Source organism: Oryctolagus cuniculus, chromosome 2 (genome assembly GCF_051225735.1).
Source record: "Oryctolagus cuniculus isolate XC-2025 breed Fujian yellow rabbit chromosome 2, ASM5122573v1, whole genome shotgun sequence".
In the NCBI taxonomy this organism is placed as follows: Eukaryota; Metazoa; Chordata; class Mammalia; order Lagomorpha; family Leporidae; genus Oryctolagus; species Oryctolagus cuniculus.
Window position 1 is genome coordinate 106,961,473 of NC_142868.1, and position 144,179 is coordinate 107,105,651.

General features: G+C 45.7%; 1 protein-coding gene across 9 annotated transcripts; it reads left to right on the plus strand.

Annotated features, from left to right (window-relative positions):
* Positions 1 to 31,631: 31,631 nt before the first annotated feature.
* On the plus strand, positions 31,632 to 107,687 carry ST6GAL2 (ST6 beta-galactoside alpha-2,6-sialyltransferase 2). 9 transcript variants are annotated; one of them, XM_089327427.1, is made up of 7 exons: positions 32,293 to 32,801; positions 36,383 to 36,452; positions 73,854 to 74,832; positions 83,613 to 83,710; positions 85,161 to 85,262; positions 86,972 to 87,146; positions 103,242 to 107,687. In XM_089327427.1, exons 3-7 carry the CDS (start codon positions 73,914 to 73,916, stop codon positions 103,511 to 103,513), a joined length of 1,566 nt encoding a protein of 521 aa, XP_089183553.1. In that variant the 5' UTR covers positions 32,293 to 32,801; positions 36,383 to 36,452; positions 73,854 to 73,913; the 3' UTR covers positions 103,514 to 107,687. The 9 variants fall into 9 exon arrangements, with proteins under 9 accessions (XP_017194774.3, XP_051690775.3, XP_008251242.3 ...); XM_089327428.1 differs by lacking the exon at positions 36,383 to 36,452 and having other exon boundaries at positions 103,242 to 103,546; positions 104,529 to 107,687; XM_017339285.4 differs by lacking the exons at positions 32,293 to 32,801; positions 36,383 to 36,452 and adding an exon at positions 31,632 to 31,769.
* The last annotated feature ends 36,492 nt before the right edge of the window (positions 107,688 to 144,179 follow it).

The following is a 144,179-nucleotide window of genomic DNA, read 5'->3' on the forward strand; positions in this document are numbered from 1 at the left end:
CTTGCTTTTGACTATATTTCTTTTTTCTTTTTTCTTTTTTTTAATTTTTTGACAGGCAGAGTGGACAGTGAGAGAGAGAGACAGAGAGAAAGGTATTCCTTTGCCTTTGGTTCACCCTCCAATGGCCGCTGCGGCCGGCACACCGCGCTGATCCGATGGCAGGAGCCAGGTGCTTTTCCTGGTCTCCCATGGGGTGCAGGGCCCAAGCACCTGGGCCATCCTCCACTGCCCTCCCGGGCCACAGCAGAGAGCTGGCCTGGAAGAGGGGCAACCGGGACAGAATCCGGCGCCCCGACCGGGACTAGAACCCGGTGTGCCGGCGCCGCAAGGTAGAGGATTAACTTAGTGAGCCGCAGCGCCGGCTTTGGACTCTATTTCTTAAAAGAACTGAAGGAGTGTTGAAGAGATTTGCAAATCCGTGTTAATAGAAGCATTATTCACAACAGCGAAGAGAAGACGTGTCCATTGTTGAGTTTTTTAAATGTGGTACATACACAGGAAAGAATATTATCTAGTCTTAAAAAGGAAAAATGACCTGTCACATACCACGACATGGGTGAAACTTTCCGATAAAAGAGTTAAAAACATGCCATCCTGGAACAAAAGGCACTTTAAAAGCCAGATACAAACGGATTACTCTCATCTTTCTGCTGTTTCTTAAAAGCAGAAGACGGAATTTCTTTGTGAAAGACATGCTCCTTAAACTGGAGAAAAAGCAACATTTTTATCATCAAGGACAAGAAAACGTAGCCCAAAATAATTTTGTATGAAGGAATCTTGTTAAGATAACCCATACCTGCCTAGCTTCTTCCCCACACAATTAACTGCCCTAGCTCAACCCTCTCTGCTGAATCACAGCTTCACAACTAACTGTTCTTTGTCCTGTTCAATATGTAAGCAAGGGACACTGCATTATTTGTGTCTTCATTTCCTAATGTGGGTTCCTGTGCCATGTAAGATCTGTAATCTGCTTATGTCCATTTAATTCTCAGATCCAACTGGGACACTAAAAAAATAGAGGTGGAGTTTTGTTTTTTTTTTATTATTATTATTTAGCATTCCTTCAGGGACATTATGCCAAGTGAAAAAGCCAGTTACAAAAAAACTAGATACTATATGAATACATTTCTGAGGTAGCTAAAGCACTCAATTTTATGGAGACCGAAAATAGACTGGTGGCTTCTAGGAGCTGGGAGAGAGGAGAATGGATTGTTTAACGGACATAGCACATCCAAAGTTCTGGAGAACTGTTTCTCAGAAATGTGAATATACACCACCACAGGGCTGCATACGTCACGAACAGTTAAAATGGCAAATTTTATGCTTCAATCAATGATTGCTTAACTAGTGATCTCTAGGGGTTGAGGGGTGGGGAGGGATAAGTATTTGGAGCACAGAGGATATTTAGGACAGTGAAACTATTCTGTGTTATATTATAATGGTGGATCCATTACATTATGCATTTGTCAAAACCTGTAGGGCAGCCACCAAGAGTGAATCGCAATGTTAGCTCTAGATTTTGGTTAACAATAGTGTATCCATATTTGTTCATTAATGGTAAGAACGTCAAAGAAACCTATTAGAAGATAGATAGGTTGAGGGACAGGCATTTGATGCAATGATTAATACACCACTTGGGATGCCTGCATGCCATGTTGGAGTGCCTGGTTTGAGTCCTACCTCTTCCAATTTTAAACAAGTTTCCTGTTAATGCAACATTCTGAGAGGCAACAGGTGATGGCACAAGTACTGGGGTTCTTGCCACTCGCTTGGGAGATCTGTAATGAAGTCCAAGCTCCTGGCTTAAGCCTTACCTAGCCCTAGCTGCTGTAGGCATTTGCTGAGTGAATTAACAAATAGAAGATCGATCTCTCTCTCTCTCTTTCTTTCTCTCTCTCCCTCTCTTTTGCTGCCTTTCATATAAAATAAAAATACGGTTTTCAAAAGCTGAGTTTATTTTGGTGCAAGATATTAAAATTAATGCATAACATTTTCACAATACACATTTTCCAGGAAGTGTTTGAAGGCCCCCCCCCCATATACTACACCACCACAACATGTTAACAGCGGAATCTGGGGCAGCCAGGAGGTGTATGGAAACTCTGTTCCTCCCGCTCAACATTTTTGTACATCTCAAAACTACTCGAAGAATGAAGCCTACTGATTAAAATGAATCAGTTAATTAGAATATAAAGACAAAGCAAATATCTTTCAGTTCCATGTCTCTGTGTGACCTTATCCCAATGGAGACTCCTATTGTTTAAAGTTCCATTGGATTTATACCTTCTTGCACATGTTTATATGTGCTATTATCTGTATCTTAATTTCAGCATTGCACAATGTTAAAAATCACTTCACATTAAAAACTGCTATAGTGTCCACAAGCTTTTACTTATTTCTGTCCATATGCAAAATTTTTCCACTCTTCTACTCCTAGCTGTCCACATCTTTTTTTTTTTTTTTTTTTTTTTTTTGACAGGCAGAGTGGACAGTGAGAGAGAGACAAAGAGAAAGGTCTTCCTTTGCCGTTGGTTCACCCTCCAATGGCCTCCGCGGCCGGCGCACCGCGCTGATCCGATGGCAGGAGCCAGGTACTTCTCCTGGTCTCCCATGGGGTGCAGGGCCCAAGGACTTGGGCCATCCTCCACTGCACTCCCTGGCCACAGCAGAGAGCTGGCCTGGAAAAGGAGCAACCAGGACAGAATCCGGCGCCCCGACCGAGACTAGAACCCGGTGTGCCGGCGCCGCAAGGCGGAGCATTAGCCTACTGAGCCGCGGTGCCAGCCACTGTCCACATCTTTACTGTTTAGTTTATCCAGGTGCAAAAATGAGGATCAATTTCTTCTTCCAATAACAGAATTAGATAGTCCTGCTACACATGTCCCCAGGAGGATGCAAAATTAAGTTGTATCAAGTTTGAAGTAGGATCTCCCAACGGTATCTCGGCCTGAGGCTCATCACAGAGACTGTGCTTTTTTGGTTCCTGGACATTGGTATTGGATTCTGTCCATAGCTCCTGTAATGTCAATGCACCTACAAACAATCTCATGAGCACGCGTATTTCCTTCTGCTCTGTCCCTCTGTTCCCTGTGCACACAGGGAATGCGGCCATCACAGTCCTATTGCTCCCTTATTAGCAGTACTGAATAAACTGGAAAGGACACAGAAAAATCAGCAGCAGAGTGCTTCTGAAAGAGTGTCACCTTACCCACCATGGTGCAGGCAGCTCATGAATTTTTAACTGTCATCAAGTAGTGCTCCAATATTTACAATGTATATGTTTATCCTATAATACACAATACAAGTTGTTTCATTCTAACTAGGAGATCTACTGATGGGACCATTCCTGCATTTCATTATAGCATCCTAAGTGTCCTTCTTTTCAGATTTACCCAAAGTCAGAACAACTTCTAGTATTTATACATCCTCAGGTCTTCTCAATTCACAGAAAGCTGAGAAGAGGCAGGCCTGTAGCATCACTGATCTGGAGGAGGCAGAATAGTCTAGCTTACTTAAAACGACTGGGCTGTGGAGCCCAGGCAAAGCAAAGACCTGTAGTTAGAATCACCAGACACCAAGATCATCATTCTGTGTTTCCATTGGTAAATAAGGCACGAGGAGGATTAGAGAGGAGGGATTTTAACTCAGCCCAAGCCTGTAGCTATTCTCACACCAATTTTGAAATACGTTCAAATCTTTGGCCCATTTTTATTTATTTGCTTAAGATTTATTTATTACTTAACCTGCTGCACTGCAATGCTGGCCTAATTTTATTTCTTTTTATTAAGATCATTTTTCAAGTTGAGTTAGTAATAGAATCACACAGAGCTACCATCGTATATATGTGATCCATCACTGATAGAATGACTGTAACTCTAGTGGACCAGAAAAGCACAAAATCACGAGGACAGGAAGCAAAAATTTTGCTAGTGTGTCACCAAGAATAATGATGAATGCAGTCACTCCCATTTTGACCCCTTTATTCCCAGATCTGTGAATTCTGGCTGTGGGAGAGACAATACCAGGTACTGTAGGTGGGTTCAGAGCATATACAGCCTCTTGGAAAAGATTGCCCCAGCCCTACAAGATAATGTCATGTATCTAGTATCGGAACAGAGTCTACAAAAGGTCTTTAGGCCATTCTATCAAATCAGCTGTTTCAGGATGGTGGAGAGCATATAGTAAGACAAGTGAATTCTATGAGCGCAGGCTCAGTGCCACACTTCTGCTGTGAAGACACTGACGAGGAACAATGCTATGTGAAATACCATAACAGTGAAGGAAGCATTCTCAAAGTCCACGGATAATAGTGCAGATAAAGCAAATCAGAATCTACAGTGAAAGGACCAAATGCTGCCCCTTTCACAATGGAAATCACCCATTGTAATCAATTTGCCACCAGGCAGCTCATCAGCATGGGAAACAGCACCATATTGGGCATGGCCAGTTCAGCCCTCGGGAGTAGAAGTCTGAGTGATTGAGACATGCATAACCTCCACCCCAACACCATAGCCACCTTGTTCAGTCCATTAGCCAATGACAGCAGTGGCTGGAGAAAGAGGTCGACTGGTATCCATAGAACAGGTCATTCTTTCTGGTCAATTATTAAAACCTTTCTATACTGAGTTCACATTTTGGTGAACATTTACATGGAGCAGAAATATAGTCATATTTTTGCCCTTTCAGAGTGGTCTATTGATATACTTCTTCCCCTCATTCCCTTGCTACCGATTTTCTGATAATATTCCAAGTCCCTGATGATCCCACCAAATCTTTGACCACAGTCTATGAATGATGGCATCTTCCTTCAACTGGCCAGTTCTCTTTTCAAGCAAAGTGAGCAACCAGGTATGCCCACTTGGAGGATTACCCCTCATCATTGTTCAGGAATGTCCCAATAAGGGGCTCCAGGGCTACAGATGTCTGTTTCCAGGTTGCATGTAGAGCCATCTGTCAGTTAGGCCCATGTCTTGTCTTCCTCTGTCAGCAGATCTAAGGGAATTCTCCATGAGGTCATAGGTACAGATAAGGAGATGGAGGGCAGTACAGCCAGAGGGGAACCACAGGCACTTGGATCACCTCTCCATGTGATTTTCTTGCATCTTCAGGGGCTACTCAACCTAAATCTCATTTGCACTACTTTCATTTGAGTGTCATTGTGCACCCAAAACTTCCTGGCTTAATGGATCAGAAAACACCAGTTCATGACAGGCATCTCAGATCCCTTGGAAAGTTGGTGGCCCATGGGTAAGTATTCAGTCTCTACCAACGCTCAGTAGCTGGCGAGGAGCTATTTCTCAAAATGAGAGTGGTTATCTGCAGAGGGTGGCAGAGTTTTTTCCCCAAAAAATCCTAAGGACCTCCACTGCTATTCACTTTCAGGGTTTGTGAAGGGCTCCAAAAAGCAAACAAATTTGAAAGTATCCCTGCAACAGCTGTATCTATAAAGGTTGACCCAAAACTCCTGGCCATGTTTGAAAGCATCAAGGCAGACTCTATTAAATTAATTCTCCAGAACCCCAGTGAAGCCAGACTCCTGACTTGGCCAGAACTGAGGTTATTGGTCTTCACTCAGAAAGCTCACAAGACACAGAGTGTGCAACCAAATGCCAACTTTTACACTGATAGTGAAACAGACCCAAAGGCGATGTCAGCCCCCAGTATCATCAAGCTATCTGGGCAGCAGATGAGACCTGCAGGGAAGCCACGTGGGAGGCCCCATCATCAAAGGTTGTTTGGTGCTCATGGCACCAGTTATTCCATCCGAACAGAGCAGCCTACAGTGGCCTCGCATGTCTGTGGTCACTAAAAGGAATTCTTTGTCAGGCTGTCCAGACAATTCAAGAGAACAGCCTCAAGTGGGAAGGAGGAGCAGATCAACTTTGGAAATCTGCTCTTGGTTTAGCTCAGAAAATGCTCCTCCCTTTCACCCTTTCTGACTCAGTCCTGGCCACTGGTAGCCTTCACGAAGACTTGTTTCCAGAAGTTGTGGTCCTCCTTGCTATCGCCTGCCTTGCACGTTCCTGTACCCCACCGTCCCCTGCAGAAGCAAAGATGGGTGGTCACATGACCCTGGCCTTGCCAATCACGTTCTTCCTTCCTGATGAGTCTGACAAGTGTCAGCCAGTGGGAGAGGGGAGGTGGCCAGAGATGTCTGACCTCTGAGATCATGGGGCTGGCTGAACATGAAGCCTGTTCCCAGCCTTGTGAGACAGCTGCTTGTACCAGCAGAGAATGGCAGCCATTGGAAACCTCGAAAGGGATTGGGAAACATTTAAGTGGATCTGTCATGCTGTTTTATCAGAGTAAAAAATGCTGGAGAGGAAGAACTTGAACAAAGAATGGAAAGTGTTTTCTGTTCTGATACAGTCTTCATTTCTCACAATTTTTATTCTATGAAATATATCGAACGATGCGGAAGTGAGTCAGGAAAAAGATATGCATACCCATGTCCTAAGTTCTAGAAGCCATGAATGTGGCCTTGATTGGAAAGAGGGGAACTTGCAGGTGTAATTAAATCAAAGATCTCATGATGATGTCATTCTGGGATATCTAGGTGGGTTGCAAATCAAAAAGGCAAGTGTTTTTGAAGAGACATAGAGAGCTGGAGAGAAGGTTGCTTAAAGACAGAGCAGAGACTAAGGTTCTTCAACCAAACCACAGAGAACCAAGAATCTCTACTCAGAGCCAACAGAGGCAAGGAAGGATTCTCCCCAGGGGCTCCAGAGGGAAGCGGAGGGAGGTCTTAACAAACCTTGATTTTGCATGTTTGATGTCCAGAACTGGGAAAAGAAAAGTCTAATGTTTTAAGTTACCAAGTCTATTGCAATTTGTTAGAGCGGCCCTTAGAAATGAGTACAAATTGCTATTAAAAATACGTAGTTCATCAAATCATTCAAACTTTTGGCTATAGGAGGACCATACCTTTACCCGGTTTCTTGTTTAGGTTAATTCTTGGTCTGACATTAAAGGGATATTGAAGAAAATGTTTGATGTTTATCCAAAAAATATTTTCTTTCAAGCTAATCCAGATTTGGGGGAAGTTCTGGCCTGATTTCACAGACTGGCTTTGAATACTGTTCCTTAAGTCAAGAGCAATGTCTCTTCTGACTGCCACTAGAGGTAACAGAGAAAGAGAATTTAAAAGGGAGTCTTTATCTTCAAATGGATTTCAGACTTCTTATGTAGGGTGGGATGATTCCAGCCATGGGAGTATTTTGACAGATGCACTTAGGGCATTATAAATGGCTTTCATTGTCTGGTTTCATATTCTTATATTTCAGGCCAAGATAAAACATGCAGGAAGAGTAAAATGTTATTATCCTTCAGGAAATAGGGGACACAGTCTCCTCCATACATTTAAATTGGTTTCTTCATATTTTTACATGTTTATAAGGCTTGCAGCAACTTCACTTTTGCAAAGTATCACAGGCTCTCTAGCAAAGAAAGTATCCTGGGTGATTATAGGGGGAGTTAGGCAATTATATTTCCAATTGATCCTTACAATGCCCAGTGTGGTAGCTCAATACTCCTTCCAATCACCTAACGGATGAAGAATGGAAGTGTTAAGTGACTTTCCTTCAAATCGTGCAGTGGCTCACAAAGGATGGGACCTCTGACTCCCAGGCGGCTACATTAGAACACCAGGTTCCGAGTCTGAATCTACTTGTCTATACCAGGTTCCGAGTCTGAATCTACTTGTCTATACCACTCACCTGCCTGATCAAATCTTCAGAAGGGAACTGCCAAGTCCAAACTGGAAGTAGGCTAGTTCCAGAACAAACCCCTTGCATTTGCTGTTGTCAGTTACCAAGGCCAGAGAAAAGCAAGCATTCTCCTCCCACCCTGTAAAGGGCAACCACTCATATACTCTCAGATGTTAAAATCCCCTATTAGTTTCCCATTTACCTCTTAGAACATGACTGAGCCTAGAGAGGCAACCCGCTGAACCACCAACATCTCAGCATGGTTTCTCCAAGGCCATGAGAAGTGGGTCTCCAGAGCACTGTGGGTTGCTCTTGCAGTAGACTGGGATAGGGAAAGACCTCAAAAGGGAAAGTGGAGGTGCTGACACAAGACTCGGGGACGATGATCCCACAACATATAGAGAAGAAAAACCAAGGAGGGAGGGCTCCTGTGCAAGGAGGCATTTTTTCACCCACATATTTTAGGCTGGGATCCAAAATGTGCCATTGAAGCATTCCAGGCACCTTCCAGGAGCCCGTGCAGCTAGTTCTTCTGATGCTGCTGGTGTTGTACCCACATCCCACGGAGGGTTGCCGTTGTCATGCACCAAGCTGACTTCCAAATGCTCTTGTCCTCTCTGAGTCTCTACATCTGAAAACTTTGCTTAGCAGTTAAAGTCCTCCCAGCCAGCACGTAGAATTAACACATCCTGTACCCTGGGCTTCTCTTGCACAGAGAGAGGTGGGAATTATTTCAGTTTCTCCACATTCTAAGCTCTGTGCACCATCCTAGTACCCACAGGTCCCTAGCAAGTTTAAGCTCTGGGTCCCCACACTGGCTTCACAGTGCGCTTTTCGCTGGCTGCCTTCCTTCCTGGCTCCACTTTCCATTGGTGTTGCCTGGGACAACTTTAGTGGTGCTGCCTGGGAATACCTCCGAACTAATGTGCACCTGTCTCTAGGTCGACTTCTGGGGAAACAGAATTAAAGTGATTGCCAAACTTATCTGTAGCCAGAATCTCTCTCCTGCCTAAACGACTTCTGGTCTCTCTCCTGCCTAAACGACTTCTGGTTTGCATTTCTAAAAGCTTACTCTGTCAGAGTGCCATGCTGCTCGCTCAACAGAGGAGGATCAAATTTGGTATCTGGTCTAAACACACAGTTTCTTTCTTAGCTTATGATTTAACTGTTGAAAGAGAAACACTTTAGATGACTTGTTTTAGTACACCTTGGTAGGATAGTATGCAGAGGGCCAAGCTGGTATATTGGTAGAGGCATAGAGGAAATACTTGAACTTATACTCCTACCTCCCAACAATACCAGGGGGTCCTAGCCTGCCCTGAAGATATCAACAGAACATGGACTTTCACCACCACCTTGAGAGTTCCCAAGTGACATCCTCTTTACCCTAATGAAACTGTGTCAGAAGAGCACTACCAAAACACAGAGCTAAAATAAGATTATGAATTCTACATAATACCCAAAAGATCCAGATTTCAACAAAAAAGATCTCAAACTAAGTGAGAAAACACCAAAGAAACCAACACCATGGTGATGGATATTAGAACTGTCTGACAAGGATTTAAAGTTACCATCATAAATATGCTTTAATGACCAATTATAAAAAGACAAATTTAAAAAGTAAAAAAAAAAAACTCAGAAGATATTTAGAAGAAATAAAGAAGAACCAAGTAAAAAAATTTAGAACTAAAAATTATAATAGCCAAAATAAAAAGTTTAATGATGGCATCCATCACAGAATGGAGAGCAAACAAGAAAGAATCTATAAAGTTGAAAATAAAATAATAGAAATTACTGGGCCTGGCATTGTGGTTCAGCAGGTAAAGCTGCCACCTGTGGTGCTGGAATCCCATGTGAGCATTAGTTTGAGTCCCAGCTTCTCCACTTACAATCTAGCACCCTGCTAATGTACTTGAGAAAGCAGAGGAAGAAGGTTCTATTACTTGGGTCCCTGCACACATGTGGGAGACTGGAATGGAGTTCCAGGCTCCTGGCTTTGAACCTGACCTAGCTACAGCCATTGTAGCCATTTGGGGGAATGAACCAACACTTGGAAGATCTTTGTCTCTCTGTAACTCTTTTCCTGCCTCTGTAACTTTGCTTTCAGATCATAAAAATAAATCTTTTAAAAATTTTACAAAATAGAAATTACCAAATCTAAACATCAGACACAAAAATAGATTGTAAGAAAACATAAAAAGAACAGAGAGATTCCCAAGGAAATGCGGGATTATAACCAAGGGTTTAAAATACCTGTCATCAGAATCCCAGACTAGGAAAAGAACAAATGGAGACAAGACAATGTGCAAGGAAACAATGGCCTAAGACTTCATCAATTTAGTGAGAAACAAAAGCCTACAGATAAACTGACTCAGGAGGGACAGGCTTCTGACTCCCAGGCCCTACGGATATGTTTATTTATCTACATTGCTTGCCTGTCTGATTAAATATTCAGAGGGCAGCTGCTTCTCACCTAGTCAAAGCCAGAAGTAGACTAGTTCCAGAACTGCTGCAGATGGAGACTCATTGAAGATGTTGCTGTCTGTTACAAAGAAAAAACAGAGAAAATCAAAGCCGGCATTCCCCTCCCACCCTGCAGTAACACAGAAATTCACACTGAGACATATTGTAGTCAAATGTCTGAAAATTAAAAATAAAGAAGAAAATCTTAAAGGAAATCAGAGATAAATGACACATTATAAACAAGAGAAAAATAATTCAAATGACAAAGAATGTCTGATAAAACCCAGGGAGGCCAGAAGGAAGTGGTACTGTCAACCCAGAATTTCTGCACCCAGTGAGCATATCCTTTAAAAATGGAGATGCAATGCAGACCCTCTTATATGGAAGATGATGGAGACAACTTGTCCCCAGCAGGTCCACCTCCGCCCCCAAAAAAATAGAAGAAAAGCTGTTTAAAACAAGGTCCCTAAACAGAAAAGAAATTAAAAAAAAAATATTAGGACATCAGGAAGGGCAAAAGAAAATGTTAAGAGCAAAAATATGAGTAACTGCAATGGACTTTCTTGTTCCTCTTGAGTTCTTTACATTATATTTGGTAAGTGAAGTAAAAATTATATCACTCTCTAGCGTGATTTTCAATGTATGTCACGGACATATTTAAGACAACTTAAGTGGAAAATATGGATGTGAAGGGAGGTAAGTTTTCTATACTTCTCTCAAACTGGCAAAATATCAATACTAATAAAATTAGATGTAAGTCTGGCAAGTAGTAACTTAAAAAACCATTAAATAAGCTACAATTGAGATACATTCAGAAAACCTATACACAAGAGACTATTGGAACTCATTAAAAAATTTGGTAAAGTGGTAGGATATAAAATCAACAGAAAAATCAATAGTCTGAGGCCTGCGCCTTGGCTCACTTGGTTAATCCTCTGCCTGCGGTGCCGGCATCTCATATGGGCACCGGGTTCTAGTCCCGGTTGCTCCTCTTCCAGTCCAGCTCTCTGCTGTGGCCTGGCAGGGCAGTGGAGAATGGCTCAAGTGCATGGGTGCCTGTACCCGCATGGGAGCCCAGGAGGAAGAACCTGGCTCCTGGCTTTGGATTGGCACTGCACGCCAGCCACAGCAGCCATTTGGGAGGTGAACCAATGGAAGGAAGACATTTCTCTCTGTCTCTCTCTGACTGTCTAACTCTATCTATCAAATAAATAAAATAAAATAAATTTATAGAAAAATCAATAGTCTTTGTATGCACAGACAATGTCATGGCTGAGAAAGAATTTTTTTAAGATTAGTCCCATTCACAATAGCTCCAAAAAGAGTTAAATACCTTGGAATAAATTTAACCAAGGATGTCAAAGATCTCTATGATTAAAATTATAAAACACTAAAGAAAGAAATAGAAGAAGACATTAAAAATTGGAAAAATCTTCCATGTTCATGGATTGGAAGGATCAACGTCATCAAAATGTTCATACTACCAAAAGCAATTTACAAATTTACAGATTCAATGCAATCCCAATCAAAATATCATTGACATTCTTCCCAGATCTAGAAAAAAACAATGGCTGAAATTCATATGGAAGCATAAGAGACCCTGAATAGCTAAAACAGTCTTTATACAACAAAAATGAAACCTGAGGCATCACAATACCTGATTTCAAGACATACTATGGGGGGCCGGCACTGTGGCATAGCAGGTAAAGCTGCCGTCTGCAGTGCAGGTATCCCCTATGCACACTGGTTCAAGTCCCAGCTGCTCCACTTCCAATCCATCTCTCTACTGTGGCCTGGGAAGGCAGTGGAGGATGGCCCAAGTGCTTGGGCTTCTGCACCCACGTTGGAGACCCGGAAAAAGCTCCTGGCTCCCGGCTTCAGATCTGCACTGCTCTGGCCATTGCACCCAATTGGGGAGTGAACCAGCGGACAGAAGACCCTTCTCTCTCTCTCTGCCTCTCTTTCTCTGTGTAACTGACTTTCAAATAAATAAATAAATCTTTAAAAAAAAATACTACAGGTCAATTATAATAAAAAAGCCTGGAACTGACACAAAAACAGACTTGCAGACCAATGGAACAGAATAGAAACTCCAGAAAACAATCCATGCAAAGCAAGTAGAAAAAGAAAATAACAGAGCATTAGTCAATGAAATTGAAGAAAATTAACATGAAGAGATAGTTCTTGGAAATATCAACAACAAATCTCTAGCAAGACTGAGAAAAAAATATATATATAACCAATGCTGGAAATGAAACAGGAGCTACCACTACAGTTCCTACATTAAACATATAATAGAGGAGTACTATGGAGAACTCACACAGAATTTTGTGAACTTAGACTAAATAAGCCAATTTCTCAAAAAATGAAAACTAGCATAACTCACCCAATATGAAATAGATGAGATGTTATGAATAGACCTAAAACTATAAAATAATTGAATTTTAAAATTTTAAAGCTCCTGAAAAATGAAATCTCCAGACTCATAAGAATTTATTGTGAATTATAGCTTATGTTTTGAGAAGAATTAGCACCATTCTATATACCTCCTCCAGAAAATAGAATAGAAGGAAATACCTTCCAACTCATTCTATGAGGCTAGTGTGACCCTGTTACCAAAAGCAGATAAAAAGAGAAATGAAAACAAAACAGTATAAAGCAAAATATCACAGTCCTGTACCCTTTGCTAATACAGAGGCAGAAATGCTTAACATAATATCAGTAAATATTATCAGCAATATATAAAGATGAAGTAGGGTCTCTGTATCATGGACTTTATTCCAGAGATGTAACGCTGGTTCAATCCATGAAAAATAATAAATGGAATCCACTATCTGGTTTTTTTGTTTGTTTTGTGATTGTACAGAGCTATTTATTTGGAAGGCAGAGCTACAGAGAGAGAGGAAAAGACAGAGATCTCCCATCCATTGACTGACTCCCAAGATGGTCACAGCAGCCAGCCAAGCACTTGGGAACTCTTCTGCTGCTTTCCCAGGCTGCTTAGCAGGTAGGTAGATCTGAAGTGGAATAAGTAGAACTTAAACTGGCACTCATATGGGTTTCCAGTGTTGCAGGCAGTGGGTTTTTTTTAAAACATTTATTATTTATTTGAGAGGCATAGTCACAAAGAGAGTGAGGGAGAGACAGAGAGAGGTCACTCCCCAAATGGCCTCAATGGTGGGAGCTAGGCTGTTCCACAGGCAAGAGCTAGGAGCTTCCTCTGGGTCTCCAATATGGGTGCAGGAGCCCAAACACTGGGGCCATCTTCCACAATTTTCGCAGTATTAGCAGGGAGCTAGCTCGAAAGAGGAACAGCCAAGAGACAAACCAGCAGGCATATGGGATGCCACAGGTGGGGACTTCACCTTGTATGCCACTGCCCATGCAGGCAGTGGTTTGACCTGCTGCACCAGAACTCCAGACCCTGTAATCCACTATATTAACAAGCTAAAGAAGCAAATCACATGATCACATCAGCTGATATAGAAAAAAACATTTGACAGAATTCAGCACTCATGAATGATAAAAGCTTTCAGAAAGCAGTATGTGGGCCATGTAAAAGCGCTGCCTGCAGTGCCGGCATCCCACATGGGCACCAGTTCAAGTCCAGCTGCTCCACTTCTGATCCAGCTCTCTGCTATGTCCTGGGAAAACAGTAGAAGATGCTCCCACATGCTTGGGCCCCTGTACCTGCATGGGAGACCTGGAAGAAGCTCTCCTGGCTCCTGGCTTCAGATCTTGGATTGGCACAGCTCCTGCTGTTGTGGTCCTTTGGGGAGTGAACCAGCAGATGGAAGACCTCTCTCTCTCTCTCTCTCTCTCTCTCTCTCTACTTCTGCATCTCTGTAACTCTGCCTTTCAGATAAATAAATAAATATTTTTTAAAGAAGCAATGAATAAATATGGATTTCTTCTTTCTGTGTGCTGCAGTTTCTCTTAAGAATGCCTTTGGATGACTATGTAAATTTTTTGTCAAAATTCTTTTTGAACACCAATGAGATCCTACCTCTCCTTCCAAATACCCTAAATCCAGGGGAAGTTTCTAGTGGTGGGAACCAGAGAAACAGCAGGGAAAATTCGACTTGTTAGCATTGATGGTGCTAGGGTATGGTGATGCAGGCAAAAAGGCAGGAAAAGAATGGAACACGCCTCAGATTTCTGAGTGCTACTGACCTCATGATACAGATGGATCTTTGGGACTGTGATTGGTACCACCATGGTGCCATTTGTCACTATGGAATGCAAACAGAAAGAGAAAGAGGCTAACGTTCACTGAAGACATAGAGGAGGAGTCCAATAAGAAGAGAGAGCTGTGCTGGTTTAGGAAGGAATAAGACACTGATGACTTGTGGAGGAGACAGAGGAGCTTAAGCCAAAGCTTGCAATTGTCTTGGTTTTTAGGATCCCTCAACTCTCATACACATTGCAAGATGCTTCTACGCCAAAAGAAATATGCTTTTGGTGTACTTCATTTATTTTATGTAACTCCAAACAATTTAAAAAGTATCTAAAGTGCAGAATCATGAAGCAAGACCCCTACCTTACACCTTACACAAAAATCCACTCAACATGGATTAAAGACCTAAATCTACGACCTGACACCATCAAGTTACTAGAGAACATTGGAGAAACCCTTCAAGATATTGGCACAGGCAAAGAATTTCTGGAAAAGACCCGGGAGGCACAGGCAGTCAAAGCCAAAATCAACTATTGGGATTGCATCAAATTGAGAAGTTTCTGTACTGCAAAAGAAACAGGAGAGTGAAGAGACAACTGACAGAATGGGAAAAAATATTTGCAAACTATGCAACAGATAAAGGGTTAATAACCAGAATCTACAAAGAGATCAAGAAACTCCACAACAACAAAACCAACAACCCACTTAAGAGATGGGCCAAGGACCTCAATAGACATTTTTCAAAAGAGGAAATCCAAATGCCCAACAGGCACATGAAAAAATGTTCAAGGTCATTAGCAATCAGGGAAATACAAATCAAAACCACAATGAGGTTTCACCTCACCCCGGTTAGAATGGCTCACATGCAGAAATCTAACAACAACAGATGCTGGAGAGGATGTGGGGGAAAAGGGACACTAACCCACTGTTGGTGGGAATGCAAACTGGTCAAGCCACTATGGAAGTCAGTCTGGAGATTCCTCAGAAACCTGAATAAAACCCTACCATTCGACCCAGCCATCCCACTCCTTGGAATTTACCCAAAGGAATTTAAATTGGCAAACAAAAAAGCGGTCTGCACCCTAATGTTTATTGCAGCTCAATTCACAATAGCTAAGACCTGGAACCAACCTAAATGCCCATCAATGGTAGACTGGATAAAGAAATTATGGGATATGTACTCTTTAGAATACTATACCGCAGTAAGAAACAATGAAATCCAGTCATTTGCAACAAAATGGAGGAATCTGGAACACATCATGCTGAGTGAAATAAGCCAGTCCCAAAGGGACAAATACCATATGTTCTCCCTGATCGGTGACAACTGACTGAACACCAAAAAGGAAACCTGTTGAAGTGAAATGGACACTATGGGAAATGGTGACTTGATCAGCATAGCCCTGACTGTTAATGAACAACTTAATACATTATCCCTCTTAGTAGTTTTTTGTCTGTTCTACTTAATATGACTGGTCTAATTCTGTAATTAATACACAGTTATTCTTAAGTGTTGAAAATTAACTGAAATGTGATCCCTGTTAAACATAAGAGTGGGAATAAGAGAGGGAAGAGATGTATAATTTGGGACATGCTCAAGCTGACTTGCCCCAAATGGTAGAGTTAGAAACATACCAGGGGATTCCAATTCAATCCCATCAAGGTGGCATGTACCAATGCCATCTCACTAGTCCAAGTGATCAATTTCAGTTCACAATTGATCATAATGAAAGGACTAAGAGTCAAAGGGAGCACATAAACAAGTCTAGTACCTGCTAACACTAACCGATAGAATAAATAAAGGGGAGAGTGATCCAACATGGGAAGTGAGATACTCAGCAGACTCATAGAATGGCAGATGTCCTAAATAGCACTCTGGCCTCAGAATCAGCCCTAAAGGCATTCGGATCTGGCTGAAAAGCCCATGAGAGTATTTCAGGCATGGAAAGCCAAGACACTCTGGCAAAAGATCTCTGTGAGTGAGATCCCAGTGGAAAGAACAGGTCTTCAAAGAAGGAGGTACCTTTCTCTGAAGGGAGGAGAGAACCTCCACTTTGACTATGATGTTGTCTAAACAAGATAAGAGTCGGAGAACTCAGAGGGCTTCCATAGCCTTGGAAACTCATGACTGGAGCATAGGGAGATTACTGATGCCATAGACAGGAGTGTCAATTGGTAAAGTCAACAACAGGAGTCACTGTGCACTTACTCCTCATGTAGGATCTCTGTCCTTAATGCGCTGTGCATTGAGATTTAATGCTATAACGAGTACTCAAACAATATATTTCACTTTGTGTTTCTATGGGGGGCAAACTGTTGAAATCTTTACTTAATACATACTAAACTGATCCTCTGTAAAAAAAAAAAAAGAAAGAAAGAAAGAAATTATCAACTCCCAACTTGACTCTCACTGGGATTAAACATGACAATAGGTCTGATCTGATTTCATCATCATTTAAAAAAATCATCTATTATTTTTCACTTTATGTTTCTGTGTGGGAGCAAACTTTTGAAATCCTTACTTAATGTATACTAAGCTGATCTTCTGTATATAAAGAGAATCGAAAATGAATCTTGATGTGAATGGAAGGGGAGAGGGAGTGGGAAAGGGGAGGGTTGTGGGTGGGAGGGATGGTATGGAGGGGAAGCCATTGTAATCCATAAATCAAACTTTGGAAATTTATATTCATTAAATAAAAGATTAAAAGAAAAGTATCTAAAGTGCTTAAATTTGTTGTTTATTTAATTTATGTTTTTGAAAGGCAAAGAGAGACAGAGAGAGAGCGCGATCCATCAGTTTGTCATCATTTTGTTCAATCTCTGAATGGACTGGGTTAGACATCAACAGGGAGCCAGGAGTCCAACACAGGTGTCCAGTGACCCGGGTGCCAGGGACTAACCACTTCATCTCATGAGGATCAACAAGAAGCCTGAATTGAGAGCAGAGCAGGGCCTTGAACCTGGGTGTTGTTCCAAATGCTTGTCCTCAGTATCTATGGTTTGAAAAGCTTAGCGCAGTTGATTCATTGTTCACCTACTTATTAAAATGTATTTGTACTCTCAAATGTATTTGTAATCCCCAAAATCTGCACAGTGCCTTTGCAAGTCATCCAGGGACACAAACAGGGAGGCGGGTGAGCACTCTGAGTCACCTGACGCACACTTTGCCAGCTGTTCTTCTGGTGATCTACCTAGTGCCACATTTCTCCCATCTTTGTGCTTTTTGTTGGCTAATTCATTTTTATAATGGCCCCAAGTACAGTGCAGACATACTGTCTAGTGTCCCTAAGCACAGGAATGGTGTGTCATGCCTTAAATAGAAAATATATACCTCATTTTTTTAAGATTCATTTTATTTATGTGAAAGGCAGTTACTTAAAGAGAGAGAGAGAAGTAAAGATAGAAAGAGATAGATCTTCCGATCACTGGTTCACTCCCCAAATGACTGTAATGTGCAGGGCTGGGCCAGGCTGAGGCCAGGAGCCAGAGTTCCATCCAGGTCTCCCATGTGGATACAGGAGCCCAAGGACCTGGGCTTATATTAGCAGGGAGTTGGATTGCAAACAGAGCAGCCAGGACTTGAATAAGTGCCCAAATGGGATGCCGGCATTGCAGGCGGCAGCTTAACCCACTACGCCACTATGCTGACCTGAAAATACATACTTCAGATGACCCTCATATGGTATGAATCACACTGCTGTTGGCCAACAGCTCAATGCTAATGAATCAACAATATGCCTTCAACAAAGCATCCTTAAATAGACAATATACATCATACAACAAGGCTATGTATTGATCAGTTGATGAAGATGTGGCCAGAAGCTCATAGGAACCAATCCTGCCCTCTCTTAGGAAAGATGGCTAGATAATCAGGACTTCAGTGTTTAAGCAGACATTGTAGAACACAAATACTATGGATAATGAGAATTATCGGTAGCTGTTTGAATAACAATACATATAAATTGAAGGAAAATATATACTTTTATTTCCTTCTTAAACAGCCCAAATTATTTAATAGTACAACTTCTCAATCCCCTCCAACTTCATTAACAGTTCCCCTTTGATTTTCATGGGATATTTTATCCACAGTAACTGCTGGACACAGAATATCAATGAGATATGACATCATCACTAAAAATGGTACAGGAGCTGATAGTGAGACTGTCACACCACATTGTCCCACAGATACACGGAGCATTCCATGCTGCCCTTGGAAATTTCAAATATCCTGCAGCACCTCAATGAGTTTGCTGTGGTGGAAACTATGGGTGAGAACTACGTTTGGAAACAGTGGGTCTAATAAAGAAAAAATACAGAGTGAAACTGAATGTTGCATTTAAGGGATAACGAATGTAATCACATTTCCAATATGGAAAAACAAACATATTGATGAGAAACTGCAAAAACAATAAGGCTGGAAAGTGAGTTTTGAACTAGCAGATGAAAACTTTGAATGACATTTAAAAATTGTTTGATTTTATATTTTAAATGTCTGAGGGATCTTTAAAATGTTTGTCACAGTGGTTAAAAGTGCTTGAGAGGGGCTGACACTGTGACATAGTGGGTAAAGCCGCCAGCTGCAGTGCCATATGGGCGCCAGTTTGAGTCCCAGCTGCTCCACTTCCAATGCATCTCCGCTATGGACTGGGAAAGCAGTAAAAGTTGTCCCAAGTCCTTAGGCCCCTGCACCCACGTGGGAGACCAGGAAGAAGCTCCCGGCTCCTAGCTTCGGATCAGCGCAGCTCTAGCCAGTGTAGCCAATTGGGAAGTGAACCAGCAGATGGAAAACCTCTTTCTCTCTCTCTGCCTCTCCTTCAAATAAAATTGAAAACAAGTTTTCTGAAAAATTCACAGAAAAAATATATATCATGAAAATAAAGCTTCACATGGGTTTCAGCTTGTTGGGTACCAGAATAAACTTACCTTTCAGTTCTACTTTGCCATGAACTTTTGGAAGTACCCTCATAAAAGAAAGCCAAAGAATGTCTTAAAGGGGGAAGAATGGATTGGCAAATCTGTGCATAGCTATTTGTGTACCATATATAGATATACCCATGCACACAGAGAGATGCAGTCACTGTGTCTGTGTGTTTGTGTGTGTGTATTATTAGCTTTTTTAGGAGCGTAAGATAGTAACCATGAAGGATTCATTCAATTGGGAAGAAATTAGAGGCAAGGAGACCAGATCGTTCAATAATCTCAAGTGCAAGATTTTTTAAGATTTATTTTATTTATTTGAGAGTTACAGAGAGAGGTAGAGACAGAGAGAGAAGTCTTCCATCCACTGGTTCACTCCCCAAATGACTGCAATGCTCAGAGCTGCGCCAAGCCAAAGCCAGGAGCCAAGAGTTTCTTCCTCATCTCCCATGCAGGTGCAGGAGCCCAAGGACTTGGGCTATCTTCTACTTCTTTCCCAGGCCATAGCAGAGAGCTGGATTGGAAGAGGAGCAGCCAGGACTAGAACCAGTGCCATTATGGGATGCCAGTGCTTCAGGCCAGGGCTTTAACCCTCTGTACCACAGCACCGGCCCCTCAGGTGCAAGTTGTTAAGAACCTGATCCAAAGCAGCAGAAGTGGGAAGGAACATTTTCACAGATGATGCCAATAAAGAATTTAAAGGGCTTAATTGGATACTAGGGTTAAAGGGAAGTGTGAGTACTCTTTGATTCCCAGCTTCCTACCCCGATGAGCTACATGGAAGATGATACCTTGAATCAAGCTATAGCCTGCCTATCCTTTAGGATCCTTCTCACTGATGTTAGCTCAGAAGGATAAATTAAAACTCAGTGTTCGTCGAGGGGATGAGTAATCTTTAATACTACTGCTGTTAAACACTGCTGGTGTCCATAACCATTTAGTTTTCTATCAATGCCAAAGCATATTGAGTGCCGATGGCCTGAAATAGTGCAGCTTTTTAATGTGTGAGGGCTCTAGGTGCTATTTTCAGATTTTGTTTTAAGTCAAGCCTTATGAAGTCAAAGCTACACCCCTTTTCTAAGATGACCACACAAAGGTAACAGTTGTTACCCATCCTCTCTCAGGATCCAACACTGCCTGTTAAAAAATCGAGATGGGGCTTCCTGGGGGACAAGCAGGTAGGAGTGGGTGGGGAGAATGAGGAGTTTGGTCACAAAGTCCAAGGAGACCTGAGGCAGAGGCCATGGTGTGGCCCACTGAGGAGACATTGTCTTAGAGCAGGGTTAGTGCCCTGATAATTAGTGTTAGAGAGGCCAAGTCCTCCCTTTGAGTGAACCTCCCTTTGCTATAGAGGTCAAGGGAAGGGAACCAGAGAAGTAGAGGAAGAGAAACCAGATTTTACCAGGGGAAGACAGTGTCTGAGCAGAAGCCGCATGGTGCCTGCTCTAGTGCCAAGGGCAGGTGAAGGAGCAGAGCTAACACTGCTCGTTCACCTAATATTTGCAGAACCAGCAACACAATGGATGACATCCTTGCTCTGATTGATTCAAGCAGAACAAAGAGACACCTAGGAATATAAGCACTGAATTCCTTAAAGATATCCACTTCCTTATCATAGTTAATAGATGACGAACATTTGTTGTTATTGCTTCTTGCTGCTCCTTCCCCCTCGATATCCTGGATGCCTGTCCCATTGGGTTTTGCCCATGTTCCTTCCCAACAAGGATTTCCTGATCAGCCCTTGACAAACACAACACTCCCACCTCTGGTATTCTCCAGCTTCCTCCTCAGCTGACTTCTCCCTGTAACTCTTACTATCATCCTGTATGGTTTATTGTCTGTCTCCTCCCTACCTTGCAACAGAAGGTCTGCCCTACAACACCTGTGCTTTTTGGATTGGGACTTCCTTTCTTCCTTGAAAAAAGAGTTATTTATTTATCTATCTGTCTATTTATTTATTTTAACGTCATAGAGAGAGAGATAGTGTGTGAGTTTATCCATCCTTGTGGTCATTCCCTAAAAGACCATGATAGCCAAGGTTGGGCTAGTCCAAAATCAGGAGCAAAGAACCCCATCTGGGTCTCCGACATGGGTGGCTGGAAACCAAGTACTTGAACCATCCTCTGTTGCTTTCCTAGTCACATTAGTAAGAAGCTGGATCAGAAGTTGAGCAACGGGGACTTCCACTGGTGCTCTGGTCAGGTATGCTAGTGTCACTAGTGGAGGTTTAATCCACTGTGCCACAATGCCCACCCCTGCATTGGTGCTATTTCTCAGCACCTGCAACAGTTACTGCCATGGATGAGTAGAAGACACTCCATAAATATTTGTTGAATGCAACTACCACTTTGTTAAATGCAACGACAAAAATAAAATTTAAAAAACCACTATATTCCATGAGGGCCTATTTTAAAAGGAATATTAACGTGATTTGTGGTATCACTACATTTTCTCAGAGCCGAGACATGGAGAGGAGAAGAAACAAACTGGAGGAGGCAGCAGGAGACACCAGGCAGAGAGAAGGAGGGAGTAAAGGCCAGGTAGGAAGGCCCTGAGCAGGCCGAAGCGGTGGCCGACACAGGAACAAAGCAGGAGAGCCAATTCCTGCCAGCCCTAATGGCAATTGTTTTTGGAAGTGTTGTTGGCAATTGTCGAGGAAGCTTTAAGCACAAACCCTACATTGGGTTTTTAAGCACAAATCCAGTGGCTTGGGCCATTGTGCATGAGCGGGGGGTCCTCATTCTGCTTTAGGACGCTCTCTTGGTGGAGTGTATGCTGACCCCCTGGGCTGGCAATTCTCCAGCTGTTTCATCTCAGCACTTCTTTTCCTTCTTGAAAACAGAGTTTTGAAGAACTTTCATGTAAGCGGGTTGTGTCTTACATGTTTACCAGATGTGAAATTAGAACGGGGACATTTAAAAATACTCAATTCACTTAAATTCGTAATAAACACTGTAAGGCAGGTGGATGCTCAGAGCTGTTCTGTGATCAGCCTGATGCAGTATCACAGGCTACACAGGCCAGAGAAATTGTGAGTGTACACTCAGGAGAGGAGAGCCAGAAAGCCGCATTGCAGTGTTTCCCCCTTATGCAGCCCAGAGCCCAGGGACATCTAAAACTGCAGATAGTATGAATCCCTATATATACTATGTTTTTCCTGTACATACATGCCTCTTATAAAATTTAATTTATAAATTAGGTACAGTGATATTAACAATAATAATAGAACAAGTATAATCTTGTCCTGGAATAACTTATCTAATATTTAGGACTTATTTCTAGAATTTTCATTTTAACATTTTCAGACCACAATTGACTGCCAGTAATGGAAACTCAAGAAAGTGAGAATTTAACTAAGGTGGGGACTATGCTGAGAAATCACACTGTGACCTCAGGAACCCTTTCTGAGAGGGTCTGAGGATCCTGGGGCTCATGGGCCACACGTAGAGGCCTCCTGCTTCCCCAGTTGTGGAAAGCCACCAGTCGACCTACAGACAACCCTGGGGACACCCTCAAACAAAGGACAGTCTCTTCCACAAGTGTGCTGGGAAACTGGATCTCTGCATGCAGAGTATGAAACATGACCCTGCCTACACCTTATACAAAAATCGACTCAACATGGATCAAGGAGCTAAATCTATGGCCTGATGCCATCAGATTACTAGAGGAGAACATTGGGGAAACTTGACAAGATATTGGCATAAGCAAAGACTTCTGGGAAAAGACCCCAGAAGCACAGGCAATCAAAGGAAAAATAGATGAAAGGGATTATATTGAACTAGAAAGGTTCTGCACTGCAAAGGAAACACTCAACAAAGTGAAAAGGAAACCAACAGAATGGGAGAAAATATTTACAAGCTATGAAATTGATAAAGGATTAACATCCAGAATCTATAAAGAGCTCAAGAAATTCAACAACAACAAAACAAACAATCCAGTTAAGACATGGGCAAAGAACTTGAACAGGCATTTTTCAAAAGAGAAAATTCAAATGGCCACTAGACACGTGAAAAAAATGCTCAGAATCCCCAGCCATCAGGGAAATGCAGATGTAAACCACAGTGAGGCTTACTTCACTCTAGTTAGAATGGCTCTCATACAGAAATCAATAACCAATAAATGCCTGAGAGGATGTGGAGGGAAAGTTTCCCTAATTGACTGCTGATAGAAATGCAAACTAGTGGAGCCATTGTGGAAGACAGTATGGAGATTCTTCAGAAATCTGCAAATAGACCTACCATATGACCCAGCCATCCCGCTCGTGGGAATTTACCCAAATGAAATGAAATCAGCAAATAAAGGAGTGATCAGTACCCCTGTGTTTATTGTCGCTCAATCCAAAAGAGCCAAGATATGGAACCAACCCAGAGGCCCAGCAAATGATGACAGGATAAAGAAAATTTGGTACATGCATGCTGTGGAATATTACTCAGCCATAAAAAAAGAAAGAAATCCTGTCTTTCACAACAAAATGGATGCAACTGGAAATAGGCCAGTCTCAAAAAGACAATTACCATATGTTTTCCCTCATCTGTGGTAACTAATAGAGTACAAAAAAGTAATGTATAATAATTTGCATTGAAATCTGCATAAAATTATTCCTGTGCATAAACTGTAGAGAGGAAATGACTTAAAGTCTAAATGAACTCAATCATTATCTTGTAACCACACAGGAAATACCGAGATGTTACATTTCATTGGTTCTATTTCATTGAAAAAAATTATGAATGATTAATTGACCCAAAAAAACTGTATATGGGTGAAACCTTCATTTATACATCAATTACTGTTTATAGTCATCGTGCATAATCCCACTATGGTACAGTCTTTTTGCTTTTTACTTGTTAATTTTTTTATTTGGTGAAATATTAAGCCTTTTTACTGTAATATAAATTTCATATATGTTATCTCAAAAATTAAAAAGGTAGAAGAAAGGAGAGTGGGAGGGAGGCAGGAAAGGAATATCATTACGTTCTCAAACTTCTATTTACAAATCATATTGAATCTGTTAAAATTAATTAAAATTAAAAATGGAAAAACTGAAAAAAATACAACGCATAAAATTCAAAGCCCTGACAAAATCTAAGGCTGTCAAGGATGTGGAGCAACAGGAGGATGGTCCATCTCTCCTGGCATTTCGAAGTGGTACAGCCATACCGGGAAGAAAGTCTCGCCATTTCTTTGAAAACTAAAGATGCTAATACCTTGTGACCCAGAAATTGCATTCCTTGGTATTTACCCAAATGAGATGAAATCTTACACCTGGAGGAAAACCTTCACAGGCATGTTCATTAACGCATTTATGTAAACGTTATTCTTAGCTGTCAAAACTTGTAATATAAATGCCAAAATTTGTATGTAATGTATGTAACTGAAGTGTTCTTTAACATGCAGCTGTATAAATTGTAACACGCATATCAGAAAAAGAATGCTCTTCTGTTAATATAAGCGTCCTGTGGATTTTATCAAAGTAAAATCACTAATGTGTATTTTTTCTTCTATTGTCCCTCACTGACTCAATAAACAGGAGCACTCTCCACAAACCATAGGAACTGGAAAGAAAAAAAAGGTAAGTTTTAAGAAGTATAAACCTTTTCAGAACAAATTATGCACCGTATCTCTTCACTACTGTGACCATAAGTTACAGCTGCATTAAAAGAACAGAAGATTGATGCGTTCCTCTGATGTTGTGACACGTCCCAGGGTAATTGGCTTCCCTTAGCCAAATCACTCAAAAATTTAAAGCTACTGATGTTTGAAACATAACACATTTTATTTCGGTAACTTTAGTGGAGGGGAGCTCTGTTGCTTGTTGAATTAAGAAATGTATGGCTATCTAAATTGTGTTATTTAATAAATAAATTATAATCAAACCCAATGATGTAAGAATACTCCTGGAGGCCGGCTCACTACGCTAATCCTCCGCCTGCGGTGCCGGTACCCCGGGTTCTAGTCCCGGTTGGGGGGCCAAATTCTGTCCCGGTTGCCCCTCTTCCAGGCCAGCTCTCTGCTGTGGCCCGGGAGTGCAGTGGAGGATGGCCCAGGTGCTTGGGCCCTGCACCCGCATGGGAGACCAGGAGAAGCATCTGGCTCCTGGCTTTGGATTGGCGGAGCGCACAGGCCGTAGTGGCCATTTGAGGGGTGAACCAACAGAAGGAAGACCTTTCTCTCTGTCTCTCTCTCTCTAACTCTGCCTGTCCAAAAAAAGAAAAAACACTCCTGGGAAACATGTATTGCTTTTAAAACATGTTAGATAAGATATAGAAAGATGTTGAGGAGAATAATTTGAGCTAAACAGGAAAGCATCAGTCAATTTAGTATTTCTTTTGAAAAACTGCATGCAGTTTTTAAATTTGATCCCAAGTTTTCACTTTTGTATTCACGCTTCTGATGTTTCTTAATTTAGTACCATTATTGTCCATTAGTTTCTATAGCTAAAGGTATTTTGTGCAATTTCTATCCTTGTCTAAAAAATAATAAAATTGCAGTAGGTTTTCGACTGCTGAGATGCAATGGTGATTTCTAGCCTGCTGTAATTGTGTGTCTGCACTGGCTGCCTCACCTTAGAATGATTACGGTTTTGTGAGAGATGATAAGAAATTGCAGTGCTAATCAGGGAAAAATTACTGAGCAGTCAGGTGGGTCTTAATTAATTACATTGCCAGCTTGTTAGGGAGATGCCTTGGAAAAGGTAATCAAAGAAGCATCGCATATGGGCTATTTGTTCACTTAGGCCTATTTTTCCAATAGAGATTATTTGACTGGTCTCCAGTGCATCTCCACGTCCTCTCAAGGATTTGGACTGGAATTAAACGTCCTTCTGGCAAGTCTCTTCCTGGGTGGAAATAAACAAAGACCAACCAAATGAGAACACACACAGGCTCTGTGTGTGTCCAGAGCTTTCAGCAGCATGGGGACGAGACTCCATCACTTGTGTTCCGCAGAGACTCAGAGGCACGTGGGAGAGCGTAAGAGTGGGAAGAGGACAAGCTTGGGGTGTGCCCTGCTGGGAGCCTGCTGTCCTAGGGGAGCAGCAGGTGGGCTACTTGGTTACATGTGATTGGTTCACAGGGCATCTTTGGTTCCATCCCTTACCTGGAAAAAAACATAAGGCAGCGAGAGCAAACACCTGTTCTGACACTGACTTCTATGTCCATAGACCCCAGAATTGAACCTGATGGACAACTGGTCCTCAACAAATTGTTGTTGCATGGATATGATAGAAATCAGAACATCATCTGCTCAGATTTCCTGATCTACCAAATGGGCCTACTCCCATTCTTTAAATAGCAGCTCTTGGTTGTTTGTTGAATGATTACCAGATGTTCAATTGCCACAGGCACTTTGAAGTCATTATCTCCAAGTAGCCCCAAGAGAGGAGACCATTATTTGCATTTTACACATGGGGAAACCACTTCAGAGTCCTTATCCTGCCCAGGGGACCTGACCCAGGGCGATGCACTTCCTGTCTCTGCAGCCCTTCAGGGTCCTCCTCTTCAGAGGGGATTAATAGGAACCCTTGCATCCACAGCTTGTTATTAAATCATTACATTGGGAAGAAGAAAACTCCTCTTTGGGGCAAAAATGCCAACCATCAAGTATAGAGGAAAACTGACAGTAGCAAATCTGTCACCCTACAGGTAGGACCTACAGGTTGAGATAAAAAGAAGTTCCAGAGAGAGGGCTGGAGGAGAGAGAGCCTCAAAGGATGTCCACAGGAATTCCCTTTGAATTGGAAAGGAGCAGCATGTCACAGCAGGAACAGCCACCGCCTTCACCCAGGCATCCAAGTGTCACTGTGTGCATCCAAGTGAACCTCACCCGGGATGGGAAAAGCAAACATCACATGTGCTGGGAGAAAGAAAAAGCCAAGGAGGGGGAAAAAAAAAACCAGACAGACACAATTGGAGTCTATTCCAAATCAAATCATGGAAAACAACAGACTAGCCCAAATTGAGGGATAGTTAACAAAATAGATAGTCTGAATTCCGCACAAATGTGAAGGTCACATAGCACAAAGGCACCGAGGGGCTGCTCCAAGTTACAGAGATCGAGGATGCACAAACGCTAAATATAACAGAGGAGCCCCGGGTCAGACACTGCACAAGCATGCATTTTGTTTTGTCTTGTTTTGTTGCTTTTTTTGTTTTGTTTTGTTTTGTTTTTGCTATGAAGGACATTGGAAGGACAGCTGGTAACAGTTCGAAAAATTCTGAGATTCAGTAATAGCATTGTATCAGTCTACTTTCCTAATGATGATAACTGAACTCTCGTCTGTGACAGCGTGTCCCTGTTCCTAGGATAGGAAATGACGTATTTAGGGTCCAAGGGCATGATGTGTGCGACTTACTTCCCACCAGTTCAGGGAAGCAGCTAAATAGAAAGAAGGTGTAGGTCTTAGGGGGAGCCTGGGAAACTGGTATTATTTATGTGATTTTTCTGTAAGTCTGAAATTTTATCAAAATAAAAGTTGAAAATGAAAGACAAAAAAAAAAAGTGCTTGTCCTGAGGACTAAATGAATTATTACTAAGGACTTTGGATGTAGGCCTTAAAATGTTTGGGGTGAACATCGTGGTGACATCGGTTTAGCCGCCACTTGAGCCCCTTGCATCCCATAGTGGAGTGCTGGTTTGAGTCCTGACTCCTCCGCTCCCACACCAGTTGCCTGCTTGTGCACCTGGGAAGGCAGCAGACGATGGCCCAAGTACTTGGGTTCACGCTACTCACAAGGCAGACTAGGGTTCCATCTGGCCCAGCCCCAGCTGTTGCAGGCATTTGGGGAATGAACCAACAGACATAAGATTGCTTTCACACTTTCTCAGCCTTTTTAAATCAACCAATCAATCTAAAAATTTCAATATTAGTGATTAGATGTAATCAGTACATCACCAAATTAGGAAATGGCAGAGTGACTGACTTGTCAATGGCCCTGAAGCCCCTCCCACACCTTAACGCCATCATTCAGATTTTAGAAAATCCAATGAGATAACGGATAGGAAACATTTTTTAAGTGATGTCCTTTTTTTAAAAAAAAAAAAAGATTTATTTATTTGAAAGGCAGAGTTAGATAGAGGGAGAGGCAGAGGCAGAGAGAGATAGAGAGAGAGAGGTCTTCCATCTGCTGGTTCACTCCCCAAATGGCTGCAACGGCCATGGCTGGGCCAGGCCAAAGCCAGGAGCCAGGAGCTTCATCTGGTCTCTCAAGTGGGTGCAGGAGTGCAGGGGTTCAAGCACTTGGGGGCATGCTCTGCTGCTTTCTCAGTCACATCAGCAGAGAGCTGGATTGGAAGTAGAGCAGCCAGGGCTGGAACAAGTGCCCACATGGGATGCTGGCACTGCAGGCAGCAGCTTAACCCTCTATGCCCCAGCACAGCCAGTCCCTGGAAAGCTCTTAACATAATCTGTGAAGTGATACACCTTTGTGAATGTTTGTAAATGAGCTCGGATTTTTGAGTGCAACCCTAAGCTGACTCTCCAATAAAATAAATAAATCTTTATAAAATGCATGCGTTATTGTGAACATTGAGTACTCTAGTGAATGGGACAGAAATTCTCTTCCCCTGTCACCCCTACCATGGTATGAAAACTTGGACTCAGACTTCAAGGCCACTGAGGGCTCCTGCACAGACAAGAGCTGCCTCTTCATCAGTATCTTCTCTAGGTGAGGGCAGAACCTGAGGGCATGGTGACCAAGATGAAGATGCAGAGGACAAGACAGCTAAGAGGATCTATCCTGACTCCGTCCACAAGTCTAGTCCCTTTAAAATGCCCCACAGAAACACTTCCAGCACCTGTCTCCCCTGCTTCACCGATACCCAGCCCTTCTCCTGAGTGAGAAGGTGGGCTTCAACTGCCCCCCCGAAACCACTCCAGAAGGTCTCCTGACACTGGACGCCAGCCTGTGGCCCACAATGAAATAAAGTTATTTTCCCATAGAAAAAGAAAATAGATTCCGCAATGCTACACTTAGAAAACGTTTACTGTTTGTTCATCCTCTGCAGCATCCCAAGTGCTTCTTGGCTGATAGCTTCCGGATTTAGCTGTGCACCAATGCGATGCTGCAATTCCCTAACACTGGAAGGGATTTCCCTGTGAACGCATAGCCCATGGGGTAAGGTACTGGGGCAGCATTGTTTGTGAAAGGAGGGAAGGAAGCGAACAAAGAAGGAAGGAATCCATACTTTTATCAGCAAATGTGCAAATGGATAGCAGGAAGTGGATTTCTGATTGCTCTCTACTTGTCTTAGTAAGCTAATTCTTTTGCTGTTGTTTTTTTATTTTGTATTTCATGAATTTCTCACGAACCTATAGGCCTACAATAAATAATCTCCTATTTAGGGTTCCTGCGAGCAATTAAAATAAAAGATGTCAAATATTTTGTTTACCTTTACATTTGACAGAAACACTCTTCTGTCTTGTTTTCTTAGGTTTATCAAGTGGCTTTTTGATTTCCTTAGGAAGCAATAGATTAAGTCATTTTAGCCCCCAGCCCCCTGCATTGACCACCTTGACTATTAATAATACACACACTCTACCTGGAATTTTGCAACAGTGATTTGCATATTTGTCTTAAGGTGGTAGTTTTTCTACAAGCATACAGTTAATCGTTTGGCCTCTCTTCTTTAACTCATTAAAATGTATTTAAGGTACTGAAGACATCAACTGTTGCAGCATTTATGCAAAAGGGAACAGAAAGTATATAGAACACACATACACCATGAGAAGTGTGAAAATGCATTGTTTTAAATTTCAAGGTAAAGTGTTGTAAGCATGACCAGTCTCTTACTGATAAGGAAATCTGCTAGATACCCACTTTACAGCACTAGGAGAAACACTTAAAAATAAAAAGATTTATTTATTTGAAAGTCAGAATTACACAGAGAGGAGATGCACACAGAGAGAGAGAGAGAGAGAGAGAGAGATCTTCCATCTGCTGGTTCACTCCCCAATAGGCTGCAACGCCTGGAGCTGCACCGATCCGAAGCCAGGAGCCAGGAGCTTCTTCTGGGTCTCCCACATGGATGAGGGGGCCTAAGGACTTGTGCCATCTTCTACTGCTTTCCCAGGCCATAGCAGAGAGCTGGATGGGAAGAGGAGCAGCCAGGACTCGAACCGGCGCCCATATGGGATGCCAGCACTGCAGGCAGCGGCTTTACCCGGTAGGACACATTGCTGGCCCCAAGAGACCCTTTTAATACACTGTATATGCTTCCCACAGCAAACCTGGAAGCTAAGTACTGTTGGAAGCCACTCTGTAGAAGGCGAGAGGGGACCCTGAGAGCTTAAGAAGGGCTCAAGGCCCCTCTGAGGTAAGGGGAGGGACTTCCGGCAGCTTGCACACCCCCGCCCCTCTAGCTGCAGGTTTCCATTAGGTCACTGTGTGTGTGTGTGTGTGTGTGTGTGTGTGTGTGTATGGGGGACTTTTACTGTATTTCATGATTGTGGTCTCTAGTTCTGTTTAGACACACACTGTTTCCGCGGGCAGTTCTACAAATTCCAAGTGTCAGAAACGTTAACACAACTGGGGAAATGCTGAGCGTTGTCAGCCCACACTTGAGATGGAGCCCAGTGACTTTCACTCGTCGGTTTCCGTTGAATTCCAGTGCTGTTCTGATTTTCCTGGGAACTCCCTGAGGAAGTTCGCCCACTTCGGAGCCGGTATTCCGGAGCGCATAGTAGGCTCTGAATGCAAGCTGATTGAATTGGATAAGCAATTGTCCTCGTCTAAAAAGCCCCAATGAGTTAAAGGAACGTTCTCGGGGATTTTTAAACAGCGCGTTCAGGGAAGGATCCGTGTCACCGAAACGAGCGTTCTGCGGGGGACCGAGGGTGGCGGGTGACCTACTTCAGTCCCTCTGGGATAGCCAAGGCTTGGAATATCACCCAGCCCAACCTGGCTCCCCTGCTCCCGCCCCTCAAACCCGAACGGCAGCGCTCTGAGGCCCGGAAGAGGACCGTGCGCACGTGCCCAAGTTCAGAGGAGCGCGTTTACCAGCTAACAAAGAACGGCGCGAGCTCGGGTCCCAAGACCAGCTGCCACTACCTCGAGAAAATACGGAGTCCAACGGTGACAAATGCGCATTCCGCGCGCAAGCAGACTGACACCCGATCCGCCGCACGCCACGGCCCCGCCCGCGGGCTCCAGCTGCCCGGCCCGGGGCGCTGGTTCACCACGTGCCCCGCGGGCAGCCCTGGGTGGCTCAGCCCACAGAACTTTCCTGTCCCTCTCCGGGCTGGAGGCCAGCAGTGGGGAGGGGTGGGAAGGTGGGGGCCTCCCTGGAGCTCCATCGCCGAGCTTGGCGCACGGCCTTTCCCAAGTGGAAGGTGGCCCGCTCCCGGGTCCATCTTCAATCCTCGGACGCCTTGGAGAAGCTCCGGCGAGCGAGGGCCCGGAGGCAGCGCGGAGCCGGGCGAGCTTGGTGGAACAAAGGGAGAGAGCGGGCCGGGGAGGATGCTGTGCTGCCCCGCGCCCCGCCCGGCCGCCTCCTGGGCGCTGCCTGGCGCGCAGGTAGCCGGGCCTTGGAAGCTGCGGGAGGGTGTGTGTTGGAGCTGGGGACACAAAGACTGACTTCCGCGGGTCCAGGCTCCCGGGCTCTCCTCCCCTCTATACACAGCCCGTTCGCATTCCTGCATCCCAGCTGCCAGCGGGGACTCCAGTGGTACTCGGGTGCTAGGCGCGGTGCCAGGCAGGGGCTGTGCAGGTAACCCACGGAGGAACTAGGGGTGGGTGGAGGCGGCGGCTGGGGAGAAACATGCCTTTTTAGGCAACCGCGCCGCCCCACGCAGCCCAAGTCTGCAATCACTCTCCGCAAGAGGCAGGGCTCGGCGCGTAGCCGGGGGGCGCCCCGCCTGCGCTCGCCCGCGGTCCGAGCTGTCGGGCCCAGGGCGCGGGGAGGGGGGCAGTGCAACTTCCCAGTGCCCGCTGCCCACCCGCTAGGTGAGCCCAGGCCAGGAGGGGGGAGGCTGGAGACGACGGGGGAGGGGAGGGCGAGGGGGTGCGCGCAGCTTGGGGGCGGGGCGCGGCACAGCCTCCGCGCCCAGGCCGGGAGCCGCCGCCTTGTCCCGGAGCTGGGGGGCCTTGGTCCCTCCAGCCGCCCGCGCCGCCGCCGATGCCAGGAACAATGAGGTGCGCGGCACCGGGCAGAGCGCAGCCCCGCGCCGGCTCCGAGGCCGAGCCGCCCGCCGCGCCCCGCCGCCCGCGCCTGCAGCTGCCGGCTGTGCGGAGCAGCCTCGGCTCGGGGGACTGATCCCGCTGGGCGCCCGGGACGCGAGCGCGGGGTCGCTGGCAGCAGGACCGGAGCCGCGCGCTCGGAGGGAGTCTGCAGCCCCCAACTTCCGAGGCGCCCCCGACCGGGGCGGGGGGTTGTCCCTGCTCCAGAGGGCGTCCGTGAGAGTGCGCGCGCCCGAGCGAGCGGCTGGCTTGCCGGGGAATAAAATGTGACACGCACGTCTCCCACTCCTGGCGCGGCGCGGCGCGGCCCGGGGGAGCGCGGAGCACAGCGGTGCTGTGCGCTTCGGGCGCGGCGTGGGCAGACGGCAGGTAAGGGAGGCGGGCAGGGTGGGCAACGCTTTCCTCGTTGTCTCCGCAGCCTGTGCGCTGCTCTACGAGGAGTTAGGCTCGGTGACAGGGAGCCTGAGCTGTGCTGGGGGAACTCAGCTATTTTGACTTTGGAAGGGAGTGAAGATTTTTTTTTTTTCATCACCTTTCTTCAACTTACCCTCAACACAAAACTGCACTTCTTGGGGTTTCCAGTTTGCCCTTGATTTCTGATGCTCTGTGCCTCTCGTGGCTAGCGGCAGTAGGAACCGAGACCTGGTGTCTCTTGTTCTGCCCTGGGCAGAAAACTCCGCTTGTGGCCTGTCTGACTTCCCTCTGTGAGCAGAGTGGTCATTTGATGGGTTCTTGCGTCCCGGGTTAGTCCTTCCTCGTCGTCTGGATTTGATGGTGTCGGCGCTAGGGGACAGAGTGAAAAACTCGTGGTTCGCGGCGAGGGATGCCTTCTAAAGCGAGCTGAATAGTCCTTTTTGGAGAGGCTGTGCTTTCCAGGAATTTAAATGAGACTTTGCGGTTGCCTTCCAGGTCTACTCTCCCGGTACGGTATTTGTTTTGTAGAACTGAAACTTTCTCGAAGCCGCTTTGTAATCTGAGAAGCACTTTTGGTGGGGAAAACAATGCTTGCTTGCATGGGCGGTGGGGGGGGGGGGGGACCTGTCGTCTGTTTTGTTTTGTTTTGTTTTGGGGATGAGAGGTGACCTGCTGACAACTTGGTGAGAGGCAAACCTTATTAGGCGCAGGCAGCCGAGGTCTCCTGGACTTGTGCGTTCCGACCGCGAAGGGGGCTGGCTGGCCTTCCACGCCGGAGACCATCTGTTTGCGCGCGGGAGTCCTTGGCGGGCTTGCCACACATTTTGGGTTGAAAGTACTTTCTGCACTTTAAAAAAAAAAATAAGCCCCTTGTGGGTTACTTGATACCTTCAGTTTTTTTTTTTTAAATTCTGATAGACATTTTTTGGGCCATTTTGAAATATAATTTATGACTGAGAAAGAATTCCAATAAAGTGCTGTGCTATATGTCTTCCTGCTGCCGCAGGTTCAGGGTTAGCACTACTTTGAAAGGGAAACACGATGTGTGGCCTTGAACCAATCTCCATCCATTCCTCTTCCCCCCACCCCATCATTTTTCTGGAACTGACAAATAGAATTTTTTACAGCCCTAGACGCCTTGCTAGTTGTACTAATGCTGTAGTGGTGACTGGATATTGTGGTCAACATGGAGAAAAGCCTAAAATAAATAGGTGGGTTGCCTTGAGTTTCACAGTGAGATTATAAAAGACCAGGTTCTTGGTCCACTCCTTTTTGCAATAGGTGTGCATAGTAGTGTCTTGCGTTTTTGGTTGGGTGTGGTTGACGCATCTGGAGTTTGCAGCTCAGTCTCTTGTAGAAATTGTGATTGGAACATTTGCTCATAGTAGGCTTCCGAGCTTTCGGAGTTTAGAAGAAAGGTGGAGACTGTTCCTGGAGATCAGAAACCAGTGTTTGGTGAGTTTATTATGTGGTGCATGTAGCTATGAAGTAAAGAATTGAGGATATATAGACCGGATAATTGCAAGGTGAAATAATGTAACAATTGAAAATATGTGAATGACACTAGGCGGGGGGGAAGGAAATCGATCATCTATGTTCCGTTTCTGATGAGGATAATATTCTGAGGTGGGAACCCATGTTGAATCTAGGAGGTTGGGGCCAAGCTGGCCAGCAAGATTAATTAAGCAGTTGAAGGACTGCTGAGAAATTCATGCACATGCTGGTTTGTGGGCTCTTTTCTTTCTGAGCTGACTTCAACGTGTGATATGCCAACTGAAATTTTATCTTCTAGGTCTAGAATTTGTCCAAGCATTTCTCAAGTGCTTGCCTTCTCATTCTTACGCTTCTGCACCTCCTGCTTGGGTAAATAAATGATGAATTGCTTTATAAGTACTTGGAGATACTTGTCCTCTGGGAAGCTTAATTAATTTGTGGGTTTGCTGCATCTTTCCTGATATTTTGAATAAAAACGTCTTATGTGTGATAATAAAGATAGTCTTTTAGATGTAGTTTTTTTTTTCTTTAAGTATATTGTGTTATTCTCTGTCAATGATGTTTTTACCCTTTCTGGATCTGCTTTCATATGAGCTTAAAATGTAGTTGCTTAAACAGAATTAAGTACTTTATTCAACAGATGGTGTCCTCATGGTAAGGTGTATGTTAAATTTTGATGTTTTTCATCATTGAAAGTTGAAAGCTCATCCTTTTAAAGAGAACTCTGGGATGAAATTCACAAATGACTGTAAAAGAGGTGATTACAGGGACTGGGGTCCTGGTTTTGGAATCAGCGAAGGGCAGGTGCATATTTACAGAGACGTTTTCAGTGTTAAACCCCAGCTGCTGACATCGGGGCCAGGACTGGATGGGCCATGGAAGATGAGCTCCCAGGAATGGATTTTCACACTTTCAGTTTCACAGAGGCTGCGGTTTTTCTGGAAGTCTTCCTTGCTACTTGGAGAGGTTTGTGTGTGAACCGCTGGTACCTGCACCGCGCAGAGGCAGAAGTGCTGGAGAGTTAGAGATGTATTCCACCTCTGAACAAACCTGGTATCTACACTGATCTGAAACTCTCCACCCCACCCCGCCCCATCTTGGTTTCCATATTGATGGAGCATGCTTACAATTCAAACAATGTACTTGGAACCTACCCTATGGGTGAAATAGTTTTAAAGGGCGAGAGAGGTGAGCCTGGTAGTCCTAAGTTTGCACAGGAGATGATGGCCTGGTTCAGCACCAACATCAGTTCTAGCCCTGCCACTTGGTAGAAGCCAAGTCCTCGCTGTTGTCATGTTGCTGTCATCTCTGGGTCATCTTCCGGTTCCTGGCTGGTCTGGTTTGGGGGAGGAATTTTGCTGCTGATGGCAGTGACTTGGGTGCATGCTGCCCTGTCTGGGGTAACACTCTCTAAGAGCTGTTCTGTGCCCTTCCTGCTTCTGCCAGCCCTGGGGTCTTCAGTAGGAAAGAATTCTGAATTCAAGCCGTGCATGGACTTGAAATCGCTAACGGTGTGATGGCTGGATTTATTGCTTTGCATGGACCTTCTTAGAGAGCAAAGCAGCAAGGAGAGCTGCTGGCCAGTGCCCCTGCAATGACCAAGGAATCTTGGCCTGCCCCAGAGCTCTGTTTTTAGGGTGATGAAAGGAAACTTAGATCAAGTCCTCTCCAAGATGTTTTCTGGTGCTGGGGTTCCTTAAAATTGGTAATAATATATCCTGACATACTTACAAGCTTATTCCTAGGCAGCCCCAGGAAAGAGTTAAGTAATTCAAAGAAGAATGATAGCAACTGATGGGCAAGTACTGTGCACCACACCCTGCCGTTTACTTTACATGGATGGTCAAAGTGCACTTTAACCACAACCCTGGCAGGTGTTAGTATCATCCCCATTTCACAAATGAGAAGAGGAAGCCTCAGAAAGGTGAAGTGCCTTGGCAGACCTGGGATTGAGTCTGGATTTCGGTGTCTGGAGTCTGAGTTGTTAGACTACAGCGCACTCAACAGAGCAGTGGGGGTTACTCCATTGTGTGTCTCGCCAGATGTGGACAGAGACCAACTCCTCGGCCAAGGACGTGAATGACGGAAGGGAGCCCTGTGGACAGAAAGCGTGTATGTATCAGAACCTGGGAGCAGAAGAAAGGCTTACCCCACCACTTAAAAGTGGGCCACGGCATTTGGAAATCCAGGCAGTCAGTATTAGAATGAAATTCTGGCTGGAATGGAGGGTGTCATATCACATGAAATTTCCAAGGGAAAATGTAGGCTAAGATTCAAGGGAATTATCCGCCTGCTTTGAGTTATTGGGTTGGTGAAGTGAGCGGGCTCAGAAAGCAGTCTCCTGGGACATTTAGAAATATACTGGCTAAAGCATCAGAGAATATGCCATCAAGAAAAACCCTGCCAGATCTTGATGAGCAGCCTCTATTTTCGGGAGTTTATAATTCACACATTAAGTTCTACTCCAAGCTGCTTCCACGCTTTGACCCTGAGAGGGAAAATGCCTGATTCAATTTAAAACAATTGGTTTTCCGTTTTCAGATTATACAGATTTTTCAAGTAGAGGTTTTTGCATTTTGGTAATTGTTGCAATTCCTAAAATGACTTAGCTGTAAATTAAATTTGGGGAAGAGTGAATCTCTTAGATAATCTAATGGCTTTCACTATTCAGAAATAAATGTGAAAAGTAACTTCTTGAAAATGTAAGGGGGACTTTTCTGAAATGTAAGAACACTGCTATGTGCTAACAAACTATATTTATACTACTGGCCACAAATGGGTAGGAAAAACGTACAGTTGCACTTGTTTTCTAAGTGCTAGAGTTAACCCAATTACAAAATAAGTGTATGATCAAATGAAGAGGAATCTTGCTATGTAAGTTCTATTTTAAATCTGGGAAAAATCTATTCCATTAGAAATCTCCATATGAAAAAGAGGATTGTCTCTTTTTTAAAGATTTATTTATTTATTTGAAAAGCAGAGTTATAGAGAGGCAGAGGCAGATGACAGAGAGAAAGGTCTTTCATCCACTGGTTCGCTCCCCAGATGGCCACAACAGCTGGAGCTTCGCCAATCTGAAGCCAGGTACCAGGAGCTTCTTCCAGGTCTCCCATGCGGGTGCAGGGGCCCAAGGGCCAGTGCCATCTTCCACTGTTTCCCAGGCCATAGAAAGCTGATTCAGAAGTGGAACAGCCAGGACCCGACCCGGCGCCCATATGGGATGCCGGCACTGCAGGCGGTGGCTTTACCCGCTACACCACAGCAGCAGCCACAGGACTGACTTTTAAAAGCGTGGGACCTTGAGTTAGGAAACCTGAACATTAGTTGTTGGGATTCACAGTGGTTGAACAAGATCAGACTGGGAGAAGAACATCCTTCCTCCAGCATTGCTTATCTCCGAGAGAGTTGCATGTTCCATATTCCATGTGGGTTATGGGGTGCAAGTAAAAATTGTTCAGAGTTTAAATTTTGCTCTGAAGGTATTCTGCAGGGCACATATATGGAAAGTTTGCTTTTATGTAGGTGTGTTTCTGTGGTTGAGTGTGTAGTGTGCGTATTTGAAAATGTGATGGCAGCCGCTGGCTGGAGAGGTGACTTTAACTGTGGAGATTAACTCCCGAGAGCAGAGCGACCTCCAGCTGAGCGTCCAGGGGGACTGGCCCAGGGCTGCCCACTGGACTCCTGAGACTGAGCTGCCTGCCATGTCTCAGGCCACTCCGACGCATAGGTGACTCGGGCCTTCCTGGAGAACAGGTCACGGTTTCCCTGGGACACGGCGCCCTCTCATCTCTATAGAGAGAAGGTGAAATTTTCATTTTCTAAACTGTTCTATCCTCTAGATCCTTAGGTAAGTTTTTGAATAATTGATGAGTAAGTGGGTGCTGGACAAGTGCAACCTGGTTTCCTTTTAAAAATAGATTAATATATGTGCACCATGTGTAGGTAGGTTATAATTTTCATTTGTCAAAGGACACTTTCTCCCTTTTGGGTCACTGTGTAGTTAAAAAAAAAAAAGCATCCTCTTCTGCCTTATGTTAAAAATTAGTACCTGGGAGGGTTGAGTTAATGAAGTTCTCAGCCTGAGTGAGTACCATTGACTCTGTATCCATGGTTTTCACATCCATGGATCCAACCAACTGCAGATGGGAAATATTTGGAAAAAATATTATTATCTATATTGAATAGATTTTGCATTTGTACAATACACTGTAACAACTATTTACATAGTGTTTTCCTTGTATGAGGTACTGTAAGTAGTGTAGAGGTGATTTCACAGGCATGGTGTGCGTAGGTTCTATGCAAATTCTATGCAAATAAATGACCTGTGCACCTGTGCTGTTGGTATCCGTTGGGGTCCTGGAAGAATTCCTCTGTCAATACCGAGGTCTGACCGTCCTTGGTGCATTATAATAATATTCAGAGGGTTCCATTAATTTTTTCTTTTTTTTTTTTTTTTTTTTTGACAGGCAGAGTGGACAGGGAGAGAGAGAGACAGAGAGAAAGGTCTTCCTTTGCCGTTGGTTCACCCTCCAATGGCCGGTGCATCGCGCTGATCCGAAGGCAGGAGCCAGGTGCTTCTCCTGGTCTCCCATGGGGTGCAGGGCCCAAGCACTTGGGCCATCCTCCACTGCACTCCCGGGCCATGGCAGAGAGCTGGCCTGGAAGAGGGGCAACTGGGACAGAGTCCGGCGCCCCGACCGCGACAGAACCTGGTGTGCCAGAGCCTCAAGGCGAAGGATTAGCCTATTGAGCCACAGCGCCAGCCACGTTCCATTAATTAATTACTGCATTAACCACTTAAGGTGAAAGAGTTTAAAAAAATGACTTGATAGTACAGGAAAATGTCCAGGATGTGTGCTTTAAAGCAATGTGATTGCTTCTTCTTCTTCTTTTTTTAAAGATTTAGCTATTTATTTGAAAGAGTTACAGAGAGAAGCAGAAGCAGAGAGAGAGAGAGGTCTTCTATCTGCTGGTTCACTCCCCAAAAGCCAACAATGGCTGGAGCTGCACAGATCCCAAGCCAGGAGCCAGGAGCTTCTTCCAGATCTCCCATGCAAGTGCAGGGGCCCAAGGAGTTGGGCCATCCTCTACTGCTTTCCCAGGCCCTAGCAGAGAGCTGGGTGGGAGGAGGGGCAGCCAGGACTTGAGCTAGCGCCCATATGGGATGCCAGCACTGCAGGCGGTGGCTTTACCCACTACGCCACAGCGTCGGCCCCTGTGATTGCTTCTTAAATAAAGAAAATAAAAAGCTAAACACTCTTATTCTCATTCTACACTTTGCACCACAGAGTTGAAACATACCGTGGTCATACCATAGGAACAACCTACGTGTCACTGTCTCATATTCCCACCGAGAAAGCAAAGTTCATATTTTTGGTTTGGAGTTTTTCCAATTCTGTCACATGACTTTTAAGTACAGCATTAGGTGTAAAACCAGAAGTGGTAGAAGAAAAGCTTCAGACTATATTGCGTAATATGCCCCTGAAGGCGTAGTTAAAAGAATCCTGAGCCACAGGACCTTGGAATATATAACCCAATTATAATTGTATAGAAATATATAATTATATACTATAATTATAATGCAGAACACCAGGAATATAATCAAGTGTAGCATGTGTGTATTCTATTGGCAAAATTAAACTAACTCACCTAACCCCAAATTTCCATGTGGGTCAGTCTCTCACTTAATTGAATGAATCTTGTACTTTCATATTGCATGAAAAATGACAGGCGAGTTTCTGATGTAGGAATGTGGAGTGATCCTGCCAGTGGCGTGCACATTTGGTTTGGGAGTTATCGCGTCCCTGGGGCGCCGAAGCAGCGGCCCCTGAATGTTCCTTGTGGTCAGCCATGTGGCCTGGGAGTTGTCCTCTGGGTCCCTGCTCAACCCAGAAAGAGGACTTTGCTTGGAGGACACTCGTTCCTTGCTGTACTGAAAGGCGTACCTACGTTGGTCAGTTTGCCTCCCAGAGTATAGATTTCCCAGGAGCTTGCATGTTCTCTGTGGTGAGAGTAAGTCCAAACTGGGGCTTGGGGAGAAATCGAGTTTATTTCTTTGCAGCATTGGAAGAAAACAAGGACTGGTGGTGTAACAAGGTAGTTAAGCACTGCTCTCATTTATCCTGTGCCGTTGCTCAGCAAATCTTTCTTGAGAGATAAGGTTAAGCTGCCTAGCGTGGTCAGTCTGTATTTCTAAATACTGTTTTCTTCATTGGTACGGACAGTGTCTAGGGTGGGGAAAATGGTGACTGTATGTGGGCCCCGTGGCTTGTGGTTGTAGAATGGGAGATGGGTACTGCAACCAGGAGAACCTCCCGGTCACAAACGTGGTGAGCACACAGGTGTTCAGGTGAGTGATGCCTCTGGGTAAGACTGGACTGGAACCCGAAGGCCATCAAGCCTGCTCTCTCTCTCTCTCTCTCTCTGTCTCTCTCTCGAACCCAAAGGGCCATCAAGCCTGTTCTCTCTCTGTCTCTCTCTGTCTCTCTCTGTCTCTCTCTCTCTCTCCCGAAGGCCATCAAGCCTGTTCTCTCTCTCTCTCAAACCTGAAGGCCATCAAGCCTGTTCTCTCTCTCTCTTTCTCTCTCTCTCTCTCTCTCTCTCCGCATTTACTTTCTTGTGACAGTGTTCCTGCTGTTCCATGTATACTTATTTAACAAATTCCATCAACTTCGGGGCCGACATTGTGGCATAGGGTGTAAAACCACCATCTGTGACGCCGGCTTGGACCAGTTTGAGTCCTGGCTGCTCCACTTCCAATCCAGCTCCCTGCTAATGGCCTAGGAAAAGCAGTGGAGGATGGCCCAAGTGCTTGGGCCCCTGTACTCACATGGAGACCAAGATGAAGCTCCTGGCTCCTGGCTTCAGCCTGGCCCAGCCCTGGTCACTGCAGCCACGTTGGGAAAGGAATCAGCAGATGAAAGATCTGTCTGTCTCTGTCTCTGTCCCTGAAACTCTGCCTTTCAAATAAATAAATACTTAAAAAAAGATTATGGCAGAATAATATCCCCCAAAGTACCTTCTGAGAGCTCAGAGAAGCAAGCATGCCCCCAGATTGCAAATTAAATATGGTACAAGAGATTTTCCTAACACATGCAAAACCGGCCAGGGGAATGCCTTTCCCTGATAATCCCTAAGCCAGAAATGCACAGTAGCAGGTGCAATTCGCTGGGAGGGAAGAACACTAAAAAGGACGTCGTTCTCAGCTTCTCCCATCACGTACTTTTCCCTCAAAAAGATTGGAGTCCTGAGCTCCGTTTTCATTACTTTCTGAACATGCCTGTGTGCGTCCTGCGTGTCTTGTGCCCACGTGGTGTGGTGGGCCCTGGGTCCAGAGGTCAGACTTACTCTGGCTAGGAGGCAGTGAGTTCACCAGCGTGTTTTCTTGACCACTGTGAAGATGGCTGCATGGAAAAATTAACGAAATCCTCTGCCAATGCCACCTGCGCAAATAGATCTTGGATGTACAGTTTGATGGATTTCCGTAAGCCACACATTTCTGGTGTAACTAGCTGATCAAGAAATACATTATTACTAGCACCCGAGAAACCCTGCTTGTGCCCCTTCTCGGTCACTGTCTCCACCCAAGAGTAACCACTCTCCCGATTCCCTAAGAGAGTAGACTACATTAGTGTCACTGGCTCACGTTAAAGTTTAAACAAAATAACTTTTAAACAATTTAGTCTATTTTTCTAGAATTAAGGCAAAGGTACCCAGGAAAGAGACACTGATGTGCTGTTAAAGTACAAATGGTTGATATTTGTTCAGCACGGAAACTTTCAGGCTGTGTGAAGTGTGTTTTGGTATTAAGAACTCTGCATTGAGTAGCATAAAATTGTTGAGTGCTGTAGATCATTCTTTCAATCGACTACAACCACAGAATCAAAAATGTATTGTAAAATATATTGAAAGCTAGTACATTATGCTCTAAATCTTGAAGACATTTTTATATATTTCAGTTTATTAAAAATAATGCTGGACATATAATATTTATAGGGAAAACACTTCAAAACTGAAATTTACTTGACTAATGGAATTTAATTTCATTTGCTTTACTAAAGGAATTTACTTTCATTTGGCAAATTCTGATGTGTGAATTTGAATAATTTAATATTGCAGTGGACACTGACAAATGGATGGTTCTAGAAGCTGCTTTACATAATACACTCTCTTGGGAGATGTTTTAGAAGAATTCTTTCACAGAAAAAGCCAGCATGACATGCAAGATTAACGTCATATAGATTCTTAGGGATTTTGTCCTCATAGATCTATTGTACCTGTATGCTGAAATTTGAAATAATGAAAATCTGGAAACCCAGCCTAGGCCTGTCCCAGAGCTCACTGGTTGCCTGGCTTGTAATTGCAGTGTGCTGGGCTGAGCGTGACTTCCAGCATACTCAACACCAAAGCATAAAAACCAATAGAGCCGGCACCGCGGCTCACTAGGCTAATCCTCCGCCTAGCGGTGCCGGCACACCGGGTTCTAGTCCCGGTTGGGGCGCCGGATTCTGTCCCGGTTGCCCCTCTTCCAGGCCAGCTCTCTGCTGTGGCCAGGGAGTGCAGTGGAGGATGGCCCAGGTGCTTGGGCCCTGCACCCCATGGGAGACCAGGAAAAGCACCTGGCTCCTGGCTCCTGCCATCGGATCAGCGCGGTGCACCGGCCGCAGCGCGCCGGCTGCGGCGGCCATTGGAGGGTGAACCAACGGCAAAGGAAGACCTTTCTCTCTGTCTCTCTCTCTCACTGTCCACTCTGCCTGTAAAAAAAACAACAACAACAAAAACAACAACAACAACAAAAAAACAATAGAAAGGTAAAGCGATCACCTAAAATTCAGTGGCAAGAAAGAAGAGGGCCGGTGTTTTGATGCAGTGGGTTAAGCCATTGCTTGTGCTGCTGGCATCCCATACTGGAGCAGCAGTTCAAGTCCCAGCCACTCCACTTCTGATGCACATTCCTGGGAAGGCAGTAGAAGATGGCCCGAGTGCTTGGGCACTGCCATCTAGGCGGGAGACCTGCACGGAGTTCCAAACTCCTGGTCTCTCTCTGTCCAACAGACAAATCTTAAAAGAAAAAGAGAACACAAATGCGAAGTAAAGAAGTGAAAAGGACAACAGGTAGACTGCTTAATAAAGATCAGATGTACTCAGATTGTGTTATAGACATTCAAGGTTTTCCTGAAGCCAAAGAAGTCCGCTCACATCCCACGCCATTTGGTTTGGAGCAGCGTGTTTGGTAGCCAAAACTTTCACAGCATCAAGGCTCCTGTGTTTGGGTTTCTGTCCCTTGAAGAGGAGGCTGCCTCTGTTATTTGCTACTGCAAGCCCTGGCTTCCCAGCTGTGCGCCTTGGGCGCGTGCTATTTAACTGGCTTGCAAATCTGTTGAGGATGTCACCTGTGCTTTTCCACAGACTCTCCTGTAATGGGGACAGTGACATTTACAGCTTCTGGAGGACAGCGTGTTTCTTGGGCTTCGGCTTCTAGAGAGTGTGATACTGTTTTTAAAGGAAACATTGAGTGGAAGCCGCGCACTGTTGCTGCTGAAGGAGCTTGGTGCATTCATTTGGTGAGCGCCTGTCCACTTTGCCGTCCTCTGCACATCTTTCTGTTCTCCACATTGGCAGCCATCTTTGCAGACCCTCAGCATGATCCCCTGGCGTCCCCTCTGACACTGGTGCCCTCTTGTACACAGGACTCCATCTGCAGGTGTTGGGATGTTGTGTGCTGCTGACTTGGGGCCCAGCGCCCAGCGCCCAGCGCCTACTTCCGCACATCCATCCACTTTCAGAATGAAGACTGTCAATAACCTGGGTCTCTCTCGTGCTCTCCCCTGCCTACTTCCCAGTCCAGCCCCCCACAGTTCCAGTCACAAGCCACACACACACACACACACACACACACACAGAAGTATTGTAACTCCACCTCCCCATTGCTGCACTTTATTTTTTAAAATTTTTTTAAAGATTTATTTTATTTATTATTATTATTATTATTTATTTTTATTTGAAAGATAGAGTTATAGAGAGAGGTAGAGACAGAGAGAGAAGTCTTCCATCCAATGGTTCACTCCTTAGATGGCCGCAACGGCCAGAACTGAGCTGATCCGAAGCCAGGAGCCAGGAGCTTCTTCTGGGTCTCCCATGTGGGTGCAGGGGTCCAAGGACTTGGGCCATCTTCCACTGCTTTTCCAGGCCATAGCAGAGAGCTGGATTGGAAGAGGAGCAGCCGGGACTAGAACTGTTGCCAATATGGGATGCAGGTGCTGCAGGCCAGGGCTTTAACCCACTGCGCCACAGTGCCTGCCCCTGCTGCATCTTAGATAATGGACTCTGCTCACCCCTCACCCCTGAAAAATCAGGAGCTCCTTACCAGTAGCCTTGGGACTGTATCCAGCTTCTTAGCCCACGGTTTGGTGCTGCCTGCAGTAGATTCTTCAGAATTGCATGTTGAATGAATGGAGTTGAAGGGATGGCTGTCTACTCTCTGAACCTAATTTTTTTAAAAAATAAAAGCAAGTGGACAGGATTATTGTACTTGTTCTTCAAGTTGAATTTCCATGAAGGTAGCTCCCCAAATATTAGCCATCCACTTTTTTATTTATTTATTTATTATTTATTTATACAACTTTTGCATTGTTGTGGCTTCCCCCCCTAACCTCCCTCCCTCCCGCGGCCCTCCTGTCTCCCACTCCCTCTCCCATCTCACCCTTCATCGAGTTTCATTTTCAATTACCTTCATATACAGAAGATCAACATAGTATATGCTAAGCAAGGATTTCAACAGGCTGCCCTCACACAACCGCACAAGGTATAGGGTATTGTTCGACTAGTAGTGCTGTTTTTAAGTTTCATAGTAAAACACGTTAAGGACAGAGATCCTACGTGGGGAGCCTGTACACAGTGACTCCCGGTGTTGATTTGACAATTGGCACTCTTATTTATGACGTCAGCAATCACCCGATAGCCATCCACTTTTAAACGACACCCTAAGGGACAGGGGTCATGTGCCAAGGGGGCCATTCTGTACACACACTCTCTAATCCTGGAGAATCCCGGTTGATCACTTTGGAGAAACACATTCACTAGCAATGCTGATTTTTGTGGCACTTTTTTTTTTTTAAAGATTTATTTATTTATTTGAAAGGCAGAGTTACAGAGAGAGAGAAGGAGAGGCAGGGAGAGAGAGAGAAAGGTCTTAACATCTGCTGGTTCACTCCCCAATTGGCCGCAACGGCCGGAGCTGGGCTTCTCTGAAGCCAGGAGCCAGGAGCTTCTTCCAGGTCTCCCACACAGGTGCAGGAGCCCAAGGCCCAAGAGAGAAAAGCTGAAATTCCCCACTTCTTTTCCTAGTGCTGACAAAGGTGGTTGGGTGTCTTTGTTCTTCAGGGAAGCATTCAGAAGGGAGGGACAATAATTAGTATATGAATTGGGTAGGAGGCCCATGGGGAATTTCTAAAAGCACTCTGACTGGGATTCACACATCCTAACAATTAGAACCCCATACATTATCTTGCACCTGCTGTGACAATAGAGCTGCCTCTGAGCAAATGGGCCCACCATGTAGCTAGTGAGCCACATTTTTCTACCTGCCCAAATATCATTTATGAATAGATGGTTAAAATTTGGGAAAGGCAACTGTAGACCAGGAGAAGTATAGGATGTCAGCTGTTCATGAAGAATTATAAATGCAGCGCCTTGACCCTCCGTTCAGTCCAGCCTCACTGCGGGAGGCTGCAGGAGGTCCTGCGCCAGCTCTTGCCTGTGTGTGTCAGGTGCAGGGCGGTGACCTCATTCTGCCATTGCTCCCTGCAGGAGCAGGCCACAGGGCTGAGGGACACCTTCTGAGGACGGGGACAAGGTTCAGCGTGCACCTGCAGTCATTACAGTAGATGTGGATCTTCCTGGGCTCACCTCCTCCTGGGTACTGAGCACTGTGCGTTAGCCTCCAGCATCTGTGAAGAGAATTTTGTTTTATTGGTCTTGTTTTTGTTGTTGTTGTTGTTGTTGTTTTTGAAATTTTTTAGTCTTCCAAAAGATTAGGTTAAAGCTGAGGGAGGGGCCTGAGCTGTGGCTTAGAGGGTAAAGCCACCACCAACTGCAGAGCCGGCATCCCATGTAGGCACCAGTTCTAGTCCTGGCTGCTCCACTTCAGATCCAGCTCTCTGCTGTGGCCTGGGAAAGCAGTAGAAGATGGCCCAAGTCCTTGGGAATCTGCACCCATGTGGGAGACCCTGAAGAAGCTCCTGGCTCCTGGCTTCAGAGCAGCCCAGCTCTGGCCATTGGGGCCAATTGGGGAGTGAACAAGTGGATGGAAGACCTCTCTCTCTCTCTCTGCCTCTCCTCTCTCTGTGTAACTCTGCCTTTCAAATAAATAAATAAATCTTAAAAAAAAAAAAAAGCTGAGGGCATGAGGCCAGCATTGTGGCACAGGAGGATAAGGCACACAGGATAAGCCACCACTTGCTACAAAAGCATCCCTGTGTCGGAGCACCAGTTCGCATCCCAGCTGCTCTACCTCACATCCAGCTCCCTGCTCATGTGCCTGGAAAAGCAACAGATGAGGACCCAAGTGCTTGGGCCCCTGACCCCGTGGGAGACCCCATGGGAGACCCCAGTGGAGTTCCTAGCTCCTTACTTCATTCTGGCCATTTGGGGAGTACACCAGTGAATGGAAGATCTTTCTCTGTCTCTGTCACTCTGCCTGTCAAATAAGTAAATAAATCTTTAAAAACAAAAGCTGAGGGCATGCCTGGGACATGTCAGTTAATTTAAAGGGCCTTTTTACCCAAAGTAGAACAGAAATTAGAATGTCAGGTATAGTTGAAGTTAGGGACACTCGGTGATTTTCAGTGGTAAATCAAACGTTGCAGGGATGCCATGAAAGTTTATGAACTGGAGTTTAAAACAAAGGAAAAGCGTGTGTGGAGCCCTTGGATGGACAATTTCACTGCTCTACTTGTGCATGTCTTAGATACCAGGGACAGCAAGGAGTGAGGAGAGAAGGGTGGAATTCACTGCACCCCGGGGAAATACTCGTGCGCTGCTCTCATAGTCACGTTAAGCGGATATTAATGGCTTCATGCACCTTGGCTCTTTGTGGCTATGGTGTGGCCTAGGGCACTCCGGAAGTTCTTCTCTCTGGTTGTGGAGGGGAACCCACAAGGAAGGCGGCCTTGGTTCTTGTCTCATACAGAAGAGTTTCCAAGCAGACAGGACAGTGAACAAAGCAAGATTTAGTTAAGTCAGAAACCTGCCACAGCATCAGAAGAGGGTCTCCAAGGGAGAAAAAACAGAGAAACTGGTCACAGAGGAGTCTTGTTTTTCTTTTTTTACTTGAAAGGCAGTTACAGAGAGGCAGAGACCAAGAGAGAGAGAGAGAGAGAGAGAGGTCTTCTATCCATTGGTTCATTCCCCAAATGGCCACAACAGCTGGAGCTGGGATGATCCGAAGCCAGGAGCCGGGAGCTTCTTCCAGGTCTCCCACACAGGTGCAGTGGCCAAGGTCTTGGGCCATCTTCTGCTTTCCCAGGCCATAGCAGGGAGCTGGATTGGAAGTGGAGCAGCCAAGACTCAAACCAGTGCCCATATGGGATGCCAGCACTGCAGATGGCAACTTTACCTGCTATGCCACAGCACTGGCCCCAAAGAGGGGGTATTTTAAGCACAAGTTGAGGGTGGGGAGCAGATTAATAACAAGCAATGAGGGGGCAGAGGCAAAACTCATCAGAGGGTCTGAATTGCAATCCTACCTAGCCCGCTCATGATACGACAACAACAAGCAACAAAAAAACATGAGAAGGGGCCGGTGCTGTGGCATAGCAGGAGAAGCTGCCACCTGTGGGGCTGGCATCCCATATGGGCGCTGGTTCATATACTGGCTGCTCCACTTCTGATCCAGCTCTCTGGTATGGCCTGGGATAGCAGTAGAAGATGGCCCACGTCCTTGGGCTCCTGCACCCACATGGGAGACCCAGAAGAAGCTCCTGGCTCCTGGCTTTGGATCAGCCCAGCTCTGGCCGTTGCGGCCATCTGGGGAGTGGAACAGTGGATGGAAGACCTTTATCCCTCTCTCTCTCTGCATCTCCTTCTCTCTGTGTGTAACTCTGACTTTCAAATAAATAAAGAAACCTTTAAAAAAATCAGAAATAAGGGAAGACTACTCCCTTGCAATTCTCAGGATAAAACTAGAAGCTCTAAAGGGCGAAACAGGCACTTATGTCTCACCGGGGCAGCTTCTGGGGAGAAGCCAGCATTTTGTCCACTTTAACATGGACTCCCCCTTTCCTCATCCTACGAGGGACCTGACCCGTCTATTAGCCCATCCAAGTCCTCACATGGTGTTCCCACCACCAGCCAGGGCCTGCCTGGTCTCTGCAGGACAAGCACATGGCCCACAAGGGCCAAAGGTTATTGTCTTCATGTGAAACCTTGATCTTCTGTTAAGAGCTGGGTGGATGTTGCTGTTATTTGGGGTAATACATTAAAATGTGAAATTCAGTAGAAATTATGCTGTTTCTTGATGATGCCATCTGAATAGGGTTTTCATTGCCAGTTGGTTCTCTGCACTTTTTAATTATGTTGTTGTCTTCAACAAGGTTTTTGATAATTGATATGGTTGGAAAAGTCCCAGAATGTTGGTGCAGCCAGGAAGGCCTTTCCCTGTGCTAAAACCAACCCGTCAACATCAGAGTTGTACTCTTTAGGAAACCTCCAATCCCTGGGCGCTGGAACAGGTTTCAAGAAAACCCCAAGTTTCAGGGAGTGAACTTGGCCAGGTGTCCTTTCAACCGCTGGTTCCATCTATTTTGCTTATTAGATTTTCTTTCGTTTTTTTTAAAACTAGTTGTGATTCCTTGGGAAGGCTTACATCCAACAAATAAAAGTAAATACAATTTTGTGGCTTCCTAGAACACTGATAATAAATGATAGGGCTCTACCAAGGAGTGCTGGATTTGCTTGTTTGCATTTCATGAATATCCGAGGTAATTGGAAATTCCAGTGGGCCCTCTGAGTGAATTGCTATTAAACATTCAATTTACACACCCAAACAGATGTCTTTGTTCTCTTCTGGAAAGAAAGGCCTCCTGGTGCTCTGGGCAGGCAAGGCTGGGGCCCTGCTGGGCAACAGTGCCAGGGCCCAGGCCTCTCTCTCCCAGGGAAAAGTGGGGGACCCAGAGTGGGGGGTGTCACTCTGGGGGCAGAGGAATTGCTGGCTGCAGTGGCTAGGCTGACAATGCCCCCAGGGACTGCCTGGTTCCTAAGTAAATAAATAAATGAATGAGGCCTCCCCTCAGCAGCCAGCTAAGGAGACCTCAGCTGTGTTCTGGTGTTGCTCTGTCGCAGCAGCTGAAGCAGGAAACTTCTCCACAGTGCTGGGGCCCGAGGACTTGGGCCATCTCCCTGCTTTCCCAGGCCATAGCAGAGAGCTGGTAGGTTGCCCCCTCATTACACTCTCCACCAGTAAATACCCCAAGGACTCTCTCACCCGGGCTTAAAGGTCCGGGGTCTCCTGGGGCCAGGGCCCTCAGTTCTGTTCTGCTTTCTGTCCAGAGGGGACAAGGCCTGAGCTGACCTGGAGCAGGACACCTGTGCAGGTGTGAAGGAGAGAGGCAAGGGAGGGAGGGAGGGAGGATCTCCTTTCTCTCCAATCAGCCTTGGAGCTGGAGTCACCGCGGTGAGGCCTCCCTATCAGTCAAGTTAATGAGGATTACTTGAAAGTCCTTTCTTCCCTCCACAGTGTTCTTTCCAGTTCTGGCAGGGCCTGACTGACTGCTTGGAGGCCCCCTGCTGCCCAGAGAGAGCCCATGCCTTGGGAGGGGGCCTCTGCACCTGCTAAACTGTCAGCCCTGACCTCCCCTCACCCCTAGGTGGGGCAGCCCCCTTCCCACCCTAACGGGATCGCTCTGTGCACTTACTGGGACTTGGGAGGAGTGGCCGTGGTGGGGAGTACAGGGCAGATGAAAGGAGAGACAGGTATATTTTCTGCTTGCTGCAGGAAACTAACATTGGCCCCAGCCTGGGTCTTCTCAATGTATCCGAAGGAGAGAGGCAAGCTCCGTGCCCACAAAAGCCGCCAGAGTCCCGGCCTCCTGCCTCTTCCTGGTGGGTTGGCTGCACCTGTTGGAAAGCCACCCTTCTCTTCCTGATAGAGGCGTCTAGTGAGTTCACAGCTCTCTCCCAGCCTTCCCCGGCTCTGCAGTATCTCCTGGGGCACACATCTTGCACCCCAAACCCCCTCCAACCTGATCCTTCCCACCAAACACTCTTACCTAACTTACCTTTGTTTTTCCAGGGGCTAGCACATTCTTTCGCTAGCTGTTTGCTGAACCAAAGGAAGTTCTTTCATTTGCTCCCTGCCATCTACTTTCATTTTACCCCTAACTCATTGCAAAATATAATGGTGCTCCTTCAATGAATAATGAATTTAATAAAGTTTAATATTATTAGTATTATTAGTATTATTATTGCACTCCCTGGTTCATGCTCTCCAGACACCATTAACACATTTGGGAGCAGATACTTAAAGAAGAAAGGCACCCTCTGAGGTTAGAAATTTCCTTAAGGACAGAAACAGATCGGCTCAGTATCATTGTCTCCTAAGCCGTAAACGCTACACAGGTCCCGGGTCGATGACATTTCCTGCTGGATTCTCTGCTCCATTGTCTCCGGTTAGTAGTTCCCCTTCCACATCTTGTTCACCTCTCTCCTGCTCTGGTGTCCCAGCACATAGGAGCCCACCAGGAGCACCAGGCAGCGCCGCAGGAGGCAGCCGTCTCTGCCTCGGGACTTGTGCACAGACATTTAGCTTATTATGGCCGGATCCAGAAATTTATGACTGATGAAAAGTTTATTTTCAGTGTAACCGAGGTCAGAATCGGACATTTAGTCTGAAATCCGAGTGGCACGGAGCTGCAGCGTGTGAAACGCGTTGTAAACTGCAGAGGGCAGCTTTGGAGAGATGGGGCCTTGGAGTCAATGGACTGGTCTCAGACTGCAGGATCTCCCCTTGGCCATTTGTGGGGAGAGTTGCTCTTTCTGCTCCTCCTCCTCTTTCTCCTCCGTCTTGTTCTGTCCTAACAAAGCAGAGAAAACCATCACTTAGGCATCAGTTTCTCCCTCTGTACAATAAGAGTAAGTGGTGTGGTTCTTTCCTGAAAAAGAGCATTTTTAGTGCCAACAGCGCACCTGTACTGGGCTCAAGGGTAGCATCTGTTGCTCTTAGTGTTAGATGGGAATAGAATAGTCAGAGGGACGGAATTGGCCGCGTGTCTTGCAAATGTTTTTGGCGGTTGCTGACACAGACCTGCTGAAGCGATGGAGGCTGGTTGGCTTGTTTTGCCTCTTGTATCACCTTCTTGCTCTTTCCTTTGAGGGGACTTTGAGCTGATGTAACTTACAAGCCAGATGGTGGTCTGGGGAGACTGTGAGGCAGAAAGAGGAGGGAGGCCTTGGCAGGGGGCTTACCTGACTTGCAGCCCCCTGAAGCAGCGGAACACACAGTATTTTAATCGGCTGCTTCTGGTGCACACATGGTGTCCAGAGAACAAGGCCTCTTTGAAACTGAAGGCTGCTTGGAGCCAAGTGCTCTTTTCTGGTCCCTCCTTCTAAAAATTAGACCTGCCTGGAAGGATAGCCAAGGGCCAGAGAGGTAATTAAGGACGTGGTGAAATGCACACAGACTCTGAAGTCACGTGAAACTCATCTTTTTGCTTTCATTAAGGCTTGTAGAAATGACTTAGCCATCCTTGTCTGTGAGCTGGTGGACGTTGGTGCTGTACCTTCTGCAGCTGAGTTAGATGTTCCTGGCACAGGGTGAATGCTTATTCAGTGAATGGAGAAAGCTCAGCTGAAATGATTCGGAGAAAGGAGCAGTGTGGGGTGGGGAAAGAACCAGAAAATGCAAAGGGAATAAACAACAAACTCCACAGGGGCCAACAGCGGAGGAATGACAAACCTATTCTGAAACTTAGGAGACCCATTGCTGGAAAGGGGAGATCAACTCAAATGGTACTAGAGCAAAGATCTGGGTTCAGATTCTAACCCTGTCACTTCCAAGTTGTGTGACACAGGCCTGGCTGAGGAACTGCATGCAAAATTAGAATCTGGGATCCTGTGTTCAAAAAGCAGGCGACAGGTGCCCTAAAAGGCACTAAAACAAGGGGCCGGTGCTGTGGCATAGCTGGTAAAGCTGCTACCTGCAGTCCCGGCATCTCATGTGGGTGCCAGTTCGAGACCCAGCTGCTCCACTTCCGATCTAGCTCTCTGCTATGGCCTGGGAAAGCAGTAGAAGATGGCCCAAGTGCTTGGGCCCCTGCACCTACATGGGAGACCTGGAAGAAGCTCTTGGATCCTGGCTTCGGATCGGCTCAACTCCAGCCGTTGTAGCCAACTGGGGAGTGAACCATAGTATGGAAGACTCTCTCTCTCTCTCTCTCTCTCTCTCTCTCTGCCTCTGCTTCTCTCTGTGTAACTCTGAATTTCAAAAAAAATCTTTAAAAAAAGAAGTACTAAAACAAATTTTTTTGCCTTTCCATTCCAATATTTTATTTTCCTCCATTGCACCCCCCACTCCTACATCTCTCTTGATTTGTCTTGAGTCTTCTAAATCAAGAAAAATTAAAAGTTTAACTATTTACATGCATTTCTCTGCACATTTTTTTTCATAGGCAATGACAATTTTAAATGCAGACATAAGGACATTTAGCACGTTTTTGCAATCACCCAAATTCATGGCTGGCACAGGCAAATGTCTTCTGTTCTTACCCAAATAGTGGCAAAAGCTGCTGAACACTAACTCTACTGTTCTTATTTCACTCCTTTTCATCTCAAAAGATTTATTTATTTGAAAGGCAGAATGACAGAGAAAGAGGGAGAGACAGAGACCGAGAGAGAGAGATCTTCCATCTGCTGGTTCACTCTCGAAATGCCTACAACAGCCAGGGCTGGGTCAGACTGCGAACCAGGAGCCTGAAACTCCCAGCCGGGTCTGCCATGTGGGTAGTAGAGACCCAGGTCCTTGGTCCATTAACCACTGCCTTCTCAGGGATATGAGCAGGAAACTGGGTCAGCAGCGAAGGTGGGACTTGATACCAGACACTCTGACATGTGATGCGGGCATCTCACACGGTAGTTAACCCACTGCTCTGTAATACCTACCTTTTATTTCACTTCTTGATTCACGCATATTCTACCTTCAGGTGGCTGATGAGCAGGGCGGGGCTTGCTTTCCGTGTCATCATTTTCAGTGCAAGTGGTTGGCTAATGCAGGATCATCAGCAAGAAAAATATAGGGTCCTTGGTCATTGTGTTTCTAGAAGTTCCACTGCCTTCTTTTTTATCTTTTGAATCCAGTTCTGGTTCTAAAACATGGCCTCTCCGGGCTGTCAGATTCCCTCCCACCCACCCCATCACAGAGAGAATGTGTTTACCTTGTCTGTGTTTTGAGTCTCACTGAACTCCATGCCCTGTGGCCTCTCCAGAATCCTGGGCTCCCAGGACATTATGAATGCTTGGATGTGAATGGGCAGTGGACATGCGAATTGCACACACATTACACGCATCTGCTCTGCTCACCCACAGCCTTCATTCTCCCATGTGCCCATCTGACTTCACTGTGTAGAATACAAAGTCAAAGGAAAATTACTGAGAACTTCCAGACTGACCCAAGTATGGCCTTCTGAGCAGGGGAGTCCTATGTGATCGCTCAGGTCACATACCCAGGACTCCAGCCCTGTTGATGTCTTGTGGATTCCCACACTCAAGGAGCTTTCATGTCATCATCATAAACAGAGGCAATAAGGTTTCCTCACAGGCTGTTCTGTTTGTTTAAATGAAGTCAAGTTTATTGTCTGTGTGTGGTACCACACTTGGTCCATAGTAAGTCTTTACTAGAAGTCATTCCTACCACTGGTGCTGGGGCAAGACTTCAGAAGGGGAGGGTTGCTTCTGTTGTTGTAAAGAGAGTCGAATGCAAATGCAAATCGGAGACATTAAATGTCACTTCCAGAACCGAGCAGGCTGCAAAAAATATTTCATAAGTCACAATGTATTTTGTTGCGGCTTTTGCAACCAACGAATCAGTGTCTGTACAAACGAATAAGCAAATCAAATGCAGCGCCTTCAAGGCTTTGAGGAGGAAAGCCGTTTCATAGAAATGTCAGGCCTGCCTTGCAGTCCCACGTCTCTCACACAGGCAATTTGCTTTCCTCCTCTGTGCCTCGGTTCCCCTCGTCCAAAGCTGAAATATCGGATGTCACACATGGGTCCACAAACTTGTTACATCATGGCATAGCGCCTAAGCATGAACACGGACCTCAGGTGCAACTGAAGCCACATAAATAAATGTGTGCAATAAGGATGTGACAGAGAGGAAAGGCGCCCTCCGTAGCTTCTTTAGTGCCATTACGATCGCCTGGGTGCTCCCTGGGTGTCAGGCATCCTGGGTGTCAGGCATCCTGGAGTAGACTTCCCCCAACAGAGCTCATTCATACAGAAACAGCCAGGACTATCCAGACACAGAACCTGTAGGCAGATTCTACCCCTGTAGAAACTCCAGGGTGCTTTCTGCATCTGTGTAAATGGTAAACGGTCCTGCTTAAACCAGCTCTTTAGGCAGACTGAAATGCCTGGAATTCAAACTTGCTCTGAGTTTTCTTGATGAGGGGAGAGATGGAGCTGTGCTGGAGCTGACTTGGACATTTTCAACCAGTTTTAACTTCACATTAGAAACAAGGCACTTCTTTTTCTTTTTCTTTTTTTTTTACAGGCAGAGTGGACAGTGAGAGAGACAGAGAGACAGAAAGAAAGGTCTTCCTTTTTGCCATTGGTTCACCCTCCAATGGCCGCCGCGGCCGGCGCACTGCGCTGATCTGAAGGCAGGAGCCAGGTGCTTCTCCTGGTCTCCCATGCGGGTGCAGGGCCCAAGCACCTGGGCCATCCTCCACTGCACTCCCTGGCCACAGCAGAGAGCTGGCCTGGAAGAGGGGCAACCGGGACAGAATCCGGTGCCCCGACCGGGACTAGAACCCGGTGTGCCGGCGCCGCAAGGAGGATTAGCCTGTTGAGCCGCGGTGCCGGCCTAGCACTCAGCACTTCTTGCTGGATTTTATTTCACTGTGCCATCTTCTGTGCTCTGGAGGTGATTCTAGCCTGTGTGGTGGAAATGGTGTGCACAACGGTGAGCGGTTCTGCTCAGGGACATCACGGGGTAGCTTAAAGTTGGCTGTGATGGAGATATTTACACCGCAGCGAGAGCAAATGCCGGCGATGGGCGATGGAGCTCGCTCTTCCTCCGCTGCCCCTCCCTGGAGGCAACTGTGAACTGTTTATCAGTAGTCTAGGCGGTAGGAGAAACATCGAGCATGGGAGTTCCTTTTGGGGATGGGGGGTTGGTAACCAGCTCTGGCCTTTGCTGACCATCACAGAGGCCATCAGAGAGCATGGAGAATGAAAAAGAGACGAAAGAAAGGGGCCTTCTTGGAGCGTCTGTTCTGGGCAGTGCACGAAGCCCCTTTCGTAGACAGCTTAGTTAACATCCTGTTAATTGAGGGCTAAGTGGTGTGATGTTACCCCAAATCTTACAGTTGAAGAAAATGATCTGTGGCTTAGTAATTTGCCCAAGAAAACTTTTACACTGGAAATGTATTTGGTGTTTATGACTCAGATGCGAATTATCTTTGCCTTCCTGAAAGGAAATTTGGATATGTTTTACTAAGGGATTAGTGCTAAATGCGGTGGTACCTTTTTTTTTTTTTTTTTGTAAGTATAATCAATGCTGTATTTGTTCTTTCATTTATTTTATTTGTCTATCAAACACTGGGAGTAAAGTGTGCCAGGCACAGGTCCTTTAAAGATTTTGCCTAGGAAGAAGAGTGATGTGTGATGCGCTATGGCCGCACAGGCCAAGGCCAGGCAACGGAGAAGGCTGCTGAAGGCGGTAGCCTGTGCCAAGGCAAACAGGTGTGGGTCTGGCCTTGCACATGGCCTCCAAGGTGTAACACGTTGTGGGGAGAGACTGGCTTTGGTAGGTGCTGTGGGAATCCTCAGACTGTGGTTAGACAGGTGTCTCTATGTAGTTTGGGAATTCCAATCATTTGTGTTTAACATAGCTTTTGTGGAAAACCATGCCCAGAGTACCAAACCACCCCCACCCGAGGCACACATGCAACACCCTTGCCCATTTTCCTGGCCTCTTCTGGCTTTCACTCAGGCAACCACAGCTCAGCAGGGGTGTGCAACCCTGTGGGAAGCCTTTACAAGGCAGGCTGGTGGGCCACGGCTCCCAGGTTTTGGTTTAGTAAGTCTGGGGTGGAACCCAGGAAGTTGCATTTTACACAGACATGCCCAGACTCTGAGCAGCACCAGGCACTGAACATTGGGGACCACTGTTGTTTTGCAGCTTCTGTGCCATCTTCCCTAGGAAGAAGGAAGGATGCACACTCACACGGTAACAACAGCAGCGATTCCTAGCTCCATATCCTTTTTGTACGCAGTCTCTATCTATTGCAGTTACCCTGTGAGATGGGCAGAGCAGGTAATTCCTAGTTTACAGCTGAGAGAGCTGAGGATGGCAGAGATGAATGACGTAGCTGCAGATCCCACCTGCAGCCAACGGTGGGCCCAGACTCTGCCAGTCTCTTTTTCTGGGGGGCATGGTGCCCATGGTGGCTGGTGCCCTTGTGCCAGGAGGCTGCCATGTTATGGTGGTCTGTCTTGGGAATGCCTTGGTGCGGGGGCTACCTGTGCTCGCCAAAGCATATTTTGAACTCCCCTGGAATGATTCTGCACACTTTAGAATGCAGCCATTGTATTGGCATGCTTCCTCAATTTTTGCAGAATTCTATCTAGCTACAGATCTTTAAAATATACAGCAGTGAAGTCACCATCCATGCCTTCATCCTGTATCAGCGTGCCTTGTTCAAGTCTTGGCTGCTCCTCTTCTGAGCCAGCTTCATGACAATGCCTAGCCTGCAAGGCAGCAGACTGACTGCTCAAGTGCTGGATCCCTGTGACCAACGTGGAAGAGCCAAACGGAGTTCCATGCTCCTGGCCCAGCCCCGGCCTTTGTAGGCATTTGGGGGAATGAACCAGTAGATGGAAGATGTCTGTCTCTGTGCCTTACCAATAAACAGCACACAGTCATATGTGGCATCACGACATCTCAGTCAACAACAGATGGCATATACATGAGATTTATCACCTAATGACCTCATAGCCAGCTTGGTTTGCCCCAGCACGCTCTGTGATGTTCACACAAGAGCAAAATTGCCTAATGGTGCATCTCTCAGAATGTATCCCTGGCCTTAAGTGGCACTTGACTATATTCTAGAAGTCAAATCCATGGTCTGATCCACTCAGCATCATCAGATGACCAGGAGCATACTGGGAGTGGAATAGGTTTCTGTAGGCTTTACATATTTCAGTCCTTTTCCATTACTTATTGACAGAGAAGGGCAAGACAGAGGGAATGAGACAGCAGGTGGGAGCTGGAAACCTGTATTTTGATTCTGTGTCTGTCTCCTGCTACTTTCATAACCATAGGTCACCTGCCTCATTTCTGCAGGCCTTGGGTTCTTCATTTGTAAGAAGATGAGGTTGGAGCCTTGTAAAGTCTGTCCCAGCTCAACACACAGGCTGGCAAGCTTCTGATTGTCCAGGATGCAGAGAGAACAAATCCCTACAGATGTCTTGTTCTCAGGTTTTCCTGAGACAAAGAAAATATTTGCATTGTAAACAATGAACTCATGAATCTATTAAGGTATCCATTGATTTGGGGATCAGGCAAAACAGACACAGATGTCATCTCTCCAATTCATTATCTTTAAAGTAGTTGAGTGATTTGGTTTCTCCAACATTTGCTTAACTTTCCATGCCCTTACTTCCCTGTCTCCATGTTGCTTTTATTCCCAGTCTCGGTTTACTGCCGGGGTCATAAAGGAAAGCACCATAAAATTCCATTCATCTCAGTCCGTGCTTCTCAGTTATTTTCACTTAGGACTGATATTTTGGTTTATTACAGAATCGGGACTAAAAGTTTTACTCAAACGAGAAGGGCAGCCAAGCCAGAAATACTTGCTTTTTTTTCTTAGCATGTAACTTGGTATAAACACACAGTAGCCATACATGGCTTCACTTGAACTTTACATTTTGAAAAAGCCAGAACATCTTTTAGGATGTGTATTTTTTTTCCTTTGAAATCAATGCAATAACCCTACACCGTTCAGAAATGAATTCCAGGTACAGGTTTTTATCAAACTCATCTGACATTTTCAATAATTTTAGACTGATGAATTCAGGGTTTCTGTGATAGAGACCATAAACATTTTCCTTTTTCCAAAAGCAATCTGGGGAGTGTATATTTGTACTGTAGTTAATGCTGTGTTAAGTCAGTGTAATGTAGCTGCCGCAAACATTTGTAGAGCAAAGAAAAAAAACCTTTATTTAAGTCTTGCCAAGAGCAGAAATAAAATGAGCAAACGCACACTGGAGGGAGAGACAGCATCACACGCAGCACTGTTTTATTACTGTGGTGCAGTGGTATTAGCATCTCGCTTAAGCTTTGTGTCCTATCTGGAATGATCGCTGATCATTTTATGTCTGAGTATTAGCTTATGAGAGATGTTTGCTGAGTGAATCCATGTCAGATAAATGATTTCCTTTGTGCTGCAGAATTCTCATTGGCTCAGCATGGGAATCAGATGCAAGTTATCCAAATGCAACATCACTTTTATATTTATATAACACCATGAGATAATAAATGAACATCTATTTTATTTAGCGATGGAATGTTCTTGGCTGACAGTTATCATGATGACAACTTTATCAGTTCAGACTAAATGGGAGGATCATGCAAGGTAAGGCTAGATTGTATTGTCGTTGAAATCTGTCCCATTGGCCGACGCCCCAGCTCACTAGGTAATCCTCCGCCTTTGGCGCCGGCACCCCAGGTTCTAAGTCCTGGTTGGGGTGCCGGATTCTGTCCCGGTTGCTCCTTTTCCAATCCAGCTCTCTGGTGTGGCCCGGGAAGGCAGTGGAGGATGGCCCAAGTCCTTAGGCCCTGTACCCGCATGGGAGACCAGGAGGAGGCACCTGGTTCCTGGCTTCGGTTCAGCGCAGTGCCCCAGCCATAGCAGCCATGCAGCCATCTGGGGGGTGAACCAACAGAAGGAAGACTTTTCTCTCTCTCTCACTTTCTAACTCTGCCTGTCAAAAAAAAAAAAAAAAAAAAAAAAAAACCTGCCCCATTCCCATTTAGCATAGTGCCTAGACACAGAATGAATGCTTAATACACAAATCTATGTACACACCTGTATCACATGTCTACATGAATATTCACAGTGAGGGGCAGTAGCACAGTTTGTACGTCATGAGCTATTTACAGATTGTTAGAAAGAGCTCTCCGCTGGCCAGAAGGGGGTTCTGGCAGCAAAGAAAATAGACTGGAGTAAGGAGTCATCTTTGTTTAACACAGACACTACAGCACAATTCATCAGGGTATGACTCATAGTGTCACACTGGTGATGCTTCCTTCTCCTCTGCCGTGCAACCTGCCTGTGTCATCCTGGCTTGCTTCAGGTTCCATGTCTGATGGTGCAACCACAACAGTGCTCTCACGTTTCTCTTTTCACGGTGCCTCCTGTCATTGACATTCCAAGAGCAGAAAGTTTCCAGAATTCCATGTTGGCGCCTCCCAAGACACTGCCAAATGTGTGGTCCTCTCAAGCCAGCCAGTTCTATGCAGTCAGTCAAAGCTGAGTGGGACGTATTACTGTTTTCACTTTTCTTTCTTCCTTCTAGTACCGTATACCACAAAATAAACTTCTAGAAGTCATACCTCTAAGTTTCTACTCAATTGTGTACGGTTAAGTTTTATCCAAAACATGTTTGTGAGGGAAAGTCTTTTGCGAACTCTGATAGGGATGCTGAAACCCACTGACTGCTGGTTGTTACTAGATGTGACAAAAACCCTGGAATCATAATATTTTCAAAAGTTGCTGTTAGTCTATTTCATGAAAGCCAGCATTTCCAAGGCTCTAGATATATATGTAGGAGATGTCCATATATAGACGGTGTAGTTCAATTATAACCATACATTTACATGCATAGACAGGTATATATTTTCAAGCTACATACACAAGCATTCAAGACATGTAACTTCAACGTAAGTTCAACATAAGCTGTTTTTTGAGATTCCCATTTTATTTAGAATTAGGAAATTTCAATGCTGATTCAGTCAACCCTTTCAATCATATATATTTGTATGTGGGATTTAAGTTCCCTGTTTCTCCTTTAAATCCTGGGGACTTGGATAGTCTCATGATGTCAGGGGAGTTGTCTGGGTCTTAGCTGGCATCCACTTAGATGTATGCTGTACCGTCGGGCCTTGGCCTCCACATGGTCTTTACAGTGTGTGCTGCCCTCTGCTTCTAACACCTTCATGCCCATGCCTGCAGATCACCATTTAGGCCTGTGGGATCTTCCCTACTTTGTGGGCCACATGTGCTAATCTCCCATGCTACTGTAGGGATGGAAACGGTGGCTCCGACAGTCATCACAGTACCACTGTTCCAAGGGCTCAGGTGATTCCTGGAGTATCATGGTGTCCCAAGGTTCCAGGGGCAGGATGGCTCCACCTGTTTTCACCTCCTTCCATGTTCAGAGCTCACACTAACCTCCAGTTTCCTCTTCCTCTTGCAATTAACTCCAGCGAGTTTGAAGTTGGCATGGCACTGGGGACCCAAGGGAAGAGTGGCTCAGTAGGTGCTCTTACCAGTTTTGTCCTTGCCCCCACCCTTTGAAATGCAGCTTTGGAACTTAAAGAGTCTCCCATTCCTTCCTGACAATTATCCTTTGCAGGTGGGAAGTCCGCTCTGCAAAAGGGAAGTTCATAGGATAAAAGGGGATGTGATGGGAAAAAATCCAATAGCGAGTGTGCAGTCTCCTGCGAGATTTGTAGACCTCACTTCTGTATTTCCCACGTCACTAGAAGTTCAGTGTGCTCACTGTTGGCCACCTGGGATCCAATACATGGTGGGTGGCCCAATGTCTGCAGACGGATGAATGAATAAAGCGATGGGTCACGTGTAATGGGCAGTCAGTGCTGTTCTTGTGTGCATGCTCACATGTGTATGAAGAAAGCCTTATGTGCTGCTGTTCACATGGGAACAGTGACTCAGTGACTAGAAATCGGTGGAGTTTGTTGGCAATTGGAAGATATGATCAGAGCTAACTAGTCCTCACAATTAGACATGACTTCATAATCTGGTAATCTCAAAAAATTGTTAAAATTTCACTTAAAGGGCAGGTAAACAGAGAATAGGAGACACAGAGAGACAAAGCACACACTCCCATCTGCCAGCTCACTGCCCAGGTGCCCACAACAGCCAGGGCCGCGCCAGGGCCACAGCTGAGAGATGGGAACTCAATCCAGGTCTCTCATGCGGGTGCCAGGGACCCAACTAATTAAGACATTACTGCTGTCTCCCAGAGTCTGCGTTAACAGGGAGCTGGAAATAAAGTCAGAGCTGGGGAGTAAACACAAACACTCTGATGTGAGATGCAGGCATCTTGAACAACAAGCCAAATGCCTGTGCCCTGGCACCTGTTTAATAACTTTGAAAACTGCACGCTTGACAAGCGTACTGGGCAGAAGACACCTGACCCATGTCTAGGTTACCCTGAAGTCCACTGTGGGACCTCATTCTTGAGTTTCACCCAGCATCCTCCTGTCCTGAGTGCCTCTCACCCTTTCTGAAGGGGCAACTCCGCAGATAGGGGAGAACATTTATTTAGGGCAATGTTGAAAGTCTCACACTGAGAAATTTCTTTGAAGTTTCAGGTTTCGTATTAAATATTCAAATTAACTTTATATTTGACTTCAAAATATGTATATGGCATCTTGGTATAAAAATTAATGCATTTCTCTCACCCTGAGTCTTCTATTAAAATCATCCTCCCAGGCACACATGGCTCACTCATTCCACGATGTGTGTGGATAACGCATCCCATCATACAGAGCAAGTGTAAGGTCATTAACGACTTAGCATTTTCTTTAGTAAAATTTTTAAAGTTTCATCCTTCAAATGAAACTGTTGGCACATTACGGCTACACCACTGCAGCACAGCCTTACAAAGAAAACAACTTGTGTCTTTATTCGCCCAGGAAAAATGTTCACCTGTCTATATTTTTCAATTATTTATTTATTTTTTAAATTATTTTATTTTATTTGAAAGAGATACAGAGAGAGGTAGAGCCAGAGGAAGAGAGGTCTTCTATTCTACTGGTTCACTCCCCCAAATAGCCACAAAGACCAGAGCTGCGCTGATCTGAAGCCAGGAGCCAGGAGCTCCCTCCGGGTCTCCCACGTGGGTGCAGGAGCCCAAGGACTTGGGCCATCTTCTGCTTTCCCAGGCCATAGCAGAGAGCTGGATCGGAGGATGAGCAGCCGGGACTGGAACTGGTGCCCATATGGGATGCTGGCGCTGCAGGCTGGGGCTTTAACCCACACTACCCCACAGCACCAGCATCACCTGTCTATATTTTTCATTAGCATCTCCAGGTGCGCCAAAGTGATTTCTTTTTATGTATACCAGGTCATCTTTTCATTGACAGCTATTTTACGAGACAAAGAATTTATTAAAATTAGACATAATTATTAGAGCTAAATATTGACTGTTCTTCATATTATGGGAACTGAATGAATGAGTAGGGTGTCTAAATTTAAAATGTTCATACTGATGCATTTTTCCCTTGCTGCTTGAACTCTGGGAGGTGAGGAGAGTGCACATCACCATTGTTCTCATTTTGACTGCTCCAGCAGCACCAGGTGGACACTGCAAGTGGATGCAAGCTGGACTCTTGTTTTCTCACCCATAAAATGGGCATGGATGAATGGACTTCCCAGGCCATTGGATTTGAGGAAGACTCAAACAGTAACCACATGGCACCCCGGCTGTTGCCATGAAAGACAGATGGAGGATAACTGTATCACTGGGAAGGCCACGCGAAACTTGTGCTCTGGATATGAGGGAGAAGTCCCATTGCCTGTTTTTCCTTTGCTTATCCAAGTCTAGACCCCGGGCCAACCTGCTGGAGGGACATTTGGGGTCTATGGAAATTCACATTAAGATCCACGTCTCGCCTGCGCCGTGGCTCAATAGGCTAATCCTCCACCTGTGGTGCCGGCACACCGGGTTCTAGTCCCGGTAGGGGCGCCGGATTCTGTCCCGGTTGCCTCTCTTCCAGGCCAGCTCTCTGCTGTGGCCAGGGAGTGCAGTGGAGGATGGCCCAAGTACTTGGGCCTTACACCCCATGGGAGACCAGTATAAGTACCTGGCTCCTGCCATCGGATCAGCGCGGTGCTCCGTCTGCGGCGGCCATTGGAGGGTGAACCAACGGCAAAAAGGAAGACCTTTCTCTCTGTCTCTCTCTCTCACTGTCCACTCTGCTTGTCCAAAAAAATCCACGTCTCAGTGGACTGGGGACTCCTTTTTCAGTAGAAAGGATTAGAGGTGGAGTGAGAAGCTGGGGCAGCACTCCTGGTGCGTCTCCTAGCTGGGACACAGCAGTTCTAGGAGGACTCTATTGTCTCCAGCAGTTAGGGATCCGATGAGATCAGTTAGGGATCTCACACAGCATAGCTGGTAATTTTAGATACTTGCTATTGACGGGAATACCTACAGACTCGTTATTGCATTTTGTCATTTAAAATCCGTCTTCCTGTTAACAACACCATGAGGTCAGGATTCCCTTCACTTTACGGAAGATTCCCAAATTCACAGGGCTGGGAGGGGCCACGGCCTGAACCCCTGTCCCACCATGAGCTCAGGGCCTTCCACACTTCCACAAGCCAAGGGAGTCTCACGTTATTCTTCCCTGGACTGATGATATCATTGGATGAGAGCTTCACCTCCATGCGGGGACCAGTGTGAAATGCTGGATTTATGCTCTGTGTGATGATATTATTAGAAGTATGGTTCACCTGTGCGGCTCTGGAAACACATCTGTAAATATAAACACACTTAGTGATTTCTCTTGCTCGTTTTTACAGTTTCTTACAACTTTATTTTACAAATGTGTAAGTGTTGAAAGTTATTAAGTACTTTAAATGTGTGTTTAAATAGAGAAACTATTAATATAATAAGGGAACTTATGTCCCCAGATTTGATACATTCTTAATATTTTGTCTTATTTACTTCTGATCCTCTCTTTATTTATTGATTTTTTTAAAAAAGATTTCATTTATTTATTTGAAAGTCAGAGTTACACAGAGAGAGAAGGAGAGGCTGAGAGAGGTCTTCCATCTGCTGGTTAACTCCCCAGTTGGCCACAATGGCTGGAGCTGCACCCATCTGAAGCCAGAAGCCAGGAGCCTCCTCCAGGTCTCCCACTCGGGTGCAAGGGCCCAAGGACTTAGGCCATCTTCTACTGCTTTTCCAGGCCACAGCAGAGAGCTGGATAGGAAGTGGAGCACCTGGGTCTCAAACCAGTGCCCATAGGGGATGCCAGCAGTGCAGGCGGCAGCTTTACCCTGTACGCCACCAGCGCCGGCCCCGATCTTCTCCTTATAAGGGAGGATGCGTTGTAGCAAGCAGGCAAGTGTGCTCCCTCCCATCCATCCAGATCTCTGTCTGCCCTTCCCTGAGGTGGCTTCTGGGTGACGTGGTATGTATTTTATGCTTTACATTTTACATAAATGGCCCAGTTCTGTAGGTTTGCTTTTACAGCATCTATTTTTCCCCTGAGTCTTGCTGTTTGAGATTTATCCATGGCGATGGAGCTAAGACATTTAGCCTTTTAAAAATGTAGATCTTACCACATAAAACTCTTTTTCCATCGAGAGAAACCAGTTTCACCTGGGGCCTTGGAAGCCTTCTGAACCCTAGAGCTCTTTCCTGGATTCTTGCGAGAGGCCTCCTTGTCTGGACTGAAGAGCTGCGGGAATTTGAACCTATAGTATCCTTTTTATTCATTCCTTTGTTGCATGCGCATTTAAATCTTCATTTCCTAGGAACTAAGTCAGCTCCCTGAGGGCAAAGCATCATGCCGTATATATCCAGCCTTACTTCAGTTTTAATAAACATTTGTTGAATTATAGAGGAATAAATTATAAGCTGATTAACACAGTGAATCCATTAGAAGATACTTATCAGGCATTCAGTGTACAGCAGGTTTATGTTTTTTGATAGAAACAGCACAGAGAGGAGTTTACTTAGGCACTGTCTTTGGTGCTTATTAGCTGGAATCAGACAGTAGTGTTAATCTAAACTGGCACCTGTCAATGTAGCATCCCTTAAAGAGAGGAATACCATCAAGCATGTGCCCAAGGGACCAGTCTTCCATAGGGAAATCTACGCTGGTGAGTCCACTTTCTCCATTTTTACAGGTTTTTCAAAACCTAGATGGAAAGATAATAGTAATTGAGCTCCCACTTTGGGCCGGGCACTGTGCTAAGCATGGCTGCTTAGTTATCTGTCTCATGAGCAATGATACCTTAAGCATTGCTGTGACTCAGTGTTTGATGCAGAAACGGATGCACCAGGAATTTATTCAGAATCTAAGCACGCACAGCTGCCTGACCACAGGGCTTTCTGGTCAATCAGGCATCACCTTTACTCCATATAACAGGCAGTGTCATGTCTGCACATTCAATGTCTATGCCAGGGATGCTGGCCGGTCAGTGTGATGCCAGCACTCCCTTGCCTTGGCACACTGCCCCCTGCCAGCTCACTGTGATGCCCTCGACCCCTAGGATGGTGAGCAACCCACAATGTTTCTCCTGAGAGATGGTGGCCACTGCTGTTATAGAAGCCTTCTTTTTTTTTTTTTTAACTTTTATTTAATGAATATAAATTTCCAAAGTACGATTTATGGATTACAATGGCTTCCCCCCCATACCGTCCCTCCCACCCACAACCCTCCCCTTTCCCACTCCCTCTCCCCTTCCATTCACATCAAGATTCATTCTCGATTATCTTAATATACAGAAGATCAGCTTAGTATACATTAAGTAAGGATTTCAGCAGTTTGCTCCCACACAGAAACATAAAGTGAAAAATAATAGATGAATTTTTTTTAAATGATGATGAAATCAGATCAGACCTATTGTCATGTTTAATCCCAGTGAGAGTCAAGTTGGGAGTTGATAATTTTTTTTTTTTTTAACAGAGGATCAGTTTAGTATACATTAAGTAAAGATTTCAACAGTTTGCACCCCCATAGAAACACAAAGTGAAATATATTGTTTGAGTACTCTTTATAGCCTTCTTGCATGGGCCACCTGCCAGCCACCTGCACTTTCAGCCCAAAGCCCACTTCACATTTTTTGGCATCCAGGTGAACCTGTCCAGTCTCAAGGGCAGCTCTGCAGCCTTCCATATTCTTGACTAGTGGACATCAGTACTGATGCAAATTTACAGCTGCAGTCATGAGCCTGGGCACATTACTGGTATCAAGTGTAAATATTTGATTGCTAATTATTGTAAAACAAACAGGCCCCAGTGGTGTCCAAAGCAGGAAGCCAGCAGACCTCAGCTGATAGGCAGTTTGTGTTGCCCCCGCACAACCAATGACAGACGTCTGGAATCGCTGCCACCAACTGAAAGCTGCCCAGAGCGGCTCACATATGTGAGTCTTTGCCTTGCAAACCATTTCCCATCTGCCCTGCCTCTCGAGCAAAAATCCTGTACTGCTGAAATCATCTGAGACTGAAAGGCAAGGCATCTGCTTGTGAGAGCGGCACACCCTCATCCGGCCTGGGCAAGACATCTGTCCACCATACATATTCTCGTCGCAGGCTCCTTGGCTCAGGCATGCCCTGGCTTGAACAAATCTGCCATACAGATGCCTCCTTCCATGTCCAACACCAGATGCCCTCCCCACTCCAGGATCACTTTAATCCCTGTTCCTCCACCACTGTGTATTAGGCAGTCCTGGGTCTGTACCACAAAGCAGTCAGAATTGGTTTGCCTTCCTGCCTAGAGGGCACACACCTTGCTGTCCAAGGCCGTCACACCTGTAGCCTTTCTGAAAACGCTAATGAGTTGGCAGCACATTCTGACGATGCAAAATCAACCAGGGAATTGTCTCAAGGCCAAGCTCTCAAAAAATGCCAGGCAGGTGAGGCTGCGTTCTGCGGTCTACCTGGGGAACAGAAACAGGGGCGCTGTGGGGAAGGAGACGGGAGGGGATCACGTGGCCCAGCTAATTCAGAGTGTCGGCCTAAAACTGGGCCAAAGAAAAAGATCTCACCAAGATTCTAACGGTGCTTGAGTAGCACCCAGCAATTTTTTTCTGACTTCATGATGCAGAGAAAAAAAAGACAGGAGCTGGCTGGCGCCGCGGCTCACTAGGCTAATCCTCCGCCTAGCGGCGCCGGCACACTGGGTTCTAGTCCCAGTCGGGGCGCCGGGTTCTGTCCCGGTTGCCCCTCTTCCAGGCCAGCTCTCTGCTGTGGCCAGGGAGTGCAGTGAAGGATGGCCCAAATCCTTCGGCCCTGCACCCCATGGGAGACCAGGAGGAAGCACCTGACTCCTGGCTTTGGATCAGCGCGGTGCGCCGGCCACAGCAGCCATTGGAGGGTGAACCAACGGCAAAGGAAGACCTTTCTCTCTGTCTCTCCCTTTCACTAGCCACTCTGCCTGTCAAAAAAATAAAATAATTAATTAAATAAAGAAAGACAGGGGCTTTGGGATGGCACATTTGAAGGGAACCACTTGCGGCCCTGGTGTTGCTAAAATCCAGATGAGACTGCTTGTTGAGGTGTTTGCTGTAGACTGAACTGACATAGGAATTAAAATGGTATGTGTGAGGTGCTCTGCACACTGCCTGGTGCAGAGTGGGCACTTTGTAAACAGTAGGCCTCAATCCCCTGCTGCTGGCTGGCTCCGCCAGCACCCTAACTCCTGTTGGGACTGCTGTTGACAATAGAAGCCTAATCTAGAACAACTTAACAACCAAGTCCCTGCTTGTACAGTGAGCAAGGCATCGCCTTGATCCCAAACCACCCCCAAGGCCCTGTTAGGGCAAACCTATTGTAGTGCTTTCTCCCACTTATTTTATTACTATTACTGTTTCGGTAAAGATTTATTTACTTGAAAGGCAGAGTGACCGAGAGAGTGAGAGAGAGCTTGAATCAGCTGGTTCACTTCTCAAATGGCTACAGCAAGAGCTGGGGCTGGGCTAGGTCAATATCTAGAGGCAGGAACTCGATTCAGGTCTCCCACATGGGTGGCAGGGACCAAAATCTTCGGGCCATCATCTGCTGCCTCCTAGACACTAGCAGGAAGCTGGATCAGAAATGGAGGCAGGACTCCATTCTAAGCACCCTGAATCAGGTTGTAAGTGTCCCAAGTGGGAGCCTAACCCAGAGGTTAGGCTACAATGTCCTATCCCCATCTTACATTATAAACTCCAGTCATTGATTTTGTTCATTTCATACGTACAGATTGGGACTGTCAGTCCCCATCAGAGGCTAGCCCACTATGGCTGCTGGAAAGACAAGAGTGAGATGTGCTTATTCCCCTCCAGAGCTTGCAACCTTCCCCAAGGCTGGTGGCTCTGTACCTGAATGTGAAAGGAAACCCAAGCTCTGGTGCGCGCGTTTAAAACTTATGCCTTTGGGGCCCACATGGTGGCACAGTGGGTAAAGCCACCACCTTCAACACTGGCATCCCGTAAGTGTGCCTGTTCCTGTCCCACCTGCCCCACTTCCCATTCAGCTCTCTGCTAATGGCCTGGGAAAAGCAGCGAAAGACCGCTCAAGTGTTTGGGTCCCTGCCACCCAAGTGGGAAACCTGGATGAAGTTCCTGGCTCCTGGCTTTGGCCTGGAGCAATCCTGGTCTTTGCAACTACTTAGGGAGTGAACCAGCAGATGGAAGACCACCCCCCTTTGCTACTCACTCTGTAACTCTTTCAAATACATAATAAATCTTTAGAATAAAACAAAACTTATGGCTTTGCAAAGTGAGGTTATTTGGGTCTGCCAGCCATAGTGCTGCCCTTCCTAGCACATGGGACTACACCATCCATCCATAGCTCCCCACTGCAAGGAGCAGGCACCGCAGTGGGGCTGCCATTCCTAAAACAATGACTTTGCGAGGCTGCCTGGATCTCACTCCTTAGATACGGAAGGAGGTGCTTTCCTGCCACCAGGATGCTTCGCTGTGCTCCTTGAACTTCCTGTTCTTCTGGACATTAGCCTAAAAACCATCAGCTGGGACTAGAGAGAGAATGAATCGGGGCATGGGCTCTTAGCATTCTGCACTTAGCACTCTGGGGAGATTCTTAGAGAAAAGAAAACAGAAAGGGCCCTGTAAATGTGCACGGGGTTGTGCAGACAGAAAGTTTCCAGCTGGGGAAGCACCTTGCTGTCTCCTGCAGGCTCAGTGATTTCTCAGACATGTGACAGTGACACGAGCTAATTTTAGAAACATGATTCTCGAAAGAAAATGACTCCTGAAAGCTACGAGGATACACGCGCGTGTCTCATAATAGCTCACACTAAATCTTCTTCAGTATTTCAATGTTAAAATAAACACTTGGATTTAAGATTAGTTCAGACAACTGTGAGACACAAAAAAAGAACCCTGGTGCTTCTCAAAACCATAGAAAACCTGGCCAGCTGGAGGGTGTAGCAGATCCATCAATCAAAGAGCATAGCAAAAGAAAAAAAAAAAAACAACTCTGCATTCAAGAAAACTGGTGATAAAAGCCTGTCCCCTCCAGGGCTTGGGAGGGACATCATTAAAATGGCAAGGCCTAGAATTAACCTCTCTTTGCCCTTGGACAAGAGGAGTTAGCAGCCTGAACTGTAGGCTGCATGGTGGCCTTCCTCTGTGGCACTGTTTGCATTTCCTAATTTCATCTGACAACTTGTGATAAATTGGGCCTTTTGGAAAACGTGATTTCTTTCAGAACCATTTGAGGGAGAATTTAAACAGTCTTTTGTACTAGCCTGAATATCCATGGGGGATTTCAACTTGCTTCTTTGTTTGGGAATTAGTATCTAAGAGAAGAGCACCAGCCTTCATGATACGCGATTGTAGAAGGATCCAGTTTCCAGCAGTGGGGCCCTCTGAGTTTTCCTGCAAAAATAGGAGTTTCCTGGAGTCTTGGCAAGAAAGGAAACAGCAGTGGGAGAACCGCGGGAGTGGAGAGAAGTAGTGCAAAGGGCAGAGGGCACTCACTGCCAGGTATAACCTTAGAATCGCCAAGGAGAGGAGGAGAAGGCCATGCGGGGAACCGGCAAGAACCCAACAGCAGCAGCGCCCCAGCCATCCTGGGCAGAACACACGGGAAGGTCTGATTCAGGAGCACCTTGCCATGGGCGCCTGGGGACACACAATTTGCCTGACGGGCCTCTTACAGTTCCCTGATGTCATTCAGATCAGAGCAGCTAATGGGGGGCTACTGCAGAGGGGATCCCAGCTGACTTCGGTTAAGCTCTGTCATCCTAATGTTTCAGACGCACTCCATTAGAGAGAAAAGTGGGCTTCCCATCGCCTGGCCTGCCTGCCTTTCTGTTAGGCAGCGTTGCCATTGCCAGGAAAAGGACGACTCACGGCTTCAATCTTGATGACGTCCCCACCTCCACTGTACCCTGGACTTGCCACAAGCACACTGATGAGTGAGCCCCATGCTGTGCAGAGCCATTTCCGTGGCGTTGTCTAGCAGAGAGCTTGCTGTTTGTCTTTGAGATTTCATCACTTTGGAGAACACTCGCTTAATTGGCCAGGGAAGGTGTGCGGCGAAGGCTTCTGAGGATCAAAAGTCGAAGCCAAATCCTGAGTCCAGGCAGCAAACCCACTTCTTTCTATCATTACGATGCATTCTGAGCCAGGTAATTCTCCTTAGTGGAAAAACATCTTTCTTTGCACTGGGATGCATATTCCTTTCACAGGTGCCCAGGTGAACTCTGCCTCTTTTTACTTCCGAGGGCGCCTTGCAGAGAACACACTGTCCAGTGTCCTCACCTCCTCTGTCCTGCTAGGCTCTTCTTTACCTTTCTGTGTGTCCCCAGATGTCCTTTTTATCCCCCCCTCTTCCATGTCTGGCGTCTCACATACAAGCAAGGCTTCCATTCTCCTCCATCGGGACCCAGGTCTTTGCACCTGATGAAGTCTATGCCTGATCATCTGAATCCTGCATGAAACCAAGCAGGGTCACTTTCTCAGCGGGTAGCACTCCTCTGGATGCCACTGAACTTGGGCAAAGTTATGTAGCTGATGCTGGAGGCGCTGGCCCAGGCCAGGCGTTTTTCAACTTCTTCCCAACAGCTCACTGCTTCCCAGCATTGTGTCACCTTCCCCCACTCTGCACAGCCTGCCCCTTTGCCTCTGTGTTTTAAAAACCATTCACAGCAAATGCTGAAATTAGCAACCTCTGTTTGCCATTCTTTGGTCACCCACGAGAGCTGCTGTGGCAGTGCTGGGTAAAGAGGCAGAAAAACTGAGTCTACAAGGCCTCTAATCCAGCCCTGGTGTGAGAAAATAAAAACTCAGGCTCCGGGAATAGAGCTTCTTAAACTCTTGGAATTTTCTAGGTAATAGGGCTGTCTTTCTTGTGCTAATGCGTTCACTGGGGGAGGCTCCTGTGGGCTTGGGGAGGGGGGTTGGTTACCTGAAAACCCAACCAGGTGTCACGAGGTTGGAAGTTTGGACTTGCCTGACCTCCAAGGAAACTAGGGCACCTGGAGGTTGAATTCCATCACTTGGCCCATGACTGAATCGATCAAGGAAAGCTCTGCACGCAGGCTCAGGGAGTTTCTGGTCACAGGGCATTTTGATGTGTCAGGAGGGTGCCCCACCAGATTCCACTGGGAGGAGGTATCTGCTGGCGCATCCCCTCCAGATCCCACTCTGTGTGTATCCTTTCCAATAAAAGTATAACCACACACTTTCCTCACTTCTGCTAGTCACTCAGCAAATTGTCAAACCTGAAGGGTGTCACAGGAATGCCCCCCACTTTGGTGGCTGAACTGTCAGATGTGTGGTGGCCTGGGGACCCCACCCTCAGCTGTCATCTGAAATCAGGGCAGTGTCCTGGGGAGGACTGAACCCTTGACACAGGGGGTCTGCGCTGCCTGCAGGTACTGAGTGTCAGTGCAATGCGCCTAGTTCAGACAGGAACAGAGTAACAGCCCTGTAGAAGATACTGCTGAGTGTCTGCACACTGTGCCTGTCCACAAACTGCTCATTACCAGCTCCCAAACAGAGATACTCAGAACTTGAACTTCAGCATTTAGAAACCTGGACAGCAACCGGAAATGGTCACAACAATTAGGTACGGAAATGTAAAAATATCAGACAGTGGCAATTTGGGGGAAAATGACCCCTCATCACAGATAGTTTGAGGAGCCTAATTTAGAGACTGTAAGCTGAGTTGGTGTGAGCAGATGGAAGCAGAATTCACTGCTAGAAGTGGGCCTAAAATCAGCCCTAGAACTAAGCAGATGGCTTGAACGTAAATGTCTGAAGCTTGCTCTCTCTGTGGTTTGGGGCAAGTTACTAAACTCCTGTTTGGGCTGCAGTGTCTTCATCCATAAAACAGATACAGCAGGGCCGGCGCCGTGGCTCACTAGGCTAATCCTCCGCCTTGCGGCGCCAGCACACCAGGTTCTAGTCCCAGTCGGGGGCGCCGGATTCTGTCCCGGTTGCCCCTCTTCCAGGCCAGCTCTCTGCTGTGGCCTGGGAGTGCAGTGGAGGATGGCCCAAGTCCTTGGGCTCTGCACCCGCATGGGAGACCAGGAGAAGCACCTAGCTCGTGGCTTCGGATCAGCACAATGCTTTTTTCAAAAAAAAAAAAAAAAAAAAAACAGATACAGCAGTACTTCCTACCTTAGATGCTGGATAAATCAAAAGCAGATATAATCCAGGACAAGTGTTAAGCGCAAGGTGTGGCACGTAACAAATTGACTGCCGGTGTCATTTCCCTCTGTGTTCCTTTCTTGGCATCAGGGATTCTGGCTTAGCTGCAAAAGCAGACGGCATTATTTAGGGGCAAGGTCAAAGTCAGCAGGCAGCGTGGCATCATGTTCTCCCGCAGCCACAGTCGCTCAGGCTGGCTTCATTCAGCACCACCAGTGGACTCCTGGCGATGTCTGGGCAGGCTCCCAGGTCTGGCGGAAGACTGACAATCTGCTACGGTTGTCACCCCTGAAAAAGGCACAGAGCTGCTGCTACTGTAGGATGTATATGAGCCAGCCTGCAGCCTTGGGTGGTCCGACAGTAGGGGAGAGAGGGCAAATCAGCCCAATTCTCCTGCTTTGGAGTTCCTTAAACTCAGGCACAGTGGGGCCCCCTTAAAGCGGGCAGACAGATCCGCTTTGCCTCACCTGGGGACGGTATGGCTAATACATAGGCACCAGCTGAGATGGTGAGGTCAGGGCGTCACCCCTAATGTAGGACTCTGCTTTCTGATGCCCCCATTCCCAAGCACCACTCAGCAAGGCTACCAACAGCGGCGTCCGTCCCGCGGGTGTCTCACTCTGGCTAACCTTAGCTCTCCGCTGTTTTTTCAGGTTGCTCCCGCCTGCCTCCCACGACTTCAAGCTCCGAGGTGCTGACCCCAGAGCTCTGCCATGAAACCACACCTGAAGCAATGGAGACAGCGGATGCTCTTCGGGATCTTCGCTTGGGGGCTCCTCTTTTCGGTGGTCTTCATCTACTTTACCGACAGCAACCCCGCTGAGCCGGTGCCCAGCTCCTTCTCCTTCCTGGAGACGCAAGGGCTCCTGCCGGTCCAGGGCAAGCAGCGGGCCATCATGGGCGCCCTGCACGAGCCCTCCTCGCCCGGGGGCGCGGACGCCAGCAGGGTGCTGCCGGGGGCGCAGGTGGCCGGTGCCTTCCACTCCGGACCCGGCGACCCGCAGCAATGGGCACAGGTGCCTGCCAGGTTTGAAGATGAAGACGAGTTTTTTGCATCCCAGGTCGGGAGAAAGTCCCAAAGTGCTTTCTACCCAGAGGACTACGACTCCTTGTTTGTGGCGGCTCGGCCAGGGTGGCCCAGCCACACCCAGGGGACCCTGGGGCTCCCCTCCCCGGGGGCGCCGGGCCAAAGTCCGCATCGCGAGAAAAGGCGGCACAGGCGACAGCGCCGGAGCCGCGCACCTCTGGACGAAGGCGAGGACGGGGACCGGCTGGCCGCCTCCATGTCCAGGGCCTTCCTATACCGGCTCTGGAAGGGGAACGTCTCCTCCAAAATGCTGAACCCGCGCCTGCAGAAGGCCATGCGGGACTACCTGGCGGCCAACAAGCACGGGGTGCGCTTCCGGGGCCCGCGGGCGGCGCGCCAGAGCCGGGCCCAGCTGCTGTGCGAGCTGCGTAGACGCGCGCAGGTGCGGACGCTGGACGGCACCGAGGCGCCCTTCGCGGCGTTGGGCTGGCGGCGCCTGGTGCCCGCCGTGCCCCTCAGCCAGCTGCACCCGCGCGGCCTGCGCACCTGCGCCGTCGTCATGTCCGCCGGCGCCATCCTCAACTCCTCCCTGGGGGAGGAAATAGGTGGGTCCTCCTGTGATGCGGGAAGCTGGCCAGGGGCCGCTGGCCTTAGCTGGGGAGTCGGTCTGGGACCCCAGCGGAGGTCTCAGAGTGACCCTGGAGCAGGGCCCCTATTCTTAGAGCTGGTGCCTTGCGGCACACGCTAGCACCTGGCATCTTTCCTTACTGCCCCCATAGAAGCCGCGGTCTCCATCGCAGGCTCCGAGCCTGGCTCCCGCCAAAGCCTGGTGAACCCATCCTGTGATGGGAACATGGGGGAGAAACTCCAAGAGGAATAGGAGTGCAGCAGACCCCCCAAGTATGAGCAGCTCCAGAGACGAGGCCGCATGAACATTAGTTTCCTTAGGTCTCGTGTCTGAATCGTGGTCCTGGGGCTCCCAAGAGAGCCGAAGGGCTGTAGAGAACACACTTTCCAATGGGCAAGTGAGCACTTTCCTCTTCGGTTTTGATCCAAACCTAACCTGTGTGTCTCTGCCCCGGGAGCCCAGTGGGAGCCTTCTCCAACATGGGGGATAACTCTATGGGGTCTGGGTTTCTGTCTTCCAAGTCTCCACAGTCGGGACTCTCCACCGAAACAGAGCAGTAGGATAGAGAGACAGAGGGGAGGGGGGGTAGTGGTGGGGGAGGGGGGAGAGGGGGGGAAGGAGGAGGAGGGGGGAGAGAGAGGTTTATTTTAAGGACTTGTCTCAGCATGTTTCTGGGGGGCAGGCCAACAGGTGGGGGAACTCAGGCTGTATCACATTCTACAGGTTGAACTCCTTCCAACGTCTGTTTGTTCTTAAGTGCTAGGAAGAGGCCCACTGACATAGGTGACCGTAATCAGAGTCTGCAGATTTCAGTTCATCACATTTAACAAATGCCTTCCTGGCAACAGCTAGACAGGCATTTGACCAACTGTGCACCATAGCCTGGACAACTTAGCACAAGCATCACAGATCCCAGTGTCCCCTGGCTGAAGGAAGCAAGTTAGGGTTAAGCGTATTCCCTTCCCAGAGCCCAGGCTCTGCACGGAAGGGCTGGCATTGGCTCTCCGTGGCATTCTGAGCCTCACAGGATCACACTCCTATCCCTACCTTCCCCAGCCTCTCCCTCTCCAGAGATACACAGCCTCCCATCTTCCTGTAGCCGCTCTCTGCCTCCGCGGTTTTTTTTTTGTTTGTTTTTTTTTTGTTTGTTTTTTTTTAGAGGGGTGGGGAGGGGGCTTGGCTTGTGCTCCTGAAACTTCTCTGGATGCTCAGGCTAATTCCATTCCTCACCAGTGAGCAAGCAACTTGGCCCTTTCTGCTCATTCGTTCACTTAACAAACATGTGTTTAGCCCCTAGTATGCTCCCGGTTCTGTGGTAGGTGCAGGAAAGCAAACGGGGATCCCACACAGCCTCAGCCCCAAGTCCAGGTGTAAAACAGTCACATTTAATATCTCCTCATGGGAGATGACATTAGGTCCTAACTGGTCTGCAGGTGACGTGCAGGGTGTAGCGTCTCCTTACAAAGGCATACTCGCTGTCTCCCGGCTTCCTTTTAAACAGACCCCTTCATTGTTCTGTATCCTGGAAGACTGGCTGCAGAATGGTGAGATACTCAGTAGGCAGACTCCGAAACCCACCCTTAGCTCACATGTTCTTGGGCCGTGAGGCTGGATGAGACATTTTAAAAAAAAAATTAAAAAAAAAAAAAAAAAAAAAAAAAAAAAAACAAGAGGAGTCTGGGATTGAGGTCTAGGTCCCTGTGTCCCTGGGCTGACTTTACAGCAGGCTCCTGTGTCACGTAAGTTTGTAGCTGGAGCCACTGCAGAGCAGCCTGCGATTTATTAAGAAAGAGCCGTGGTTTAGCGGTCCCCGGGGTGATATAACCCCGCGGTTCCTTCTCATTTCTGAGGACCAATGTTAATAACGGAGAGGAGGAATTTAAGTATTATGCTTTAAACAGGCAGTAACTTGCTTCTGGTTTTGTTTTCTTTTAAACACCCCTGCATCGTAAATGAAGACTATTTGGATTGCTCTCCCATGCCAGCGAGAATTCCCTAGCTCTTTATTCCTGCATAAATATCCCTGGCCAGAGACTTGTAAACTCCATTCAGCGTTTGCAAGAAAGTATGCAAGACACTGGGAAGCCCCATGTTTTGGGTGAACATGAAATACCAGTTATATCTTGGCTAGATGCTAGTGTTCATGTTTAATTTATGCTGCGTGCACTTCCAGGCAGCTTCGTGCTAAAATCACAAAATCCTCCTTATTTTGTCTCGGTTCCTTGGATTGAGACTTTCTACCTACCATTTAAGAACACCTAACGGTGACATAACTCAGTTTGTGAAAGCAAACAGTCTGGGTTTTGTAGGCTGGCATCTCAGAGCACCTGCCCTGTCTCCTTCTTCCTGCCTACCTGGGTGTCTGCCTCAGACCACATGGTTGTCCACAGTTCTCACAGGAAGATTGAGTTCAAATAGCAGATCTCCTCAAGCTGTATGGAATATTGGGGCATACTGTAGCTAAGCACACATTCCCTAAATATCGACTTGGGAAGTGGCTAAGTGAAGATCAAAGACTTAGCAAAGGTCGTGATCTGATGAAAAACTGAGGGCAGAGCTAGAAAGTGCCTGAGGCTATCTGTGTAGCCACTCCACAGGAGCTCTGCCCAGAGGCCCCCTGCAGCCTGATAGCCCCAGTACTGGGCAGCTAACTCACTCTCCCTGAAAACCACTTAGCCTTGGGTCCGTTTCGGCTGCCCTTTAGCGCCCCCTGGTGTCTGCTTCATTGACAGTGCAGCCCTGTCATCCCATCTGTTAAGACCGATTGATCCAATGTCATTGTTTTTGGTCAGAGAAGTGTGGCAATTATAAACCCTGCCACTTTAAATATACAATGGAAAAGCAAACCGAACTGCTTTGGAAACATAGAGCATCCTTTTATGGTGTCACAACAGTATCAGTTGTCGCCCATACACATCAGCAATTACAATTGGCTGTGAGACCACTGCTGGCACTCCTGTGGATGCAGACTGCAGAGAGAAAGGTCTGCCCTAACCAGCAGTGATAGCCTTGATGTGGAGGATCATGATCTGTGTCCTTGGCACTCATGTTCTGGCAAGTTGGGTTGGTAGTGGGACACAGGGGAGGAGGACAAAGAGAGAGCAGGGCACACAGTTCTGGCTGGAGAGAGCTTGGGATTCTGCATATCCTGTTATCTCAAAAATAAACACAAGAAGCCCTTTCATGTAGTCGTTTGACAAGCATTGGTGATGAACAACTTGCCAGCAGATCTGGTGCCATCACAGAGATGAAAAACGCAGACCCAGCCCTGATAGCTCACACACTCCAGTGGAGAGGGCAGACTGGAAACAGGAAGTCCAATGTCCTGTGGTTGGGAGGATGGGGGCAGGTGCAGGCAGATGGGGTGCAGGTGATGGGCTCCTCGCCCACCCTGTGGGCTGATGGCTGAGCAGGAAGAAGGGGCGAGACTTCTCTGAAGAGGTGATTGATGGCTTGCTTCTCGGGGAAATTGCCTGGTGTGCTGTATTGGTGGTAAGAACTATAGGGGATCCAGGGACATGGGGATAGGAGCGAGACAAGGCAGCCAGGAAGGCAGGAAAGCTGACACAGCTGTCTGGCACCGCTTCTTCAAGCACAAGGCTTCATTTGGTACCACTTAGAAGGTGTTTGCTACAGACAGGCTCCTGTCCAGAGAGCTTTGTATGTGTTAACTGTGTGAAGCCTGACAACCCTAAGTGATAGATAGTTATCCCCATTTTACAGGTAAGGAAATGGAGAAAGGGAGACACCCAGAGTCTGAATTCAAACCCCCTGTGCCCAGGATGTAGTGAGGTCATTCAGATGGTCCCAGGGCCCCGTTTTGAAGGTGGGAGGGAAGTGGGCCCAGAGTTGAGGGTGGCGGGGGAGGAGACCAGGGATGTGGGAGTCGAGCGAGCTGAATCCTTGCTTTGTTCTGATCCCTGGCAGCACCTGCTGTCTTGCTGTTGCAGTTTTTGCTTTCTGATCACTGCAGGCAAGGAGGAGGGGGAGCAATGCGGGCCCAAAGTGAGGCGGTGACTTGGTGCTGGCCACCTCCTGGCCTGGCAGCTCCTTGAAGGGTTTAATTTTCCTTAGTGGATGCACTCAGCTGGGCTCCATGCTCATGGTCACCACTACAACGCACCGGCTTGGAAATACCTTCTGGAATGAGACTTGACTTCCCTCCCCTTGGGCTTGCTCTATGATCCATTCCTTTTCTAAACATGAACGGATGACTTAGCTTCGTGGGCTGCACAACACATGCCTGTGTGATAGATACCCTCTCTGCTCCCACTCCCCGTCCCCTGCCAACCCTTCCTGCTAACTGGCAGCTTCCTGCAGGAGCAGTGTCCATCCCTATAACCAGTGCCACCTAGAGGCAGGCAGCCTTGTAGCTCTTCAGATGCATACCACTTCCAAAGGAGATCCATCCCTCTGCCTAGGGAGTCAGGAGGCTGAGGACACAATGCCCCAGAATAAGGGACATGAAGATGCTGGGAGGTTTTCAAGCCTGACCACTATTGAGAACTACTGCTCGGTTCAGTTGAAATGCACCCACTGCTTGCTTGTCTTACTGTTGGACAGAGGCTGTGTCTATGCAGGCAGCATGGTTGCATGGGGAGCTATGGTTGGGTGTTGGGGACATCCTGCCACTCCCCTAGCCTCATGGCCGATTCTCTTGGAGCACCTGTCTCCCGTGCCGGAAGTGGCTTCTCACTTCTGCCTCATCACAGGGTTACCAGCCCTGGGTCTTGCATGTGTGATCCGCTGAGACCCTAGGGACCCATTGAGGGGCTCCATAGTTGAAAACTCTTTTTGTAATAATGCCAGATATATTTTCCTTTATAACTGTTCACATTTGCACTGACAATATGAGAGCAAAGATGGATCAAACTGTTGACTGCTTAGCACCGCTCAGGGCAGCAGGGCCAAGGATCCTTGTTGGAATGATATTTTTGACTATTAAGCATTGCAGTGAAAGAAGAGAGTGCCACTTCCACTTATGGGCGACCATGAGGAGCTGTAAGAATGATTACATTAATGGAACCTTCAGCCCTGCAGTACACGTGTGTTTTAGATTCTGAGTGAAGAGTGGGAAACAGGAGAATGGACTCTGACATCTCAGGGCACAATGGAAAAGCGCTTATGTGATTGCCTTGTGAGCTGAACCAAACAGTCTGGGCATGAAATACAATTTTCACTTGCAGCAAATGACAGATAGACATGGTTTAATTATTCAGACTTTGATGTTTGGCACATAATTTCTCAGAAAAGAATTAAGTGAGCCTGGCACTTTTAGGAAAATGACTGCATTTGTTTTCAGTGATAAAATTCATTGATTTTGATTGTGCGCTTGGAAGTTACCTACATTTGAAAATAGACAAGACCCATGGTGATATCAACTAGTGCAGGTTTCGAAAAATACTTTATAATGAAATGCATCAATGGTTGGAAGATTTGCCTAATTTGTCGAACTGGTAGTTTTCAAATGATCACAGTGGAATATTATAAAATTAATCATGGATAAAAGATCATTTTAAGAGAAAGATAGACTGATGGATTTTAGCACAGCAGAGCTTGTTGGATTCTCTGACTTGCAATTGTTCCTTTTTGATTTTTTTTAAAGTCTGCATTTTGGCAGCCTCGTTTTCTTTGAAGTAGGACTCTGATGAGATTCTGCCTGGTGGGTGAGTGCAGGCTGGGATGAAATAGAACCTTGCTTTGTACTTAAACAATTAAAATCTGGAACTATAAACTTATCAAGAAAAAAAATTCATCCATATGCTCTCTGATTACACATTACAGGCAACCAACTAACACTTGTCATGTTGTTTTAAGTTTACTTTTTTGTTTTAACATGAAAATCAAAGAAATGCATATGGATAAAGAGTTTCTGTAGCTGTTTTGTTCCTGAAACACCTGCAACCCCAAGGCTGGGCCAGACCAAGAGCCAGAGCCAGGGTCAGAGTCAGGTGGGAGACAGGAATGCAATCAGTTGAGCTGCAGGGCTGCCTCCCAGGGTCTGCACTATCAGGAAGCTGGAGTCGGGGCTAGAGCAGGCATTGGCATTGATCCCAGGTACTTCCATGTGGGATACAGGCACCTTAACCAGCGTCTTAACTGCTTCCGGGTCTGCCAGCTTGTCAAGTTTTGATGAACTATCAAAGAAGGATGTTCACAATTCTCTGAAAGGACTTTCCAAATAGTTCTTTCTTTTAACAATGTCGGAGTCTTCATACACTTCAACTTAAACAATGTAGTACAACACCAGTACAGAAGCAGAGATGAGAAACCAGCTGTCCTCTAACAAGCCGGAAGTGGAGCAGGCAGTGAGCCTCGTGGTTATGAGGCTGGTAAAGACGCGAGTGACGGGGCGGACCCATGACCAGCTGCCTACGATAATAGCATCCCAAGTGGGCACTGATTCAAGTCCTGGGTGCTCCACTGCCCATCCAGCTCTCTGTTAATGTGCTTGGGGAGGCAGTGACAGAATGGCCCCAGTCGCTGAGCCCCTGCCACCCCTGTGAGAGACCTGGATGTAGTTCTTGGCTTCTAAATTCCACCTATTTGGGGAGTGAACCAGCGAATGGAAGTGCTCTCTCCTCCACTCCATCCCCACTGTTCTGTCTCTGTATCTCTGCCTTAAAAATAAAAAAATCTTAAAAAAAAAAAAGATACTAGTAGTGTACCATGTTGGAAATACCTGGTGTGATGCCTGGCTGCAGCTCCTGACTCCAGTTTCTTGCTAATGCAGACCCTAGAAGGTAGCAGTGATGGTGCAAGTGGTTGGGTTCTTGCTGCCCTTGTAGGAGCTCCTGAGTTGAGACCCAATCTTGGCCATTTTTGGCATTTGGGAAGTGAACCAGCAGACTCTCAAATTAATGAATACATAAATATCCCGCTGTGAGAGATTCACAAACATGAATACAGTGACAGTCTTGTCACGACTTTGTTTTGTTTTTGAGAATATATTTTTTATAAAAAAGGTTATTTAAAAGTAAATTAATGAACATACAAAAATTTTCTGTTTCTAGTGTGTTGAATGTCTATATAATCCTGACAAACAAAAGTTTTTGGGTTATCAGTAATTTTTAAGAGGATAAGAGGGTTCTGAGACCAAAATATAACATCTCTTGCTTTGGATAGTCTACCTTATCTAGTTCAAAAACCATTTGAATTTTTATAAAAAAATATTCAATAAAAATAGTAAATCAATTCAAGTTGGAAAATAAAGAAGCAGCTCTTAATATAACATGTTTAGGTATTCGGGACCATTTATACAAAGCATAGATCCCCTTGAATCTAGAGATTGGCAGACTTTTCAAAGATGTTTTATATATATTTTTAAATGTATATATATTATTTATATTTCAAGAATAGAGACAGAGTTCTTCCATCTACTGGTTCACTCCCTCAAATCCAGGGTAGGACCAGGGCGAAGCCAGGAGCCCGGAACTCAATCCTGGCCTCGTATTGGGTAGCAGGGACCCCAATACTTGAGCATCATCTGCTCCCTCCCAGGGTGCACATTAGCAGGAAGCTAAGATCAGAAGCAGAGCTGGAACTTGAGCCCTGACCCTTAGGGCGCTCAAAGGCATTGGCTGGTTTCTGGGCATTTTTGAGACACATGTGTGTTTCTGGCCGGTCTTGTGCAAACGCCAGGTGAGCCCACCTTCCTCTGCCTCTCCCTCTCGGTCTCGTTGTCAGCCTGTGTCATAGGCTGTGTCATAGCTCTCCCAGGGAGCTCACAGCCCAGCATTGAGAGGACATGGGGAAGTGTGACTGTCAAATGGAATGACATGAGATGTAGATTTGTGTCCTAGTTCACGCTTGCTGGGCTACACTGCGCCACCACAGATCAAAAGGGGTCCTGACAGCTGGTGACCCTGGCGGTCTGTCCTGCCCTCCTGCAGGGCCAGGCACACGATGGCGGTGAATGTGGAGTGCTCTGTGGTTGCCGTTGCCCGTGTCTTGTAGGCAGTGTGCAAGACTGCATGGAAACCAAAGCTGGTTTTCTTTTTCAGCCTACACCAGCACCCAAAGTGGTAAGATGGGAGTGAAAGCTGTGGCTCTCACTGTGAGAAATTGGTTTTTAGAGGTTGATTTTATTTATTTGAAAGGCAGAATTAGAGAAAAGGAGAGAGAGGGAGAGAGGGAGAGAGAGAGAGAGGGAGAGAGAGAGAGAGAGAGAGAGAGACATCTTCCATCTGCTGGTTCATTCCCCAATGAATGCAATGACGGGGCTGGGCCAGGCCAAAGCCAGGAGCCTGGAACTCCATCTGCGTCTCCCACATGGGTGGTAGGAGCCCAAGCACTTTGGCCATCTTACACTGCTTTCCCAGGTACAAGAGCAGGAAGTTGGATTGAAAGTAGGCAGCCAAGACTCAAACTGGCCCTCCTAGGAGATGCCTGCCTTGCAGGTGGCAGCTTAACCCCTACTGTGCCACTATACCCAACTCTGGTTCAAAAAAATCTTGAAATCCATGCACTGTTTTTCATAGTACTGAATTTTCATGCACTTTTTAAAAAATTCCACATAAACATATAAGGTGATGATATAGGCACACACACACACACACACACGCACGCTGTCATTATACCTTTAGCAGATCCTATTCTAAATTAATAGTAAATTATCTGAATACTATGTGTATGAGTATCTTGACTTTATTTGTATGTGATTAGCCTCAGATATTGAAAACTTTGCTTTACCACTTTTTCCTAGATTATGTGATTTTACAGAGAAGAAAAGTAAGCTTGTCATTTGTGTGCCCTTAGATTCTCACGATGCAGTTCTGAGATTTAACTCTGCTCCCACACGTGGGTATGAGAAAGATGTTGGAAATAGAACCACCATGCGCATCATTAATTCCCAGGTAAATGGCGGGGTGTTTACAAGCGCATCATTAATTCCCAGGTAAATGGCGGGGTGTTTTACAAGTGTGCGTTTTACATATAAACAGCTTAACTGGGTGAGTGAGCAGAAATTATCTGGTTATCCATGTTCACTGTGTCTGCTTATTTCTGTGGGTCAAATTAGTGGGGGAAAAGTGCAGAAAATGGGGATTTAGTGTAATGTAAACAGTAGGAAATGAGTAAATAAGATGAAAAGGAAAAATCAGAGTAGATACATAAAATATATATTCTTTTTCTATCTCTCCTTCCCTCCCTCAATAGATAGTTTCTGGATATAGATAAAAACATAAATATGGACATGTTTATGAGCATATACTTGCGTGTTGCATTTTGGGAACTGAGAAGGGCAGTTGAACACAGGAGAAACCATGGCAATAAAAAAAGGCAGGAATTCAAGAGGACAAATACCAAAGAACGGCCTCTGAGGGTTTGCAGGCTATCTTTGCAATGTCAGTCTGGTATTTGGAAATTCACAAACTAAAAATGATTTAATTGAAAAGGAAAAGACCCCCTTTCCTTGTGTTCTTAATACAAAATGTCTTCCAAATTTATGGCAAAATTATTCTTAGAACAAACCACAACAATTTCTAGGGTTTTAAAAATATGTAGAAAAAATGAGGCGATAAGTGATTTATGACGAGTTTCTTGCAGAACAAACGATTAACTTTCTGCACAGTTCACTGCGCCAGGTAGCCCGAAGCGAGGAAAGAAACAATTACCATATTTCCGTAATTCATGGATGTCATTGACTGTAAGATCTGCCATTCCTTTAATAAGAACTTCTCTGAGAGGTGGAGATAAACCCCACCAAATTAAAATACACGTCCCCTATGCAGTCCGTCCTGACTTCAGAGCCGTTACAATGTAAAGGAAAATGTACATCGTAATAGTGGTGAGCAATTGCATACTAAGATGAGGGAGAGCCGTGCATTTTTCCCCCCAAGTTGATAGCTAAAAAAGGGAGGTTGAAGAATTCTTCCCGAACCAGACATGGCCACAGAGGAAGACTGTGGCTGGTATCTGCAGCAGAGGAATTTCTTCCATCCACACCCACTACTCTCCCTCCAGATCACATGGTAGAGCGCTTGTGAAGAGCTTAGGGTCCTGAGGTAGTTCAGGAGTTAAAGTTTTCAGGAGCTGGATTCCATACCACTAGGTATGAGGAGGGAACATGTAAGACCCATTTTGTTTTGAAAGCTTCATCTCCCCAAACACTCTTTAAGGGCATCAGCAAAGTGATGGCAGCCTTTCTCTTCCCTAAAGGAAAACAGTATGAGACACTGGTGATGGTGGTGGTGGTGGTGGTGGTATGCTTACTTTCTTTAAAATTTTCACTTCTTTTTAAAATGCAATTCTGAAAAGCCAAGCACTAGCTCTGAAATTGTTTTTTTTTTCTTTATATATTTGCAGATTCTGACCAATCCCAACCATCACTTTGTCGACAGTTCGTTGTATAAAGATGTCATTTTGGTGGCCTGGGACCCTGCTCCTTATTCTGCAAACCTTAACCTGGTACGTGGCTCCCCTGGTGCCCCTACCCCAGTGGTCAGACACTGCCTTTGCCTGTTGAGGGGATCGAGGATTCTGCTGTAACACACAGAATGAACGTGATCCTGGATCCTAACTAATTACATGTGTGTGCACACCCTGTCATGATACCTAGTTACAACAGCAAACTTGGTGAGTGTTATCAGTCTAACTCCACAGTACCTTTGTTCTGGAGCTTTGGGGAAACATGTAGAAGATCTAGATGTTCAGAAATTCCTAGTTACGTTGAAGGTTGGGTTGATTATACTCAGAATTGTTCCACTGTGTTAGGGTCGCATCATCTCTCCAGGAGTTGCAAGACCTTTTGAAATAAATTAAAAGTGGTTGGCAAGAAGATTTAAACTTTGTGCATTCACAGCTTATTGTTCTCAAATGGAACGTGTTCCAGGCTTTTCTTGAGTATGTTCCTCTTTGGCTTTTGCTTCTGAGCCAGTTAAATACAAGAGAGCTGAAACAAATTCAGCACTAGCCATCAAAATACAAATAGGCTACCTCTGGGACACTGTGGCAAACCATGGCATATCCAGCTGCTTTTGGTGAAATCTGGGATGAAAGGCCAGTGAACTTGTTTTGCAGTTGAGGACTGGGAACATGGTCTTGGCTTTCAAAGCTCTATGAACTGTACCACCCCCCACCCACCATCTCCAAGTCTCAGGTCACAGTAATACCTGGCACAGTTCTGAAGCTTTCCAAAGTCTACTTTATTGATTTTTTTCTTTCTTTTTTTAAGATTTACTTATTTATCTGAAAGTCAGAGTTACACAGAAAGAAAAGGAGAGAGAGAGAGAGAGAGAGAGAGAGAGAGAGAGAGAGAGGTCTTCCATCTGCTGGTTCACTCCCCAATTGGCTTCTCTGAAACTAGGAGCCTGGAGCTTCCTCCGGGTCTTTGCACACAGGTGCAGGAGCCCAAGGACTTGGACCATAGTGGAGAGCTGGATCGGAAGTGGAGAAGTCAGGACTTGAAGTGGCACCCATATGGGATGCTGGAACTGCAGGCGGTGGCTTTACTCACTATGCCACAGCGCCGGCTCCTGATTTTTTTCATGCAATAATTTACCTACAATAAATGTATGTGTACATTTTGATGAGTGTTAACAAATTAATACACTCAAGCACCCACCATCACAATCAAGAATTAAAACATACCCATCACCCCATGTCAGTCCATCCTCATCAATCTTGCCAGTCCCAATTCCAGAACCAGGCAGCAATGATGTGTGTTCTGCCACTGTAGATGGAAAACTTATTTTTGAAATACATTGATTGAGCTCAGGGGTCAGCAGCCTTATAGCCATGACCCAACTCTGGCTACCACCTATGTTTATAAATAAAATTTTGTTAGAAGACAGCACACCATTCAGTTGTGTGATCTATGGCTGCTTCTGTGGCAGAATGGAATAGTAGTAACCAAGACTGCAGGGCTCACAAATGCTAAGGCGTTTACTATCCGTCTGGCCCCTCATCCAGTCCCTTCTCTCATTTTACTAAATATAAAGTGTTAGTGCCAACGAGAGCTAGAACCCTCCTTTCTCTGTGTGCTGGGCCTTTCACCCTGGAGGGAAGTGGCTATGGAGTCACAGGCCCCTCCCTCCAGCCCACATGCCCTGCCTCCTTTCAACACTGTGGTCCTCTGAACTTGACTGTGTGTTTTTGTTTTGTTTTCCCCACCTTAGTGGTACAAGAAGCCAGATTACAACCTGTTCACTCCGTATATTCAGCATCGTCAGAGAAATCCCAATCAGCCGTTTTACATTCTGCATCCTAAGTTTATATGGCAGCTTTGGGACATCATCCAGGAGAACACAAAGGAGAAGATTCAGCCTAACCCACCGTCCTCTGGCTTCATTGGTAGGCGTATGTTTTTGTTTTTGTTTTTTTAAGATTTATTTTTATTTATTTGAAAGAGTTACAGAGAGAGGTAGAGACAGAGAGGGAGGTCTTCCATCCACTGGTTCACTCCCCAAATGGCCGCAACAGGGAGCTGAGCTGATCTGAAGTCAGAAGCCAGGAGCTTCTTCTAGGTCTCCCACGTGGGTGCAGGGACCCAAGCACTAGGGCCATCCTCCACTGCTTTCCCAGGCCACAGCAGAGAGCTGGATCAGAAGTGGAGCAGCCAGGACTTGAACCGGCGCCCATATGGGATAACAGCACTGCAGGCGGTGGCTCCACCTGCTACGCCATAGCGCTGGCCCTGGTAGGGGTATGTTAAAAGCTGCAGTGACTGGGTAGGTGGGCAGGATGAAGCCTCATATCTAGTAAATACACAGGTGACAGAGTAGAAGCAGTTAACAGGTGGATTTGGAGAGGATATAGGTTATGCAAGGCAAAAAGGCCTTGTGTTCCATTTATTTTCCTGACTAACTACTCTGAAATACGAAGATGTGAAGCAGGGACTGTTTCTACTTCCTCTTGGGATTTTGTGGATCAGGCCCGCCGTGGCTGGGACACCCCTCTGATCCACGTGGCATTGATGGGGGTCACTTGGGGATGTTCAGCTGCCTTGTGGTGGCTGCACTTGCATGTCCAGATCTTTGGCAGGGATGACGAATGCAGGCTCAGCTGGGACCGCTACTCTTGTGCCAGTACATGGTCTTTCTTGCATGGTGGGCTCACCGTAACTCGGCTTATTAAATGGCAGCTCAAGGGGTCCTAGCGAGAATGTTACAAAAGACAGAAGATACCAATTGCCGGCTTCTTTAGGCCCCAGCTGGAGTGTCATGGGTGAGAGCATTCACAGGGCTCACCGTGTTCTGGGGAGGAAACACAGATCCCACTCCCTAATGGGCGGCTTGTCAAGGAATTTGCTGTCAGCCTTAATCCACCAGCCACTCCTATGCACCTGCCCCATGTGCTGCCAGCTGAGGGTGCCACCACAGAATAGCAGGTCCTGTTGCATGATTGCTGATACCTAAGGGCTTCCGTGAGACTGGTCGCAGTGTCTCCTTCAGCTGGCTAAGCCAGCGACTCCACTAGCTCTATCCCAAAACAGGATTTTAGATAATAAAATAGTCACCCATGGTTTATATTGATTTCAGTCAGACGTTGATCCTCAAAGTTTGTGGTTTTACCCCATTTCTTTATCTGCGTTTCAGTTTATCACGCCATCATCTCTTTGATTTTACTCGAGTAGGGCAAGATGAAGGATTGTCTTAAATCCTCTTGGCAGTACCAAAGATGGTGGTAAAACCACACGGCGGTGGTGTGGGCCGTCAAAACCTGCACTGTTCAATAAATTCATGACCTTGCACCTTCCTTGGGCCCTGCAGGGGGTGCTCGCTAACAGAGAAGAGGATCGTGGAGACAGCACTGGTGTGGTTCCAGGCACAGGGCACACGAGTGTCCCAAGCTCAGGCTCGCAGATTTTGGAAGGGGCGAAAAGCTTCACAAAGTATTCAAGGAAAATTTGACAAAATGATTGCCTACTATTTTCCTTATGTGCTGCCTTCGCTGCCCTTTAAAAAATCCTGCCTTTGACACTCTTTGTTTCCAAGTCACTCTTTTGAAATCCTAAATTCTTCATCTTTTGTGTAGTTCCTTAGCATCCCGTTGCTTTAGGCGAGAAAGTATAATCTGGTTTGTCAGCCGAGGGTAAACAGCATAGAATAATGCTTAGACAGCCTAACAGGATGTGGCAGAAGTCTCATAAAGTCTTTTCCATACTGTGGCCATCTCATGATTTCATGGGGGTGATATCTGATTAGAGGAAAAGTTTCAAAGCACAGTGAGGGGCTGTCAGATATAATTACTGCTGACAGGAAGCTGTAAAAACTCAGGTTCCAAAGTCAGAACCAAGGGAAGTACTTTCCTATGTGTTTGTGTTGAAAGAAGTCATGCTACCCGTGAGCAGCCTCCTTTCATAGCTATTTGCCGAGAGTTGAGAGTTTTCGGAGCTCCTACTTGCGTTTCCAGGCGTCTATGGTGTGCACAAGAATTGAAGTTGGATGTCATTGCAAGTGTAGCCTGGAGAGCAGAGATCTTGAGTGTGCATTCCACTCCGTGCTTGCCAGTTGCTTCACCCTCGGACCCCTGGGATCCTCAGCTGCGAAATGGAAACGAGACTGAGGCCTCTCCGAGGATGAAGTCACTGGCCGATCTGCAGTCATCATTTTCCAGCACGGTCCTGCCCAACACGGCAGCTATTACCCACATGTGCCTCCTAAAGTTTCAATTAATTACAGTTGAAGAAGAGGAAAACTCATGTCTTAGTCCCACAAGCCTCATTTCAAGTTTTCCAGAGCCTCAGGCTCCTCCGGGAGGCCGCCGACAGTGGGGAGCCAGGCGCTTCCCACTGAAACAGAAAGCTGTGCAGGATAGCTCTATCAAGTTTGCAAACCACGCCAGGAGTGCAAAGGAGAAAGAAGCTGTTAGGGAACTGCTAGGTTCCCACGGGGTAGGATGTGCTCCATGGGTGGGGACAGCAGAAGCAGCCTGGTGTCATCCCTTACTTCACTTCCTGCCCTTGGGGCCAGTCTTGTGGCACAGCAGGCTAAGCCGTAGCCTGCGACACTGGCATCCCGTGTGGACACCAGTTCGAGTCCCAGCCCCTCAACTTCCAGCCAGCTCCCTGCTAATTCTGGAAACTTGCTCTGTCTGCCACGAAGTATGAGGCGGATGAACAAATCAAGAAGGTTTTCAGCAAAGTATTTTAAAGAAAAAAAAAAAGGCAGAGAGATGAGAAGAGCAGAGGGCAGACTCCCAGGAAAGAGCTGGGAGGGGCTCCTGCAGAAGGAAAAAGCCATTGAAGGGAAGTGATGTGGGGCTTTTATACCCACTGGAAAGATGGTGCAAGGTCCTTTAAGAAAAGTGTTCCTTGTATGGGGAGTGCATCTGGCTTCTTAAACTCCCATGTGGTTGTGACTTTTTATGGGACAAAGAGAAACTTCTATCTGGGGCCTCTTGGTGGGGAGCTGTTTGTCTTTCCAGTACTCCTGAGACTTCACGGACAGCTCCAGCCACCTGACCTTCTCCACAGCCTTTGTGCTGGAGCCTGCTCTTGCTAATCAATGAAATTCTTTATGCCTCTTGTTTTCTAGCTCCGGCTGGTTTCCCAGCTAGGCCAGGAAAATGTCCCGCATTACCAGAGGGTCCCCTTTGTTCTCTACCTTGTTACCCTCCCTGCTGTGACTCCTTCACTAACGCACCTGCGAGAGCAGTAGGAGATGGTCCAAGTCTTCCTTGGGTCCCTGCTATGCATTTGGATGGAATTTCAGGCTCCTGGCTTAGTCTGGGCATGCTACAGCCTCTGCAGGCCATTTAGGGAGTGGACCAGCAGTTAGAAGATACCTCTCTGTCTCCTCCTCCCCCCACCTTCCAAATAAATAAATCTTTAAAAAATTCACTTGCTATCCTTTCTTCTCCCCAGAAGATGGGCATAGACAGCGCCCAGGTGAGCTCTGCCAAGCACACAGCAGTGCCCTCTGCATCCACCCACCCCCATGCTGCTGTAGTCTTCTTCACCCCTCTTTCATCTGGATCAGAAGTATGCTGAGAGCTGGCATCTGATTTATGATTTATCTGACCTTCCTAAGTAACAGGAAGTGATGTCATCTGCATCTCTGTCTACTGTAAGAGTTTTTAAAAATCAATATTTTTTTTCTGTTATCGGAAAGTGTTCTTCCAATGCCCTTTCACATTCTGAGGTCGTGCTGGAAGCTTTGACTTGTCTCCACAACCCTCCCTTTGCAAACACCCTAACCTCTGACGTCAGCTCCTGGCCCTAAGGCACCACAGGCCAGCTGGGAGGAGAGATTAGGGCATTTCTGGGTCTGCAGGGTGGCCCTGATCAGAAGAGAGCCGCCTGCAGTGCCCCAGCCCCTGATCGTGTTCATCTGCACAGGATTAATCTGCACAGAGTCCCCTTCTTTCCTGACGGGCTCCTTCATGTGTGCAAAGTCACCTCCCAGGTCATTGCTTAGGTTTCCAAACCCACTGCATACATTTCTCTTCTAGGGCCTTCGAAAGAGAGGCCCCCTAACACTTGAGTGCTTGGAGCACAGAAGACATCTCCTTTGTTACCAGAGTGTGGACATCCAATGGGAGTGAGGTTCCCAGGCAGACACTCCTGGGGCCCCTAAATGTAGACACCGGTGTTGCAACTCAGAGACCTTGTTACTGCGGCTGAATTCATCACCTAGGAGGAAGGGGGTGAGCAAGGGAGGGAAGAGTTATCCATCACATGGGTATTAGTTGAGGACCCCTGTGGACTGGGCACAAGGCTGCAGGGACGTGGTAGGGAGGAAACCAGACAAGGGTCCTGCACACCTGCAGCTTACAGTTTGTGTTGTGAGGGGAATGCATTACACACGTGTGTGTCCCTAGATGAAATGTAATTAGACACTGCTGTACGTGCAGTGAAAGAAAAGAGAAAGATGCATCAAGGGCTGACAGTTCCTGCTCTCAGCCTAGCACATGGTAGATGCAAATAATAATTAGAGCCAGCCACCAACTATGGGATGAAGATATTCAGGAAAAAATCGCATCTGCCCTGAATATTCCAGACTTTTTCTTGTTATTACTCCCCGAACAGCACAGTATAACAATTCTTTCATAGCGTGTGTATTGTATTGGGCATTATAAGTTATCTGGAGATGACTTAAAGTAAGTGGGAGGATATACATAGGTTATATGCCAATTCTATGTTATATAAGGACTTGAGAATCCCTGTGTTTTGGTGTCTGTTCTGGAAGTAGTTCCCAATGTATACTAGCAGACAACTGTTTTTTGGTAAAGTTCTAGCCAGCAGTTCTCAAAGTTTAGCAAGTTTCAGATTCGGTTGCTGAAAGCAAAACTTGGATGTTGAAAAGAACAAGAAGCAATGATTAGGTCACACAGTTCCTGTGGGCAGGCACTCGGGGAGCAGATCGGCAGGATTCTGACTTGCGTTTGCTCGTAAGGGCTCAGTCAAGCTGTCTTGCCCACACTGGATGACCGGCTTCCAAGATGGCTCATTAATGTGGCTGTTGGCAGGTGAGGGACCGAGGCTGTTCCTCACCACATGGACCTCTCTCTAGGGCTGCTTGGGCTTCCTCACAGCATGGTAGCTGGCTTCCCAGGAGCAAGGGATCTCAGAGAAGCAAGGGGGAAGCCGTGTGCTATTTTAATTGTGTTGTGAACTGCCACATTCATTTAATTCATTTCTACACTTTGGCTCCATTGATGTGGGAGGGAGTTACTCCAAAGCTTGGTGAGCAGGGCTGGGAACACTGGGAGCCAATTTGGGAGGGTGGGGGTTCTAGGTCAGTGTTTTAAACCAGATGACTGGATCCATTCTTGGAGTTTCTGAGTAGATGGAGGTGGTGAAAATTTGCATTTTTGACAAGTTCTCAAGTGATACCAATGCTCCTGGCCCTGGGAACACACTTTGAGAACCATTTCTTTTTTGTACATTTTTAGAACCTTAGAGAACATTAGCAGTATTGTCTGTATTTACAGCTGTATTTACAGCTCTGCCAGCAAGGCAATGTGCATTGGGCTCAATGGGAACACATAGGATTCGTTAATAACTGCAAATTCCTTGTTTATTGCAATGTTCAAACACAAGGAAAATGATGACTTATACTTGTATTTAGTTAAAACAATAGAACATATTACTAAAACATAACTTACTTCCATCTTTGTCTCTTGGATTTTATACCAGTAAAACCTATATTCCAGCATTATTAATTTCTAACTACAAATATCATTATTCTCCTTGTTTCTTTTGAAGACATAGCTATAAAATTTACTGCCCTTGCTAATGAACTCATTTCCTGTGCTCAGAACTTATTGGAAATGACATACACAACAGCTGACTCCAGTGGTCCTTCTTAGGAGTGGATTTCTGTTTGTCTCTATGCTAGATTAATGGTTCTACTCATTAATGAGTGTGGTTTGGAAGTCAGCTGTCATTGATTTCAAGAAGCCATGCTCTCTTTATATCCCTCTCTCTGCCCAAACATAAAGAAACTCTTTTCTACTTTATATATTTTTTTTTTTTTGACAGGCAGAGTGGACAGTGAGAGAGAGAGAGACAGAGAGAAAGGTCTTCCTTTTGCCGTTGGTTCACCCTCCAATGGCCGCCGCGGCCGGCGCGCTGCGGCCGGCGCACCGCGCTGATCCGATGGCAGGAGCCAGGAGCCAGGTGCTTTTCCTGGTCTCCCATGGGGTGCAGGGCCCAAGCACCTGGGCCATCCTCCACTGCACTCCCTGGCCACAGCAGAGAGCTGGCCTGGAAGAGGGGCAACCGGGACAGAATCCGGCGCCCCGACCGGGACTAGAACCCGGTGTGCCGGCGCCGCTAGGCGGAGGATTAGCCTATAGCCGGCGCCGGCCTCTTTTCTACTTTATAAAAAGAAGAAGGAGCCATCGTCACAGTAACACTTGGGAAGGTGGTTCAGGGCCATGGGCTAAATGTCTGTCCCCCTCGTGTTTGTGTGTTGAATTCCTAAGCCCGAGGTGATAGGATGAGGAGGTGAGAGCTTCTGGGAGGTGATTAGGTCAGGTGTGGACTCAGATCCTCCTGCGTGGATGTTAGTGTTCTTATAAGAGATTCCAGGGAGCCCATCTGCCCCTTATACCACATGAAGACACAGGTATCCATCAAGGAACCAGGAAACCAGCCCTCACTAGTCATCGAATCTGCCAGTACCCTCCCACAGGGTAGACCTGGTGCGGGGCCCAAGCACTTTGGCCATCTTCCACTGCTTTCCCAGGTCATTATCAGAAAGCTGGATTAGAAGAGGAGCAGCCAGGATACAAACCTGCACCCATATGGAATGCCAGCACCGCAGGCAGAGGCTTTAGCCTACTAAGTTACAGTGCCGGCCCCCTATGCTCTATTTTATATTTGCAGCTCATTTTTCTATTTGATGAAGGATATTTTCATCAAGATTCTATTTTTCTTAGTGATTTTCAATGTTCTGCCAGGTGAGAGGCAAGATCATTTGGATGTAATCACAATTAAGCTAAATGCTAAATGACTCAGCCACATTAAATTCTGATAGCGTATCAATTATATCTAAACAAGCAAATTATATAGAAACCTCATTCATTCAGAATTTGTGATACTCTGGGCATGCCTTAAAGTTTCTCTTTGTCCAGATTTTGAAGTGAATAAATAAATCCATCTGCTTATTAGACTGACTCACATAACGTGACATTTTATTAAAACCAGTAGAAATACTTTTTAATTAGTTTGATAATCATGTTACATTGCACAACATTTAAAAACATATAATGTGGCAAATGACTACTTCTTAAGTCATAATTGCCTGGAAAATACCAACACTTTTTTACTATAAACAAATCCCTTGAACAGACTAATTTGTAAAAACTGTCCATGGAAGAAACTTAACCTTAATCGAATTCTGCTTAAAGATTCTCAATAGCTGGCCACATGCCCATTTGATTGGCATGGAAAAACACACTAAAAGCCTAGAAATAATCATCTGCTAACCAGCAGACCAACAGCTCCACACTGAAAGCAGTAAAACTTTTGTTGGTGGTGAAAGCAGTTGATTTTTTTTTTAGTCTTAAACAGTATTACTTAACCTAGCAGTTCCTTACGTGATTTTTTTCAAAGTTGCTCTTCACTGAATTGCAGAATATTTGATGGTTTATATTCTTCTTGCATTTTAAGTAATCCTGAGCAGACATAAGAGGAAATGAAAAATATAAAAATCAGTAACACTTTTAGTGCAACCCATGTCAATGACTAAAGGAATGTGAAACTTTGAATATGTACATCCGTGGTGTCTGTGTAGAAAGGACTTCTCACTGCAAGCTTGACCACTTGTCCAGAGGAGGGCCCATTTGCGAGGTTGGCACCCCACTTGTGCCTGGGGGCTTGGGGAAGGTTCCCCCCGAGATGGTTCGCTATGCCTGTGCTGTTTATGCAAGCGAGCATTGTGCCTTTTTTTTTTTTTTTTTTTTTTTTTGACAGGCAGAGTGGATTGTGAGAGAGAGAGAGACAGAGAGAAAGGTCTTCCTTTTGCCGTTGGTTCACCCTCCAATGGCAGCCACAGCTGGCGCGCTGCAGCCGGTGCACCATGATGATCTGATGGCAGGAGCCAGGTGCTTCTCCTGGTCTCCCATGCGGGTGCAGGGCCCAAGCACTTGGGCCATCCTCCACTGCCTTCCCGGACCACAGCAGAGAGCTGGCCTGGAAGAGGGGCAACCGGGACAGAATCCGGCGCCCCGACTGGGACTAGAACCCGGTGTCCCGGCGCCGCTAGGTGGAGGATTAGCCTAGTGAGCCGTGGCACCGGCGCGAGCATTGTGCTTTGAACACTTGCTTTCTTTCAGGCAATCTATGATGTTGGCACTTGCCTGGCAGAGGCTGCCAACCCCAGCTGCTCCTAGGAAAAGCCCTGGGTACTGAGTCTCTTACAAACTTGGTTAACCACATTTGCAATGTGTTGTCATAGTCATTTGGGGGCTGCTACACCAGAAAGGCCTCCGTCTACGTGGCTTGAGCAACACAGATCGATCTCCTCCAATTCTGGAGGCCAGGAGGTCTGCTGAAAGCTCTCTTCCTGCTGTGGAGTTGGCTGCCTCCTTGACAGATCCTTGAGTGGCATCCTGGAGAGAGATCACATCTTAGAACTGCACTAGTCCCCTTCATGAAGGCGCCACGACGCTGACCTCATCACCTCCCAAAGTCTCCTCTTCCCATCTCACGTGTGAACTCGAGGTGGGTGGGCAGAGTCAGTGCCTAGCAGGTGTCACAACTCGTCACTGAGGAAATTAGTGTTTCCCTGTAGGACTTCGCAGGGAGAAGGCTGTAGAAGCTTGCACCTCCCTGGCTTCTCCTCAACTTCCCCCCATGCACCTTTTCCTTTGGCTGACTTTACCTTTCACTCTTCACCATAATACATCAGAACCATGGGGACAGCTCTGCTGGATCCCATAGGTCCTCCTAGAGAATCGTCAGCCTGGGGAATATGGGGGACTCCAGCACCCGGCCTCAGTGGTAAAGCCAGTGCCTTTGGAGAGTCTTGTGTGATTGATACTTGGGTCATTTATGGAGGACAAGGCTCAGCTTCACAGCACTTCAGAAAAGATCTGGTGACAGAGCCCAAGTGGTGTTTTCTATATGGCGTTAAGACAGACACTTGCTTCAAGTCATCCTAAGGATGGTCACGGGACTGGCACCTGTCTTTGAATGTAAAGGCAAGTCCATTAGCTTTTCTCTTAAGAACATTCTCTGAATCTGCACCAGTTTGCACCAAGCCCAGTTTGATCCGTGTGGACCTTCAGTGAAGAGGCCTGCAGTAGCACTTGGGGTGGCCGTGTTCTCTCCACCCCTGCCCAGCCCTGCCCCAGTCCTGCAGTATCTGCTCCGCACTAGCCTTCCTCCCTACACTCACTCTAAACCATTCAAGAGCTATTATAGTCCTCCAGACACTGACGTCTGCCTAGATTTTTTTTTTTTTTTTTTTTTTGGCAAAGTACAGTCGCGCGCTGCGAAGCGTAACAGGTTTCATTCATCACGGGGCACATATGCAGCAGTGGTCCCATAGGTCATATCGCCCAGTGACGCTGTAGCCATCTTAGTTTGTGTAAGTGCGCTGTGATGCTCCCGCAAACACATTTATCAGCATGTGTTCCTGTCATTAAGCAACACATAACTGTGTAAAGAAATTGATTCCTCAGGTCTCTGGGCGTTGCGAAGTACTATTAACCACTCTTAGGAAAACTGATGTGTGGATTTAACCACATTTAATGTTGATTTTCAGTACTCTATGACAAAGTTTGAGTCTAATCTCAAATTTATGTATAATAATAGCTTTAAGAAAATTAAAAGGTAAAGAATGCATATGCCAAATAAATTGAGTGTGCTAACTGGAAAAGGTTTGTTAAAGAGCATTCCCCTTCCTGGGCACCATCGATCTTTTCCACCTTTCACATATGCCAAATGAATTGTAAATTCTTTTTTTCCTTTCCCTTAGAAGGTACTTCTATATTACCTCCAATATCTGTACTGCACCTGTCTGCCACTGAAGCACTAGGGACAATTCTGTTATTGCTTAAATCTTAGGATGCTCTTGGCCAAGTTTCCAATGACCTGTATTCATGTTAGAATACAAAAGGATATGGGAAACTATTGTTGCTAAATCTCTATCAGATAGGCAAAAATACAGAGGAATTATGAAGATAACTTGATCAAATACCCTCATTTTTCTTTTTAAATTTTTTTTCAATTTATTTATTTATTTGAAAGAACTAAAGAGAGGGAGAGACAGAGAGAGGGAGAAAAAGAGAGCTCTATCTGTTGGTTCACTCCCTAAATGGTGGCATTGGCCAGTGTTGGGCCAGGCTGAAACCAGGATCCAGCAGTTTCATCTGGGTCTCCCACATGGATGCAGGGGCCCAAGCAGTTGGGCCATCCTCTGCTGTTTTCCCAGGCACATTAGTAGGGAGCTGAATTGGAAGTGGAGCAGCCGGGACTTGAACCGGTGCCCATGGGGATGCTAGCACTGTAGATAAGAGCTTAACATGCTACGGCACAGCTCTGGCCCAGCATCCACACTTTGCTTATTGTTAAGAGTATCATGAACTAAATGAAAAGTTGCTCTATTGATGGTGTTCTGTTGATTATATTCTAAAAAGACAGAGAGAGAAAGAGAGCTCCCATCTGCCTTTTCACCACTTCCCCTTTCAAGTGTCCTTGACATCTGGGGCTGAGCTAAAGCTGAAGCCAGGAGCTGAGAACTCAATCAAATCTCCCATATGAGTGGCAGGAACCATCACTGCTGCCTCCTCAGGGTTGCGTTAGCAGGAAGCTGGAGTGTGGAGCTGGAGCCAGGACTTGAGTCCAGGCACTCCAATACGGGATGTGGACTTCTTAACCAATTTCTTTTTTCTTTTTTAATAAATAATTCAATAAGTAGTACACAGACCACTGTGGTTTTTTAATGCCATTTTTAAATTTATTTATTGAGAGGTAGGGTTACAGAGAGTGGGAGACAGAGAGAAAGCTCTCCCATCCATTGGTTAACTCTCCGAATGGCTGCAATGGCTGGAGCTGAGCTGATCTGAAGTCGGGAGCCAGGAGCTTCTTCCAGGTCTCCCACATGGGTGCAGGGACCCAAGCACCTGGGCCATCTTCCACTGCTTTCCCAGACCATTGGCATAGAGCTGGATCAGAAGAAGAGCAGTCAGGATACAAATCAACACCCATATAGGATGCCAGTGCCTCAGGTGGAGGCTTAGCCTACTGCGCCACAGCACTGGCCCCTTTAACCAATTTCTTAACCAATAGATGAAACACTGCCTCACCTCTAAGTTATTTTAAAATGTGAAGTAATTACCCAAGACAATCTTAGAATTATACTTGTTTACTTTGAATAAAATCGGTACAGTTGGTGCTCAACTTTTGATGGTTCACCTTAGAATTTTTTGATATCCTGGTGGTACAAAAGTGTCTTCACGTCAGTGGAAAGCATCCTCGGCATGTTGAATTTGGATCGTATCCAGGTTAGGACTATGAAGTCGGATCCTCCCTTGTAGTGCTGGGCAGCAGCACACGCAGCTCCCAGTTTTGAGGGGAAACCATCCATGCTCTAGAGGGCGATGTGCTGGCATGTGTGGTTGGTGAGGTGGGTGCATCGCGTTGCCAGCTGCGATACGTTCAACTCACGGTTACCCGGATGCGACTCCATCAGAAGTTGAGCAGTTCCGTCTTTCACGTTTGGCAGATCCCACTATTGCACTAGCCTGGTCCTCAAAGTGGCCAGCAGACCAGCATTGGTCTAAGAACATTTGTTATTGGTCCACAAGCAGATTAATAAAGAAATTGAAAGTATTCAGAAACATTTTAGCCACAGCCATAGCACTCAAATTGGTGATCATTTTTTATAAAGTGTTTTTCATAATACGTGTGTTTCATGAAAAAAACGCATGGTTGAGAAAATTTTTTGCACCAAATTCAACTTACCCTTTAATTCCATTTCCATGAACTTTTGAAGAATCTTGTATGTAAGATACTTTTGTGCAAAAGACACCGTTGAAGCCACTCCCTGCCATGTGTTAGAAAGACACTGTTGGCCGGCACCGCGGCTCAATAGGCTAATCCTCCGCCTTGCGGCGCCGGCACACCGGATTCTGTCCCGGTTGCCCCTCTTCCAGGCCAGCTCTCTGCTGTGGCCAGGGAGTGCAGTGGAGGATGGCCCAGGTGCTTGGGCCCTGCACCCCATGGGAGACCAGGAGAAGCACCTGGCTCCTGGCTTTGGATCCACGCGGTGCACCAGCCGCAGCGCGCTGGCCGCGGCAGCCATTGGAGGGTGAACCAACCAATGGCAAAAGGAAGACCTTTCTCTCTGTCTCTCTCTCTCACTGTCCACTCTGCCTGTCAAAAAAAAAAAAAAAAAAGAAGAAAAGAAAGAAAGAAAGACACTGTCTTAAATGATGTCCATGCTGTGAAGTGCACCTCCTCAGGGGCGTCCAAGGTGGCTCCTTGGACACAGCTTAGCATATTGCACACCAGGCAGGGAGAATGGCCAGTGCTGGCCACTATGCAGCGGCCTGTTCCACAGCCCCAGGGCTAAAAGCCCTTAAAGCCGTGCTCAGCTCCACAGACCAGGGCCCTAGGACATCATCACCTCCAGAAAACACTGCAGAGTTTTCTTTGTTCAGGTTTAGAGGAACTGGGAACAAAAGGAGGATTAAATTTCCCGGGGCAGGGGCAGGCATTTGACACCCAGGTAAAGAAGCAGCTTGGAACACCTGCATCTCGTATCAAAGTGGCTGAGTTCAAGTCTCAGCTCCACCCCCAGTGGGAGTCCTGGATTGGTTTAAGCAGAAGGAGGCAGAGTCGTGCATCACCTGTGTCTCCCGTTCCTTCTCTGATGCCATAACCGGAGCCTCCAGGACATCCACCCCCTCTTTCTCTGTTGGTTCCGCTGATGCCACAGTGGCTGGAGGATGAACCTGCAGCCATGGAAGAGGGGAGGTCGGTGGTGAACCTGAGTGAGGGTTGGGGAGGAGAGGAACGGATCAGTGACTTGAACCCCAGCGTTGTTCCTGAGAACGATTTCATGGGATGTTAAACTGTGCAGTCTGTTTTGGGGCTGGCGCTGTGGCACAGCAGATTAATGCCCTGGCCTGCAGTGCCAGCATCCCGTATGTGTGCCGGTTCAAGTCCTGGCTGCTCCACTTCCCATCCAGCTCTCTGCTATGGCCTGGGAATGCAGCAGAAGATGGCCCAAGTCCTTGGGCCCCTGCACCCACATGGGAGACCCAGAAGAAGCTCCTGGCTCCTGGCTTCGGTGCAGCTCTGGCCGTTGCAGTCAATTGGAGAGTGAACCATCAGATGGAAGACCTCTCCCTCTCTCTCTCTCTCTCTTTCTCTCTCTCTCTGCCTCTCCTCTCTCTGTGTAACTCTGACTTTCAAATAAATACATAAATCTTTAAAAAAAATTAGACTGTGCAGTCTTGTCTCGTTAGAGAGAGGTTTTATTTTCAAACATGGCGCTGTATCATGGCTCTACACAGGAGACCCTGTTGTCTGTGAAGCAGCAGCTCTCCTGGTTCCTTGGCCCCCTTGTCTGCAGGCAGCCCCTTTAGATGCAGCCTTCACTTCTGCTGGGTGGCTTCCCGGATCCCCCAGGCAGAGTTAGGCCCCTTCTGTTCCCTCCTTCAGTGTCCTTCTCCCGGATGCTCTGGTTTGAGAATTTTTGTTTCTGTTCCCTGTAGACAAATACTGGCTGTTCCAGGACACAACTCTGCAGCTTTGTCATTTTTCATAGTCCTCTCAGAAAAGGGATAAGAGTTTAGTTTTTTAAAGAAGTTTCAAGTTAATGACGGTGTCCGTGGTGCTGGGAAAGGAAAGTTTGCTAGTGTTAATCAAGAATAAGATTTGCTTATCAATGATCAGATATTGTAGTTATTTGGAACATTAAAATAAAAACCATTTTTATTTTAAAAATTTTATGTTTATATTTTTAGTAACATCTAATTTCAATTAACTTTATATACATACAATTAACTCTATACCGAATAAAGAGTTAAACAGGGCCGGCGCCATGGCTCACTAGGTTAATCCTCTGCCTGTGGCGCCGGCACCCCGGGTTCTAGTCCCGGTTGGGACACCGGTTCTGTCCCGGTTGCCCCTCTTCTAGTCCAGCTCTCTGCTGTGGCCCAGGAGGGCAGTGGAGGATGGCCCAAGTGCTTGGGGCCTGGACCTGCATCCGCATGGGAGACCTGGAGGAAACACCTTGTTCCTGGCTTCGGATTGGCGCTGTGCGCTGGCCGTAGCGACCATTTAGGGGTGTGAACCAATGGAAGGAAGACCTTTCTCTCTGTCTCTCTCTCTCACTGTCTAACTCTGCCTGTAAAAAAAAAAAAAAGAGTTAAACAAATTGCATGAAAAAAACTGTTCCTCAACAGTGGAGACAAGGACTGTTCAAAACGCTGCATCTTGAAGTGTTAATTTCGCTTCTGTAGATTACATTTTAGATGCTCTAAGAGTGAGAGTAGGAGAGAGAGGAGGAAGACAGGTGGGAATGTGGGGGGGGGGGATGGGTACTGTGGGAAGAATCACTATATTCCTAAAGCTGTATTTATGAAAAGCATTAAGTTTGTATTCCTTAATAAAAAATAAATAAAACCAGGTAAAAAATCACAAAAAAACAATGAGTTTTAAGTATATACATCCACATATTAAAACATTTTATTTAAAGACTCACTTACTTAAAAGCAAGAATGACAAAGAGGGGGAGAATGTGGCGGAGGGGGAGTGAAATCTAGATCTTCCTTCCACTGGTTTGCTCCCCAGATGGCCACAACAGCAAGGTCTTGACCAAGCCAAAGCCAGGCACCAGGAAGTCCATCCTGGCCTCCTCAAGTGTGTGGGCCATCTTTCCCTGTCTCCCCAGGGACATGAGCAGAAGCCTACAGAGAGGCAGAGCAGCCAGGACTCGAACTGGCACTGTGATGTGGGAAGCCGGTTGTAGGCAGAGGCTTCCCTGTTGTGCTGCAGTGCCAGCGTCTGGCAGGGCACATATGGGATGCCATCGCTGCGGGTGGGGCTTCATCTGCCACAACACCGGCCCCTAGCAGTATTTGTTGTTATTATTACAACAATACTACTATTATTATTACCTCCTAGCAGTATTTGTTGTTATTTATTCTTTGGGATTTATTTCATCTTCAAAGACAGTTTTTTTCTTCCTTCCCAATCTGCACACCCTTTGTTTCCTTTTATTGTGCTACCAAGAATTTCAGCAAGTTGTTGAGAGGGAATGGTGAGAAGGATCATCCCTGCCTTGCTTTCCTGTTCTCAGTGGTAAAGCTTTAAGCTGTCCACTGTTAAGTATGGCATCTGCTACAGGTTTCTTGTGAATGTTCTCTATCAAGTTAAGGCAGTTCCCTTCTATCCCTTATTTGCATCCCATTGAGAATTGTTAGTGTGAATCTTAATCTCTGTGTCTGCTAACTATTGTTTTCATTCAAGCCACTACTTTGTAGTAACTGTTACATTATATTTTCCAAACAACTGTTCATCGTCAATTTATAATCAACCAACTATTTTGTAATGCAATTTTAATAACATTTGTTTCTTTAGAACATAGCAGTCGTAGCATTGAAAGCCAGATGGGACATTGGTGTAGAATGTGATATTCACCATGTATTGTGGGAGTTGCAAATCTACCCCTGGAGTATGGTCGGTCCCCTTAGGGTCAATGACTTTTTTCCACCTCTCATTATGGGGTCCTCAGCCATCGATTAAGCAAGTGAATATATTCAATATTGCACCTCAGTAAGTCCAAATGTCCCGTGAAACCAGCACACCAGCTAGTAGTAGGGCTGGCATTGCAAGAAAGGGAGTGCCAAGCTGCTGTCTCTGGCCATAGTCATTCTCTGTTGATTACTGCCATTCCAAAAATAAATAAACAAACAACAACAAACACCAAGACTCCTGTCGCTGGCATCTCTCACTGGTTGCTCGTTTTCTTGTCCTGTCAGGAATCCTCATCATGATGTCCCTATGCAGAGAGGTGCACGTGTATGAATACATCCCATCCATTCGGCAGACGGAACTTTGCCACTACCACGAGCTATACTACGACGCCGCCTGTACCCTGGGCGCCTACCACCCACTGCTGTACGAGAAGCTCCTGGTGCAGCGTCTGAACATGGGCACCCAAGGAGACCTGCATCGCAAGGGCAAGGTGGTCCTGCCCGGCTTCCAGGCCGTGCAGTGCCCGGCTCCCAACCCCGCCGACCCCCACTCTTAAGAAAGGAACTCATGGGAATCAATGTGCAATAAGGTACTACTGTTGTCCTCGACGTCACACAAAAATACTTGAAGATAGATTTTAGACATGTAGTATTGAGTCTTTCAACTGTAATTTAGTGGTGGCCATGGGATTTCTTCTCTTACTAAGCCTTTGAGTATTTATTACAGCTTTGAATATAGAAATGGACTTTTTAAAAAACTTAAGAAAGATGAAAAAAAGAGGATAGCTAGAGAGAAAACAAATGTATAACCATGAGTACAATACCTCCAACAATGTTCTTATGCCATGAGTACCTGTTACCAGGGTTGGTTCCAACTACAGGTTTCAGGCATACTCTTGATAACACAAAGTGGTTTCTAACCAGAAACATCCATGTGAGGTACAGACTCTGCCACATCTATTGTGTCACTGGTACATGCTTTGGTCATCAAATATCATAGACTTTATGATGTACATCCGAAATATCACTCACATGTGTGTAATAGCAAAGAAGTGCCCTCAGAATCCCATCCAGTACATGTTTTCAAGCATTGTATTTCTCATCTCTACTTCCCGTTGGCCACTGGATGCTTTGCTGGCTGTGTGTCAGGACAAATTTCTGAAACCGTAACTTGGCCATCTGGAACAGTCCAAGAGCAAGCCTGACCCCTCATGTCCCCCAAGGAGGCCCTTTGTTTCCCAGCAGTGTCTCATTACTCACTGGGTGCGATAGTCTCACACAGCAGGAGAGGAACCCTGCCAGCAAGTACACACAGGATCACGGGGTGCAGCGGGGGCCTGCACCTGTCACAGCTCCACCTTCCCAGGTGCCTCCTCGCCTGCAGGTGCACCCCACAGCTCTTGCATAGCCGGCGACATGCTTGGCAGTTGGCACGGTCCGGCCTTGTTCCTTCCAAACTAGAAGGAAGGACTTTGGGCCCCCTGGGCAGCTAGGGGTACCTACTTAAGCCTTTTGTACACATTTCTCACAGGTGTTTTTTTTTGTTTTTGTTTTTGTTTCTTTTTAAATCAGCGATTGGGAAGTCAGCAGTGATGTGTGCTGCATTTTCACCAGTTCTTCCTACGACAAACATTTAGGAATCCAGTCCTTGTTTCTGCAGATATGTTTTATGTCAGCAGCATGACAAAGCCATATTATGAAGACTGTGTGAAAGCATTGCCTTTTGACAACAAGGAATGTAGGTGGTCTGTGTCCTGAGGCAAACGTGACCAGACCAGAGAGGTTTGCATTCCAGTGTGGTAGTGTAACATAAGTCTGCGTAGAGAAAGTCAACCCAGGATTCTCCCCATCTTGCTAAAAGGCTTTGGCCTTATTTTCATGTGAGCTGTAAGTTCTAGGACACAATGGGGCAGCTCTGTTGTGAGACGAGCCACCCTTAGATGTTTCTGGATTTCCCAGGATTTTGCCATTTTAAATGCCCACGACTATTGAGGTTGCTTTGGTAGTCTTCCAAGTAGATTTCTCAAGAGACATCCTTTTTATACAGAAGAATCCCTCCTTTGAACCTTAAGCAGTTGATTAAAGAATAATTTATTGGGATCAATGTAAATATTTAAGTTCAAAAGCCTCAGAAAATACTTCAAGAACATTTAAATAGCATTTTATTGTGAATTCATGTACTTTTAAAAGAGTACTCCCAGTTTCACTGAGGTTAGAAAAAAAAGGACTGAATGGCATAAAGGAAATTTAATTATATTTTTTTGAATTTATTATGGCCTTCCAGACTCTTGGGAATCATAGTCTGTTGAATATTCAGAAAGTGTATGGTGTGCATTTTAATATAGCCCAGGCATTCTTCTACTTGAAAGTTTGAATTATTTAGCCTCTCCAAAATATTAGGCAGCCAGAGTTAGCATGATACCTGTTTCTGGAATTGGCCAAATGAGTCTGAAGAGGCAATATTTTGGCAGACATTGATTTAATCTTTGCATGCCACGTATACTGGGCTCCATTAATCACAGGCCCTTTTGTGAAGTGGCTAATGGACAGATGGCATCCCAACACATTTCTCCCAGGTTCTGTGGCTTTCAGGGACCATCCCAGGCCATTGATAAGATTCCAGGCCATTGAAAAGATTCCAGGCCATTGATAAGATGCCATGGCTCAACCTGAGGCCATTGGGTTCCTTATTTCACTCTCAGGACTAACAGAAATGATGTTGCTTTGCATTTTGAGAGAATTTCACTTTACCTTTTGTAGCTGTTGTTGTTGCAAGAAACAGATGACAATTCAGCTGCGTCTAGATTCTCCCTAACTGGTTTCTCCAGTCAGCCGCACAGGGCACTGAGGTAGTGTGTAAAGGATGTGGCATTGTCCACATTCCCTGGAATACCAATGCCCTGGTCCCTTGTCGCTGAGGGCTACTTTTAACAGAGAGCTTTGTGCTCAGGGCCAAGAGCTTAGAAACCTCAACCTCAAGGGTGTGCATTAAAATGAGCACATGAGGAGTGTTCACCCACCTTTGAATAGTCGTGTCTTCCCTCGTGTGACCTGACACAGAGTTCCAGGCATCCTGCATCAGAAGCAGCAGTCGCCACATGTCTCCTCCCTTTGGTCCGCCAGTCAGTCAGGCCTGGGCTCCCCAGGGGTCCTCTGTCATTGTAAACATGGACCTGAACAAGAACAATGCTAACATAATCATTGGCGTTTTCCAAATTGGGAAATCCAGGGAACCAGGTCACTCCACGACGTAGTTCTGAGCCAGTTCAGTCTACTGGGACAGATTATAAGATATTTTGTTGCCTGCCCCTTCTGGGCAAGCACAGTAGACATTTACTGAATCAGTTAGGACCTGTATGAGTGCATTCAGTAAAACCAGATTGAGATGAGTCATGTTATGTGATGGGAGGATTGTACACACCACTGATGATGAAAGCGGCCTCTGCAGGTTTACTTACAAATCAACACATGGTGCATGCACTCAGAGTCACCCGGCCCTATTGCTCTCCGCTGTGGGACGAGACAGAGGAGGGAATTGGGGGAGGGCTGGGGGAATTACTGAGATTGAATAGATAGGACAAACAGTCTCTGAATATATTCTCTCATACTGTCTCTTGATTTCTGACTCTCTGATAGTTTGAAAGCCTTACTAAATGGTAACAAGAGTGAGGAGGCAGCCTCACTCAGAAATTAATTGCTTAAGTAAAATGTTCCTGACTTTCAACCCATTTTTTTATATCCTGAATCTGTCCATCGTGAAATTATTCTGCATGTTTCCGTCACTTGGGTTGGTAAATGAAAAGTATTTCTCTGTCAGTTCTAAGCTCTGATTGTTGCTTTAGTAAATGAGAAAAAAAAAAGCCTTTTAGTAAGGAAAATAATTCAGGGTATTCCTCTACCAGTTTATGCTAATGAAATTTAAAGAATGAAATCATTGCGATAGTTCTTACTCTTAGAATAAAAGTGTGTGCATGTAGATATAGTTATATAATCGCATATATACGTATCTACATACATGGCTGGTTTCATAGTGTCGTTACCAGTCTTTATGGCTGAAACTCTCACGATACATATTTCTTTGATTTTGCAAACGCTGAATTTTTAAGAGAAAGAAGCCAATGTTTTCTGTCCTTCTATTAACAAAATTCAGTCCTCTACCCACTCCACCCCACCGCTCACCCTCATTCTACACTTCTTGTCTACAATGAAAGAGTAGGATGGAAACCTTTGAAAGGCACGCTGTATGTGGCATACTGCTTTAATAACGTGTCCTACTCAGAGGCCTGATTTAACTCTGAGCTTTGAAGAGAGGTTTATGTAGAGCTCATGGCTTTTTACAAGATTAGAGGAAGAAACTTTTATGATTCAATGGAAAATAGTCTTAGTAGGGAGATTTTAAAGAAATAAAATGCATTGGTTGTGCTAAAACCTAATATTTATAACACACATCTGTTTTACTCCAGATAAAAGACTTAACGAAATTCTTCCAGTGGAAACCAGTGAACTTTTTTAACAACTTTGGTGGGAATTTTTTTGTATGCTAATTTTTAAAACGAAATGTGTACTCTTCAAACTAATTAAGGCTTGAGGTTTTCCAGGAGTCGCCTTTTAAAAGTGTTTGTACGCATTTTAACACTTTGATAGTTTCTATTTCGGTTTTGTATATTTTTATGTATACACAGTGTACAGACTTTTTTCTTGTAAATAAAACATGTTTTCATTTGTCTAGAAGTTTCTCTGTGTCTTGATTTGTAGAAGCTACGCACACAGATGAGTGAACAGCAAAATAATGAGCCATTCCTAGGAAAAAAGGCCCTCAAAGCTGAAATGTCATTGGAAGGCTGAGTAGCTGAAGAAGCGACAGTGCATCTTTAGGCCTGCGGATGGGTGCACTGGGGCCTGGGTGGTGTGGGTAGGCGGTGGGGGCGGGCTTCTAGAGGTTGACGGCCACATGAAGAACGGCAGTTGCAAAGTCAAGTGGAAGAGGCTTCTGTAGGCTGGCAGATGCTGCCGTTGACTTAGTAACCCAGCATTTGGATTCACTTACTGCCTATATTAATTGATTCCTCTTCCTCCGCTTGACAGGGTTGAAGCCATAGAAAATATAAATAACTTATTAGAGGAAAGCCTAGAGCGAGCTGAGTCATCCACAACCCAGCACAGTGGCAAAATAGCCCTGGTGTTCTCCTGCTTGTCACGTAAAGGGAAAATCAGTTCATTAGGCTCCTGGGAAGAAATCCTTGGCCATTTGTGTTCTTCTGATGGGAACGTGAAGGAATTCTCGAATCAGAGAAGCCACCGAGGTTTTGCTGTGAGCAGGTGGGAGGCTTGGAAGGCATCAATTTCTGAAACAGCTAATGCTGAATTGGAAAAGGTTCCCACCGTCCCTGCGACAGCTTTCTCCCAGGTGACTGAAACAAAGCCCTGGTCCCTCAGACCCTGCTGGGGAGACCCAGAGGCTGGGAACATGCAAAGGATACAGCTGTGTGCTCACAGAGGTGCTCAGGCACACGCAGGAGGCTTGCTGATCTTTGAGATCAGATGCCGCTGAGAGGATGAAGGGAAAGCACCCCTACATGGAGGAGGAACTGCAGCCTCTCCCCAGCTCACAGTGATGGGAAAGCAACCCGCGTTCAGCGCAAGCCTTACTTGGCGGATTGCACAAGAATCCGCCCGGCTCGTGCCCTGCAGTCCCGTCCTCTCTGGTGATGCTGGGCAGCGGCAGCTGCTGGTCAGCCCTGTGGTCATGAGAGGAAGCCGTCCACACTCCACAGCGGGTGCTGCTCGGCTAGGATGTTAGGCGGTTTAGGTGCATTCAATGCATTTTGGGTACGAGTGAAGAGCATGGCAGGAAAGGAAAAGCTAAAGGGAGAGGAGCCGGCACCGCGGCTCACTAGGCTAATCCTCCGTCTTGCGGCGCCGGCACACCGTGTTCTAGTCCCGGTCGGGCGCCGGATTCTGTCCCGGTTGCTTCTCTTCCAGTCCAGCTCTCTGCTGTGGCCAGGGAGTGCAGTGGAGGATGGCCCAGGTGCTTGGGCCCTGCACCCCATGGGAGACCAGGAGAAGCACCTGGCTCCTGCCATCGGATCAGCGCAGCACGCTGGCCGCGGCGGCCATTGGAGGGTGAACCAACGGCAAAGGAAGACCTTTCTCTCTGTCTCTCACTGTCCACTCTGCCTGTCAAATAAATAAATAAATAAATAAAGGGAGAGGAAGCAAAAAAAAAATTAGGTAATTTAAATAATTAAGGGCCAGGGTGTACAATGCTATTTTCATCTCAACGTCGTTAACTTAGGGACAAGACTACCTTGTTTCCTAAGGCACCTTCAGTTGACCCAGCTGAATACACTAAGGTGCTGTTCTCAAGAAATCTCAATGCACAGAATGGAGAGGACTGGGGGGCCAAACCCTGCACCAAATCTCTCCTGCACCTCATTGCTTGCAGCAGGGATTGGCAAGCTCCACCTACCACTGGCCCTCCTTTCTAAATAAAGTTTTATTGGAACACAGCCACACTCACTCATTTGTGCATCTATGGCTGCTTTCAGGCAGCAGAGGCAGAGTGGAGCACGGGCCCAGAGTAGGGGGCCCGCCAAGCCTTAAGCATGTATTGCTTGGCCTTTTACAAAGAATTTGCTAACCCCTCACTGTGCATGCAATCTGCTGAGAACTCTGGAGGCCAGCCTGTGGTAGATGGTGTGCTCATGCTCTTTACAAAACCTACTGCTCGGGGCTGACTCTTTGGCATAGTAGGTAAAGCTGCCGCCTGCAGTGCTGGCATCCTGTATGGGCGCTGGTTGGAGTCCCGACTGCTCCACTTCCAATCCAGCTCTCTGCTATGGCCTGGGAAAGCAGTAGAAGATGGCCCAAGTCCTTGGGCCCCAAGAAGGAGAGACCCAAAAGAAGCTCCTGGCTCCTGGTTTTAAATCAGCCAATTGGGCAATTGGGAGTGAACCAGAGGATGGAAGACCGCTTTCTCTCTCTCTCTCTCTCTCTCTCTCTCTCTCTCTCTCTGTGTGTGTGTGTGTGTGTGTGTGTGTGTAACTCTGGCTTTCAAATAAATGAATAAATATTTTTTAAAAAAGAAAAAAACCCTACTGCTGTAGTAGATAATCAGGCAGGCATGGCTCAAGAGAGATTAAAGTTGTCAGCCTACAGCCGCACTGCCAGGAAATGACAGAGCCAGGGTGGTAATCCTTGTCTTACGTCAAAGCCCATGCTCAGTGCCATGGTGTTAGGCTTTGAGAGAATTGTCCTAATACTCAAAAGCCCCATAGTCCAATGCACCGCAAGGGCCCCGCCTGGAAGGTAACTGCACAGAAGTGCAGTGCCTAACGTTCCAGTCGAGGGCAGACCACACACACGATGGTGCATACCAGCCAGCGAGGTGTGTGGTGGGTTCCACCGTCTAGTTTGTTTAAGCATACTCGATGATGTGCATACAGCAAAGCCATGCATTCCTTATGGTCTCCCCATTATTTAGCAATGCATGACTGTGCTTTGAATACTGTGCGCATCTGTGTTGAAATTTATGGAGACTGACAGCGGACTTTTCCAGAGGCCTTTCCAATCCTCTAGACCCTGAGAGCACCACAGGGTATATGTGCTGGTCACAGTCAAGTGCAGTGTTTGTTCTGTTAGGAGGAGCCAGCCCCCTCTGATTGTCACAGCCCCAGTGGAGTGAGTGTCTCTGCGGGGGCGGGGAGGCACAGGACTGATGTCTAACTAAATCATATCATGCTGCAGAACAGGCACTCATTAACTTGAACAATGAGGCCCCAGCTGAGAAACTGATCCTGAAAGTCAAGGTGAAAGGAGAAAAAAAAAATGAGTTTGGAAAATACTATATCATCTCCTGTTGTTGCTTGCCTTCCCTAGCACGCAGCCCCAAAATGCAGGGGAAAAAGGGGATTGAAGCAGCAACACGTCCTTCAAATTGTTTTAAAAACAATGCTGGTGTGAAGAGATTGCAGAGGGAGAAGAGGGAAGACTTGACTCCTGCTGGGGAGAAGCCAGACCAGCAGTTGGGACACCTAGAGGAATATATCTGACAACCTGTGCAGCCCATTCTGAGGTCCAGGAGATGAAACTCCAGCCAGACGTGATGGTGACTCAAAACAGAGCTTACCCAGGAATACTGTACAAGCAATCGCATTCATTGCATGAGAAATAGAAGTTTATTCTTCTGTGATTCAATTAATTTTCTCTCAATCCTCTTCCCAACACAAGGTAAAAACTACCACATTTTATCTAAAGGAAGACAAAGAAAAACATTAGTGAAACTCAAACAGGAGTCTCGTATCTCACTTGTGTGTGCACTAGAAACACAGCAGCCCTGAGCCTCCTGTGGACATGGCACCGTTAGAACGGGGCTTGTCATGAGTTGAGATGTGAAGCTTAAAACATACCCTAGATTGCCAAGATTTAGTATGAAAAGGTGAATATAAAAAATACCAGTAATTTTGCTATGTTGATGACATGTTGAGCTGATATTTTAAATACTTTTTTTAAATAAAAACAGATTACTAAGATTAATTTCACCATTCCTTTTTGCATCATTAATATGTTGCCCAGAATAATCAAAATTCAGTTTCTTCTTGCATTGTATTTCGAGTCATCAACAGTGACTTGCAACTTTTATATTTGTTGAAAAGCAATTTAGACTTATTTAGATGTAGATTTTCCATTTCCTATTATCTAGGATATACAGAAAAGCACAGTCTATTAGAAGTTGGTCATCTAAGTTATTAAAACATTCAACTTCAGAGTCTCTCTCTTCTCAATTACTTTGTGAAGCAATCACTTATGTCTATGTTTTTTTCCACCCAGATTTGTCTTAGGCAACATCAGAAGCTATGTGGTCCATCACTTACGATGTCTTCCAAGGTGCTGATTCATTCTGCAGTTGTGATGTCCACAAGCAGGCCAAGTCTTCAGACTGTTGGTCAGCAAATAGTGATTGCTAGCTAAATTCAAATCTCAAAGCTGTTAAAATGTGAGAAAAAAATGGATCGTGGTGTTCATGAAATATTCTATTTTCAATCTTGAATGGATTTTGTCCCACTCTTTACTCTGAGTTATATTTAAATGCTGGGTGCTGGGGCCAACATTGTGGCTTGATTGCTCTTCTTCCAGTCCAGCTCTCTGCTATGGCCTGGGAAAGCAGAAGATGGCCCAAGTGCTTGGGCCCCTGCACCCACGTGGGAGACCCAGAAGAAGCTCCTGGCTCCTGGCTTCACCAGTTAAGCTCTGGCCATTGTAGTCTTATGGAGATTAAACCAGTGGATGGAAGACCCCCCCTCCCCCCCGCCTCTACCTCTCTTTGTAACTCTGTCTTTCAAATAAATAAAATACATCTTTAAAAAAAAATTCTGTGGGGCCGGCTCTATGGTATAGTGGGTAAAGCCGCTGCATGCAGTGGCCGCATTCCATATGGGTGCTGGTTTGAGTCCCGGCTGCTCCACTTCTTATCCAGCTCTCTGCTATGACTTAGGAAAGCAGTAGAAGATGACCCAAGTCCTTGGGCCACTGCACCCATGTGGGAGGCCTGGAAGAAGCACCTGGCTCCTGGCTTCGGATTGATGAAGCTCCAGCATTGTGGCCAACTGGGGAGTGAACCAGCAGATGGAAGACCTCTCTCTCTCTCTCTCTGCCTCTCCTTCTCTTTCTGTGTAACTCTGACTTTTAAATACATAAATAAATCTTTAAAGAAAAATTCTTGGTGCTGCAGAAGCTCTTTTGGTATGACATAATAATGGCTTCAAAAAATCCAGTCCCTGCTTTAAGGCACAAAACTGTCAAAATAGTCAAAATAGAAATGTTTAAATGTTTGGAAATTAACTAATGTCTTGCAGCAATCCAAGGAGTATTTATTTAAAAACAATGGCTATATCTTAGTAAGAACAGTGAGCTTTGTGGTATTTTTAAATATTTATTTAACAAATAAATATTTATTTATTTGAAAGACAAAATTATAGAGAGAGTGGGAGAGACACACAGAGAAAGAGACCTTCTATTCACTGGTTCACTCCCCAAATGGCTGCAATGGCTGGGGCTGAGCCAGACTGAAGCCAGGAGTTAGGAGCTTCATCTGGGTCTCCCACGTGGGTGCAGGGGCCCAAGCTGCTTTCCCAGGCACATTAGCAGGAAGGTAGATCAGAAGTGGAGCACCTGGGATTCAAACCAGTGCTCATATGCTGTCACAGACAGCAGCTTAACCTGCTATGCCAAAACACTGGCTGCAGCTTTGTTGTATTTTAATTTGCTCTGTTCTCATGCCTTTGCCCCAAGCTCCAAGGCAATATTGACACAAGAAACCCACCACTGTGGGAGCTGTGAAAACAAGATTAACCGGCCCCTGGAGATGTCAGAACATCTTTGAAGCATCCTAAAAGCCCCTAAAGGAGCCGCACTGTGGCTCAGCAGGTTAACGTCCTGGCCTGAAGCACTGGCATCCCATATGGGCACTGGTTCTAGTCCCGGCTGCTCCTCTTCTGATTCAACTCTCTGCTATGGCCTGGGAAAGCAGTAGAAGATGGCCCAAGTCCTTGGGCCCCTGCACCTGCATGGGAGACCCAGAAGAAGCTCCTGGTTCCTGGCTTCGGATTGGCACAGCTCCGGCTGTTGTGGCCAATTGGGGAATGAACCATCGGATGGAAGACCTCTCTCTCTCTGCCTCTCCTCCCTCTTTGTTACTCTGACTTTCAAATAAATAAATAAATCTTTAAAAAAAAGTCCCTAAGAACTGTCGCTCCGTCCCTTACCACTCGCTGGAAGGCCCATTGTCAGTGACTGTGGTTCTACCTGACTCAGAGCTCCTCCTGGGCTAACAGTCCCATCCCCAGGGTGCTGGCTGAAACCCCTCAGTGGCAATCATTTAACACCACCATGGATTGACCCAGTGAAGCAACTGGAGCTAACGAGAGTCTGACCCAAAACTTAGAAGGAAGAACTGGGGACTAAGATACCCATGGTGGGCTTTGAACATCTCTGTGCACATATGATGCCCAGGAAAGACCTGAGAAGGGCATGGTCTCACATATGGAAGAACTGATACAACATGTGAATGACATGCTCCAACACACACACACACACACACACACACACACAGCCCTTGGCAGAGAGGTTTCCTTAAGTGCCTGGTTCAATCACTGTCCTAGCTTGAGCAGAACATTAAGCTAACTGAGCAGACATTAATAACTACATAGAGCAAGGTGTCCAGAATTTACATAACCTGTCTGAAAGTAAACATATAAACAGCAGCAATAAAGAACCATGGAGGAGAGGGGAGCAATATGATTTTCAGAATGACCTCATTATAGTATTTAAAATGACTAGCTCACAAAACTGTGTAAAAGAAAGCATGTGGGAAAAGTGCTGTCCACTTACAGAGAAAACAATCAATTGATGGATACTGTCCAGAAGGAAACCCAGATACGGGATTTATTATGCAAAGATTTTAGTTCAGCTATTACACCCATGTTCAAAGGACTAAAGATAACCAGGGTTATATAAAGGAAAGTTTGTATATGAAATGGTTAACAAAATAGAAAAATCAACACATATATAGAAATTATAAATAGAAACAATAAGAAATCTTAAGTTGAAAAGTTCACCTGAAATGGAAAATTCACTAAAGTGTCTCACTAGAAGTTTTTTACAGAAGAAATAAATTATGAATTTGAAGGGAGGATAATTGAATTTAACAAATCTAAGGGACAGCAAAAAAAAAAAAATGAACAGGGCCTCGGGAACTTGTAGAAAACCATAAATCATACCAACATATGCATGACAGGAGTTCCAGAAGGAGTGGCAAGAGACAAAGCAAAAAGAGTACTTGAGAAAATAATGACTGAGAGTTCCCCAAAATCTAAGAAGCTGTACAAATTAACTTCAAACAAATTCACAGAGACATCGTAGTCAAACACAAAAGCCAAAGGCAAAAAGAGAAATTTGAAAGCAGCAAGAGAAAAATGACTCCTCAAGTACAAGAAATCCTCAACAAAATTAGCAGCTACCTTTTTTTAAAAAAATTATTTTTATTTATTTTGAAAGAGTTACAGAGGAATAGAGAAAGAGAGAGAGAGGGAGAGATTTTTCCATCTGCTGGTTCACTCCCCAGATGACCACAATAGTCCTGAAGCCAGGGGCTTCATCCAGGTCTCCTACGTGGATGGCAGAGGCCCAAACACCTGGGCCATTGCCCACAGCTTTTCCCAGGCCATTAGCTGGGAGCTGGTTTGGAAGTGGAGCAGCCAGAACATGAAGTGGCACCCATAAGGGATGCTGGTGTCGATGGCAGCTGCTTCACCTGCTATGCCACTGTGCTGGCTACAAGCAACCACCTCCTCATCAGCTCAAGTAGGCCAGAAGTAATGGAGAGCACATTTAAAGTTAGAAAGAAAACTCTCCAATCAAGAATTGTGTTACTAAAAAAAATCCAGATGATACTACTTTTTACACAAAAAATCTTAGGGAATATAGCCAATCACACAGAGACATGTGTACATTCAAAGTGGTAGAATTAATTAGCGAGTTCAGCAAGGCTGTAGAATATGAAACAAATATAAAAAATATCAGCTATAATTTCTGCCCACTAGTTGTGAAAACAAAGATACATTTTTTAAAAAATAATATTTCCAACAGCATCAAAAAAATAAAAATCTTAGGGATACAACTTTTAAAATAATTACAAGACAGATATTGAAACCCATAAAATTTCACTGAAAGCATTTAAAGAATTTCTAAATAAATGAAAATATATCCCTTATGCATGGGCCAGAATACTTGATGTTGTTAAGATGTCAGAAACATTAAAATGACACAGGTTCAATGCAATCCTGGTCAAAATCCCAACTTTTTTTATTGCAGAAATCAACCACTAACCTTAAAATCCATATGGAAATATAAGAGGCCCTGAATAATCAAATGAATCTTGAAAACATGATTGTAGCCAGAGATCCACATTTTCCTGTTTCAAAATTATATAGCTGTTGTACTCAAAACACTGTGGGACTAGCATCAGAGTAGAAAAGTAGATCAATGCAGTGGACCTCAGATTTCACAAATAAGCTCTCACATTTTGGTCAATTGATATTGAACAAAAATGCCAAGATAATTCCATCGGAAGAGTGTAGTGTTTGCAACAAACAGTGCTGGTACGACAGTATATCTATAGGCAAATGAGTGAAATGGACACTCACCTAACACCATACTAAAGTAGCTCAAAATGGATTATAGACCATAAATGTAGGAGTTAAAGCCACAAAAAATACTTTTTAGAAAACATAGGAATAAATCTTCATGGTTTGCAGTTAGTGAATTTTTTAAAAATATTTTATAGAGAATTGTAGGGAGAGAGACTTCCAGTCCCCTGGTTCATTCCCTCAAATGGCCGCTATGGCTGGGGCTATGCCAGGCCGAAGCCAGGAGTCCAGAACTCCATTTGGGTTTTCCACATGGGTGGCAGGGGCCCAAGTTCTTGGGCCATCTTCTGCTGCTTTCCCAGGCGTATTAGCCAGGAGCTGGGTCAGACAGAGCAGCAGGAACTCAGATGAGCATTCTGATATGGATTGCCACATTGCAAGTGATGCCACAATGCTAGCCTCAGTCACTTTTAGATATGACACCTAAGCACAAGTGATAAGAGAAAAAAAAAAGATTAACTGGATGCCACCAAAATGGAAGACTTTGTTCTTTACAGGAAATTATCAAAGAAGAGAGAGGATAAGCCACAGAGGGAAGGAAATCTTTGCAAATCATAGCAGGATGAAGATCTACAATCCATATCTATTAAGACCTCTTACAACTTGTGTTAGTCCACTTTTCATTACTGTAATGAAATACTAGACGCAGGCTAGTTCTCCCACATCTGGAGGTACAAAAGGCAAGAGGATGCATCTGGTGATGGCCTTCTTGCCATCTCCCCAAGTGGAGCGTCATGTGGCAAGAGACAGGGAAAGCACCTGTTTGTGTGTCTTTCCCTCTGCTTATAAACTCACCAGGATCCAACAGTCATGGAGGATCCACCCAATGACTTATGTATTCCTGATCACTTCTCCTGTCAGTATCATAATCATGGTGAGTTTCCATCCTTATGATAATGTTTCACAATGGGGCTTAAATTTAAACACGTAAAGACTTTTGGACACACAAATCAGATCCAGCAATAAACAGTCAAGAAACCCAATTTAAACAGGAACAATTTGAACAGATATTTTTACAAGGAGGATATGAAAATGGACATTATATGCAAACAGAGGTGTTCAACATCTGTATTAGTCAGCTTTCCACCACTACCGAGAGGAAGGTTTATTTGGCTCCCAGTTTTGGAAGTTTGTAGTCCAAGATTGGGCAGGCCCCATCAGTTCAGCCATTGGATGAGCTGGAACACCACACTGGCCAGCCAGGAAGCAGAGAGGCTGAGAGGCAGGCAGCAGCTCTCTCCATGTCCACATATCCCTCCTCAGAAAGCCATCATGATTGAAGCATGGCTCCATCCTAATGGCCTGGTCCGATTTAATCCAGCCCATTTACTTCCCCAAAACCCCACCCCTAGACACCACGACTGCATTAAGTCTGTACTCTTGAGCCAATACTCATGAACACTAATCCATCAACCACTAATATAATTCTGAGATTAGGTAACACTCATGAGTTCACAAACTTGTGAAAACAATCAAAAACCACTTTGAAGGGTGAATTTTGTGGTTTATTTATAAATAAATGTCACTATATATATATGCACCATAATATATAAATATATATATTTATATCCCAATAAGGTATAAAAATCTTATTTATATTTTATAAAAATTATACTCTCACTTATAGCTAATACACTATTATTAAAATAATAATAAAAGGCAGCAAGCAGCTGCCTTTGATGAAGTATGAAGCAGCAGAAGGAAGTATCTGATACCCCGCTGTCATTTGTCCACACCAGGACATCCTCGTGTGTGGTTCAAGTCCTGACTGTTCCACTTCTGATCCAGCGCCCTGCTAGTGTACCTGGGAAAGCAACAGAGGATGGCCCAAGTGCTTATGCTCCTGCCATCTGTGTAGAAGACTCAGATGGAGTTCTGGGTTTCTGGGTTCACCCTGGCCCAGCCCCATCTGTTACAGCCATTGGGGAATGAATCAATGGATGGAATCTCTCTGTGTAACTGCCTTTCTTTTTAATTTTTTTTAATTTTAAATTTATTTTTTGAGAGAAAGAACAAGAGGATTCACATAGGCTACCTCCCATCCCTTCCCCCAACCAATTCCAGGGGAATTCTGGGAGCTAAGATCCAAATCCTGGTCTCCCATGTGGGTAGATAGGAAGTAGAGCAGCCAGTTCTCCAAACTGGCATTTATATGGGATGCCAGCAGTGCAGATGGCAGCTTAACCCGCTATGCCACAACACTGGCCCCTGAACTCTGCCTTTCAAATAAATAAATATGTTTTCTAAGAAAGAAACACTAGACGCCAGAGGTATCACAGAAAAATATGGATGGCAAGCACTGAGGAAAATCTGCCAGGTTCCTGCAAATTAAGGTATGATTGCTGCATTAGTGAAGCATGTTGTTGCTGTATTGCCTCCCAAACATCAGATTTGATTTTGCTTACAGGATAACAGAATCTTGTGCAGGTCCTCATGCAAGAAGAAAGTCAAGGACAAGATACAGGTAGATGTCAGCAGAGAAGATGTATTAACACCCAAAGTGACAGCACACACTTGAGAAGGAGGGTGGGCGTGCTCAAGAAGGAGCGGCATCAACAAGCTTTGGGACCACACCCTTAGGGGCTGTCCTCTGGAGTGGGGCTTAATTGAATCAATTCAAAGGGGGTGGAGTTGGGAACAGGGCTTGAGTACCATCCACCTTCTTGCTCTTTGACTGGAAGTCTCAGAAGTATGCTAATGTCAGGTGCATGATGGGAGTAGGCGTGTTGGCCATAGTAATGTTATTATAATGACGTTATAACGGACTTAGGATTGAGACAGGGCTGCAAATGGTAGCTATATTGGATATTTCTAGCCAGTGCTGATTCTAAATGGAAAAACAGTGGAAGGTATAATTTTCTGCTGCATGGAAGTGGGGTTGAGGGGAGGGAGTTAGATGGTGCAGGCAGGGCTGCAGGGAAGTGCTGGTGACCTCAGCTCTTCCCTGCCCCCACATCAATATGAGATACCAGGAAGGGAACAAGTAGGACAGAAAATGGTATATACCTTACAATTGCTTTATTTCTCATGGGTGGGCATTTCATAAAAGAAAAATGAGATTAAAATGGAATTAAAAGATAATTTTGTTGCAAAAATTTTTTAAAGATTTATTATTTATTTGAAAGTCAGAGTTAGCCGGCGCCGTGGCTCAATAGGCTAATCCTCCACCTTGCGGCGCCGGCACACCGGGTTCTAGTCCCGGTTGGGGCGCCGGATTCTGTCCCGGTTGCCCCTCTTCCAGGCCAGCTCTCTGCTATGGCCAGGGAGTGCAGTGGAGGATGGCCCAGGTGCTTGGGCCCTGCACCCCATGGGAGACCAGGAAAAGCACCTGGCTCCTGGCTCCTGCCAGGATCAGCGCGGTGCGCCGGCTGCAGCGGCGGCCATTGGAGGGTGAACCAACGGCAAAGGAAGACCTTTCTCTCTGCGTCTCTCTCTCTCACTATCCACTCTGCCTGTCAAAAAAAAAAAAAAAAAAAGAAAGTCAGAGTTACACAGAGAGGAGAGGCAGAGAGAGAGAGAGAGAGAGAGAGAGAGAGAGAGAGGTCTTCCATCCACTGGGTCACTCCCCAATTGGCCCCAATGGCTGGAGCTGTGCTGATCCAAAGCCAGGAGCCAGGAGCTTCTTCCAGGTCTCCCACATAGGTGCAGGGGCTCAAGGGTCTGGGCCATCTTCTACTGCTTTCCCAGGCCATAGCAGAGAGCTGGAATGGTGAGGCTGGGACTTGAACCGGCACCCATATGGGATGCCAGCACTGCAGGCAGTGGCTTTACCCGCTACGCCAAAGCGCAGGCTCCACAAAAAATGTTTAAATATGCACATAGTACTTTTTGAAAACCTCTTTTACACACACACAGAGTATAATTTACAGATCTTATAATCTTTCTCATGTACATACACAAACATTAATTAGTAACATATGTGTTTCATATACAAGTTATGCATGGATACTCATAAGACTTAAAATGTCAACATAATTATAACAATATTGATTATCTCTGAAAGATGGGGAAATGGATGGTTTCTATTTTGGTCTAACAACTTTAAATCACACTGTTTTGAAATATGCATGAATATAATCACAAAAAGTGAAGTGTAAAAAAATGTTCAGGAGGCTTCTGGTCCAGCGCAGAGAATGGGCTTTTATGGGTAATGCGGGTTATCAAAGAAGAAAATCTAAATCCTGCCTTTGTTTATTCTTCTTTTTCACCTAAGCTTGATGGTGGTTGAGCCCTCAGCATCTATAGCAATACAGGCTGGCATAGCACCCAGTGACCAGCAACATCACTGCCTCTGTGGCCAAGAAAGCCAGGGTTCAGGCACTGCCTCCCAAACTAGCTGGGTATCTTGCATACATCACTGCTCTCTCTAAGGTTCAGGTTCCTCATGTGTAAAATACAAATAGCAACAATACCTGCTCCTTGAGTTATTGCAATTATTAGTTTAGGCAGTGCATGTAAATTATTGAACACAGCCTGACACCCAGTGAATATGAAGTGGAGTGGTATTATTGTATTTTGATCTTCCCATTCTACTATATCTAAATAATTAATAGAGTGGAGCATTGATGGATGCTAAACATTGCAGATGGCTTCTTCTTTAGGGAAGTTTCATCTGCTTAAATTTTAAAAGTAAAAAGAAAACGAAGTCTTTGCATTGCTGATTTGTTTTCAAGAATCTCTAAGCAAAACTCTGCAGGAATCCTCTGTCATGCAGTGAAAAAAAATATATGCAAATGTGCTTTTGAACTTTTTTCTTACACCCATTTCTTTTTTTTTAACAAAGAAAGGATCACAACCGGCTGTCAACAGGGCCACAATTCATTGCCCCACGGAAGTGGTTTAAGTGTATTTAAATGATTCCTCTCAGAATCTGCACAAACACTGGCAAACAAAATAAAGCAAGTCTAGATGGAGGGCTGTACACAACACAGCGAGATTGGTTTTCTTCTCTTCTCAGTTTTTCACTCTTCCTGAGCTTTCCCACTCGAGCTGGTACCACTGGTGCCCCCGTTGTCCACTGCTGCAGAGCCAACTGTCATGGCTACAAGAGCGATGAGTTTTTCTTCCTGTTTCTGAGCTTAGCAGGGCATTTCCTCTGCTCCCGTCTCCTAGACACTCCTGGGGCTATCGACATTCAGTGAGAAAGTCCACCAGGTTGGATGGTGCAAGGTGGACCCAGCAAGTGGCCCTGGCTGTTAGCTGGCTCACTCCATTTCTCCTCCATGGGCCATTTGTGCTCAGTGAGTCAGAGAAGCTCCACTTCAGCTGGAACAGAACTCAAGGCTGAATTCTGAGAGGGTTAAGGTGAAAGGCGCCAACCTGGTGGGGCTGAAGTTACACGGCTCACACAACATCTGCCATGTAAATACTGACGGGGTCTGTGTTCTCAAAAGGCTTCCATAGCCTTGGCAGCTCACGACAAGAGCCTCGGGTGATCACTGACATCATACATAAGAGTGTCGATTGTTAAATCAACAACAGGAGTCACTGTGCACTTACTCCCCATGTAGGATCTCTGTCCTTAATGAGTTGTACTGAGAATTAACAGTAAAACTTCAAACAATACTTTACACTTTGTATATCTGTGTGGGTGCAAACAGTGGAAATCTTTACTTAGTATAGAGTTGGTCTTCTATATATAAAGTTAATTAGAAATGAATCTTAATGAAGAATGGGATGGGATGGGAGAGGGAGTAGGAGGTGGAACAGGAGTGGGAGTGGGACAGGAGTGGGGGTGGGAGGGTGAGTATGGGGGGAAGAATAGCTATATTCCTAAAGCTGTACCTACAAAATTTGTATTCATTAAATAAAAACTTTAGTAAAATATTTGTCAAAGCACAGAGGTAGAATACAGCTGACAGATGGGTCAGGTGTGCGTAGGGGGCAAAGTGACATTTGCCTGGGGGCATGCACCTAGGAAGGTGAAAAATTGTGACTGATGAGCATCTGGAGGATGAGCCCTCACTTGCTTTACTACTAGCCGATCACAAATCCGTATTTTCATCTTCCCACAGATGTATTCAAATTAGAAGCCAAGATTGCACTCGGTCTTGGTCTGTCTTCCATTGTCATAACAGAATATCACAGAGTAAATAACTTATAAAGAAAAGAACCTTATTTTTCTCAAGTCCAGAGGCAGCAAAGTCCAAGATCAAGGTGCCAGTACCTTGTGAGGGCCGTCATGCTGCATCATCCCAGGCAAGCGGCCTCACCAGGTGAAAGAGTGTGTTTGAGAGAGAACTGGATTTCACACAATAGCAATTAAATTCCAACAGGAGACTTGCAGGGGACATTCCACCCATGCATCCTCCTAGAGGAGAAACGATGAGACAGGACAATCTGTGCTTGACTCATCATCATAATGCACATCCATCTTCTGACCCTCACACGGCTCTGGGCAAGACTCCAGCAGAGGTGCCCGAAGAGGAGATTCTGCAGGTGACAGAGAATGAGGTAGCCGGGGGCAGCACTGCCAGCTGATGTGTAATTCACAGCAGCTTTCCAGCAAACTCTCAAGATCTATCTACCCCATAGCTTTAAGGGAGAGAGAGAGAGAGAGAGAGAGAGACAGAGAGAGATCTTCTATCTATTGGTTCACACTCCCCCCCCAAATGTCCATAACGGTACCCAGTTGATGCTGAAACCCAGAGCTAGGAACTTAAACCAGGTCTCCCAAATGGGTGGTAGGGACCCAACTACTATCACCTGGTACTCCCCCTGGGTGTACAATAGCAGGAAGTTGGAATCAGTAGTGGAGCTAGGACTCGAACCCAGGTGCTCAATATGGGACATGAGCATCTTGACCAATGAGCCAGAAGCCCACTCCTAAAATGTTATTCTCACATCCAAAAGACACCTATGGTATTTATGCAAATCTGCATTTTTGGTGAACATTCTCTCCTTAGGTTAGACCTCTGGAAGCAGACTCTTGCACATCACTGAGAAATAACTGCATATCTTGTAGGCTGATGATCACAACCCCTGTCTTGCCTATTTTTCTTCTTTTCTCAGATTCCTTATGGAGATCCCAAGTGTGCAATATTCCTGGACACAGTGCTAGCACCTTCACTGTGCTCTATTAAGTGCTTATCAGGAATGACGGAAGGTCTAATGGGTTGGGTCATGCATGCATCATGCCTGATTTCTCTCTTTCTGGCTTGGGGCACTGTAAAGGTTGGCCAAAGAGGTAAGTACAGTCCCACAGTTCCCAGGGGAGATGACAGGACAATGGCATGGCCAACTGATCCTGGAGTTTCAAAACTGCAGCATTTGGGATTAAAAACTTTACAAACCCAGATAGCAAGTTTCTAATTCTTTTCCCAAAGGAGTCGGCTGCTAGTTTATTAAGTTCCCCAGACTTTAATGCCAACAAACCCCCAAAGCTGTAAGGCTGTCACAGTCTCTCCTTTGATATTGTGAACCTTGTCCAAAGGTACTCAGAACAAGCTTCTCTTTTCCGATTATGATAGACTTTCAAAGGCTTCCCAAAAATCCAGTTTCTTCTCTTCTCCAGGAGCAAAAATTACTTTCAATCTAAGACTAAGACAGATGCTCCAGTCTTTATTTGCAGAGTCCTGCTTCTCAAAGGAAGAAACTGCTTCCCTGTCTGCTGGAGAGAAGAGGATTCTACGAGGGCTTGGGTACTTAGGGCTGTGGAAGCTTAAAGCCACCACACAGCTTCACACGCTTGAGGCCACATGGGGGTCTATGTCGTGTATTCCACATGGGCTGAGGATGAGGCGACTTCTGTGATGAGAACAGGTTGTGCTGGGAGTGAGTGGCTGCTGTGTATGTCACATCCATCCATGCTTTTTCAAATGGGGTGTTTTTTGTTGTGGCTTTCTTGATTCTGCTTTGACGTCAGGAGTGAGGATGGAGTGGGAGCGGGCCGGGTAGGAAGAGGAACGTTTGTCTTCTGCAGCTTGTCAATCCAGGTGGAGCTGCATTCAGACTGATGAAGTCAGCTGCATGTGACCCAGACAGTGTGCACTCTGCATTGGAAGCAGTTCTCCACCAGGGAAGCGAGCATGACTCCTGTGTAGGAACGTAGACTGACATGCTATCAACCTAATTATCAGGCAAAGACGACACCCCTCAAGCTTCAACTCAAAATGTGCATTCCATGAAGACTGTTTTTATCTGGGACCTCTTTAATAGGAACTCAGCACACCTGGCTATCTTGGAGACTTCTTCAGAACACCACATCTGCTTCACTTCCTGCCTGGCTGGTGCAGGATCCACAAGATCTGCAGGCTGAGCTCACGGCACCATAAACCTCCAGAATATGTCAGTGCTCCCTCTGAGCCTTCCTGCTCCTCCTGCTTCTTGAGGCACAGCCTGTCACAGTCCTTCCTCTGTGAACTAAGCTTTTACGTCTCTTCCCTTCCCTTCTTTCCAGCCTCTTAGAACCGCTGCTTCCTTTTTTTTTTCTTTGCATGTTTGCTCATCTTTCTCCTCTGCTCTGCTGCTGTCGCTTCTTGAGGTTCAGCCCTTCCCCTGTAAAATAAAACGTTGCTAATACATTCCCGCTCAATCTTGTACCTTGGCCCACCCACCAAATACCTGTCACTGTTCAAGAACAAAAGTGAATTACATTTACTTGGGGCTTATCAGGATTGCCATCCAGGAGATGCAAAATGCAAGCACAAGCCGCCTTGAAAATGTGTTCCAAGCTTTCCCCACACAGTGGCTGGTTTTATAGCCCAAACCTCCAAGGGGCTTGTTAATTACATCTCCCGTTTGTTAGGAACTGTGATTGGTGGAGCAGAGATCAAATTGTTTTATAAGAAGGCAATTGGACACAGACTCAGGCAGCAAGGGGAATGGTCTCACAAACTGATGCCGAGGCTAATGGATTTCCTTCCAGAAATAGCAGTTTGGCCCAATTCGCAGGGTCCATATGTGCCCAGGTGGGTACCTGCAAAGCAGCTCAGTCTAAGCCTTCATCCGCAGACACGCCCAAGGCCCATGTTAACAAGATCGCTCCAGCTCCAGTTTGAGTGCCCTGAATCAGTGCTGCTCCACTTTAATTTTCTTCTCTGATGGGAGTAAGGATACGCACGGATATTTGGAGAACAAAAGGATGCCCTGGGGCAATGTCTGTTGGCTTAGTACCAACCTTTAGGCTCTGTCCTGCGGTTTGAGTACTCAACTAGAGCACCGTACCTTGCTTCCTTATCCGTTAGGCAGGGAAACGGGACTGAGTTCCAGAGAGAATGCCCATGGGAAGGGATGGTTACCAATTACTTGATCTATCCTTAAACCCTTCTCATGTGTGATGCTCCAGGTCTTTTCCTCTTCCTTTGATTAGATAAAGACAATCAGAGTGACTTGGAAAGTTGAAGATAAGAGAATGCCACACAACTTGGGTTCCTGAATGACTGCCGGGAACCAAGCTCTGCAATGACCTGAACAACTTAGAACTACAGTGTAAACAGGAAATCAACTTACGGGCTGGCGCTGTGGTGTAGCAGGTAAAACTGCTGCCTGCAACACCAGCGTCCCATGCAGATACCAGTTTGGGTCCCAGCTGCTCCAGTTCTGATCCAGCTCCCTACTAGTGGGCCAGTAGAGGACGGCCCAAGTACATGGGCTCTTTCATCCTCGTGGGAGACCCGAAAGAAACTCTTGGCTTGTGGCTTCAGATCAGCCCACCTCTCTCCACCCCAGCAACCACCCTTTCCTGTAACTCTGACTTTCAAACAAATAAATAAATCCCTAAAAAGAAAAAACCTTATATTGGTTTTTAACCATTATGTCTTTTGGAGATTGTTTGGCTGTCCCAGGGAACATTACCCTAAATCGTATCCTGACTGTCCCCTTCTGCTTTCCGGACTCCCTGGGCCACTAATCAAGGTTGAGCTTATGAATGTGCAGTGAATTGCTATTTTACAGATACTTGGAAGACCTTCATATACCCCTTGTGTTCCAGTGCCTGGAACTGTTCTGTTGGTGATACTGGAACCGAGAGTGTAGGACTTGGGCAAGAGGGGCACAGGAACATGGGCAGAGACTGTGGAAATTTATTGGCTTGATCTTTTTTTTTTCAGAGGATGATCCAGAAACATTTTCCTTGTAATATTGAACTCAGAGGAGGCCAGGCAACCACAAACAAGGAAAGCTGCAAGAAACCAGTCGGATTCAGAGTTTTGAACACATAATATATGAAGTTGCACGCTGCTTGAGCAGCAAGGGTGCTCCTGCTCCCCACTTCCTACCTCCTGGACACTTCTTCATCCTCACCATGAAAGTCCTCGGGGCCATTTCTTGCTGAAATGATACCCTCCTGCTGTCGCTTTTACATGTCACAAGTAAGCCTTCTGGGCAATGCCTGCTGGAGGCTGACTATTTGTAACACCCTGAGTGAAAGGACCCCTTGCAGCTACTAAAAATACTTTCTACAGATTTCTGTGCCTTTAGTGTTAGGCAGAGCAGTTAAACTCTCTGCTTCTTAAAGCCATCAGTTGTAATTTGGGAATAATAACAGAACCAGTTTGCATCATTATGTGAAGAATAAAAGAGATATCACCTAGCCCACAATTAGCACAATACACGTAACGGAAGAAAAACTTTACCTTTACCCTCTGAGGTTCAGTAGCTGAGACTGTGGGCTTAACTAACAAAAAAAGATTCGCAGCAGAAAGGGCATGTGGTATTTGTTAATGGTATCTTTTTATGTGAGTGGGAACTTTACAGAAAAGAAGTGGAAATTCGAAGGTCAGAGCTTGGAGTTTGTATACCATTTTAACAAAGGATAACAAATGATGAAGAAGAGACTAGATGCAGAATGGGGGATTGGGCTTCTAGGGACAACAAATTGTGGGAAATGACTAGGACATATATGGGGGAAATTAGTGTAAGAAAAGGATGATTTTAGTCAGATTTATTTTTGCAAACATATCTCAGTGCTGATTCTCAGTCTCTGGTGATAAGGATTGCACTCCTCGTCTTGGTGTGTTGGGTGGTGCTAATTTATGCCACTCTCATTAGGAGAAATATATTCTCTATCTTTAAGCAGATAGGAGAGGACAGAGAGTTCATTCTGTATTTACGCACTCTCACTTGTCTTCATCTCTAAATATTCTTTATGCCAAAAAGGCATGTTTTTGAGTAGAATATTCTGGACTCTTTATAGTTGTTCAACAGGTGCTCCTAATGTCATTGTAGTTGTCATCTGAAAAAAATATTCACTTTGAAATCCCCTTGGTCTGAAGTCTGAAAGAGTAAACACCTTCAAAGGGCGAAGTGGGGGTGTAATTCCACCAGCCTACCTGGAGTGACTTCATACCAGCTGGTGGTCTGTGTGGGAGTGTTTTGGGTCAAGGAGTAGGCATGTAATTGAATTGGTGACTCCCAAGGGAGCCTGGGACACCACAAGCCAAGGGCACTGAGTCAGGATCCTATGACAGACCCCGGGGCAGATGTGAGGCAGTGATGACCCTTAGCAGTTTAGCTCCAAGTAAAGAAGACATCTGGCAGATGAGGACATTAGGGTTGGGGATCAGGAATCAAGTTGGCAGCTGCACTGATTTGAGACCTTGGTAGTCCACATAAGGGACTAGTGGGGGAGGGGTTAGCTCTATTTCACCTACTACTTAAAGGCATTTTGTGTAGTAAGGATTCCCAGGCAACCTAGCTTTCCATGCAGAAGTCCAAGACCAAAAATCCACAGAGTTCATCATACGCTCTGCATTTTGTCATTCTCAGTCAAGTTTCACAGAGTTCAGAAATAACAAGCCTTAGCTTCAGATTCACCTGTCTTGTCTCCCGTGAGGTCCTCCCAGGTGTCTGTAGTGTTTTTCACAACGTAGTCCTCAGGATACCCATACGACTGTGCTGGCTTCTAGACCTCCTGAGTCAGAGGCTGTGATGGTGGAGCTCAGGAGCTGTATTATTTAAGGGTGTTCATTGTTCTTATCAATAATGTTTGTGAGATACCTACCTATCCAACAGTAGACACTCAATAAATACCAATGTTATGGAGCTGGTGTTTAGGTATAGCAGATAAAGCAACCACAGGAATCCCATACGGGTGCCGGTTCAAGATCCAGCTATTCCACTTCCTATCCAGCTCCCTACTAATGTGCCTGGTAAAGCAGCAGAGGATACCTTGAGTGCTTGGGCCCCTATACCCATGTGCGAGATCCAGAAGAAGTTCCTGACTCCCGGCTTCCGCCCAGCCCAGTCTTGGCCATTGCAGCCATGTGGGGCGTGAACCAGCAGATGGAAGATTGCTTTCTCACTCTCTGTCTCTTCCTCTCTCTTTGTAAACCTGCCTTTCAAATAAATAAATAAATCTTTAAAAAAGTTCTTTCCCTATGTTTCCAGAGGACATCTAAAAAGATGCTTGTGGGGCTGGCACTGTGGCGTAGCAGGTAAAAGCCACCGCCTGCAGTGCCAGCATCCCATATGTGCGCTGGTTCGGTTCGAGTCCTGGCTGCTCTACTTCCAATCCAGCTTTCTGCTATGGCCTGGGAAAGCAGTGGAAGATAGCCCAAGTCCTTGGGCCCCTGCACCAGTGTGAGAGACCTGAGCGAGGCTTCAGATCTGCAAAACTCCAGCTGTTGCGGCCAATTGGGGAGTGAACTAGCAGACGGAAGACCTTTCTCTCTCTCTGCCTCTTCTCTCTCTGTGTAACTCTGGCTTTCAAATAAATAAATAAATCTTTAAAAAGAAAAAAAAAGAAAAGATGTTTGCCTCTGGAGAATTATCTACCAACTTTGACAAAGCTAGCTGTCAGAAAGAAATTAAAATTTATTTATTTGCATATAAATACCCATCATGATCTGAATGTTGTGTGTCCCCCAAATTCACATGTTGAAGTCCTAACCATCACTGTGATAGAAACAGGAAGTGGAAACATCAGGAGGTAATTAGGTCATGAGGTCCCATCTTTTTTTTTTTAAAGATTTATTTATTTGTTTATTTTTTATATTTGACAGATAGAGTTATAGACGGTGAGAGAGAGAGACAGAGAGAAAGGTCTTCCTTCTGTTGGTTCACTCCCCAAATGGCTGCCACGGCTGGCACTGGGCTGACAGAAGCCAGGAGCCAGGTGTTTCCTCTTGGTCTCCCATGCGGGTGCAGGAGTCCAAGCACCTGGGCCATCCTCCACTGCCTTCCTGGGTCACAGCAGAGAGCCAGACTGGAAGAGGGGCAACTGGGACTAGAACCCAGCGCCCATACAGGATGCTGGTGCCACAGGAGGAGGATTAACCGAGTGAGCCACAGCGCCGGCCCCTAATGCCCTTCTTTTTTTTTTTTTTTTTTTTTTTTTTTGACAGGCAGAGTGGACAGTGAGAGAGAGAGGCAGAGAGAAAGGTCTTCCTTTGCAGTTGGTTCACCCTCCAATGGCCACCGCGGCCAGTGCGCTGCGGCCTGCGAACTGCACTGATCCGATGGCAGGAGCCAGGTACTTCTCCTGGTCTCCCATGGGGTGCAGGGCCCAAGCACTTGGGCCATCCTCCACTGCACTCCCTGGCCACAGCAGAGAGATGGCCTAGAAGAGGGGCAACCAGGACAGAATCCGGTGCCCCGACCGGGACTAGAACCCGGTGTGCCAGCGCTGCAAGGTGGAGGATTAGCCCAGTGAACCATGGCGCTGGCTCCCTAATGCCCTTCTAAAAATGACCTCAGACAGACCCTCTTCAATCCCACCATGTGAGGATACAGTGAATAAATGACTTCCAGGAGCCAGGAAATGAGCCCTCACCAGACCCCGCACCTGCCAGTGCCACGATCATGGATTTCTTGGTCTCCAGAACTGTGAGAAATACATTTCTGTTGCTTGCAAGCTATCTTGTTATAGAAGCTTGAATTGTCTGAGATGGTGCTCTTCCCTGGCTGTGTTTCCAGAGAAGCATTGTCCAGTGAGTGATCTCTTTTCTTGTATGTGTTCCCAGTCTGTAAATGATCTTGGAAAGTCTAAGGTGGAAGTCTCCTGATTGCTTTATTCACGTGTGTGTGTGTGTGTGTGTGTGTGTGTGTTTCATTGACTGGGTATCTTCAGGGTTCAGCTTATAAAAGGTAAACAATTAGTTCTTATTGTACTGTATTCAGTTTTAAAGCATGTTTTAGACTACAACCCCAGCTTAGTTGGTTGGTACAGCCCTATTACATCATTCATCAGAAGCTGTATAGGAAAGGCCATCAGCTTTATTCTCCATTGTGAAGTAGTATCATTATTGGTGCTTCTCCCATGCACTTTCTTAATCACTATGGTTCAGTAATATATAATTATAAACAAGCTTCATAATTATATGTACACTAACTGGCTATACACATGTCCATTAAGAAATGCCAAAATTTATAATTTCAGAAAAAATTGAAATCACGTGGGGAGATTTTATTCACTCTTGTTTGTGGAAAGTGTCCCAATTAAGAGTCTCAATTTGAAATTTATTTTTTGTCTTTTTTACTGTAATTATATTTTGAAAACAATTCTTTAATAAGTAGCTAGTTTCCATCACTCACATTGGAAAAGGAAATATTGGAAAAGGAAAACACCAATCATCAGCACTGAACTGATTAAAACATGTAGGTGGGTTCTTGTGTGATGTATTATACAAACAAAGTGAGCATGCACTATGCGCCAGGTACTATTCTGGCTGATGAGTCATTTAAAGAAGAGAAACACAAAGTGCTGCTCCTTGAAAATCTTCCAAGATGGGCATATGTGTCCGCAAATAGCTGTTGCAAGGAAAGCACCACTCGTTTTCTCTCTCAGTTAGCACCACACTTCCCAGAGGCATGACTCCAGGAAGAGTAACAGGGCACAGAACAGAGCGCTCTGAAGACAGACACACTGTTAACTCTGAGGTCATGCCATGTTCTAGTATCTGTTATCCCAAACTCACACAGGGTTTTATTTCTGTAAATACTATATTAATGATACTAAGAAGGCAGAAACTTAACCATGGCATTTACAGGTGAGACCTTTGAGAAATTATTGGGTTATAGCTGGTGGTTAGGGTTGGGCCCATGATTGAACGCTGATGACTTTCAAGGGTATAGCACCTCTTCTCTGCCAAGGGCCATCTGGGTATCTATAACATCATTTGCTGGTCATAAAAAATTATCAACTTAAAAAATAGATTTATTGAATTTTGAGTCCCTCCCACAGATGCGTTGGCAGGACAATACCAAATAATTTCATGGGTCTTCTATGGCAGTAGACTGGCCCTTCCCCAACTCTCTTTATAAGGAGAGGGAAGGATACCACATATCTAAAGAAAGACAGGTACACTCCCTGTCTCTTGCCACGTGGTACTTTCTTCTTTCTCAGAACTCTTCCAGTAAGTACACCAGCAAGTAAACTGGTGGGACCTATATCATCTTGGACTATACACTTCCAGAATTGTGAGCCAAGATAGACCTCTTTTCTTATAAAGTTAGCCTGCCACAGGAATTTCACTACCGTGATGAAAAGCTGACTACTACAGAAAATTAGTAATGATGATATCATTACTATACCTAGAGCTAAAACTGCAAAGAAATCTTTGGAATTTGGGTTTCTAGTAGAGAATGGAATAGTTTAGATGAGCAGGGTGGGAAAAGCCAAGACCATGGCAAGCAGAGCATTATGGGTGGTTCTGATTAGAGCTCAGAAGGTCGGAAGACCAGGGAAGAGTTGCAATGGTTTGGAGATGGGATAAATAGTTATGATCAGAAAGCTGATAGAAATCTGGATGGTAAAGGCAATGCTGAAGGGGTCTCACATGTAAATGAGGATTCCACTGACACTCAGACTAAATGGCACCAGGTCCCATGGGGACAAAGAACTTACCTGCATTGTGTCAATGTCCTAAGATTTTGCAGAGGCTGATGTTGGGGTGATGGAGTAGCTTGTCTTGCAACAGAGATTTTTTTTTGACAGACAGAGTTACACAGTGAGAGAGAAAGAGAGAGAGAGAGAGGGAAAGGTCTTCCTTCCATTGGTTCACCCCCAAAATGGCCGCTACGGCCAGTGTGCTGCACCAATCCAAAGCCAGGAGCCAGGTGCTTCCTCCTGGTCTCCCATGCCGGATGCAGGGCCCAAGCACTTGGGCCATCCTCCACTGCCTTCCTGGGCCACAGCAGAGAGCTGGACTGGAAGAGGAGCAACCGGGACAGAACCGGTGCCCCAACCAGGACTAGAACCCGGGGTGCCGTGGCTGCAGGCAGAGGATTAGCCTAGTGAGCCACAGCACCGGCTGCAACAGAGATTTCTAAACAGCAAAACGCTCAGGCTGCCACATGGCTACTTGGACTACGAACTTCCAGAAACATGAGATAAAATAACCTGTTTTATAAAGTCAACCTACTTTGGGTATTTTATTCTGGTGACAAAATGCTAATACAGGTCAGTTATAAGAGGGAAGTTGGTAAATACAAAGCTATCATTCCTGCTCGAGGGGAACACTCTCTGCAGAGGAGGAGCTATAGTATTGTAAGGCTCTTAATAAAAAAGTACCATGCATGTATGTCAAACTGTGTGAGTGGAGCTGGAACGCCTGACCAAGGCCTGGTGCACAACAGGGCTCAGCAGTCAGCTGTCTGACTTGGCTTCAGCACAGAGGACTTTCTCCAGCCCTAGCATGAGTGCTGTGAAAGTTTGCAATCTGTTTGGAATGACACAATCAGCATGGAAGGCTCCAACTGCTGCAAAGGTGAGTTTGTCGCTCTATTCCACGTCAACAGCAGCGACATGTCAGCCAGTAAATTGCTGAAGCTCCCTGAATCTCTTTTAGAGTAAGGATGAATAGCACTGTTAGGTTTTGCATTCAGTGAGTGAACCAGGGTAAACTGCTCAAAAGGCAGCCAGCACACAGAGCAGGTTCAACAGGCATGAGGCTGTCTGCTTATTCCTCTGTTGGCCAACATCCACTGAGAGTATGCCAGGGCCAACAACATGCGTAAAGTCTTCAAGCCGAAACACTTCCCTGAACAGTGCTCAGTTCTTATTGCTTAAAGAAGATGGTGATTTTCAAGAGAAATGGCCATGTAGGGAAAGCAGTCTCACTCTCCCACAGGAAGCAGAGCTATAAGGGTGCGGGAAGGTTAGCTCATACTTAGCTCATGTTCTCTAAGATCAGTAGCAAGTGACAGCACCCAACGTGGGACATCTTTTTTCCTCAAACTAAAATTCCTAGTTCTTTCTCAAGACAATCATACTCCACAAGTAGCCTACCTGAATTAAAGGCATCTCCAAGCTTAATTTAAAGAGAAAATAAGGTTTTCTATAGTAATTAACCAAAAAGAGACAAGATGTCTTAGAAGAGAGATTTAAATTATCCCAATACTGAAGTTAATAAGAATGCTTTTTTGCTTTTTCCCTAGAGGTTATGTTGATATAGCAAATTAGTAGTGTGCCTCAGCTCACTGCTATTTTTTTTTTCGAGGACTTTGCAAATATAAAGGAGGTGACTGTAGAAATACGACTTCACCATCACTTTCTCCCTGAGCTTTGCTAGACACTGTGTGGTTTATTTACCCTTCTCCTTCTCAGCCTAATGATTCTTGAGCACTCATTCATGACTACTAGAGGAAGAGTAGATAGTAGAGTTTACTAACTCACATATCACAAAGAAGAAAGTCAGGGAGCCATCCACCATGGAATGGTCACAAATACTCATGAAAACAGCCAACACAAGCAAGACCTAGGGACAGCCAATCGCTGCAACAGCAGTACCACCCAGCAACCCAGCACTATCCCTATCCATCCTCCATCAAGAGTTGATTCTTTCATTCCTTGTTTGTCAGATACTGAATGGGCATCTGCTGTGTTTTAGGGTAGACACACTGCTGCACCTTGAAAGTCGGGTCATAAATTAGACAATCACTGTCTAATTCAAGGTTGGATGTTTAACAGCTCTGGTCTTTTATATATTCATCCATCTTGTTTAGGGGCCCTTTGTTATTATTAATGTTTATTATTCCTTGGGTAGTGATTTTTTCCAGTTAAAATATCCTTTTATTTTTTTCTTGATCCTCTTAACCAGCATTTCAAATGCTAAATTTAGTGAAATTTTAGGGGTTCATATCCAGTTTCATATCTTGAAATTCTAACTAAATAATGACAATTTGGTGGTGACTTGTATATGCAGGTCCTTTCTTGACCTCTCTACTTGGCTGTCCAATGAAGATCTAATGTTAACATGCCCAAAACTGTGCTCTTAATCTTTCCCTCTCAAAATGCCCCATCTGTCCCCATCTTGATACACACAATATCTTTTCTTCCATTTGTTCAGTGCAAGAACAAAGTAATGTTTGACTCATCTCTTCATCTCCTGCTTCCATATCCAATCACAAATAATGATCTTCTACCTCTGCTCTCCAGCCTCTCTTCTGGGGGTCACTGTAGGAGTCTTCTACCTGGTCTCCTGGCTTTCTTCCTTGCCTTCCTTCTCCCTAACAACTTGGGGGAAAAAAAGTTCCAAAGTTGGCATGGGATGAGCATTTACACAATTCTGTTTATTGATGGAACAATCTTGTGATTCAGCAGCCAAGGTGTATTTCCTGTGACTTTTGTACACTGATGCAACATCAGCTGGATGGGTTCCCGAACTTCAACATAAACTCAACAACAGCAAAATCACACCATGCATTGTCCTTAAATTCACAGAACTGCACTCTCGCATTTGTTATCTTCTCTGCTCTCTCCTTAAGTGTGGCATGGGTTGATGCTCTCAGAAATGGTGCCAAGAAGTGAGCAGCGTGCTCTTCACAGGGTGGAAACTGCTACATCCATCTCAGTCTGTCACCCAGCTCCACCCCTCCTAGAATTCCTTTCCAGCAGCAGTGAGCGATGAGTGGCAGCCTGACAAGGGGCCTTCCCTGTCCGTTTATGGGCTTGCTGGTTCCCCCTGTCAACTCTAAATCCTACTTCTTTTCTGAGATTCCTTTTCCCCCATCTCCAAGTTACCAGAGTTTCTACATGTCTGAGAACTGTTATTATCACCTAACCCAGTCACGGCAAAGCTCTGAGGTGTGCCTTTATTTCTGCCATTACCTTCATCTCAAGGAGAGATGGTTGCTAAGGAATTAACAAGTCGCTTTTAGAATTAAAGAAAATTAGTACATAGATGTGAATTTTTTCTTCCTTGAGCTTAGAGTTTATCGGAATAGAGCTTGGTTGCACAGTGTTTTGAGTAGAGTGGTGAAATCTCAGGCCATCCCATTCCATCCTGCCCAAGACATGGATTGTCCTTTTGTCCAGTGTGTCCACACCTAATACACTAACTACCCTTTCACCACTTAACGACCTCATTTATCAGATCCACTGCTGCGGCATTGCAGTGCTTGTGTTCAAGTAACTGTTATTTTACTTAATAATGCCTCCAAAGTGCAAGGGTTGTCATAGAAAGTTGTTATGCTTGCTCTGTTTTATCATTAGTCATTGTTAATCTCTTACTGCGCTTAACTTGTTACTTTGTATAAGGATACAAAAGAAAAGGAAACCATTTACACAGTCCCACAAGCCAATTTACAAGATTTTAAAAAAACTTATTTCTTTAAGTACATGGTGTAAGTTTAATAAAGATTCTAATACTTTTTGTAAAGTGCATATCTTTAAAATCTATTATATTCCATTGTTTATGATGAAACTCTTGGCATTAAAAAATGGTAGAATAGCACCCACTTATCTTTGGGGGATATATTCCAAGACGCTGAGGAGATGCCTGAAACATGGGTAGTTCTGTTCTCTGTATGTTTTTCCCTGTATATTCATACCTATGGTAAAGTTTGATTTGTAAGTTAAGCGCAGTAAGAGATTAACAATGACTAATGATAAAACAGAGCAATCATAACAACTTTCTGTGACAACCCTTGCACTTTGGAGGCATTATTTAGTAAAATAACAGTTACTTGAACACAGGCACTGCAGTGCCACAGCAGTGGATCTAATAAATGAGATCGCTAAGTGGTGAAAGGGTAGTTAGTGTATTAGGTGTGGACACACTGGACAAAAGGACAATCCATGTCTTGGGCAGGATGGAATGGGATGGCCTGAGATTTCACCACACTACTCAAAACACTGTGCAATTTAAAACTCATGCATTTTTGTTTCTGGAATTTTCCATTTAGTATTTTTAAGCTATGGTTTTCCACAAGTAAATAAAACTGTGGATAGCAAACCATGAATAAAGAGGACTATGGTAACAGATTTCCAAGAATCCACATTTTCAATACTTATTCACATTCAGCTGGGGGTTTCATTGATATGGAAAGCAGCATTCTTATCTTTGCAAGTATCAGAACATTCAAAGCCATTTAAGAAATAAAACATCTAGTGTGCATCAGGAATCATATTAAGAATTAGGAATCAATGCCCACCAAAACAGAAGAAAAGAATCATGGAAGCCAAGACTCTAGACTGCTTCACACCTTAAGGTTCAGAGTGCTCAGAGTGTGTGCAGCCCAGAATGAGGCTCTGGGAACCAGCTTCTGTGGCCTCATAGAAGCTATATCACGTGGTAATGTTGACCATGCTTCACCTCTGCTCAGTGTGTTTGGGCAGGTGCAGTGGGACAGCACGAGACTTCATCACACTACTCAGAACAGTGTGCACTTTAAAACTTACGCATTGTTTGTTTCTGGAATTTTCCATAGAATATTTTGGTGCTGTGGTTGATCACAGGTAAATGAAAATGTGCAAAACAAACTGTGGATGAAGAGAGACTATTGTAGTAGATTTCTAACTTCTCTTTCATATAATTTTCTTTGCTCACTTAAAAATCAATTAAATAAGATTTAGTTAAGCAGGGATCCTATTTGCCATATTTACCAGTTCCATTGTATAATTCATAGAAAGTCCACCCTATTGACAAAGGATAAAAAAAAACTATAGCTATGGAGTGACAATCAAAATGAACAAAAGAGTAAAGGAATATAAACTTTCAAAGGAAACATGAAATACGAAATTTGAGGCAGGATAATGCTCCTGTATAACAGGTAAAGTTTGGGTAGTTTGGGGTTAAGTGTATCACCAGTTCAGGTTGTTAGACCAAGAGGTAGCTCTTGATAAAGCTCTACTCAGCAGAGTGGGCACCAAACTTCTGAAACAAACCTTCTCAAGATGTAATCGAGTAGATACAGCTAGAGAGAGGATCCAGGGAAGATGCTGGAATCAGAAGCCCCAATAATCTGTTTGTCTGACAAACTACAATTGAACTGACTACCTGGAGTGGTCAATTTGGAACTATCAGGGAAGCTGTTGGGTTGTAAATTCCAGTTAATTTTGGTCATTTTCAGCTCTTGGCACAGTAGCAGAGGGAGTAGGGAGGAGGTGTTTATTTGGGACAGAGTTTCAGCTTGGAAAGATGAAAATTAATCAGATGGATGATGTGATGGGCACACAACAATCTGAATGCATTCAATACACTGAATTGTACACTTAAAATAGTTACAGTGGCAATTTTTATGTTAGGTGTATTTTACTACAATAAAAATTGAAAAAGTATATATAAACATAAAGAAGTCTATTGATCTATTTATAACTGAGAATTTCTTTTTTTTTAAAGGTTTATTTATTTATTTGAAAGTCAGAGTTACACAGAGAGAGAAGAAGAGGCAGAGAGAGAGAGAAAGAGGTCTTCCATCTGCTGGTTCACTCCCCAATTGGCTTCCAACGGCCGGAGCTGCACAGATCCAAAGCCAGGAGCCAGGAACTTCTTCTGGGTCCCCATGGGAGTGCAAGGGCACAAGCACTTGGGCCATCTTCCACTGCTTTCCCAAGCCATAGCAGAGAGCTGATGGTATAGGAGAGGGAGTAGGAGATGGGATGGTTTGTGGATGGGAGGGTGGTTATGGGTAGAAAAACCACTATAATCCAAAAGTTGAACTGTTGAAATTTATATTTATTAAATAAAAGTTTTATAAAAAAACTGTAAGGGAGACAGAAATAGAGGGAGAAAACATATTCAAAGAGATTCAAGAAACACATCAACTAAATGGTTGGATCCCAATTTGAATAAACCAATAGTTTAAAGAAATTTTGAGACAATCAGAGAAACAGATACACTCACTGACTTTCTGGTGACAGTAGGGAATGGTTTGTGTTGGTATTAGGGAATTAAAATATTTTTAATAAAATAAATAAAAAAAATTAAAAAAAAGGAAGTGGAGCAGCCAGGACTCTAACCGGCGCCCATATGGAATGCCGGCACTGCAGGCAGCAGCTTCACCCACTACGCCACAGTGCTGCCCCTAACTGAGAATTTCTAAAGTGTTCTCAAAAGGGAGGCACAATGTTTGAGCTGTAGGTACTTTCTTTTGAAGTGAGATTATGGAAGTCACAGATATTTCTTGGTGCTATTATCACTTTCAGAAAGATAATGTTGGATAAGGATTTTGGTGGTAGGTTATGTTAAGTTCCATTGTGTATAAAGTGTATGCTTAACCAAGTATAAATTAAATTGTTTGAGCTTGTTTTAATGAAAGAAGCTGCCCTTAAAATGTTGTATTTTGCAAAAGTGTAGAGACTCTGAAAATATTATGATGAAATCTATTTACGTGACAGTCTAGAGAGAGGACAGGGCAAAACTAGCCCAAGGTGAAAAACCTCAGCCGAGTAGCTGCTTCTAGAGGGTAGGAATAAGGACTGGTGGGGAAAAGGTGTGAAGAACATCATTGGGGAATAGTAATTTCCCATGTGTTGACAGGGGTTTATGTAATGAAGAGAGTAGGGAGCTTATGAGGGGGGAAAGCTGCTATAATTCAAAAGTTGTACTTTGGAAATTTATATTTATTAAATAAAAGTTGAAAAGAAAAAAAAATGAAGAGTGTATAACTTAGGCAAGAGAGGCCTATCAGACACCAGACTAATTGGGCTACCCAATCTTAGACTGTGAACCTCCAAATCTGCAAGTTAATATAGAACTTTTCCTTTATAAGTTAGCTTCTTTTAGGTCTCTTGGTTAAAGTAGTACAGGAATTAAGTAATACAGGAATTAAGCTCCAAATCCTCTCAGAGTAAGATGGATTAACAAAGAAAATTTCATGGAAGAGGTATACATATCTTAATATAAGAAAATGTTCATGGTAGAATCTAGCTCGTAGGTATATGGGTGTTCATTGTAAAATTATTTGCAGAATGTTTGCCAACTTTGTAATAAAGTGTTGGAAGTTGTGCTGAGTCCCTTGGTAGTCTCCAGTCTAGAGAATTATGTCTGGGTGGCCTTTTCTGCAAGGCTGCCCATTTCTAAGACCCACAAACCCATCCCACGACTTCTGTGTGAGTTCAATGGCAGCTCAAAGAACTGTGCATTTTCTGGGAGCTCTTATTGTCCTTTTAAGGTTCTGACTCAAATTTCCTGCTTCTGATGAGTTATCATTCTCTTCTTCATAACCTGTGATTTTGTGGCTCCACTTCACAACAGAGACAGATGTAACCAGCCCCTTGCTCTTGAATTTCCTAGGAAGGCTCTGAGCTTTCTAAAACAGAAGATACAAGCAGGTTCACATCATTAACTTGAAAACAGTGGAGTTGAATATTGTGAATTCCTGCTTGGAACAAATGTCCTCTGCTGTTTCTACAGTTCAGGCTCCTACTCCCAGCCCTGCCATTTACCAAAGCCTTCCTTGCTTTTCAGGCCCTTTCTGTGGCCTATATCTCATTCTTCAGGGGCTCACCAAAATAATTTGCTGGGAGGCCGGCATTGTGGCTTAGCAGGTTAAGAGGCCCCCTGCAGCATTGGCGTCCAGTGTGGGCACTGGTTCAAGTTCTGGCTGCTCTACTTCTGATCCAGTTCCCTGCTAGTGCACCTGGGAAAACAGCAGAGGATGTTCCAAATGCTTGGGCCCCCACACCTACGTGAAAGATCTGGAAGATTCTTCTAGTGCCTGGCTTTGGTCTGGCCCCATCCTATCTATTGTTGTCACTTGGTGAGTGAACCAACAGATGGAAGATCTCTCTCTGTCTCCCACCCACACACACCATAGCTCTTTCAAATAAATAAATAAAAATTTAAACATAATTTGCTTAATAAATACCTGTTTTCTTCCCAGAGCAGTTCTTTCCAATAGAAATAGAATTGATGTGAACCACATATATAATATTAAATATTTTGTTAACCTCATTAAATAAATTAAAAAGATAGTTAAAACACCATTTAGTGGGGCTGGTGCTGTGGCATAGTGGGTAAAGCTGCTGCCTGCAGTCCAGCATCCAATATTGGTGTTGGTCAAGTCCTGGCTATTCCACTTCGATCTAGCTCTCTGCTACAGCCTGGGAAAGCAGTAGAAGGTGGCCCAAGTCCTTGGGCCACTGCACCCATGTGGCAGACCCAGAAGAAGCTCCTGGCTCCTGACTTCAGATCAGCACAGCTCCGGCCATTGAGGAGAGAACCAGCAAATAGAAGACCTCTCTCTCTCTCTCTCTGCTTCCCCTTCTCTCTCACTGTAACTCTGACTTTCAAATAAATAAATAGACCTTTAAAAAAATTTTGCTAAGATGTCTTATTTAACCTGATGTATCCAAAACATCATCCTGTCAAGGAAGAGGATGAGGATATGTTAACTCCAAATGTGCTACTTTTGTGGGTTGTTTTGAGCTGAAGGCAACAGAGCAGCAGCACAAATGAAAAGAGATCTCTGACCTCCTCTGTAACTAGAGGCAGGACAGACATTTCTGTCTCTCCTATGTCCAAAAGAAAGAGACAACCCTCAAAGCTGGAGGCAGGGAGTCAGCACCAACATGACTCTGCACAGAAAAAACAATCTTACTAAAGCAGCCCTTGGGGCTGACATTGTGGCACAGCAGGTTAGGTTGCTGTCTGCTCTGCGGACATCCAATATCAGAGCTCCCTGCTAACTCCCTAGGCTGGGCATTGGTTCCCGCAAAAAATAAATGGAGGCCAGCGCGCAGCTCACTAGGCTAATCCTCCACCTTGCGGCACCGGCACACAGGGTTCTAGTCCCAGTCGGGGCACCGGATTCTGTCCCGGTCGCCCCTCTTCCAGGCCAGCTCTCTGCTGTGGCCAGGGAGTGCAGAGGAGGATGGCCCAAGTGCTTGGGCCCTGCACCCCATGGGAGACCAGGAGATGCACCTGGCTCCTGGCTTCGGATCAGCGCAGTGCATCGGCCGCAGCACGCCAGCCGTGGCAGCCATTGGAGGGTGAACCAACGGCAGAGGAAGACCTTTCTCTCTGTCTCTCTCTCTCACTGTCCACTCTGCCTGTCAAAAATAAATAAATAAATAAATAAATGGGACGCTTGTGTTTGGCTCTTCATTCAATATATAGGTTTAAAAAGCTTTTGTGAAATGTATTTATTTATTATTTATTTGGGAGGGAAAGAGAAGTGGAGGGGAGAGAGAGAGAGAGTGCGCGTGCAAGCGAGCGAGAGAAGAAAGCATGGAGAGCTCCCAAGAACTATTCAAATGCCCAAAGCATCCAGTGTTGAGCCAAGCGGAAGCCAAGAGAGGGAAACTCAATCTAGATCTCCCACATGGTGGCAGGGACCCAAGCACCTGAGCCATTGCTGCTGCTTTTCCCAGGTGTGCATTAGCAGAAAACTAGAACCAGGAGTGGTGTCAGGACTTAAACCCAGATACTCTAATAGGGGATGTGAGCATTCCTACTGGTGCCTTAACTGTTTGGCCAAATGCCTCTCCCTATTCAATACATGTTTATTAAGGACTTAGTGTGAGCAGAGCCTGGGGAGAAAGCTTGGGTGCAAAGGGCAGTAACAAGTAGCAAATGTTAGATTTGATCTATGCTATGAGAGCTTGGAACTGAGCAGCAGGCGAATTTGATGGTGGAGTAATACTGGATAGACTGAACTGGTTCAAACAGGAGTGATCATTAGGAATAGCATTAGAATTTAGAACCACTGTCTCCATCCAGGGAGTGTAAATTATTGCCAATATTCATTCAGCCATTACTCCTTCCTCAGACATATAACTACCTGAACAGCAAAAATGCATGCTTATCATTGCTATCAATAAAGATGCATATTAAATGCCAGTTGTAGCTTGATAAAGACAAAAGATCACAAGGGTGTCCAACTGAGTCTTTTTCAAGTTAAAGTAAGTCTCTTCTTCCAGTAACTTCCAGCCATGCGACCTGCCATCCGCTAGACGTTCAGGGCAGCCTCTGGCAAGGGAGGGGCTCAAAATTCATCAAGTGGTTCTGAGACCAGGCTCCAGGGGAACCCATCTGCCCACATTCGGGAGGAAAGATTTAACAACGCATGACAAGGCTGCTACTCTTGCTCCTCTCTGAAGTCCCATTCGAGGTGCCATCCTGAATATCTGCCGTGATCAGCTCTGCCTGAACCCTGGGAACGCGCGTGGGGACTGGGAGTGCGTCCTCAGGTCCAGGCTGTCTTTCTGGCTAACGTGCCTCTTGGCTTTGGGGCAAGGCTGCAGTGTCTGCAGTAACAGAACATCCTGTCTCCACCTGGGTCTGGGTACCCCAACGCCCCCATGAGAATAGGGTGATAAAGGTCAGTTTACACGGATGAACATGCTGACAAAGACATCCCCAGTCATCCGTGACTAATTGGTCCCCAAAGTAGGAACCATTACTTTGCTATGTGTCCTTATAGGCCATGAGATCACAAACGAATAAGAGATAAAGTTTAAGAGATAATGGAAGCCGGTGCCGCGGCTCACTAGGCTAATCCTCTGCCTTGCAGCGCCAGCACACCGGGTTCTAGTCCCGGTCGGGGTGCCGGATTCTGTCCCAGTTGCCCCTCTTCCAGGCCAGCTCTCTGCTGTGGCCAGGGAGTGCAGTGGAGGATGGCCCAAGTCCTTGGGCCCTGCACCCGCATGGGAGACCAGGAGAAGCACCTGGCTCCTGCCATCGGATCAGTGCGATGCACTGGCCGCAGTGCACCGGCCGCGGCAGCCATTGGAGGGTGACCCAACGGCAAAGGAAGACCTTTCTCTCTGTCTCTCTCTCTCTCTCACTGTCTACTCTGCCTGTCAAAAAAAAAAAAAAAAAGAGAGAGAGAGAGAGAGAGATAATGGATGATAGGAGGATGGATGGAGGAGTGTACCAGGAAGACAGAGATGTAGGTACCATGTTAATGCAGAATCTAGGTGATGAATTGAACTCATTTCCTAGGGCAGCCATAACAAGGTATCAGAGACAGAGTGTCTTAAACAACAGACAGGTCTTTTCTCACAATTTTGGAAGCCAAAAGTCCAAGGTCAAGGGGTTGCGGGGGTTGGTTCCTTCTGAGGCCTCTCCCCGTGCTTTGCAGGTGCCACCTTCTCCCTGTGTCCTCCCACAATCTTCCCTCTGTGTCTATGTCCTAACCTCTCCTGCTCAGAAGAACCTGTCATGTCATGTTGGACTAGGGCTCCACTGAATAACCCCGTTTAGAACCTTAATTACCACATTAAAGACCCCATCCCCAAACAGTCACCTTCTGTGCTCCTGGGAGTTAGGACTTCAACATAAATTTTAGGGGGACACAATGCAGACCCCCACAGGGGTGTTCACTACAACATTCGTCCAACTCTGCTCTCTGTTTAGAACTTTCCAGAATAAAATGTTGGGGAAAATTATAATCAGGCAGATCCATTTCTTGCTTATGGTTCTTCTGCTTATGGTTCTTCTGCAGGGTTTGACCAGGGACACGATTATGTCCCTTCAGGTCAGTAAAGTGAGAAGTTTTAGAGATTCCACACACTCTATGGCATCAGTCTTCCACTCTCCTCCATCAGCAGAGATGAGAAGACCACACTGCAACCTTTTACTTTATTTATAATGGCTGCTCAAAATCTCATGATCTCTGGCAGGCATCTTAATAATGCTGGGTGATAGGAACACAGGATATATTTTTTAAATATTTTATTTATTTATTTATTTGAGAGGTAGTTACATACAGTGAGAGGGAGAGGAGACAGAGAGAGAGGTCTTTCTTCCACTGGTTCACTCCCCAAATGGCCACAATGGCCGGAACTGCACCAATCAGAAGCCAGGAGCCAGGAGATTCTTCGGGATCTCCCACTGGGTGCAGGGGCCCAAGGACTTGGACCATCTTCTACTGCTTTCCCAGGTCATAGCAGAGAGCTGGATGAGAAGAGAAG

Excerpts from the sequence above, each read along its gene's own strand:
- ST6GAL2 (XM_017339285.4), top strand. The coding sequence starts at position 73,914 with ATGAAACCACACCTGAAGCAATGGAGACAGCGGATGCTCTTCGGGATC. Across the intron at positions 85,263-86,971 it reads ATTCTGCAAACCTTAACCTG|TGGTACAAGAAGCCAGATTA; the intron begins GTACGTGGCTCC and ends TCCCCACCTTAG. Across the intron at positions 87,147-103,241 it reads ACCGTCCTCTGGCTTCATTG|GAATCCTCATCATGATGTCC; the intron begins GTAGGCGTATGT and ends TTGTCCTGTCAG.